Below are 144,179 nucleotides of genomic sequence, written 5' to 3' on the forward strand. Positions count from 1 at the left end.
TAGACAATAGTATTACTGATGTCCGATGTTCATTTGTTGACCCTACAATGATTGTGAAACAAGATATCAGGATGTTTACATTCACAATGAAAAACACACTACAAAAATTGTGTGCATAAATAAAGCATATTAATTAATTTACAGGATATATTTATGAAAAGGTCCTTGTGAGTTATAGATAATATTATTAACGATGTCTAATTTTAATTTGTTGCTCCTACAAAATTTGGACATTAGAAAATTAAGATTTTTACATTTACAATGAAAAACACACACTACAGAAATTATGTGCACATAAAAATGAATATAAATTAATGCAAACCATCTATTTATCAAAATGTGCTTGTTAGTGATAGACAATATAATTATTGATGCCTGATGTTTATTTGCTGACCCTACTATGATTTTGAAACAAGATATTAACAAATTTACAATCATTAAAAACACACTGCAGAAATTATGAACACAAATTTTAATATAAATTAATATACATTATATATTTATGAAAAGCTTCTTGTGAGTAATAGACAATATTACTGCTGATGTCTGATAATAGTTTGTTGATGCTACAATTATTGTGAAACAAGATATTTACATTCACACTGAAAAACACACTACAGTAAATATTCACACAAATATTAATATAATTTTTTTATGACATATATTTCTCAAAAGGTACTTGTGAGTGATAGATAATATTATTACTGATGTCTGATATTAATTTCTTTATTCTACAATGATTTCACAACAAGATATTAAGACATCTGCTTTTACTATAAAAAACATATGCTGTGGAAAATATGCTTATAATTATCAATATAAATTTATTTACAAGATATATTTATGAAAAGCTTCTTGTGAGTGATAGACAATATTACTGCTGATGTCTGATAATAGTTTGTTGATGCTACAATTATTGTGAAACAAGATATTTACATTCACACTGAAAAACACACACTACAGTAAATATTCACACAAATATTAATATCATTTTTTATGACATATATTTCTCAAAAGGTACTTGTGAGTGATAGATAATATTATTACTGATGTCTGATAGCAATTTGTTGATCCTACAATGATGGGACATTAAGAAGTTAAGTTATTTACATTCACTATGAAAATCATACACTAAAAAATATGGTCGTAAATATTCATATAAATTATTTTACACCATATATTTCTCCACGAATTTCTGTGAGTCATAGACAATATTATTACTGATGTCTGATGTTAATTTGTTAAACCTACAATGATTGTAAAACAAGATATAAGGATATTTACATTCACTGAGAAACATAAACTACTAAAATTATGATCACAAATATATATATAAATTCATTTACAACATATAAACATATATAAAAAGGTACTTGTAAGTGATAGACAATATGATAACCGATGGCTAATTTCAATTTGTTGATGCTACAATGATTGGACACTGTATGTGTTGTTCATTGTTTTAACTGTTTTGTTACATTGTAATTAAAACAATAGGTTCATATTTTGCTAATTGTAGAAACATGTACTTGTGACTGATAGACAATATTATTACTGATGGCTGATTTTAATTTGTTGATCCTACAATGATTGGACAACAAGCTATTAACATATTTAAATTCACAGTGAAAAACACACACTACAGAAATTATGTGCATAAATATTAATATTAATTAATGTAGACCATATATTTCTCAAACATTACGTGTGAGTGATAGACAATATTACTGCTGATGGCTGATTTTAATTTGTTAATCCTACAATGATTGTGGAACAAAATATTAAGATATCTGCGTTTACTATAAAAAAATATGCTGTGGAAAATATGCTTATAATTATCAATATATTTATTTACAAGATATATTTATGAAAAGCTTCTTGTGAGTGATAGACAATATTACTGCTGATGTCTGATAATAGTTTGTTAACACTACAATTATTGTGAAACAAGATATTAAGATATCAACGTTTACCATGAAAAATATGTACTGTAGAAAATATGCTTATAAATATTAATATAAATTTGTTTACAACATGTATTTGTATAAGGCTACTTGTGAGTGATAGGGGATATCATGACTGATGTTTGATGTTAATTTGTTGATGCTACAGTGATTGGGCAACAAGATATTAAGATATTTACATTCACTGTGATGAAAAACACTACAGAAATTATGCTTATAAATATGAATATAAATTCATTTACAACATATAGTTGTGAAAATGTACTTGAGAGTAATAGATAATATACTTATTGATGTCTGATTTTAATTTGTTAATCCTACAATGATTTTGAAACAAGATATTAATATATTTTACAATTAAAAAAAACACTATAGAAAATATGCTTTAAAAGTCCACCTTAATAATTGTTGTGCACATTAGTAAAATAATTGATGTGAGTACAACATAAAATGAAGACTCATGTGGGAAATAATTTTGCTTAAACTAATATATTTTAAAGTACTTTTTTACACCTGTAAATGTATAGAAGATTGATTATAGGCAAACTTAAATAATACGAGAAAAATATTGAAATAAATAAATATTATCAGTAAAACAATTGATGTCACCACAACATGAAGATTGATGTGGGAAAAATTGGTTAAATTACAATGTATAAAAAACATAATTTTATATTTTTAAATAAAAAGATTAAATACATGCAGTGGTTGTAAGCAAACTTAAAAAAATACAAAATAATATTGAAAGAGATGTTATTAGTAAAAGAAATGATGAGTACACTAGAACATGTAGACAAATGCTGGAAAAATTATGCTAATAAAAAATATTTTTATTAAGTCATTCATTCATTTTCTTTTCAGCTTAGTTTTTATTAATCCGGGGTCGCCACAGCAGAATGAACCGCCAACTTATCCAGAAAGATTTTATGCAGCGGATGCCCTTCCAGCCACAACCCATCTCTGGGAAACTATTTTATATATATTTTAAAAAAAAACACACATTAATGACTATGACTTTAGGCTAACATAAAAAGTGACAAAAATACTTATAATATTCTTAAAATAAGTTATACGAGTACAACAAAAATAAAGATTCATGCTTGAAATCAATACCACCATTACCACCAGCATTGAAATATTATTTTACTATTGTGCACAACAATTATTAAGGTGGACTTTTAAAGCATATTTTCTATAGTGTTTTTTTTAATTGTAAAATATATTAATATCTTGTTTCAAAATCATTGTAGGATTAACAAATTAAAATCAGACATCAATAAGTATATTATCTATTACTCTCAAGTACATTTTCACAACTATATGTTGTAAATGAATTTATATTCATATTTATAAGCATAATTTCTGTAGTGTTTTTCATCACAGTGAATGTAAATATCTTAATATTTTGTTGCCCAATCACTGTAGCATCAACAATTGAACATCAAACATCAGTCATGATATCCCCTATCACTCACAAGTAGCCTTATATAAATACGTGTTGCAAACAATTTATTATTAATTTTTGTAAGCATATTTTCTACAGTACATATTTTTCATGGTAAACGTTGATATCTTAATATCTTGTTTCACAATAATTGTAGTGTTAACAAACTATTATAAGACATCAGCAGTAATATTGTCTATCACTCACAAGAAGCTTTTCATAAATATATCTTGTAAATAAATTTATATTGATAATTATAAGCATATTTTCCACAGCATATGTTTTTTATAGTAAAAGCAGATGTCTTAATATGTTGTTGTGAAAACATTGTAGGATAAAGAAATAAATATCAGACATCAGTCATAATATTATCTATCACTCACAAGTACTTTTAGAGAAATATATGGTGTAAAAAAATTCATTAATATTTATGATCATAATTGCTGTAGTGTGTCTTTTTCATAAATGTAAATATCTTAATATCTTGTTTGTAGCGTCAACAAACTATTATCAGACATCAGCAGTTATATTGTCTATCACTCACAAGAAGCTTTTCATAAATATATAATGTATATTAATTTATATTAAAATTTGTGTTCATAATTTCTGCAGTGTGTTTTTAATGATTGTAAATTTGTTAATATCTTGTTTCAAAATCATAGTAGGGTCAGCAAATAAACATCAGGCATCAATAATTATATTGTCTATCACTAACAAGCACATTTTGATAAATAGATGGTTTGCATTAATTTATATTCATTTTTATGTGCACATAATTTCTGTAGTGTGTGTTTTTCATTGTAAATGTAAAAATCTTAATTTTCTAATGTCCAAATGTTGTAGGAGCAACAAATTAAAATTAGACATCGTTAATAATATTATCTATAACTCACAAGGACCTTTTCATAAATATATCCTGTAAATTAATTAATATGCTTTATTTATGCACATAATTTTTGTAGTGTGTTTTTCATTGTGAATGTAAACATCCTGATATCTTGTTTCACAATCATTGTAGGGTCAACAAATGAACATCGGACATCAGTAATACTATTGTCTATCCCTCACAAGCACCGTTTAATAAATGTATTTTAGATATGAATTGATATTAATATTTATAAGCATAATTTGTGTAGTGTTTTTTATGAATCTAAATATCTTAATATCTTGTTGTGAAATAAATGTAGGATAAAGAAATTAAAAATCTAGCCATCAGTAATAATATTATCTATGACTCACAAGTAGCTTTTCATAAATATATTTTGTAAAAAAAAAACTATATTGATAATTATAAGCATTTTTTCCTAAGTTTTTTTTCATGGTAAATGCAGATATCCTAATATCTTGCTTTACAATTATTGTAGGATCAATAAATTAATATCAGACATCAATAATTATATTATCTATCACTCACAAGTACATTTTCATAAATATATGTTGAGAAATAATTTATATTAATATGTGTTTGCATATTTTCTGTAGTGTTTTTCATTGTGGATGTAGATGTCTAAATTTCTTTAAGTCCAACCATTGTAGTGTCAACAAATTAATATTAGGCATCAGTAATAATATTGTGTATCACTCATAAGTAGCTTTTCATAAATATATCTTGTAAATAAATTTATATTGATAATTCTAATAATATTTTCTACAGTATGTTTTTCATGTTAAACACAGATATCGTAATATCTTGTTGTTCAATCATTTTAGGATTAACAAATTAATATCAGACATCAGTCATAATATCCCCTATCACTCACAAGCACTTTTTGAGAAAAATATGGTGTGAAACATTTTATTAATATTTGTGAGCATAATTTCTGTTGTGTTTTTCATGAATGTAAATATCTTAATATTTTGTTGTGAAATAATTGTAGCATCAACAAATTAATATCAGACATCTGTAATAATAATATCTATCACTCACAAGTAAGTTTGGAGAAATATATGTTCTACAATAGTTTATAGTAATATTTTAGAGCATAATTTCTGTAGTGTTTGTTTTTCATTGTGTATGTAAATGTGTAATTTTTTTGTTGTCCAATCATTGTAGGATCAACAAATTATAATGATCATAATAAATGCACACTATTTATGATATAATGATAGTTTAATGTACAACAACATGTCATAAACAGAAAAAACAGAAATGACAGTGTTACAATATTTAGTTAAGACAATGGGTAAGACAGAGGTAAGGAAAACAGCAAGGCACAGGTTGCATGCATGTTCTGCAGGGTCCACAGATGTTGATGTGCACAGGCCATGATTTCAAAACCTATTTAAACAAATCAAATGACAAGGTTACATACAAATCAGAAACATAAAAAAAATTGTGTGTGTATATATATATATATATATATATATATATATATATATATATATATATATATATATATATATATATATAATTACATGAAATATATTAATCAATAAAAACATGTCATTGTAATGCAAAATGTAAGTGATGTGTACCGTTATAGTTGTTGGCTGAATTCCTTTTGTTCGTTTTTCAACAACCTGAGAACTTGTGACACGGTCCCTTTGTTGTTTTTCACGCGATATTGAATATTCGGTCTGAAATCGCATGTAAGTAACACTTCAAACAACACTAGCATGATTTCTTTGACCATTAACGCTGTTGTAGTTTGATAATAGTTGTCTGCTAGTGTGATTTCGCTATTTGGAATTTGCAAACAATCGTTTTCTAATGTTTTATTAGGGGAGCGTAAGTGCGAATGTGCAAATATAAAACCAACTTTACTTCTATGGTGCCTCCACCATGTCGGCTGCTCGTGCCGGCATGCGGAGGCACCACAGCGTGCGTTTTAATTTCAAAACAGTTAATGGGAAGCTCCTGGAGTTGTCCAGATTGGACTTCTCCAGGAAGCTTATCCAAAAATCTTTAAATTTCAAGCCAGAAGAACTGAACTGTATTGTGACTCTGCCCCTGAACAAAGGATTTGATGTGAGTTTTAAGGCTGCTTCTCTGCTAAATGCTTTTTGGCAAAGATTTGATTCGGTTAAAGCCCAGTTTTCCATGTTTACTGTGGAAAAGCTTTCGGACAACACTCTTAAAACAGTGATTGTCCGAATGTTCAATGAAACGGTGACGGGGGAAGACATTTGTGTCTGGCTGGGCAGATTTTGCACGGTTCGTGGACAGCCAGTTAAGGTGCTTGATGAGGATGGCATTTGGAATTGCTCCTGGCGGATCCCCATTAAACAATGGGAAGATGCACTGTAAAAACTAATCTATAGAATTTACCCAATAAATCTGAGGTAACAATTTGCATCGACTTTGGCTGGGTATATTTAATGCCATATATTAAGTATAAACTATTGACTTTGGCTGGGTAGATTTAATCCCATATATTGAGTATAAACTATCGACTTTTGCTGGGTAGATTTAATCCCATATATTGAGTATAAACTATCTGAAGTAAAAAGCTATTAAATACTTACATGAATTGGGTAAAAAATACCTCACATTTATGTATATATTCAACAGCTACTTATTAGGTAAAAATTATCTCTTTAAATCAAAGTTTATTAATATCAGTTACCTAATAACAATTACTTATTCAGAGAAGGTAAAATCTACCTCTACAATAAAGACATTCAAATGGGTTATCAACTCAATGTTTTTATTCCAAAAAATCCTAAAACACACTTAAAATAAAGTGCAGCACAACAGCTTTACACAACATTTCAAGTAATGAACATGTTTTATAACTCGCTGATCTATTAAATCTTTCAATAATGTTGGATAATAAAACATTTCCCTGTTTTAGGACATCCAGATCAGAGCAGAAAAGAAGTGAGCAAAGAAAATAAAAATAAAAAGGAGAAGTGAGGAGATCAGAGCAGAGCTGGATGTCCAATCACATCAAGATTTTCTTTTATCTAAACTCTTAGACTAAACTCTTTGTGTCTTTTCAGATTTACACAACAGTAACTGACCAGTGGTCTGTTATCCAGATACATTCATAAAACAAAATAACTTAACAGTCTTGCTTATATGCAGCACTGATGCACCAAATTATCAAAACACACAGAATAAAGTGCTAAATAAGGTACAACAGCTTCACACAACAATGAACAAATAAACCTGTGTTATAACTCAAGACAACAGTTTCAAATGTTGTTTCAATAATGTTGGATAATAAAACACATCCAGATCAGAGAGGAAAAGAAAAGTGAGGAGAGAAGGGAGCAAAAAAAAGGAAAATAAAAGAGAAGTGAGGAAATCAGAGCAGTGCTGAATGTTCAATCACATCAAGATTTTCTTGTATCTAAACACATAATAAAGTGCTAAATAAAGTGCAACAGCTTCACACAATAATGAACAAATAAACCTGTTTTATAACTCACTAAGATAATTTTCAAATGTTGTTTCTGAATAATTGGCTACTTGCATACAACTCTTTCAGAGGCCACTTATTATATTTTAAAAGCCAAAAGCACACACACAAACTCGTGGTTGTTTCTGTGCATGTACAGTATTAAATATTCAGATAAAAGTAAAACAAAATACCATCATTCTTTTTTTTTGTCCTTACTCTCACTCTCGCAGATAGGATCAGAATGAAATAAGCAAACAAATGGGGAAGAGGGTAGGTGAGATCAAAATTGTTCAGGCCACTATCTATTAGTATTCCTTTTCTGTCAATATGGGGGAAAACACAGAGCAATGGAGAGGGCTGTGTCTGTATGTAGAGCAAATGAGGGAAAAGAAGAAAAATATAAAACAGTCCATTGCAACTCCATCAAGGTATGTTCAAACAAAGGATCCCCTTTAAACAAGAAGAGAAATGTCTACTGCATGAGCTTATTTTTGAGGCTGTGGACTTTCTTTAGAAGTTTTGCCCCATCAATTTCCAAAAAAAGTTTTTGAAAAGCTTCAAATGTGTTCTTCAGCTCCTTTGGATATTCAATGTTGATTGCATATATGAGTCCCATCAGCAGTATGCATGCCTTTGTTCGGCTTCCACATCCTTCCATCACTTGGTTTCCCTCGATCACAATAGACAAATCGTCCTCCTCAGCCATGACATTGTGCTTCACAATCACCTTCATTGTTTTGTCTGTGTACTCCTCACATTCCTAAGTGTTAAAAAGAAACAAACATAAAGCACACACAATTTTATTTCAAGATGCTGTTTCAATATATTTCAGTTTATCTAAAGGAGAGCAGAAGGGAGTAGAAGACAAAAGGAAAAGGGGGATATGAGAGGAGGATCCCTTAAGTTAATCAAGAATCTGTTATCAATATGACATACCTGCCATTCATGGAAAAGATCTTCTTGCCTTTCACCGAGGTAGTTAATGAGGCAGCAGACAACAGCATCTCTTTTTTCCTCAATGTTCTGTGTCTGTAGGGAGATACAATTTAGCAGAGTGGGGGGTTATTTGCATGTACTAAGACTGAATTCCGGCCCTGCAATAGACTGGCGACCTGTCCAGGGAGAACCCTGCCCCTTCGCCTGATAAATGCTGGGTTAGCTTAAGCTTCTCTTGACCCGAATGGATAAAGCAGCAAAGAAAATAGATGGATAAGACTGAATTCACACACTGATGTTAAAAGTTAGTTTAAGTTGGTAAGGAGCTCAACTTAACACAACAAAGCAATTGTTTACAAATAATTTCACTTTTAATTCCCTCATATCAATAATTATAAATCTGTGAAAAAATAAAATAACATACATTTAAACTGTCCAGCAGAGGACGCATCTTGCAACCAGCTGCTCCTCCTTTGGCACGCATTAGCCGCAAAAGACCAGGTGTGTACTCATCAAGCTTCCGCAGGAATGTCTCCTCCAAGGAAACCGTTGTGATGCGTCTGAACTCCTCCTTGATCTAGGAAGTGAAAAGAACAAAAATTATATGTTAAATGACAGACCAGATCTCATAGTAATCACATGAAAGTATCTTAGTGGGGGAACAAAAGGAACATTCTTACCTGAGCCTCAGTGAATAATGCTGGCCACCTTTCTTTAAACACATCAACAGAGGGGCTGAGGCTGACCACTTCAATTCTTCGGCTAGAGAAGGTTTTATTCATTTTATCTGCAATTATCTTTGCATTGTTTTTCTTTGTAATTTCACAAATTAATTCAAGTCTCTCTTTCTCCAGTGTCTCTTGGCTTTCACCAGTAGGGTGTGGAGGGAGGTAATTAACCTCTGCTTTTTTGGGCTTTTTTATATTTTTCAAAGGCCCTACATCAGCGGGATGCTTCCTTTTTAAGGTGTTGATTTCAATTTCGGGGTAAGAATATTTTCGAGATCTTAGCTTGGCACGGTAATTGTGCATCTTGTTTTTTATGCGCTGCTGCCAACCATATAATCCCGCAAATGATCCTGGCTCCCTAAGACACGGAAACTTAGAAACCAAGGCTTCAGCTACTGAGAGGATCTGCTCATTGGTAGGGTAAGCGGTGTATGAAAAAATTACTTTTGCAAGCTCTTGCATTATTGCTGATTTAATACTGGCATCCATGAAGTGTCTTCCAGTGGCATGATAGGAGTTGTTTGCCTCTGCAAGGATTAGTTCTATGTCTCTGGAAAACTCTGGTACTTGGAATGGCACTGGCCATGCAGCAGAGCGACATGAATCAGGAAGAATAATGGTATCACTGGAACTTGAAGATGCGCAGTTTGACACCTCTGAGGATGCATCATGATCTGCAGGGCAGATGTCCGTTTCAGCAGTACTAGCAGAATGGGTGCTCACTGTACTCAATGTAGATGATTCAAATACTGGGTGTAGGTCAAGGGTGATTGTCGGCTCTTTTAGGATCACTTTAACAGTGGCTTTGTCATGCAAGTCAGCAGTTGAGGTGACACTAAAAAACTGATTGTCAAAGTTACTGTCTTGGTATAGTAGTCCAATTTCCCCATGCAATTGGAAAGTTGCAGTAATTATGGAAACAAGATCTTCCAATGTATTTGGAATTCCTATTGGAAGTGTCAGTTTTTGAATGTTGTGTTCTTCTAAAATTACTCTTAACTGGACCGCCATTGTTGATTGTAGTGTGTTTCTTTAGCTGTAGAGACAGAAAGAAAAGAAATTGAGACAGGTTATTAATAGTTGATGAGCTTACTTGCATATGTTTGCTTCAATATTGTTCTGCCAAAGCAATAAACGGAAATTTTGTGAAGTGAATAAGATAGGATTCCTGGTTGTACAGCTGTTAAATAATTATTTCAATAACTATTTGAAACGTGCATACATATTGAATATGACATCATTTATAATCAACCCATTACACTTACTCTGATGTGCAAATGAAATGTTTAAGGGTCACTATACGGCCTTCTGCTGTATTGTATGCAGCCAGGGGGTATGTTTCTTTACATTCAGAATGTTTAAGGATTTCTGTCTCTCCTGTGGGTTCTACTTTGAAACTCCTCAGGTGTTCACAATACCAACCACTGAGCAATTTTAGAACAAAGACAGGAGTTTCGTGCACAATGATTATTTGCTGGATTTCTCCAAAGTCAGGTAGGCCTCCTGTTGAACCAAATGGCAGCATCATGCCAGTATTGTAGTCTGTGCCTAAAATGTTTGCTTTATTTGTCATGTTCACAAACACTTCCCCGGGGAACTTCCTTGCAAAGGATTCCTTAATGCCATCTTTAAGAACATCAACTGCCACCAGAGTCCTCTGGGACACTGACAGTGCTGGCCCTTGGTTGTTGCAATTGTTGGTATGATATGCAATCATCGATTGGTGCTTTCTTGCCATAGTCATGAGTATGTTTCTAAAACACCCAGTCTGTCTCACAATCCTTTTAAAGAATCGATGTTTGGCTTCAAACCGCATAGTCCAGAAATGTACAAGTGGCCCGTAAACAGTTGTAAGCCATGGGTAATGCTCGAGAAAGTGGTGTTTTGGTCGAACTTTCTCTTCTGGGAACACTTCAAAGTATCTGTAACGGTGTTCTGAGATCTTACTTTGCATGTACCCTATTGTCTCATCTGTGTGGTGAGGAGCCATGACAAGCTCCACTACATCCTTTAAGGTCATCAAAACCTCCCAAGCAGGCTCATCTTCTGGGACTTTGTCGCCAATCATGAGTGGCATCATTCTTAACAAACACCAGTTTTCATGTGCGTTTCCCCCTATGGTTTTTCGTAGGTGGAAATTTGGGGCGATGGGTTGTGGACAGTTTGTTTTGTCACTCCATTTGTAAGGAAAGCAACGTATGGAATTGTTGAGCTCCTGAAGAGAGAAGTATTTCTTTTTGATTAACACATCAAGACACAGTGATATTTCCAGAGGTACAATCCCTTCGAGCAAATCATGCAAAGCATCAGGGGGATAGCCTGATATAGCATGAAAGTTACTAAGTCTGTCTGAGATGGGACACTGTCTTTTAACTCCGCAGTGGTGACCTTGTGCTGGATCAGACAGTGCTGCTTTGACATGCATGGCATAGTTGGACTTAGTCCGTAGAGGAAACAGTCCTTCTCCTACTTCATGCTCCTGGATCTGTGACCATTCTCCAATGCAAAAGCGACAGAAATGTGAAGCTGAAAAGCTTTCAACAAAGCCACCTATTGAATGAGCACCAAGATTGTCAGCGACAACAGCAAGTACAGTGCCCTTGACCACTTTGCCCAGACTTGAAACAAAAATACCATCATCTTCGAAGGACTTCAAATCTCTGAGCATTGGGTCCAAAACTTTTGCATAGCCATACAGGCTGACATCATTTGCCTTGCACAAAGTGGCTAAGTAAATGGACGTCAGTGTAGATCTCGATGTGGCATGTATGTTTGCAAACACCCAGTACACTGCTGTGACTTTATGCTTCTTGCGGGATGTACCCAGAGGGTTGCATATCTCAAAGTCATCTATATATAATATGAGGGGGAGTTTAAGTTCATCCTCACATAAAAAGCTTTTTTCTTTTAGTAAAGATCCATCTTTAAATGATTTGTATCCAGAAGAGGCATCAGATGGAATTTTGTTTTGTAATATTGTGTTTTGAATGTGTCTGTTGTTCACAAGTTGAGTTAATAATGGGAGGATTGGTATATACTGAAATGACTTTTTCTCTGTACTATCAATTATGTACTCAACTGGTTCAATCAATAAGAAATGCTCCTTACTAAATTGCTCTCTCCTGAACTTACTGCTGAAAGGCCCATCCACTCGTAAAGCAGCACAGACGGGGCTTAGCTGGCAAAGGTCTTTGACCAGTTCTGATATCACTAAGTCTTGGAATGTACAGCCATGTTTTCTCAAAGTACTCAAAATGATCTCTTTAATGGCTGGGCCAGATGCAGACGCTGTAAGAAAATGAAATTCCTCTACTAGTTCATCCATGCATGAATTGGAGACATTAAAAATGTTCTCCATTTTCAGGAGGAGCAACCCCACTCTTTTAGTAATAATTTTGTTGAAGTCCTCATCCTCCTCAAGGACTGAGCCACAGTCGTTTTCATCCTCAACAAAATCACTTTTTTCGTCCAGGTTGTTTTGGTGATGATAAAGAACATTGGTCTTGAAATCTACCAGTGAATGTGGGTTGTGTTTTCTACACTTGTGGCTGTGGAATGTTGTATATTTGTTGGTCTTATAATCACAACCATCAAAAACACATGGCACAGTCTCAAACTTTTTTAGATGGCCACCAAGATGTTCAAAAAAATGCCTCTCATTGTCAAAAGAGCATGAATTACAGACAATGCATGTGAATGACAGGATGTTTCCTGGCTGAGTTGACTGAGAATGATGCCTTGACAAATGTGTCCTTAATGCACCCCATGTCTTGACGGTGCAAGGACAATCTGCATAGAGGCAGGGTATGGAGTGGACTCGACCTAAATGCTCATGTTTTAGCCTGCTGTGTTTCAACAGGTCCAATCTTTTTGATGTTGTGAATTTGCACAACTTGCATTTCCAGTTCATTTTTCCATAACTGAGCACTTTGGTTAAGGTAACTACACCTTTAAGGACAATGCGATTTATTTTATTTGGAAAACTTGCATACCTGTAAAGGATACACTTGCGGTGTGGTCGTGTTTGGATGTGTCAGGCCTAGAATGGGTAACAGTGGTCTATCAGTGAGTCTCTGCTTGTGGAGGACAGACAAGAGAAACTGAAGAAGGGGTCAAATAGTGAGTGTCCACATACACAGACTCTGCCTGCAACAGAAATAAAATCAGAAATTACACAAAAGAAATTATCAGACATGTACCTGGGTTAGATTTTGTACAGTTAATTTTGTGTTTATCACAATATAATGTAAATAATCACCTCTGGTGGTTATTCAGGTGTTTGTTTAATATGCAAAATGGATTATAACCCCAGGCATTAAAAAAACTAATTGCAGAATGGTGATCAAGTGGGGAAATAGTTTATCTGTGCTCCTCTGATCAAGGCAGTCTGTCTGACAAGGGTCAGTTATGCAGAAATGATGTGTTATGTGTACTTAACTCACTAAAATAAAGACATTGCAATTACATATATTAATATCTATGCTTAATTTATTTAGCTTCATAGATGTAATATGCCTCATATACCAAATTACAAGATTATAAAAACATTTATTTAACACTGAGGTTTCAAAAAATACCAAAAATAATATAAAATATAATATATATTTTATTCTAAAATGTTTTAAGTGATCCCACAATTCATAAAAAAAACTTAGGTGCAGCAACAGTGGGTGTTTTTACACATACTCGTGGGATACAGTGGTACTATGTTTTTATGTTTTAAACAAGACAAAAGGGAAGTAACGTTAGTGCAAAGCAGTAGCGCTCTCTTGTTCTCCCTCTCCCTCTCTCTCTCTCTCTCTCTCACACACACACACACACACACACACACACGTAAACACGCACAGCAAGGCGCTCTTTCTCTCTCTCTCTGTCTCATACACACACACACACACACACACACACACACACACACACACACACACACACAAAGCACGGCGGATGCGATGTCTTTCTTTCTCTCTCTCTCTCCCACACACACACACACACACACACTCAGCACGGTGGATGCGCTCTCTTTCTCGCTCTCTCTCATTCAAATGGAATCTCTCTCTCTCTCTCTCTCTCTCTCTCTCACACACACACACACACACACACACACACACACACACACACACACACAGCACGGCGAATGCGCTCTCTTTCTCTCTCTCTCTCTCTCTCTCTCTCTCCCTCAGGAGCGCTATATAGTCAGGCCACCCGCTCCGGTTAAAATTACACCAGAGTTACCGACCGCTAACGCGTTTTATCTGGACATTTATTCCCGTGCTCAAGGTCGGGTCCCGCGGAACAGCCGCGGAAATGCAGACCTCTAGCCTGGGGTCAGTTTGTGTATTTGAACACATCAAACCGACGCGTGAAACACAACATACCAAGTTGCCTGACCGACTGGCAGACGTTGCTCAACGGCCGGCTGTCGGCTTGGTGTGTGCCGGGCCACGGTGACGCCAGCGACAGTTTCAAACTTTAATTTCAAGTAATGACATTTTAAACAAATGAACGCCGAATAAAAATGATGTGTAATATCTCATAATTTCAAAAATGACCTTAAATTGAGCTTACCTTAACTTCTGCTGTTCGATGGCAGCCGTTGAGAGGATCCAGCGTCGCTCACTCACTCAAAAACGCGGGCTGACGCATGCGCAATTTCAAGCAAAAAAACTCACGATTTGGGGGTATACTTTACTGCCTTTATCAATGTTATGATTGTTACTGTTAACGAATGGGTAGCATATGTAGAATTTACCTATTACTTCTGAATTCCTTGGCTGGCTGCAATAATCAAGTAAATTTTATATGGTTTCCACAGATTATATTTACCGCTCTCAAAAATCACTTTTTTCAGTGTGCCGGGGGCTTCCAAGGCCTGAGACATCTGCCCTCTATGATTGTGCTGGGTGAGAACAGGGGCTACATTCACTACCAGGGCATGCCCAAACTCTGCAGAAAGTGCAACAAGTTTGGGCATTTAGCTGAAGCATGCCAAGAAATGATTTGTGGGAAGTGCAAAGAAATTGGGCACAGCTTTGAGCAGTGTACCAATGGCAGGCGGTGCAATCTCTGCGGAGACAATAATCATCTTTTTAGAGATTGTCCCAAAAGTTTTGCCAACAGACTGAAAGGTAACAAAATGGCCGCCCCGCAAAACGTGGTGGCCGACAAACAAAGGGAGGAGGCGGTCCCTGAAGTTTTGGCGGGAAACGAGAGTTTCCAGCCAGCTTCAGGGCCCGGCCAAGAAGGAGGAGGCGGGGCGGCCAAGGGGGCGGAGTCACAATCGGTTGAGGTGAGGAGAGGGGAAGCTGTCGAATCAGAAGTGAGTGTAGAGAGGAAAGAGGAGGAAGACACAGCTTCCTCTCTCCTCACCGTCTCAGAGATAGTGGAGGCTTCAGATGGGAGTGAAATTAATGTTTCACTCCCTAGTGCTCAGGTGCAAAAGAGAACTGCGGGATCTCCTCTGTTTGATACAGAGAAGAAATTGAGAGTCTCACACGATTCGGATAGTTTACCCGTAACTATTTCGAGTCGTGTGTGGCCTCTCGTGTCCCCAAATGAGGTGTCCTTTTTGCACGTTAAGCTAATATCATCATCGCCAAAAGAGACACAAGAGAATATCTCTGGATTTGGAGGCGATAGACACACACCCTAACAATCCAGGGATAATTCCTGGAAAGGAGGGGAGTGTGCCACAAAAAAAGACATGATTTTAATGTCGGTTTTAAGACTTTTCTGTAGGTTTTAAAATTGTCTTTTAAGAAGCTCATGTCTTTAAAATATAGTGCTCATGGATATCACCTTCTCCACTATAAATGTGAGAAGTGTGAAGTCCCTAGTAAGAGCACAGAGCATATTTTCCCTTTTAAAAACTTTTAAAACAGATGTCTTTTTATTACAAGAATGTGCGTTACCCTTTTTTAAAAATTATAAAAAGTGGGAGGATTTATGGACCCCCGGACCCTCCATATGGAGTGGCTCAAATTTTAATAAAAATGACGGGGTGGCCATTTTAATCAATAATCCAAACATCTTGGTGAAGGGAAGCACGGTGGTGTTGGACTTCAAAGGGTCCAGTGCATGTTCAAAAATGGGTTCGGAGTCAATCTGTCAAAAATTATAAGTTTTATTTGCTCAAGCAGGAAAGAAACCAAAAGCAATACACTGCGCAGGAGAGGTTCAACTCTGAACTGTCCTTCAGAGACACATCCTTTTATACCACAGTTGTCTTCCGTGCATCTTCTCTTAAGAGTTAACCTTTTAAGGCAAATGTCTCCTCTTAACACACACATGGCTCATACATCCTGTCATTCTTAGAACTCGCACCTATATTTAATAACAGGATGTGCTTGTCTCAGCAGTCTGCAACACTGGTCTATACCGTGCTCACAATATGGCTGTTAACCCTTCAGACGATTTCATAGTAACCAACACCCTATGGGTCAATCATTAAATACTTCTTATGCATGGAAAACATGTCAAAGTTTTATTTAAACTGAAAAATACCACAAATCCCTCTCTTGGCATCTGAAAGAGGCCACACTTTATTATAACCAATAAATCTTCAAACTACTATAACTAAATCTACTTGTTAAAATAAAAATAAAGGGAAAAAAAAATCTTTTCAGCCCAATATGTCCAGATGAACCTTAGTCGACGTATGGGCAGCCACCACGTTCATCTTAGGCATCATATCAGACTGCTATTGTAGATCAACATTTCACCCTAGTCTACATTGTACACTCATAAAATTCAGAAATAAAAATCCCTATAAATGCCTTTTAAACCAGTGCGCTCAGACAGGACTGGGCCGAAAACCCCTGTGGGGAAAGACACCCAGTCGGTCCCCTAATTGACATGTGGGCGACCACAACAAGTCAGCTGAGTCAATCACACAAAACAAAAAACAAAACAAAACAACAAAAAATATATCTAAGCTAAACTTTTCGATAGATTCCTTTTAGACTCAAAATATCTACTTAACATTTCTTATAACACAAAATATATGATGAATCAGCATCTGCAGAAACAGCACAGTTAGTAGAGAGACATTTACACACGGCTTTCCTCCTCTTCCTCCTCCTCAGCAGATATTAATAATGGCATTGTGTAAGGGGGTGGTAGCCCATCTTTCTTTTCAATTGCTGTTACTATCACCCTGTTACACAATGACCTGATGCATGGGACACAACAACATCCACATGTCACCATTATAGCTACAAAGGTAGCAATTGAGATCAAAACTGAAGTTATCATAGTTTTATATTTTCCAAACACACGGGTCATCCATTCATCAAAGAGGTTATCTATACCAAAGTGTTCTGCCATCGTCTTTAAGAGTATTTTCAATTCCTCTAGGGCCCTGGTTATAGACCAGTCATTATTTTATTTTTTCTCAATTTTCTTCAATCTAATTTGTCTAATTCATTTATTCATTTTCTTTAAGGCTTAGTCCCTTTATTAATCTGGGGTCGCCCCAGTGGAACTTATCCAGCATATTTTTACACAGCGGATGCCCTTCCAGCTGCAACCTATCACTGGGAAACATCCATACACACTCAATCACACACATACACTACGCCCAATTTAGCATATCAAATTTACCTATACCACATGTTTTTGGACTTGTGGGGGAAACAGGAGTGTCTGGAGGAACTCTGTCCAATTTATTGACACCCTGTCCAATTCATATCCCTTTTTTCTCATTCTTTCTTTACAATTTTTGGCATCAAGATGCTTTTGATGTTATTTTCCTTACAATTGTCACTCACACACTTTCTGTCAGATTGTCATGTGTTAGTAAGTCAGTCTTTTTTTTTTTTTTTTTTTCTATTTTAAAATTTAACATAGTATTTGTTTCCCCTTTTTGTGTTGGCCTGTATCTAATATACAGTTGGCCTCATGCATTGGTGTTGCAGCATGTTCATCTCCTACACCAATACATGCTTACACACCAATTGGACCAATTAGTCCAATTAGTCATCTGTTAATTAATCTCCCCCTTTCGGCCTGGACCTAGTTCCAGGCCGCTTTTACACCCCTGTGTTGACTGTCAAGTTAGTCCCGACAGCCTTACACCTTCAGCAACCTGTTTAAAAAAAATTGTGAATAAAGTTGTTAATCTGTCATAATATAATCTCTACATAAATGATTTAGTGCACATCAAAGCTGCACCAGGTACCCGAAACTGCAGTCCTTTAAACAATTTAAAAGTCATTAATTCCATTTTTTTTTTCCATAATTAACTAAAATCCCTTAATATGATTTTTATTTCATTTCCTTTTGGTCTGTGCACAGATTTTTTGCCAGTTTTGTTTTCAAATTTCTGTTAATTCTCTTGACATTTCCCTGTAATTATTATTTTTTACACCATTTCTAAAATCATGTTTCAGGCCCAGTGCCCACTCCACTGATTTAAAATATTTGTTATTCCAGTGTTTATCATTATCTAATCTAATTTTCCCACAACATTTATTTGTTTCTAGATTGTTATTCATTAAACACTTAATCACTCCACCTATCCCAGACACCACTCGTCCCAATATTGTGGCGTGTCATCTACTCAACTATAATTTTAATTTACTTTCTTTAAATCTGGTTCCCTATAAGTGTCATAACACCTGCTTACTTCCAATCAATCAGGTGTCCACTATTTTTCAGCTAGTAAAATATCACCATCATATATAGTGACACCCCCTCTGTCAAGTGGCAATCACTCAGCGGGCCTCGAAGGCGTAATTTAACAACCCTGCAGACAATATTAATTCTTGTGGTACTCTGGTGTACCTATATTGCTGCCCCCTAAAGGTAAATGAAAACACATCCTTCAAATTTGGTGCCAGTGTTAAATAGAAAAATTCATTGGCTAAGTCTAGACATTAAAATCACTTATTCTCTTGGTGTAAAGCTGGTAATGCAGTATATTAATTTGGAACTGGCATTGTGGCGGTTTTCACTACCGCATTAACTTAAATCATGAGCCTTTCTGTATTTTCCTGTATTTTGTTTTTCTACAGGTAAAATTGGAGTGTTTAGGTGTCAGGTCGATGGCTCTAACACAACTATAGTCAACAATTCTTTAATTGTATCTGCAATACCTGCTTCAGCTTGTGGTTTGTGAGGATACTGTGGCTGCCAAATCGGCCTTTCATTATTTAACTTCATTATTAAACTTTAATTTATGTCTGAGAGTGAGGAGCAAAAACCCACATCTGCTGGTCCTGTAGACCATAATTGGCTTGGTAAACTGTATAGCATTGGTGCCGTCACCTCATTATCCGTTCTTTCTCTTCCATGCCACCTTTGACCCATATATGTTTAGTTAATCTGCCAACCACACCCTTCTAATTATAATTTTTTTTCTTTCTTTCAGTTTAGTTTTGGTCACAGAATAAAGTCATGTGAGGTGGGTTGGTGGGAGGCATGTATGGTGCAATAAGAGTTACCCAAGGTCTCCATTGAGCATAAAGTGAGAGAAGGCCGTCTCCCGGCATGGTTTCTGGCTACAGTTTGCCCCAGTAAATGTCAGCTCCTACAGACTTTCGCATCGATGACAGCAACCATTGTCCTCGCAGGTGAGGTGTACCCAGTGAACAGTTCTTAGTCGTCCCTGTAGGAAATCTCACCATAACACCATCAGCATACCATAGAATGATTCATCAAGCTTTATCAGCAAGTCTCTGCCCCATAAGTTCGTGTGGGCTCTGTCTGACAACAGAAAGTGATGTTTCAGTTGTTGTCCATCAACAGACACTGGTATTAGCTCAGTTAAAGACAGTCTTTCACATTCCTCAGTGAAACCCATTACTTCCACAGTTTTTTTTTTTTTTTTTTTTTTGTGAAATCAAGTCCTGAAGACATACAGCCCCACATGCTAGGTAGGGTGCCCTTCATTTTAGCAGGTGATTTTAACTGTGTTTTAACTCAAAAAGACAGAAGAAGGGCAGATGATTTTAAAGTAGATAAGACATCGGTTTTATTGCAGGGTTTAGTTAGAGATTTTAAATTAGTGGACTGTTTTAAAGCTATGCATCAGAGAGAGGAGGGCTTCACCTGGTTCAGTGGTGATGGTACCAGAGCCTCTCGAATCGATTACATGTTCACACGTGACTACCCGCCAACCGATGCGAAATTAACCCCCCTCTTTTTTTCCGATCACTTAATGCTGTCTTGCACGCTTTCACTGCCCCTGGGTGTGACGGTAGGTGGAGGGCTGTGGAAGCTGAACTGCTCTCTGTTAAAAGATGAGAAAGTGGTGAGGGAATACAGAGAGCAGTTCAGCCAATGGCAGACCCTCCAAGACTTTTATGATACACAAGCACAGTGGTGGGAAATGGTAAAAGGACGCACAAAACGTTTTTTTAAAAGGATAGGTAGGGAAAAAAAGAATAGGGAAAAGAGACGCATGATGGGGCTGCAAAAACGCCTACAGAGATATTTTAACCTTTTAAACATGGGCTTTGATTTTAACAACGAAATTAAAGAAGTTAAAAAAGAGATGTTGGTTTTAGCAGAGGAAAATAGCAGGGGAGTGATTTTAAGAGCAAAAGAGAAAAAAATTGAAGAAAATGAAAAGTGTACAAGATATTTTTTTAAAAAAATAATCACAAAGGGAGGGGGGATATCAAAGATTAAAAATGATGAGGGGACTATTTTAAATACCACAGAGGGGGTTTTAAAAGAAGTCGAAAAGTTTTACGAAAATTTATATGGAAAAAAAATAGTACACGAGGACGCTTTAAACGAGGTTTTAAATTTTTTAGACAAAAAAGTACAAAAAGAAAAACATTCAGTTTTAACCCAAGATTTTAAGAAAGAAGATTTAGATAAAGCTCTTAAAAGTTTTAAAAAGGGGAAGTCTCCAGGAATGGACGGTCTTCCCCTGGGGTTTTATCAATGTTTCTGGGACATTTTAGCTGGGGTTTTACTGACTGTTTTTAATGAATTCGAAAACTTTAACAAACTACCTGCGGATTTTAGATTAGGAATAGTTTCTCTGCTTTTTAAAAAAGATGACAAGACAATTTTAAAAAATTGGCGACCAATTACTCTTTTAAACACAGATTATAAATTTTTTACAAAGATTTTAGCGACACGGATGTCGACAGTTTTAGAGGATGTAATCCACCCGGATCAAGCCTGTGCTGTGCCCGGGAGGAAGATCACGGACAGCCTATTGCTGATCCGAGATGCCATCTGTTACGCGAGAGATAGAAACATTCGTCTAGCCGTGGTAAATTTAGATTTTGAAAAAGCATTTGACAGAGTCTCGCACCAGTACTTGTTACAAGTACTGGAAAAAATGGGGTTCCCGGGAAGATTTTTAGCATGGGTGGGACTGCTGTACAACGACCTTGTCAGCAAAATCATTGTAAATGGGCATTTAACAAAAGCAGTAAATATCTGCAGTGGCGTCCGTCAAGGGTGTCCGTTATCCCCACTCCTGTATGTGGTTTGTATTGAACCACTGGCACAGCTCTTGAGAAGGGATAAATGGATTACAGGTTTTAAAATTCCGGGGGGTTTAACAGCATCTTGTGTTTTATATATGGACGACGTTACCCTTTTAACGACAGACCTCACCTCGGCCCGAAGAGCTATGGATTTGACCGATTTCTACGGTCGGGCCTCGGGAGTCAGATTAAACCGAAAAAAGTCCGAGGCCCAGCTCTTCGGGCCGTGGGGTAACGTCGTCACAGAGGGACTAGAGCTGACTTTTAAGGAAAATGATTTTAAAATCTTAGGGGTAAAATTTGACAAAGAGGGTGGGGGAGGGCAAAATTGGAACGACATTTTAACAAAGGTAAACCAAAAGTTGGGATTCTGGGGGTTACGAAAATTAACAATGGAGGGTAAAATTTTGATTTTTAAATCCGTAATTTTACCACTCATTTTACTTGTTTCTTCTGTTTTTAGTCCACCAAGACGTTTTATCAGGAAGTTGGAAAGGGCGGTGTTTTATTTCCTGTGGGGATCCAAGTGGGAGCGCCTAAGAAGAACAGAGTTAAAGAAAAAGCCCGAACATGGTGGAAAAGGCCTCCCGGATCCCCACCTGTTTTTAGGCAGCCGCTTCACCGCCCTGCATTTTAGTTACGCGTTGACCCCATCCAGAGAAAACAAGACGGCTGCCATGACTCGCTTCTGGATGGGGTCCTACCTGAGAACCCTGAAAGTTTTAGCAGTGGACCTTAAGTACCCAGTGTCTTTTAATTTACCTAGGGAGTATGATTTTATAAAGAAATTTTTAAAGAAGTATGTTTTAGAGACTAACGATGTCACCATTTTAACTAACCACAAGGCTCTAATTTCTCTTGTGCAGGATCGAGAGACGGTGAGTCGGGTCCCGGGCCTCACATTATGTGAGGCCCAACAAGTGTGGAGGAACGCGGCCCACCCAGCTCTCCAGAACGGACACAAGGACCTGTTGTGGATGGTGGCACATGAGATCCTCCGGTCAGGGCGGTTATGCACTCCTGAGGCATGGCCAGAAACCCCGTCTGCCCACGGCCTGGGTGTGGATGCCCAGAGACCGTGCGGCACCTGCTCTGGGAGTGCGTCGCTGCGCGGGACCTGTGGGCCAGGACCGGCCCCCTGTATCATCAGTACCTGCCGGCGGGGAGGACCCAGATGGACTACCACCTTGTCATCCATGGGGTGGGCCAGGGCGTGAAAGACATGACAAAACAGGACTTTACATCGCTCTGGCTCACCCTGACCGCCATTAAGGATGCCATCTGGGTCACAAGAAACCTGCTGGTGGGGAAGCAGGTCACGGTACCCCTGCAAGGGACAAAGGGACTGATAACAACCACGCTACAGGGGTACCGGACCTTGACAAGAGGCCAAGGGGGCCGGGGTCGCACGGAGGAGGTCCCGGCCGCCACCGTACCTGGCCGCCCGTAGATGCACCCTCACCACTCTGGCTACGGGAACAGCGGGCCAGCAGGCCAGAGGAGGGGGATCTCCGCTATGCCCTTGAAACACAGGGGCTGTGACCGTCCTGGAGAGTTGGTGTGAATGGACTTTTTTTTAGTATGACTCACCCTCGATCCTGGACAAAGAAATGATTTTATCTTCTTATTGTTACTATCGCTTTTCATGCATTTTTTATCGGACTGGTTTTTATCACTTTTTTTATCAACATCTACGCCGAGGACTTTTTTTTTTTACATAACACACGCACACACAAAAGACTTTCGCACAACATACACTTTTATTTCCTCCACAAACCCTGATTTTAAAGTGTTTTTGTTAAGTGCCATATGTCTTTTAATGTGTATTGAAATGTTTTTAATGTGTGTTTTATGTTTCAATTCATTTTTACTAAGTCCTGCGTTGTTAAAATGGTGACTAGACCGTGATTCTTTTTTAGACCCGTTTTAAGTTTTATTGAACAGCTTGTTTTTTAGTCTTTCATTTGTTTGCCTTCTTTTAAAAAAAACATGTCCTCTATACAAAAACACTTGACATTTTATGTTCATTTAAAGTACTTTTGCATGTATTTATTTATTTATTTATTTATTTATTTATGTATATATTTATTCATTTTTTATTTATTTACTGTTAAGTACTCAAATGAAACTAAGTGAAGAGATATGTTTTTAAATATTATTGTGATGTAAGAAACAAATGGGAAACGCTGTCAATAAATTTTTTTCGAAAGAAAAAAAATCTGTTCTTATCAGTATTATATTTGATCTGGTCACGCGGCTGGGACTGCGATCGCCTCTTAGAGGTTCACCCTGGTGCCTGCTTTTGTAGCGGCCACCACAACCTTTGGGAGGTACACCGGCTGAGCGTTTTCGTGAAGTCTTTTAAGGTAAGGTTTTAAGTATTTATTGATTTGGCTGTTTTTATTGGTGTGGGTTTATAGAGAGCTGTTGGTGCCTCCACCATGTTGGCTGCTCGTGCCGGCATGCGGAGGCACCACAGCGTGCGTTTTAATTTTAAAACTGTTAATGGAAAGCTCCTGGAGTTGTCCCGCTTGGACTTCTCCAGGAAGCTAATCCAAAAAGCCTTAAATTTTAAACCCGACGAACTGAACTGTATAGTGACTCTGCCCATTAACAAGGGATTTGATGTTAGCTTTAAAGCTGCCTCCCACTTAAACGTTTTTTGGCAAAGATTTGACTCTGTAAAAGACCAGTTCTCCATGTTTACTGTGGAAAAACTTTCAGACAACACACTTAAAACTGTGATTGTCAGAATGTTTAATGAAACAGTGACTGGTGAAGACATTTGTGTATGGCTGGGAAGATTTTGCACTGTTCGTGGACAGCCAGTTAAGGTGCTAGATGAGGATGGCATCTGGAATTGCTCCTGGCGGATTCCCATCAAACAATGGGAGGATGCCGGGGGATTCCAGGGCCTGAGACATCTGCCCTCCATGATTGTGCTGGGAGAGAACAGAGGCTACATTCATTACCAAGGCATGCCCAAACTTTGTAGAAAGTGCAACAAGTTTGGGCATTTAGCAGAAGCGTGCCAAGAAACAGTATGCGGGAAGTGTAAAGAAATTGGACATAGTTTTGAACAATGTACCAATGGCAGGCGGTGCAATCTCTGTGGTGATTCAAACCATCTCTATAGAGATTGCCCAAAAAGCTTTGCAAACAAACTGAAAAGTAAAAAAATGGCCGCCCCACCGACCACGCTGGTTTTAGAACAAAGAGAAAGGGGCGTGGCCTGAGGTTTTGGCGGGAGCCGACATCTCCCAGCCAGCCTCAGAGCCCAACCAATGCCGAGAAGGTGGGGCGGCCCCGGGGGCGGAGTCACAGTCGGTAGAGGTGGGGAGAGAGGAGGTAAACGAACCAATAGGAATGGAAAAGGGAGAGGAAACGACCTCCTCTCTCCTCACCATCTCTGAGGTGAGTGTTGCATCAAGTGATGCCTCACTCCCAAATGCTCAGGTGCAGAAAAGACCTGCAGACTCTCCTCTGTGTGATGCAGAGAAAAAACAAAGAGTGGTCGGTGGCTCAGATGGTTCAGAAATGGACAGTCTGAGCCACGAATGGCCACTCAATTCTCCAAATGAGGTCTCCTTTTTGCACATAAAGCTAACAACATCGTTGCCTAAAGATCCACAAGAGCTTGTCTCTGTGGGCTCTGAGGCGATAGGCACTTCCTCTAATTCCTCACCTGATTACCATGGGGGAAAAGACGAGTGATTGCTACAGGACCACACGTGAGTTTTAAAAGATTTTATTGTCTTTTAATCTGCGTGATTGGTGAGTTTTACCTCTTTTTATTGTCGTCTTTATAACGGTTCATGTCTTTTATCCATATACTGCTTATGGCCCTCACAATCTCAACCATAAATGTTAGAAGTGTGAGGTCCAACACAAGAGCACAGAGTATCCTATCCTTTTTAAAAACTTTTAAGTCAGACATGTTTTTATTGCAAGAGTGTTCTCTGCCCTTTTTAAAAAAACTATAGAAGATGGGAAGAACTTTGGACCCCTGGACCCTCCATTTGGAGTGGATCCAATTTTAATAAAAATGATGGGGTCGCTATTTTAATTAATAACCCCAATATCTTGGTGGAGGGCAGCACGGTTTTAAGAGACGGACGGGCACTTTTAGCTAATCTGACTTTTTTAGATAAGGGTTTTAAGGTTATTAACGTATATGGTTTTAATGATAAAAATGAAAGACATGAGCTTTTAGTGGACTTGCAACCCCACATATTAGGTAGGGCACCCCTTATTTTAGCAGGAGATTTTAATTGTATTTTAACAAATAAGGACAGAAGAAAAACAGAGGGTTTTAAATTGGATAAAACATCCTTTTTATTGCAGGGTATGGTTAGGGATTTTAAATTAGTCGACTGTTTTAAAACAATGCATCAAAGAGAGGAGGGCTTCACCTGGTTCAGTGGTGATGGTACCAGAGCCTCTCGAATCGACTATATTTTTACACGAGACTGCCCGCCAACTGATGCTAAACTAACCCCCCTCTTTTTTACTGACCACACAATGCTATCTTGCACTCTTTCACTCCCCACAGGTGTGACGGTAGGGGGAGGGCTGTGGAAGCTGAACTGCTCTCTGCTAAAAGACGAGGAGGTAGTTAGAGATTACAGAGAGCAGTTCAGCCAATGGCAGACCCTCCAGGACTTTTACGATTCACGAGCACAATGGTGGGAAAAGGTGAAAGACTGGACGAGAGGTTTTTTTAGACATATAGGGAAGAAAAATAAAAATAAAGAAAAAAGACATATGATGGGGTTGCAAAAAAGATAACAACGCTATTTTAATCTTTTAAACGAAGGTCTTGATTTTAATGATGAAATAAAAGAGGTAAAAAATGAAATGTCAGTTTTAAGTGAAATTCAAAGTAAAGGTTTTATCTTAAGAAGTAAAGAAAAACATATTGAGGAAGGGGAAAAGTGCACAAGATATTTTTAAAAAAAAAAAATCACTAGGGGACAAACAATAAACAGTTTAAAATTAAATGGGAGGGAAGTGCACACAACTAAAGAAATTTTAAATGGCGTCGAAAACTTTTATGACGAATTGTATAAAGAAAAACAAACAGATGAATATATTCAATTAGAAGTCTTAAATTTTTTTGAAAAAAAAGTAAGTAGGGAAAACAGTTTTTTAGCTCAAGATTTTACAATTCTAGAAGTTTTTAAAGCTCTTAAAAGTTTTAAAAATGGGAAGTCCCCAGGAATGGATGGACTTCCCCTAGAATTTTATGTCACCTTTTAGGACATTTTAGGACAAGAGCTTTTAACTGTTTTTAAAGAATTTGAGACTTCTAACCGACTGCCAGATAGTTTTAGAACAGGGATAGTTTCACTTTTACATAAAAAAGATGACAAGACTGACTTAAAAAATTGGAGACCAATCACGCTTTTAAATTTTGACTGCAAGCTTTTTACAAAAATTTTAGCGACGCGCATGTCAATGGTTTTAGAAGACGTAATCCACCCGGATCAAGTTGTGCTGTGCCCGGGAGAAAGATCACGGACAGCCTGGTATTAATTAGAGATGCCATCTGTTACGCGAGAGACAGAGATAATCGGCTAATAGTCCTAAATTTAGATTTTGAAAAAGCATTCGACCGAATCTCGCACCAGTTCCTTTTTAAGGTCCTGGAGAAAATAGGCTTTCCAGGGAGGTTCATAGAGTGGGTGGGACTGCTATATAAAAGATCTGATTAGCAAAATTATGGTTAATGGGCATCTAACCAAAGCTGTCAACATTCACAGCGGCGTCCGTCAAGGGTGTCCTTTATCCCCGCTCTTGTATGTGGCTTGCATTGAGCCACTGGCACAGATCTTGAGAAGGGACAAATGGATTAATGGTTTTAACGTGCCTGGCACAGGGGGGTTGACGGCCACCTGTGTCCTATACATGGACGATATCACACTTTTAATGACCAACCTCCCATCGGCCCGAAGAGCTATGGACTTGACAGAATGGTATGGTCGGGCCTCGGGCGCCAGACTAAATCGAAATAAGTCCGAGGCCCAGCTCTTCGGGCCGTGGGGGAAGGTGGACACAGGTGGTCTAGACTTGGTTTTTAAAAAGAGTGATCTTAAAATTTTAGGGATTAAATTTGACGAAGAGGGTGGAGGAGGGGGGGAACTGGACTGACTTGTTAGGGAAAGCTAAGAGTAGACTAGGTTTTTGGGGGTTAAGACAACTGACTTTAGAGGGAAAAGTTTTAATTTTTAAAGCTGTTGTTTTACCCTTGCTTTTACTGACATGTTCTGTTTTTAGTCCTCCTAGATTCTTCCTTTTAAATCTGGAGAGGGCGGTCTTTTACTTTCTGTGGGGGTCCAAATGGGACAGAGTGAAGAGGGAGGTCTTTAAGAAAAGGAAGGAAAATGGTGGAAAAGGCCTCCCTGACCTCCACCTGTTTTTAGCAAGTCGTTTGACCGCCCTGCACTTCAGATATGCGGTGACCCCATCCAGAGAAAACAAGACGGCAGCAATGGTGCGATTCTGGATGGGGTCTTACCTCCACCATTTAAAAATCATACCCGCAGATCTGAAGTGCCCAGTGGCTTTTAACCTGCCAAAAGAATATGGTTTTATCAAGAAATTTTTAAAGAAACATTTTTTGGAGCAGGAAGATGCCACTGTTTTAACTAATCATAAATCTTTGATCTCTCTTGTGCAGGATCGAGAGCAAGTGAGTCGGGTTCCGGGCCTCACACTCGGTGAGGCCCAACAGGCCTGGAAGAACGCGGCCCACCCAGCTCTCCAGAACAGACATAAGGACCTAGCGTGGATGGTGGCACACGAGATCCTCCCGGTCAGTGCGGTAATGCACTCCAGAGGCATGGCCAAGACCTCCATCTGCCCACGGCCCGGATGCTCAAGCCCGGAGACCGTGCGGCACCTGCTCTGGGAGTGCGGCGTTCGCGGGACCTGTGGGCAGCAACCGGCCCCCTATACCAATGGAATCTGCCAGCGGGAGGGGCCCAGATGAGTTACCACCTAGCCATCCATGGGGTGGGCCGGGGTGCGACGGACATGGAGAAAGAGGACTTTACCGCACTCTGGCTCACCCTAAACGCCATCAAGGATGCCATCTGGGTCACCAGGAACCTGCTGGTAGCAAAGGGCGTCACGGTGCCCCTCCACAGGGCAAAGCACATCGTATCATCTACGCTAGAGGGGTACCGGGCGCCAACTTTAGGACGAGGGGGCCGGGGTCACACGAGGAGGGTCCCGGCCGCCACTGTACCTGGCCGCCCATAGATGCACCCTCACCAATCTGGCTACGGGAACAGCGGGCCGGAGGAGGAGGATCTCCGCTATGCCCCTGAAACATAGAGACTGTGGTTGTTTTGGAGAGCTGGAGTGAATGGACTTTCTTGTTAAGACTCACTCTCGATCCTGCACAAGAGCGAGTTTTTAGTTTCTGAACTGGCTTTTATTGGTTTACTTTTATTTCTTTTAGCTTTGGCCTTTTAGTGCTTTTAGTGGACATTTTATTTCATCATTCGCTCTCGTTTTAACAAGGAATTTTCACCACAAACATACATGGACTTTTAACACAAACACTGACTCCTAAACCTACACTCACGAACTTTTACACAAACATGGACTTTGAAACAGAAATCACAAAACAAAAAAACATAACACAAAGACAGCAACAACAACCGAATTTCACTCTGCTTTTATGTATATATTTAGGTACACATGAACTGATTTTATTTCTCTTAATTTGTAAATTCATTCATTTTATTTTATTTTATTTATTAATGCATCAATATATACATGTTTTTGTTGGTTTTTAAGAGTGAAATTGTAGTCCTTTAGTATTATGCTGTTTTATTTTGACTTTTAAGAAGTGCATTGTGATTTATTGTGTGGTTTTATGATTGTTTTAGTGAGAAGTGAAAAGTGTTAACTAATGTAAAGAAAGTTCTTAAAATATGTGTGATTTTTATAAACAATGAAATTGTGTCAATAAATTTTTTTCGAAAGAAAAAAAAAATCTGTTCTTATCAGTTTAATATCTGATACGTGCCCTACCCGGGCACTATAGATTGAACTGGATAAATGGATCCTGCGAGAGAAGAGACGCAATGGCCGACCATGCTGGTGCGGCTGAAAAATACTGTTCGTATTCTGGTGGAAAAGGAGACTTCAGCGGAGATTAAGAAGAAGTTTGGAAGAGATTTCTTGGTGACGGAGGTGCTAAGAGGAGTTTTTGGTATGTCTGCCTCACTGATTTTTTGCTTGCAAGATTTTGCCTCGGCTGGTTTTATGGATCTGACGTTCTTCCAACTGAGTGACTGTGTGGCTTTCAATGAAGCATGGGGAAGGAAAAGTGGCCATCCAAAGCTGGCAGGTTTGAAGCTCATTCCGGCATTCGCTCTAGATTTCTTGGCGCTCACAGTCCACATGTACAATCCTTTTGTGGAAGATGGCGATGTTTTAACCTTTTTGGCCAGGTACTGTGATTCTGTGAAGGGAGGAGAGCGATTGAAGGATCGGTTTGGCATTTGGAATGGGAAAAGGCGATACCTCGTAAAGTTGAGAGCGGATGCAGGATCGCCAGGAGGGATTGTGCACCCACCTGGATCCTTTTTTATTGGGTCCAATAGAGGCTACTTGCATTACCCAGGCCAGCCAGTGTACTGCAGGAAGTGTGGCGCTCAGGGCCACGTAAAGGCGGACTGTGTGGGCCAGTGGTGCAGTCATTGTGGATCGGCTGAGCATGAGGCCTCTGGCTGTCCAGAACCAAAGACCTGTAGCCTGTGTGGGAAAAAGGATCATTTGTTTCGAGCATGCCCAAGAAGACAGAAATCCTACGCCAGTTTATTCAAAGAAAGACATGACCTTCAGGCAGACTTTGATCATTTGCTGGAGTCCCAGGAGGCAGGCCCTTCAGGTGAAAAGCCAGTAAGAGCAGAAAAGGATCAGACTGGAGGCAAGCGTGATGGTGGTGGTGAAGAGCAAGGAAAGGACCTGGGAGAATCATCGCTGGTGGCACCATCGCAGGAGTGGTCAGAGTTTGATGTGACCGAAGCCCTTCGTGGGATGTTGGAGGAGACAGAGGAGGCGAAGCTATCCAGCGACTCAGCCCAGCAGCAGGAAGTTGTGGCGGGAGATGCAGGGCTGGGAATGAGGAGGCGAAGGCCTAACGAAAAAGAGCCTGAGGAACGTGAACGAAAGTGTACCAAACTCCAGCCTCAGGAGGGTGAGATTGAAGAGGGCTGGGAGGGGAATTTGAGTCAACTTGACATGGACTTGGACCTTTCAGGAGGGGAAGCGACAATGGAGACTGAAGAAAGCTTGGGTAAGGGGGTGGGCTCAAATAGACAAGAGGAGGGCAGGGGGGAAAGGGGGAATGGAGGAAATATGGAATATTCTTTGGGGAGGGGTGGGAGAAGGAAAAGTGTGAGAAAGAAAAGTGGGCAAACTGAATAAGGGTTTTTATATCTTTATTTGGGGAACATTATGGCATGCCTAAGAATGGCTACTTTGAATGCAAGGGGGTTAAGGGGATTACAGAGGAGGACTTCAGTTTTTCTTTCACTGAAAATATCTAATTTTGATGTTTGTTTTCTGCAAGAATGTCACTTACAGGGAAAAGAGGACTGCGATCATTTCTCAGCTAGTTGGGAGGTTGGGCCTTCCTGCTGGAGTGCGGGGAATGTTAAAGCAGATGGAGTGGGAATTTTGTTTTATTCGTGGGACTTCCAATTGGAAATAATAAGTGTATTAATCCCTGGAAGAATCTTGGTAGTGGATGCTAGGTGGAGGGGAGTGGCTTTCCGTTTTGTTAATGTTTATGTACCGAGTAAGATCGGGGATAGGAAAGGGTTTCTAAATGTTTTGAAGCCATGTTTATTTACTAACAGATTTTTAGTTTTGGGGGGAGACTTCAATATGTCCTTAGACAATGACTCAGGTAAAGAGTTAGCCTTTTTGATGGCTGAATTTATTTAAAAGACTCCTTTCGGGAAGCAGGTGGCCATAAGCCAGGGAATACTTGGCAAAATAGTAGACAAATGGGGTCTAGGCTGGACTATTTAATTTTTCAAGCTGGCGTGAAAGTAGGCCAATATACTCAGCAGCCAATGTGGTGTTCAGATCATATTTTAGTTGGAGTCCGAGTGGAGGTTGGAGGAATGGAGAGAGGGAGAGGCATGTGGCGATTTAACACTTCTTTTCTAGAAGATAGGACTTTTTGTGTTGCTCTTTATAATCTAGTGGCTGGGTGGAAGAATCTTCGTGGTTTCTATAAAAACCATGGGGATTGGTGGGAGGGGTTTAAGGAGAGAGTGGCCTTTTTTTGTCATAGCTGGGGTAGGGAAAAGGCTAAAAACAAGCAGGCCGAGGGAAGACGGTGGTCCGAAGAACTGCAATTACTATGGGGTAATGGGGCACTGGGGACGGCTCAGGGGTGGGCAAGGGCAAGATACCTTCAAGGTGTCATAAAGGATCAGTATTGGAGTAGGGCCAAGTCCTTCCTTTTGTGGTCGGGCACGCAGAAGCGTCTCTTTGATGAGAGGCCTACAAAATACTTCTTTACATCCGTACAGAGTAAACAACATCGCAGCCTAATAGAGGGGTTGAAGAGTGATGGTGGAGAAGAAATTACAATACAAGGAATGTTGGGCGTTGCAGAAGGCTTTTATAGAGAATTGTTTGGAAAAAAAGGAGGAATGGAAGACTCCTTTGGTAGATACTTGGATAAGCTGGAGGGTGTGTTGAAGGAGGAGGACAGAGAGACACTGGAAAGTCCTTTGACCTTTCAGGAGGTGAGCTCTGCGATAGCAACGCTAAAAAAGGGGACAGCTCCAGGGTGTGATGGTCTCCCAGAAGAATTTTATAAGTTAGCTCTGCCGTGGATAGGCATAGATCTAGTAAATGTCTATGAAGAGAGTTTGGGAAGGAATGAGTTGCCAGTAACAATGAGGACAGGTTTGGTGACACTGGTGCACAAAAAGGGTGTAAGAAGGATCTAGCCAATTGGAGACCAATAACCTTGTTAACTACAGATTACAAGGTGCTGGCCAAGGTACTTACGGAAAGGCTTAAGAAGGTAATTGGAGTTGTGGTGCAGCCTGACCAGACATGCGGGGTGCCAGGAAGGTCAGGTGGTCTGAATCTGGCTTTAGTCAGAGATGTGCTAAGCTGGGTGGAGCAGCGTCAGTTGCCTCTGGCAATCCTGAGTCTGGACCAGGAGAAGGCTTTTGACAGGGTGAGTCACGCTTTTTTAATGGCCACCCTGGCTCAAGCAGGGTTCGGTCCTGTGTTCAGGTCATGGGTAAAGCTACTGTATACAAGGGTGTTTAGTAGAATAAAAATAAATGGGCAGTATTCAGGAAGGGTAGAACAATTGGGGGGAATGCGGCAGGGGTGTCCCTTGTCCCCCTTACTCTATGTCCTGTCCTTGGAGCCCTTTCTGGCAGCTCTGAGAAAGGCAGTTTTACTGAATGACATACATCTGCCAGGGGGTAAAGGGGTGTGTGCCAAGGTGGCAGCGTACGCAGACGACATGACACTGTTCCTGACTTCCGACCGGGATTTCGATGTGGCAGGCAGGATCCTCGACGGGTTTTGTGAAGTTTCAGGGGCACGTGTCAATGTGGATAAATCCTCGATAATGTTTGCAGGTCGGTGGGCTGCAAGGGAAGATGTGCCGGGTGGTTACAATCTTTGTGCAGATGGTTTAAAGATCTTAGGAGTCAGGTTTTACAGAAGGAATAGTGACCGGGAAAACTGGGAAGCCAGATTAAAAGCAGTCAAAGCCAAAATAGCCAGGTGGGGGTCGAGGAGGCTTTGTGGGGAAGGTTGGAAGTGGTAAAAGCAGACCTCCTTCCGAATCTAAATTATTTAGCTTATGTTTTCCCTGTCCCACATTTGTGTGGGAGAAGATTAGAGAGAGAAGTGTTCTCGTTTCTTTGGATGGGGGGCACGGAATTGGTGGCAAGGGCGCAAATGTTTAACAGCATAGGGGAGGGAGGCAGGGGAGTCCCTTGTATCCCCCTCAAGATAGAAGCACTGTTTTTTTCAACTGCGGCCAGATTGGCTACACAGGAGGTAGAGCATAAAGCTAGGTTCTTGGCCCGCTTTTGGTTAGCCTACACATTTAGATCAATCAGTCCTTGGAGAGGAACAGTGCCATGGTCGACCTACAGACCAGCGTATTATCAACGGTTGGTAGATTTTGTGGTAGGAAAACAGTGGTGTTTAGATCAGTCCCTGATTCTGCAACACAAACAGCTGTATAATAGAATGCGTGATGGAATGACGCAGGGCTCAGCGACAAGTGTGGGCACACGGAAACTAAATTGGACAATGTTGCAGTCAGGGTACCTGACCGGGACCTGCAAGGATGTAAATTGGTTGGCGGCTTTGGGCCGGCTACCAGTGCGAGAACGGCTATATAGACATGGCTCTGGAAAGTCGCCAAAATGCCCAGTAGGCTGTGGTGGGGAGGAAACGGTGGAGCATGCCTTTTGGGGATGCCCAGGGGCAACTAAGCTATGGAGATTGGTGATGACTTGGTGGGAGGAATGGAAGGGGCCAATACTAACAAGAGATCTGGTTATATATGGGGAAGGATTATTAGGTGTAAAGAAAAAAAGAGCAAGAGTAGTCTGGGAGGTAATCTCAGAAGGAAAATGTGTACTGTGGGAGTGGAGAACAGAATGTTTAAGGAAGAAAATACACCATTTGTCACCAGAGACCTTGTGGTTAAAATTACTGAGTAGAATAGGCACAATAGTAAAAGGGCATAAGGTCTTGTTTGGGGAGGAGGAAACTAAGAAAACATGGGAAGGTCTACCAAGAGTGGGAGTGGGATAGATGAAACAGTGTTAAAATTAGGTTTTCTTGCTGGGATATAAGGTGAATTTTGGTGTATGAGTAATGTACATGTAATGTCTGTAATGTGAATTTTGATAATAAAAAAAAAAAAAAAAAAATCTGTTCTTATCAGTTTAATATCTGCTTTGTGCTCTCCAAGCACAATCATTGAGGGCAGGTGTCTCAGGCCCTGGTAGCCCCCGGCATCTTCCCATTGTTTAATGGGAATTCGCCAGGAGCAATTCCAGATGCCATCCTCATCTAGCACCTTGACTGGCTGGCCTCGAAAAGTGCAATATCTGCCCAGCCACACACAAATGTCATCTCCAGTAACTGTTTCATTAAACAATCTGACAATCACAGTTTTAAGTGTGTTGTCAGAAAGTTTTTCCACAGTAAACATGGAAAACTGGATCTTAACCGCATCAAACCTTTGCCAGAAGTCATTTAATAGGGAAGCAGCTCTAAAACTAACATCAAATCCTTTTCCTAGAGGCAGAGTCACTATACAATTCAAATCTTCAGGTCTAAAATTTAAAGTTTTTTGTATCAGCTTCCTGGAGAAGTCCAGTCTGGACATCTCCAGGAGCTTACCTTTTTTTTCTTTTAATAAAAAGCGTACGCTGTGGTGCCTCCCCACGCCGGCACGAGCAGCCGACATGGTGGAGGCACCAACAGCTTAAAACACACTAAAACACTAAAAACCACAATAAATAGCCAATAAATACTTAAAACGTCTTACCTTAAAAAGTGCAATTCCTTTACCTCTCAAGGGTTGGAAGCCCACAACACAGGAGTAATTGTGAGCCAGGAAACCTCCAAGAGGCGATCGCTGTCACTGCCCGCGTGGCAAGCCCAAGTATAATACTGATAAGAACAGATTTTTTTCTTTCGAAAAAAAAATTATTGACAGCGTTTTTCATAAAATTTCCATCTCAAAAACATATCTTTATCTTTTTTTGTTCACATATTTCCCTTAAAATCTTACAGAGTAAATGAATAGGAGTAAAATAGAGGATAAATTAAAAGGGTAGGTGTTTTGTGCGAACTTAAAATACAATAATGTTTGTAGAAAAGACATGTTTAAAACAAAAACATACAATGGGGTAAAAACAAGGCTGTTCAATAAAACTAAAGGATAAAAAAATAAAACCATAAACAATAAAACAATAAGACTGGTCTAAAACTTGTTGGCTAGTCACCATTTTAACTAAGCACTAGACTTAATAAGAACTAAAGCAAACAAAACACACGATAAAACATTTTGGCACACTTTAAAAGACAATAAAACACAGACAATAAACATTAATTTTTCCTTAAAGCTCTTGATTTTTGGAAGAAATAAAAGTGTATGTTGTGCAAAAAGTCTTTTGTGTGTGCGTGTGTTATGTCAAAAGCGAGAGAGTCCAGGCGCAACGTTGATAAAAGCGAATAAAACCGGTCCAGTTAAAACGATGTAAAAGCGTAGACGCAATACAAAGAAATAAAATCATTTCTTTGTCCCAGATCGAGGGTGAGTCCTAACAATAAAATCCATTCACACCAACTCTCCAGGCCGGTCACAGTCCCTGTGTTTCAGGGGCATAGCGGAGATCCCCCTCCTCTGGCCTGCTGGCCCGCTGTTCCCGTAGCCAGAGTGGTGAGGGTGCATCTACGGGCGGCCAGGTATGGTGGCGGCCGGGACCTCCTCCGTTTGACCCCGGCCCCCTTGGCCTCTTGTTAAGGTACGGTACCCCTGTAGCGTGGTTGCTATCATTCTCTTTGTCCCTTGAAGGGGTACCGTGACCTGCTTCCCCACCAGCAGGTTTCTTGTGACCCAGATGGCATCCTTAATGGCGGTCAGGGTGAGCCAGAGCGCTGTAAAATCCTGTTTTGTCATGTCTTTCACGCCCTGGCCCACCCCATGGATGACAAGGTGGTAGTCCATCTGGGCCCCCCCCCCACCGGCAGGTACTGATGATACTCGGGGCCGGTCCTGGCCCACAGGTCCCGCGCAGCGCCGCACTCCCAGAGCAGGTGCCGCACGGTCTCTGGGCATCCACACCCAGGCCGTGGGCAGGTGGGGTTCTTGGCTATGCCTCTGGAGTGCATAACCGCCCTGACCGGGAGGATCTCATGTGCCACCATCCACAACAGGTCCTTGTGTCCGTTCTGGAGAGCTGGGTGGGCCACGTTTCTCCACACTTGTTGGGCCTCACATAATGTGAGGCCCGGCACCCGACTCACAGTCTCTCGATCCTGAACAAGAGAAATGAGAGCCTTGTGGTTAGTCAAAATGGTGACATCGTTGGTCTCTAAAACATGCTTCTTTAAAAATTTCTTTATAAAATCATATTCTGTGGGGAGGTTAAAAGAAACTGGAGTTGTCAAGTCAGGGGTTAAAACTTTTAACGTGCGTAGATACGACCCCATCCAGAACCTTGCCATGGCTGCAGTTTTGTTCTCTCTGGATGGGGTCGTAGCATATTTAAAATGGAGGGCGGTGAAACGGCTCGCTAAGAACAGGTGGGGGTCCGGGAGGCCTTTTCCACCGTTTTCCGGTCTTTTCTTTACAACTTCTCTCTTGATGCGTTCCCATTTGGACCCCCACAGGAAGTAAAAGACCGCCCTCTCCAACTCCAGTATGAAACGTCTCGGTGGGCTAAAAACAGAACAAACAAGTGACATTAAGGGTAAAATCACAGCTTTAAAAATTAAGATTTTGCCCTCAAGTGTCAACCCTCTCAAGCCCCAAAAAAATATCTCTTTCCAATTTCCCCGACCTCCACCCTCTCTGTCAAAATTTACTCCTAAAATTTTAAAATGATCGTCGCGTTTAAAAGCTATATCCAGTTCCCCTGTATTAATGTCGCCCCACGGCCCGAAGAGCTGGGCTTCAGACTTGTTCCTATTTAGTTTTGCCCCTGAGGCCCGACCGAACCAGTCGGTCAGGTCCATTGCTCTTCGGGCCGTTAAAAGGTCAGTCGTTAAAAGGGTGACGTCGTCCATATATAAAACACAGGTACACTGTAAAAAATTGCTGTTAAAAAACGGTCAGATTCTACGGTAAAATAATGTTTTTTTTTACTAAAACAGTAATATTCTGTTAAAAACAGTGCTTTCTGGGTAACATTTTTGTTTTCGAGAAAGTAACCAACTGCAGAAAACTGTGAGCTAACAGAGTTCAGATTCGATGTTTTGAAGTCTGTGTTTAAAATCACACTTTGTGCCCTTGTTCACTATTCCATCAACTAGTTCACCAATATAGTTCACCTGACAGAGTTAATGAACACTAATGAGTGAATTCAGACACTGATGAACACCTGCTGGTAATAATCACAATTACTGAAGGAAAGAGAAACAAGAAACACAAACAGTGACTTGAGTTACAACATAAAATAAAATAAAACAGCTTCAGTCTCAGCAGAGGATCATTAAACAACTCCACAAACAACAGCAGACACACTTATTACTGACTGATTTGACTTCCATACTATTCTCATTGAGATCCAACAGAAATTAAGGTGTTTTTTGTGTCACCGTAATAGAGTGAGGGGCTGATTTAGTTTGGCTCTTCACCCTTGAACTCATTTATTAAAACTTTCCAACTGCTGTAATACAGAGTTTACAAAATGGTTGAACTATAACAATAAAGTTGGGAAGTCAATAAATAGAGAAACCTATTTGTCTGAAATTAGTTCTGATAAATGTTTTGTTATAAATCTGGAAGAAGGGCCTCATTCAATAGATTTTATGCTTAGTTGCAGGTATTAATTTAATTGAGAAGTGGAAACAGAAAAGATACCTCCGTAATTACTTAACAGTTAAGAAATAACATACAAAAAACAGTTCAGTTATGACACATACACACTCAGACCTCATGAATCTGACCTTGTATCTCAACAATGGTAACATCTCAAATGTTTCATGCTGCAATGCATGCTGGTAGTGGCACGGTACAAATATCCCAGCATGCATTGCGGTATAAATAAATGTTGTATAATGGTCTAACAGTTTTCTTTATTTGTGTTTGATTCTGCTTTTGTTTATGTTTCGACTTTCAGTTGCCTGTTTGTGAGTTAAACTGTTAATTTTGTTAGTTGTCACCATTATTGAGGTTCATATGCTGATTATAGATGTCTCTTTGAGTGCGATTTACACCATAGAGCAGTGTTATTGTCCAAGATATTCTTAAAAACTTCCAGAAATCATTGCCATATAAAGACATATAATGTAAAACAATAGATTTAACATTGAATAGGAGCAGTAAATTTTGTTATACTAATGAGAACAGACTCTGCCATTTAATAGCAACATGAACATCACCAGATCTTATTTAGGTTTTTGGCTGGCTTGCCTCAACAAAGGAGCTTTTTAAACAAAGTTCTTAACAATTGCAGCAGCCAAGATATATAAATGTTAAAAATGACAGGGCTAAGAGCCCAACTAAAGCAAACTCTGTTCTCCATGATTGTGACGTAAAACTTTAACTTTTTCTCAAGAAGAACTTTAGTAGATGTTATACAAAAATACATGTATTAAGTAATAAGTGTAGCTGGTGATGATGTTTGTAGAGTTGTTTAATCATCCGCTGATCATTTAAATGATTTAATCATTTGTTGTTCTTCAGGTTATTTCATTATAAAGCTGTGACTAAAGTTTTGTATGTTCTGTTCTTGTTTTTTCCCTTCAGTATTTCTTCATTTGTTCATTGTTAATCCTCAATTATCATTTAATTAGTCAGTTAATTAATGAATTTACTTCAGCTTTGCTACATGTTTCTTGAACACTCAGTAGTGTGGACACTTCAATAAAAACTGAAGTATATGCTCTGGGGTTTAAAGGGTTAAAGGTGTGAGAGGTAAAAACACAGTGTAAAAATGTATTTTAACAGTAATATACTGTTAATTTACACTACGGAAATAGACTGTAAAAAAAACAGTAGATTGCTGGCAACCACAGCTGCCATTAGATTACTGTTAAATCAAGGAAAAAACAGTATTTTACTGTAAAACCTGAAGCTAATTTCTTCTGTATGTCACCGTTGTGGAGGAGAGTAGAGCCAGTGTATGAGTTAAAGATGAATAATGAACTGCTGATGTTATTCTGCATGTTTCTTTATTTAATGACAGTGGCTGTTTAGTTGCTGATGCAGTCAGAATCTCTCTGGTGATTCCAGATTTACATGTATGTGTGCTGTTGTGAAAAATAAGACATTAGAGTTAAACCAAACTTTTCTAATTAACTAAAATAAGTTATCATTATAAGTATGCTTCTAAGCATATATAGCACATTACTTCATAAACTCATTCAGCAGTTGACCAAGTTGAGGCAGTTGCTTTCAGTGAGTAAAATGAGTTCACTTGAGTATTGTGTAAATCAATGTAGTCCATGTATTTTACTGTTTTTTAACACACAATTTTTAACAGTGTAGCTGTCAGTCCCCCAGTCCCTGGTAGGTTAAAACCTTTGACCCATTTGTCCCTTCTCAAGATCTGTGCCAGTGGCTCAATACAAGCCACATACAAAAGGGGAGATAAAGGACACCCCTGACGGACCCCGCTTCTTTCGTAAGAAAAATCTGTTCTTATCAGTATTATACTTGGGCTTGCCTCGCGGGCAGTGACAGCGATCGCCTCTTGGAGGTTTCCTGGCTCACAATTACTCCTGTGTTGTGAGCTCCCAACCCTTGAGAGGTAAAGGATTTGCATTATTTAAGGTAAGGCGTTTTAATTATTTATTGGCTATTTATTGTGGTTTTAGTGTTTTAGCGTGTTTTTAAGCTGTAGGTGCCTCCACCATGTCGGCTGCTCGTGCCGGCATGCGGAGGCACCACAGCGTGCGTTTTAACTTCAAAGAGGTTGATGGTAAGCTCCTGGGGATGTCCCGCCTGGACTTCTCCAGGAAGCTGATCCAGAAAGCCTTAAATTTTAAACCATCCGATTTGAATTGCCTAATGACTCTGCCCCTGAACAAAGGGTTTGACCTGAGTTTTAGATCTGCTTCCCTGCTACAAGATTTTTGGCAGAAGTTTGAAAGTCAGAAGACCCAGTTCTCCATTTTTTCTGTGGAAAAGCTTTCTGACAATTCACTTAAAACAGTGGTTGTCAGGATGTTTAATGAAACAGTGAGTGGAGAGGATATAGCAACATGGCTGGGTAGATTTTGCACGGTTCGAAGCCAACCTGTCAAGGTGTTGGACGAGGACGGCATTTGGAATTGCGCTTGGAGAGTTCCCATTAAACAATGGGAAGATCCAAGCGGATTCCAGGGCCTTCGTCAAATACCTTCAATGATTGTGTTGGGAGAAAACCGAGGCTACATTCACTACCAGGGAATGCCAAAGCTCTGCAGGAAATGTGGCGGGATGGGGCATTTGGCTGAATCTTGCCAAGTAATTGTGTGTGGGAAGTGTAAAGCAATTGGGCACACTTTTGAGGAGTGTACCAGTGGCAGGCGGTGCAATCTCTGCGGTGAAACATCCCATCTCTACAGAGATTGCCCAAAAAGTTTTGCAAACAAGTTAAAAAGTCAGAAAATGGCCGCCCCACCAACCATGCTGCATTCAGAACAAAGAGAAGGGGCGGAGCCTGAGGTTTTGGCGGGAGCTGACATCTCCCAGCCAGCCTCGGGCTCTAAACCAATGGAAGGTGGGGCAGCAACAGGGGCAGAGTCAGTTTTATCTGTTTTACCGGTCGAACAGGAGGATAAAATCCAAAAAAATGATAACGATAATGATAAAGATAACGATAAAGATACCAAAATGGAAAGTAAAAATGGAAAGGAAAAGGAAAAGGAGGGGGAGACAGACTCTGTATCATCGATGGCTACCGTCTCCGAGGTTAGCGTCTCCCCCAGTGGGAGTGAACAAGAGTGTTCACTCCCTTGTGTTCATGTGCAGAAAAGAACTGCGAGATTTCCTCTGTTTGAAACAAAGGAGAAAAAGCTGAGGGTTGCACAGCGCACAGATAGTTCCTCAGGGGAAGATCTGGAGCATGTGTGGCCCTTAGAATCTCCTAATGAAGTTACTTTTCTACATTTTAAGCTGAGAACATCATCACCAAAAGAGCCACAAGAGGGCTCCTCTGTGGCTTCTGAGGTGGTGAGCACTTGTCACCCTGACCCCAGACTCTATGGGGATAAGGCAAAGCAAGTGCTACAAGACAAAACATAATTTTTTAATGTGCTTTTAATTGGTTTTAATGTCCTCCTTTTAAAAGCTCATGTTTAATTTTACCATACTGCTCATGGCCCTCACAATCACGACTATTAATGTGAGAAGTGTGAGGGCCATTGTACGAGCACAGAGCATTTTATCCTTTTTAAAAAGTTTTAACTCAGATGTGTTTTTATTACAGGAGTGCTCTTTGCCTTTTTTAACTAATTATAGGAAGTGGGAGGAGATTTGGACCCCAGGTTTGTCAATTTGGAGTGGGTCCAATTTTATCAAAAATGACGGTGTTGCTATTTTAATCCAAAACCCAAATATCTTGGTGAAGGGCAGCACAGTGGTGAGGGATGGGCGGGCACTTTTAGCACATTTGGCTTTTTTAAAACAGGATTTTAATGTTCTTAATATGTATGGTTTTAACAACAAACATGAACGGCATGAGCTTTTAGAGGACCTGCAGCCCCACATGCTAGGTAAGGCTCCCCTAGTGTTCGCAGGAGATTTTAACTGTGTTTTAACTAGCAAAGATCGAAAAGGAAAAACGGATGATTTTAGAGTAGACAAAACGTCGGTTTTATTACAGGGTATAGCAAAAGATTTTAAATTGGTTGATTGTTTTAAAACCCTGCATCAAAGAGAGGAGGGCTTCACTTGGTTTAGTAGTGATTGCACCAGGGCCTCTCGAATAGACTACATTTTTGCTAGAGATATCATACCATCTGATGCTAGATTAACCCCTGTTTTCTTTTTAGATCACCACATGCTTTCCTGCACCTTTTCACTCCCACCTGGTGTGTCTGTAGGTGGAGGGCTGTGGAAGCTAAACTGCTCCCTGTTTAGAGGATGAGGAGACAGTGAGCAAATACAGGGAGCAGTTTAGCCAATGGCAGACCCTCCAAGACTTTTATGATTCACGTGCACAGTGGTGGGAAATGATAAAACAACGGACAGCACATTTTTTTAAAACAGTAGGGAAACAGAAAAGTAGGAAAGAAAAGAGATGCATGATGGGGCTGCAGAAGAGACTGCAAAGATATTTTAATCTTTTAAACAGTGGTTGGGATTTTACAGAAGAAATTAAAGAAGTTAAAAAAGAAATGTCGGATTTGTCAAAAAATAAAAGTATTGGGGTGATTTTAAGAAGTAAAGAAAAATAAATAGAAGAGGGGGAAAAGTGCACAAGATATTTTTTCAAAAAAATCATAACAAAGGGAGGGTCAATAACTACTTTGAAAGATTCAGGAGGGAGGGAAATTAAAGAAACAAAAGGGATTTTAACCGAGGTCGAACAATTTTATAGTAACCTATATAGTCCAAAAGTTTTAGATGGCGACATTTTAAAGGAGGTTTTAACTTTTTTAGATAAAAAAGTTAAAACGCCCGAGGTGCTTTTATCCCAGGATTTTACACTTTTAGAACTGAACAAAGTTTTAAAAGGGTTTAAAAAGGGGAAGTCCCCCGGTATGGACGGGCTTCCCCTTGAGTTTTATATAAAGTTTTGGGATATTTTAGCACACGAATTGTTGACCGTTTTTAAAGAATTTGAAACACTGGACAAACTCCCAGAAAGCTTTAGTGTAGGGACAGTTAGTTTAATTCATAAAAAAGGGGACAAATTTGACTTAAAAAACTGGAGACCAATCACGCTTTTAAATTTCGATTGTAAACTTTTTAGTAAAATTTTAGCATCACGTATGTCGACCGTTTTAGAAGACGTGATCCACCCGGATCAAGCTTGTGCTGTGCCCGGAAGGAAGATCACGGACAGCTTGGTACTGATCAGAGACACCATCTGTTACGCGAGAGACAGAGATATTCGGCTTATAGTCCTAAATTTAGACTTTGAAAAAGCTTTTGACCGCATCTCGCACCAGTTCCTCCTAAAGGTTCTGGAAAAAATGGGGTTTCCAGGGAGGTTTATAGCCTGGGTGGGCTTATTATATGATTCATTGATCAGTAAGATCCTAGTAAATGGGCATTTATCCAAAGCTGTTAATATACTCAGCGGGGTCCGTCAGGGGTGTCCTTTATCTCCCCTTTTGTATGTGGCTTGTATTGAGCCACTGGCACAGATCTTGAGAAGGGACAAATGGGTCAAAGGTTTTAACCTACCAGGGACTGGGGGACTGACAGCTACCTGTGTTTTATATATGGACGACTGACCTTTTAACGGCCCGAAGAGCAATGGATCTGACCGACTGGTTCGGTCGGGCCTCAGGGGCAAAACTAAATAGGAACAAGTCTGAAGCCCAGCTCTTCGGGCCGTGGGGCGACATTAATACAGGGGAACTGGACATAGCTTTTAAACGCGACGATCATTTTAAAATTTTAGGAGTAAATTTTGACAGAGAGGGGGGAGGTCGGGGAAATTGGAAAGAGATATTAGGGAAAGTCAGGCAAAGACTGGGGTTTTGGGGCTTGAGAGGGTTGACACTTAGGGTAAAATCTTAATTTTTAAAGCTGTGATTTTACCCTTAATGTCACTTGTTGTTACTGGAGTTGGAGAGGGCGGTCTTTTACTTCCTGTGGGGGTCCAAATGGGAACGTATCAAGAGAGAAGTTGTAAAGAAAAGACTGGAAAACGGTGGAAAAGGCCTCCCGGACCCCCACCTGTTCTTAGCGAGCCGTTTCACCGCCCTCCATTTTAAATATGCTACGACCCCATCCAGAGAGAACAAAACTGCAGCCATGGCAAGGTTCTGGATGGGGTCGTATCTACGCACGTTAAGAGTTTTAACCCCTGACTTGACAACTCCAGTTTCTTTTAACCTCCCAAAAGAATATGATTTTATAAAGAAATTTTTAAAGAAGTATGTTTTAGAGACCAACGATGTCACCATTTTGACTAACCACAAGGCTCTCATTTCTCTTGTTCAGGATCGAGAGACGGTGAGTCGGGTGCCGGGCCTCACATTATGTGAGGCCCAACAAGTGTGGAGAAACGTGGCCCACCCAGCTCTCCAGAACGGACACAAGGACCTGTTGTGGATGGTGGCACATGAGATCCTCCCGGTCAGGGCGGTTATGCACTCCAGAGGCATGGCCAAGAACCCCACCTGCCCACGGCCTGGGTGTGGATGCCCAGAGACCGTGCGGCACCTGCTCTGGGAGTGCGGCGCTGCGCGGGACCTGTGGGCCAGGACTGGCCCCCTGTATCATCAGTACCTGCCGGCGGGGAGGGCCCAGATGGACTACCACCTTGTCATCCATGGGGTGGGCCAGGGCGTGAAAGACATGACAAAACAGGATTTTACAGCGCTCTGGCTCACCCTGACCGCCATTAAGGATGCCATCTGGGTCACAAGAAACCTGCTGGTGGGGAAGCAGGTCACGGCACCCCTTCAAGGGACAAAGAGAATGATAGCAACCACGCTACAGGGGTACCGTACCTTAACAAGAGGCAAAGGGGGCCAGGGTCAAACGGAGGAGGTCCCGGCCGCCACCGTACCTGGCCGCCCGTAGATGCACCCTCACCACTCTGGCTACGGGAACAGCGGGCCAGCAGGCCAGAGGAGGGGGATCTCCGCTATGCCCCTGAAACACTTGGACTGTGACCGGCCTGGAGAGTTGGTGTGAATGGATTTTATTGTTAGGACTCACCCTCGATCCTGGACAAAGAAATGATTTTATTTCTTTGGATTGCGTCTACTCTTTTACATCGTTTTTACTGGACCGGTTTTATCGCTTTTATCAACGCTGCGCCTGGACTCTCTTTTGACATAACACACGCACACACAAAGACTTTTTGCACAACATACACTTTTATTTCTTACAAAAAACAAGTTTTAAAAAGGAAAAGTTTGTTCATTGCCTGTGTTTTATTGTCTTTTAAAGTGTGCCAAAATGTTTTATCGTGTGTTTTGTTTGCTTTAGTTCTATTAAGTCCAGGGCTTAGTTAAAATGGTGACTAGCCAGCAAGTTTTTAGGCCAGTTTTATTGTCTTATTGTTTATGGTTTTATTTTTTATCCTTTATTTTTATTGAACAGCCTTGTTTTTACCCCATTGTATGTTTTTGTTTTAAAAACATGTCTTTTTTACAAACATTATTGTATTTTAAGTTCGCACAAAACACCTACCCTTTTAATTTATCCTCTATTTTATTCTTATTCATTTATTCTGTAAGATTTTAAGGGAAATATGTGAACTAAAAAAGATAAAGATATGTTTTTGAGATGGAAATTTTATGAAAAACGCTGTCAATAAATTTTTTTTCGAAAGAAAAAAATCTGTTCTTATCAGTATTATATTTGATCTGGTCACGCGGCTGGGACTGCGATCGCCTCTTGGAGGTTCACCCTGGTGCCTGCTTTTGTAGCGGCCACCACAACCTTTGGGAGGTACACCGGCTGAGCGTTTTCGTGAAGTCTTTTAAGGTAAGGTTTTAAGTATTTATTGATTTGGCTGTTTTATTGGTGTGGTTTTTATAGAGAGCTGTTGGTGCCTCCACCATGTCGGCTGCTCGTGCCGGCATGCGGAGGCACCACAGCGTGCATTTTAATTTTAAAACTGTTAATGGAAAGCTCCTGGAGTTGTCCCGCTTGGACTTCTCCAGGAAGCTAATCCAAAAAGCCTTAAATTTTAAACCCGACGAACTGAACTGTATAGTGACTCTGCCCCTTAACAAGGGATTTGATGTTAGCTTTAAAGCTGCCTCCCACTTAAACGTTTTTTGGCAAAGATTGGACTCTGTAAAAGACCAGTTCTCCATGTTTACTGTAGAAAAACTTTCAGACAACACACTTAAAACTGTGATTGTCAGAATGTTTAATGAAACAGTGACTGGTGAAGACATTTGTGTATGGCTGGGAAGATTTTGCACTGTTCGTGGACAGCCAGTTAAGGTGCTAGATGAGGATGGCATCTGGAATTGCTCCTGGCGGATTCCCATCAAACAATGGGAGGATGCCGGGGGATTCCAGGGCCTGAGACATCTGCCCTCCATGATTGTGCTGGGAGAGAACAGAGGCTACATTCATTACCAAGGCATGCCCAAACTTTGTAGAAAGTGCAACAAGTTTGGGCATTTAGCAGAAGCGTGCCAAGAAACAGTATGCGGGAAGTGTAAAGAAATTGGACATAGTTTTGAACAATGTACCAATGGCAGGCGGTGCAATCTCTGTGGTGATTCAAACCATCTCTATAGAGATTGCCCAAAAAGCTTTGCAAACAAACTGAAAAGTCAAAAAATGGCCGCCCCACCGACCACGCTGGTTTTAGAACAAAGAGAAGGGGCGGGGCCTGAGGTTTTGGCGGGAGCCGACATCTCCCAGCCAGCCTCAGAGCCCAACCAATGCCGAGAAGGTGGGGCGGCCCCGGGGGCGGAGTCACAGTCGGTAGAGGTGGGGAGAGAGGGAGGTAAACGGACCAATAGCAATGGAAAAGGGAGAGGAAACGACTTCCTCTCTCCTCACCATCTCTGAGGTGAGTGTTGCATCAAGTGATGGCTCACTCCCAAATGCTCAGGTGCAGAAAAGACCTGCAGACTCTCCTCTGTGTGATGCAGAGAAGAAACAAAGAGTGGACGGTGGCTCAGATGGTTCAGAAATGGACAGTCTGAGCCACGATCGGCCACCTTAAGTCTCCAAATGAGGTCTCTTTTTTGCACATAAAACTAACAACATCGTCGCATAAAGATCCACAAGAGCTTGTCTCTGTGGGCTCTGAGGCGATAGGCACTTCCTCTAATTCCTCCCCTGATTGCCATGGGGGAAAAGACGAGGAAATGCTACAGGACCACACGTGAGTTTTAAAAGATTTTATTGTCTTTTAATCTGCGTGATTGGTGAGTTTTACCTCTTTTAATTGTCGTCTTTATAACGGTTCATGTCTTTTATCCATATACTGCTCATGGCCCTCACAATCTCAACCATAAATGTTAGAAGTGTGAGGTCCAACACAAGAGCACAGAGTATCCTATCTTTTTTAAAAACTTTTAAGTCAGACATGTTTTTATTGCAAGAGTGTTCTCTGCCCTTTTTAAAAAACTATAGAAGATGGGAAGAACTTTGGACCCCTGGACCCTCCATTTGGAGTGGATCCAATTTAAATAAAAATGATGGGGTCGCTATTTTAATTAATAACCCCAATATCTTGGTGGAGGGCAGCACGGTTTTAAGAGACGGATGGGCACTTTTAGCTAATCTGACTTTTTTAGATAAGGTTTTTAAGGTTATTAACGTATATGGTTTTAATGATAAAGATGAAAGACATGAGCTTTTAGTGGACTTGCAACCCCACATATTAGGTAGGGCACCCCTTATTTTAGCAGGAGATTTTAATTATATTATAACAAACAAGGACAGAAGAAAAACAGAGGGTTTTAAATTGGATAAAACATCCTTTTTATTGCAGGGTATGGTTAGGGATTTTGAATTAGTCGACTGTTTTAAAACAATGCATCAAAGAGAAGAGGGCTTCACCTGGTTCAGTGGTGATGGTACCAGAGCCTCTCGAATCGACTATATTTTTACACGAGACTGCCCGCCAACTGATGCTAAACTAACCCCCCTCTTTTTTACTGACCACACAATGCTATCTTGCATTCTTTCACTCCCCACAGGTGTGACGGTAGGGGGAGGGCTGTGGAAGCTGAACTGCTCTCTGCTAATAGACGAGGAGGTAGTTAGAGATTACAGAGAGCAGTTCAGCCAATGGCAGACCCTCCAGGACTTTTACGATTCACGAGCACAATGGTGGGAAAAGGTGAAAGACTGGACGAGAGGTTTTTTTAGACATATAGGGAAGAAAAATAAAAATAAAGAAAAAAGACATATGATGGGGTTGCAAAAAAGATTACAACGCTATTTTAATCTTTTAAACGAAGGTCTTGATTTTAATGATGAAATAAAAGAGGTAAAAAATGAAATGTCAGTTTTAAGTGAAATTCAAAGTAAAGGTTTTATTTTAAGAAGTAAAGAAAAACATATTGAGGAAGGGGAAAAGTGCACAAGATATTTTTTTTAAAAATAATCACTCGGGGACAAACAATAAACAGTTTAAAATTAAATGGGAGGGAAGTGCACACAACTAAAGAAATTTTAAATGGCGTCGAAAATTTTTATGAAGAATTGTATAAAGAAAAACAAACAGATGAAGATATTCAATTAGAAGTCTTAAATTTTTTAGAAAAAAAAGTAAGTAGGGAAAACAGTTTTTTAGCTCAAGATTTTACAGTTCTAGAAGTTTTTAAAGCTCTTAAAAGTTTTAAAAATGGGAAGTCCCCAGGAATGGATGGACTTCCCCTAGAATTTTATGTCACCTTTTGGGACATTTTAGGACAAGAGCTTTTAACTGTTTTTAAAGAATTTGAGACTTCTAACCGACTGCCAGATAGTTTTAGAACAGGGATAGTTTCACTTTTACATAAAAAAGATGACAAGACTGACTTAAAAAATTGGAGACCAATCACGCTTTTAAATTTTGACTGTAAGCTTTTTACAAAAATTTTAGCGACGCGCATGTCAATGGTTTTAGAAGACGTAATCCACCCGGATCAAGCTTGTGTTGTGCCCGGGAGAAAGATCACGGACAGCCTGGTATTGATTAGAGATGCCATCTGTTACGCGAGAGACAGAGATAATCGGCTAATAGTCCTAAATTTAGATTTTGAAAAAGCATTCGACCGAATCTCGCACCAGTTCCTTTTTAAGGTCCTGGAGAAAATGGGCTTTCCAGGGAGGTTCATAGAGTGGGTGGGACTGCTATATAAAGATCTGATTAGCAAAATTATGGTTAATGGGCATCTAACCAAAGCTGTCAATATTCACAGCGGCGTCCGTCAAGGGTGTCCTTTATCCCCGCTCTTGTATGTGGCTTGCATTGAGCCACTGGCACAGATCTTGAGAAGGGACAAATGGATTAATGGTTTTAACGTGCCTGGCACAGGGGGGTTGACGGCCACCTGTGTCCTATACATGGATGACATTACACTTTTAATGACCAACCTCGCATCGGCCCGAAGAGCTATGGACTTGACAGAATGGTATGGTCGGGCCTCGGGCGCCAGACTAAATCGAAATAAGTCCGAGGCCCAGCTCTTCGGGCCGTGGGGGAAGGTGGACACAGGTGGTCTAGACTTGGTTTTTAAAAAGGGAAAAGGGAAAAAGTTTTAATTTTTAAAGCTGTTGTTTTACCCTTGCTTTTACTGACATGTTCTGTTTTTAGTCCTCCTAGATTCTTCATTTTAAATCTGGAGAGGGCGGTCTTTTACTTTCTGTGGGGGTCCAAATGGGACAGAGTGAAGAGGGAGGTCTTTAAGAAAAGGAAGGAAAATGGTGGAAAAGGCCTCCCTGACCTCCACCTGTTTTTAGCAAGTCGTTTGACCGCCCTGCACTTCAGATATGCGGTGACCCCATCCAGAGAAAACAAGACGGTAGCAATGGTGCGATTCTGGATGGGGTCTTACCTCCGCCATTTAAAAATCATACCCGCAGATCTGAAGTGCCCAGTGGCTTTTAACCTGCCAAAAGAATATGGTTTTATCAAGAAATTTTTAAAGAAACATTTTTTAGAGCAGGAAGATGCCACTGTTTTAACTAACCATAAATCTTTGATCTCCCTTGTGCAGGATCGAGAGCAAGTGAGTCGGGTTCCGGGCCTCACACTCGGTGAGGCCCAACAGGCCTGGAAGAACGCGGCCCACCCAGCTCTCCAGAACAGACATAAGGACCTAGCGTGGATGGTGGCACACGAGATCCTCCCGGTCAGGGCGGTAATGCACTCCAGAGGCATGGCCAAGACCTCGATCTGCCCACGGCCCGGATGCTCAAGCCCGGAGACCGTGCGGCATCTGCTCTGGGAGTGCGGCGCTGCGCGGGACCTGTGGGCAGCAACCGGCCCCCTATACCAGCGGAATCTGCCAGCGGGAGGGGCCCAGATGAGTTACCATCTAGCCATCCATGGGGTGGGCCGGGGTGCGACGGACATGGAGAAAGAGGACTTTACCGCACTCTGGCTCACCCTAAACGCCATCAAGGATGCCATCTGGGTCACCAGGAACCTGCTGGTAGCAAAGGGCGTCACGGTGCCCCTCCACAGGGCAAAGCACATCGTATCATCCACGATAGAGGGGTACCAGGCGCCAACTTTAGGACGAGGGGGCCGAGGTCACACGAGGAGGGTCCCGGCCGCCACCGTACCTAGCCGCCCATAGATGCACCCTCACCAATCTGGCTACGGGAACAGCGGGCCAGCGGGCCGGAGGAGGGGGATCTCCGCTATGCCCCGGAAACAGAGACTGTGGTTGTTTTGGAGAGCTGGAGTGAATGGACTTTCTTGTTAAGACTCACTCTCGATCCTGCACAAGAGCGAGATTTTTTAGTTTCTGAACTGGATTTTATTGGTTTGCTTTTATTTCTTTTAGCTTTGGACTTTGGCCTTTTAGTGCTTTTAGTGGACATTTTATTTCATCATTCGCTCTCGTTTTAACAAGAAATTTTCACCACAAACATACATGGACTTTTAACACAAACACTGACTCCTAAACCTACACTCACGAACTTTTACACAAACATGGACTTTGAAACAGAAATCACAAAACAAAAAAACATAACACAAAGACAGCAACAACAACCGAATTTCACTCTGCTTTTATGTATATATTTAGGTACGCATGAATTGATTTTATTTCTCTTAATTTGTAAATTCATTCATTTTATTTTATTTTATTTATTAACGCATCAATACATACATGTTTTTGTTGGTTTTTAAGAGTGAAATTGCAGTCCTTTAGTATTATGCTGTTTTATTTTGACTTTTAAGAAGTGCATTGTGATTTATTGTGTGGTTTTATGATTGTTTTAGTGAGAAGTGAAAAGTGTCAAATAATGTAAAGAAAGTTCTTAAAATGTGTGATTTTTATGATGAAATTGTGTCAAATTTTTTTCGAAAGAAAAAAAAATCTGTTCTTATCAGTATTATATTTGATCTTGTCACGCGGCTGGGACTGCGATCGCCTCTTGGAGGTTCACCCTGGTGGGCACTTTTTGTAGTGCTTACCAAGACCTGCGAGAGGTACATCGGCTGCGTTTTACAAAGTCTTTTAAGGTAAGGTCTCTTTTAATATTTATTCTGCTGGTTTTAAATTTATTGGTGTTTTTTAGAGAGCTGTAGGTGCCTCCACCATGTCGGCTGCTCGTGCCGGCATGCGGAGGCACCACAGCGTGCGTTTTAATTTCAAATGTGTAAATGGAAAGCTCCTGGAGATGTCCAGATTGGACTTCTCCAGGAAGCATATCCAAAAAGCTTTAGATTTCAAGCCAGAAGAACTGAACTGTATTGTGACTCTGCCCCTGAACAAAGGATTTGACGTGAGTTTTAAGGCTGCTTCTCTGCTCAATGCTTTTTGGCAAAGATTTGAATCGGTTAAAGCCCAGTTTTCCATGTTTACTGTGGAAAAGCTTTCTGACAACACTCTTAAAACAGTGATTGTCCGAATGTTCAATGAAACAGTAACTGGTGACGATATGTGCGTGTGGCTGGGTAGATATTGCACTGTTCGTGGCCAGCCAGTCAAGGTTTTAGATGAGGACGGCATCTGGAACTGCTCTTGGCGTGTTCCCATTAAACAGTGGGAAGACGCCGAGGGCTTCCAGGGCCTGAGACATCTGCCTTCTATGATTGTGCTTGGGGAGAACAGGGGCTACATCCATTATCAGGGGATGCCCAAACTGTGCAGGAAGTGTGGGTAAAATGGGCATCTCGCTGAAGCATGCCAAGAGCTAGTTTGTGGGAAGTGTAGAGAAATTGGGCACAGCTTTGAGCAGTGTACCAATGGCAGACGGTGCAATCTGTGTGGAGACACTAACCATCTTTTCAGAGATTGTCCTAAGAGTTTTGCCAACAGAGTGAAAAGCAACAAAATGACCGCCCCGCAAAACGTGGTGGCCGAGGAACAAAGGGAGGAGGCGGTCCCTGAAGTTTTGGCGGGAAACGAAAGTTTGCCGTCGGCTTCGGGGACCGGCCAAGAAAGAGGAGGCGGGGCGGCCAAGGGGGCGGAGTCACAATCGGTTGAGGTGAGGAGAGGGGAAGCTGTCGAATCAGAAGTGAGTTTAGAGACACAGCTTCCTCTCTCCTCACCGTCTCGGAGATAGTGGAGGCTTCAGAGGGGAGTGAAATCAATGTTTCACTCCCAAGTGCTCAGGGGCAGAAAAGACCAGTGGGATCTCCTCTGTTTGATACAGAGAAGAAAGTGAGAGTATGACCCGATTCGGTTTGTTCTCTCGTAACTATTTCGAATCGTGTGTGGCCTCTCGTATCCCCAAATGAGATGTCTTTCTTGCACATAAAGCTAATATCATCATCGCCAAAAGAAACACAAGAGAATATCTCTGTGGATTTAGAGGCGATAGACACACACCCCAACAAATCAAGGATAATTCCTGGCGAGGAGGGGAGTGTGTTACAAGAAAAGACATGATTTTAGTAAGATTTTAACAGTTTTAAACTGACATCTTTGTAGTTTTAACATTGTTATTTATTTAAGCTCATGGATATCACCTTTTCAACCATTAATGTGAGAAGCGTGAAATCCATTGTAAGAGCACAGAGCATATTATCCCTTTTAAAAACTTTTAAATCCGACGTCCTTTTAATACAAGAATGTGCACTACCCTTTTTAACAAAATACACCAAATGGGAAAAACTGTGGACCCAAGGACCCTCCATATGGAGGGGCTCCAATTTTAATAAAAATGACGGGGTAGCTGTTTTAATAAACAACCCACACATCTTGGTGAAGGGGAGCACAGTGATAAGAGACGGACGGGCAATTTTAGTCAACCTGAGCTTTTTAGATAGGGATTTTAATGTTCTTAATGTGTACGGTTGTAATGATAAAATCGAGAGATATGAGCTTTTTGAAGATTTGCAGCCCCACATGCTGGGGAGGGTTCCTTTTATCTTAGCAGGGGATTTTAACTGTGTTTTAACCCATAAAGACAGGAGAAGAAGGGAGGATTTTAAATTAGATAAAACATTGGTTTTAATGCAGGCACTAGTCAGGGATTTTAAATTAGTGGACTGTTTTAGAACCACGCATCAGAGAGAGGAGGGCTTCACCTGGTTTAGTGGTGATGGTACCAGAGCCTCTCGCATTGACTATGTGTTTTCACGCAACTGCCCACCAACCGATGCAAGATTAACCCCCTTTTCTTTTCAGACCACCTCATGCTGTCGTGCACCCTTTCACTGCCCCCTGGTGTGACGGTAGGCGGAGGGCTGTGAAAGCTGAACTGCTCTCTGTTAGAAGAGAAAGAAATAGCGGGAGAATACAGAGAGCAGTTCAGCCAATGGCAGACCCTCCAGGACTTTTACGAAACATGAGCACAATGGTGGGAGATGGTTAAGACTCGGACTACACAGTTTTTTAAAAAAGTAGGGAGGGACAAAAAAAAACAAAGAAAAAAGATGCATGAAGGGGCTGCAAAAAAGACTACAAAGATATTTTAACCTTTTAAACGAGGGATTTGATTTTAACGAAGAAATTAAAGAAGTGAAAAAAGAAATGTCAATTTTAACAACAAACCAAGTTAAAGGCGCCATTTTAAGAAGTAGAGAAAAAGAAATTGAGGAAGGGGAAAAATGTACACGTTACTTTAAGAAAATAATCTCAAAAGGGGGGGCAATAACAGTTTTAAAAAAATCAAGAGAAGGAAATAAAAACCACAGAGGGTATTATAAACGAAGTAGAGTCCTTTTATTCTAACTTATACAATGAGAAAACGATTGACAATAATATTTTAATGGAAGTTTTAGAGTTTTTAGACAAAAGAGTTGATGAAAATTGCGCTATTTTATCTCAAGATTTTACTGTTTTAGAAATTTTTAAAGCTCTTAAAGATTTTAAACGAGGGAAGTCGCCTGAATCAGACGGGCTTCCCTCAGAGTTTTACACAAATTTTTGGGACATTCTAGCGCAAGATTTGTTAACTGTTTTTAACGAACTTCAAAATTTTAACAAACTTCCAGATAGTTTTAGATTAGGGACAGTTTTACTTCTTTTTAAAAAAGGTGACAGAACCGACCTCAAGAATTGGCGACCAATAACACTTTTAAACGTCGACTGTAAACTTTTTAGTAAAATTTTAGCAACACGCATGTCGATGGTTTTAGAAGACATAATCCACCCGGATCAAGCTTGCGCTGTGCCCGGGAGAAAGATCACAGACAGCCTGCTATTGATCAGAGATGCCATCTGTTACGCGAGAGACAGAAATACTCGGCTAGTAGTCCTAAATTTAGATTTTGAAAAAGCATTCTACCGAATCTCGCACCAGTTCCTCTTCAAGGTCCTGGAAAAAATGGGGTTTCCTGGGAAATTCATAGCCTGGGTGGGACTACTATACAAAGACCTGAGTAATAAAATCATCATAAATGGGTATTTATCAAAAGCTGTCAAAATCCACAGCGGCGTCCGTCAAGGGTGTCCTTTATCTCCGCTCCTGTATGTGGCTTGCATAGAGCCACTGGCACAGATCTTGAGAAGGGACAAATGGATTTCGGGTTTTAAAGTACCGGGAACGGGTGGGTTAGATGTAACATGTCTTTTATATATGGATGACGTCACACTTTTAACTTCAGACCTGTCAACGGCCCGAAGAGCCATGGATTTGACCGACTGGTTCGGTCGGGCCTCGGGCGCAAAACTGAACAGAAACAAGTCCGAGGCCCAGCTCTTCAGGCCGTGGGACAACATCCAACCAGAGGAGCTTGACATGGTTTTTAGAAGGGATGATCATTTTAAAGTTTTAGGGGTGAAATTTGATAAAGAGGGAGGAGGTCGGGAAAACTGGAATGATATTTTAGGGAAAGTTAGACAGCGTTTGGGCTTTTGGGTTTTAAGACAGTTGACCATAGAGGGTAAAATTTTAATTTATAAAGCGGTGATTTTACCCTTAATGCTTCTTGTCTGTTCTGTTTTTAGCCCACCAAGGCACTTCCTGCTGGAGTTGGAGAGGGCGGTGTTTTACTTCATATGGGGGTCCAAATGGGAAAGATTGAGAAGGGAGGTAGTAAAGAAAAAAACAGAGAATGGCGGAAAAGGCCTCCCGGACCCCTACCTGTTTTTAGCCAGCCGCTTCACCGCCTTCCATTTTAGATACGTTACGACCCCATCCAGAGAAAACAAAACAGCAGCAATGGCGAGATTCTGGATGGGGTCATACCTACGGTCTTTAAAGGTTTTAACTCCAGACTTGAAAACTCCAGTTGCTTTTAACCTCCCTAGAGAATATGATTTTATAAAGACTTTAAGGAATTATGTTTTGGAGACTAACGATGTCACCATTTTAACTAACCACAAGGCTCTCATTTCTCTTGTGCAGGATCGAGAGACGGTGAGTCGGGTCCCGGGCCTCACATTATGTGAGGCCCAACAAGTGTGGAGGAACGCGGCCCACCCAGCTCTCCAGAACGGACACAAGGACCTGTTGTGGATGGTGGCACATGAGATCCTCCCGGTCAGGGCGGTTATGCACTCCAGAGGTATGGCCAGAAACCCCGTCTGCCCACGGCCTGGGTGTGCAGGCCCAGAGACCGTGCGGCACCTGCTCTGGGAGTGCGGCGCTGCGCGGGACCTGTGGGCCAGGACCGGCCCCCTGTATCATCAGTACCTGCAGGCGGGGAGGGCCCAGATGGACTACCACCTCGCCATCCATGGGGTGGGCCAGGGCGTGAAAGACATGGCGAAACAGGATTCTATATCGCTCTGGCTCACCCTGACCGCCATTAAGGATGCCATCTGGGTCTCAAGAAACCTGCTGGTGGGGAAGCAGGTCACGGTACCCCTTCAAGGGACAAAGAGAATGATAACAACCACGCTACAGGGGTACCGGACCTCGACAAGAGGCCAAGGGGGCCGGGGTCACACGGAGGAGGTCCTGGCCGCCACCGTACCTGGCCGCCCGTAGATGCACCCTCACCACTCTGGCTACGGGAACAGCGGGCCAGCAGGCCAGAGGAGGGGGATCTCCGCTATGCCCCTAAAACACAGGAGCTGTGACCGTCCTGGAGAGTTGGTGTGAATGGACTTTTTTGGTATGACTCACCCTCGATCCTGGACAAAGAAATGATTTTATTTCTTTCGATTTGCGTCTACTCTTTTACATTGTTTTTACTGGACCGGTTTTATCGCTTTTATCAACGCTGCGCCTTGACTGTCTCGCTTTTGACATAACTAACGCACACACAAAAGACTTTTTGCACAACATACACTTTTATTTCTTCCAAAAAACAAGTTTTAAAAGGAAAAGTTTATGTTCATTGTCTGTGTTTTATTGTCTTTTAAAGTGTACTAAAATGTTTTAACGTGTGTTTTCTGTCTTAGCTCCATTAAGTCCAGTGCTTAGTTAAAATGGTGACTAGCCAACAAGTTTTAGGCCAGTTTTATTGCGTATGTTTTATCTTTTTAGCGTTTATGTTTATTTTTATTGAACAGCCTGGATTTTACCCTATTGTATGTTTTTGATTTAAAAAAAAAAACATGTCTTTTATAAAAACACTTGAATTTTAAGTTCACCCTTTTAATTTATCCTGTATTTTATTTCATTTTTTTACTTACTCTGTAAGTTTTATTTTTTAAGGGAAATATGTGAAGTACAACAGATGAAGATGTGTTTTTTTTTTTTTTTTTGGGATGGAAATTTTACGTGAAAATGTTAAACGCTGTCAATAAAATTTTTTTCGAAAAAAAAAATCTGTTCTTATCAGTTATCATTTAGTTAAAGATTTTAAATTAGTTGACTGTTTTAGACAAGTGCATCCAAGAGAGGAAGGCTTCACTTGGTTCAGTAGTGACAGCACCAGTGCCTCTCGAATAGACTACATTTTTACAAGAGATTTCCCGCCCGTGGATGCTACATTGACCCCCACCTTTTTTTCTGATCACACAATACTATCCTGCACTCTTTCACTTCCCCCTGGTGTGACGATAGGCGGAGGGCTGTGGAAGCTGAACTGCTCCCTTTTGGAAGAGGAGGAAGTGGTTAAAGGATATAGGGAGCAGTTCAGCCAATGGCAGACCCTCCAGGACTTTTATGATACACGAGCACAGTGGTAGGAAATGGTTAAAGGGAGGACAAGAACATATTTTTAAAAAATAGGAAAACTGAAAAAAAACAAAAGGAAAAAACGCATGTTGGGGCTGCAAAAACGTTTACAAAGATATTTTAACCTTTTAAACAATGGATTTGATTTTAAACAAGAAGTAAATGAAGTTAAAAAAGAAATGCTAGAATTGTCAAAAATACAAAGTAAAGGTGTAATAGTAAGAAGCAAAGAAAAAGAAATTGAAGAAGGGGAAAATGCACAAGGTACTTCAAGAAAATCATGACAAGTGGGAGGGCAATAAACACTCTAAAAACAGAAGGGAGTGAGGCAAGTACCACACAAGACATTTTAGAAACAATAGAACTTTTTTATACACAACTTTTTAACGAAAAGAAGTAAATCAGGAAGTCCAAAAAGAAGTTTTATCCTTTTTAGACAACAAAGTTAAAAACAGCAACCATGCACTTTTAACTCAATTTTAGCATTTTTGATGTTCAAAAAGCCCTCAAAGGTTTTAAACGAGGTAAATGCCCCCGGCTTTGACGGGCTCCCATTCGAATTTTATTTAACCTTTGGGGACATTTTAATGCAAGATTTAATGACTGTTTTTAATGAATTTGAGAACACAAATAGACTTCCTGATAGTTTTAAAATGGGGATTGTAACACTTTTGTATAAAAAAGGAGATAGACATAAATAGCAGAACTGGAGACCTATTACACTTTTAAATTTTGACTATAAGATTTTTAGCAAGATTTTAGCTTCACAAATGACCACAGTTTTAGAGGACGTGATCCACCTGGATCAAGCCTGTGCTGTACCTGGAAGGAAGATCACGGGCAGCCTCATACTGATCAGAGATGCCATCTATTATGCGAGAGACAGAAACATTCGGTTAGCAGTCCTAAATTTAGATTTTGAAAAAGCCTTTGATCGAGTCTCGCACCAGTACCTCCTAGAGGTACTGAAAAATATGGGTTTCCCGGGGAAATTCATAGCCTGGGTGGGATTGCTATACAATGGGTTGACAAGCAAAATCCTAGTAAATGGGCATCTATCAAAGGAAGTTAAAATTTTCAGCGGCGTCCGTCAGGGGTGTCCGTTATCCCCCCTCCTGTACGTGGCTTTAGCACAGATCCTTTAGCACAGATCTTGAGAAGGGACAAATGGGTCAATGGTTTTAAGGTACCGGGGACAGGGGGACTGATCGCTAAGTGCGTCTTATACATGGACGATATAACAATTTTAGCCACTGACTTAATCCTACAAAGAGTTTTAGATTTAACAGACTGGTATGGTATGGTATGGCCCAACTCTTTGGGCCATGGGTGGACGTACAGACGATGGGACTGGACCTTATTTTTAATGACAACTTTTTAAAGATTTTAGGGGTGAAGTTCGATAAAGAGGGTGGAGGAGGTCATAATTGGGATGACATTTTAAATGAAGTAAATAAAAAGTTGGGATACTGGGGTTTGAGAAAGCTGACCATGGAGGGCAAAATTTTGATTTTTAAATCTGTGGTTTTACCCCTCATTTTATTTGTTTCTTCTGTTTTTATTCCACCGAGAAGTTTTATCACGAAGCTGGAAAGGGCGGTGTTTTATTTCCTGTGGGGATCCAAGTGGGAGCGCCTAAAAAGGACTGAACTGAAGAAAAAGCCAGAACATGGTGGAAAAGGCCTCCCAGATCCCCACCTGTTTTTAGGCAGCCGCTTCACCGCCCTGCATTTTAGCTATGCATTGACCCCATCCAGGGAAAACAAGACGGCAGCCATGACTCGATTCTGGATGGGGTCCTATTTGAGAAGCCTGAAAGTTTTAACGGTATCTTTTAATTTACCAAAAGAATATGATTTTATAAAGAAATTTTTAAAGAAGTATGTTTTAGAGACAAACGATGTCACCATTTTAACTAACCACAAGGCTCTCATTTCTCTTGTGTAGGATCGAGAGACGGTGAGTCGAGTCCCGGGCCTCACATTATGTAAGGCCCAACAAGTTTGGAGAAACGTGGCCCACCCAGCTCTCCAGAACGGACACAAGGACATGTTGTGGATGGTGGCACATGAGATCCTCCCGGTCAGGGGGGTTATGCACTCTAGAGGCATGGCCAGGAACCCCATCTACCCACGGCCTGGGTGTGCATGCCCAGAGACCGTGCGGCACCTGCTCTGGGAGTGCTGCGCTGCGCGGGACCTGTGGGCCAGGACCGGTCCCCTGTATCATCAGTACCTGCCGGCCGGGAGGGCCCAGATGGACTACCACCTTGCCATCCATGGGGTGGTCCAGGGCGTGAAAGACATGACGAAACAGGATTTTACATCGCTCTGGCTCACCCTGACCGCCATTAAGGATGCCATCTGGGTCACAAGAAACCTGCTGGTGGGGAAGCAGGTCACGGTACACCTCCAAGGGACAAAAACAATGGTAACCACCACGCTACAGGGGTACAGGACCTTGACAAGAGGAAAAGGGGGCCGGGGTCACACGGAGGACGTCCCGGCCGCCACCGTACCTGGTCGCCCGTAGATGCACCCTCACCACTCTGGCTACGGGAACAGCGGGCCAGCAGGCCAGAGGAGGGGGATCTCCGCTATGCCCCTGAAACACAGGGGCTGTGACCGTCCTGGAGAGTTGGTGTGAATGGACTTTTTTGGTATGACTCACCCTCGATCATGGACAAAGAAATTATTTTATTTTCTAATCGTTTTTTATCGATTTTCATGCAGTTTTTAATCGGACTGGTTTTTATCTTTTTTTTAATCAACATCTACGCCGGGGACACACAAAAGACTTTTGCACAACATACACTTTTATTTCCTCAACAAACCCTGTTTTTAAAGTGTGTTTTTGTTAAGTGCCAAATGTCTTTTAATGTGTATTGAAATGTTTTTTATTGTGTGTTTTATGTTCCAATTTATTTTATTAAGTCCAGTGCGTTGTTAAAATGGTGACTAGACTATGATTCTTTTTAGACCCGTATAAGTTTTATTTAACAGCTGTGTTTTTTTTTTGTCTTTCATTTGTTTGCCGTTTTTAAAACATGTCCTTTATACAAAAAACACTTGAAATTTTTTGTTCATTTAAAAGTACTTTTGCATGTATTTATTTATTTATTTATATATATTCATTTTTTAAGTACTGAACTGAATCCAAGTAAAAGAGATATATTTTAAATATTATTGTGATGTAGAAAAGAAAAATGTAAAACGCTGTCAATAAAATTTTTTTCAAAAGGAAAAATCTGTTCTTATCAGTATTATATTTGATCTTGTCACGCGGCTGGGACTGCGATCGCCTCTTGGAGGTTCATCCTGGTGCCTGCTTTTGTAGCGGTCACCACAACCTTTGGTAGGTACATCGGCTGAGCAGTTTCGTGAGGTCTTTTAAATAAGGTAATATATAATATAAGGTTTTAAGATAAGGTTTTAAGTATTTATTGATTTGACTGTTTTTATTGTTGTCGTTTTTTAGAGAGCTGCTCGTGCCGGCATGCGGAGGCACCACAGCGTGCGTTTTAATTTTAAAACAGTAAATGGAAAGCTCCTGGAGTTGTCCCGCTTGGTTGACACTTGAGGGCAAAATCTTAATTTTTAAAGCTGTGATTTTACCCTTAATGTCACTTGTTTGTTCTGTTTTTAGCCCACCGAGACGTTTCTTACTGGAGTTGGGCTTCCTGTGAAGTCGTAAAAAAAAGACAGGAAAACGGCGGGAAAGGCCTCCCGGACCCCTACCTGTTCTTAGCGAGCCGATTCACCGCCCTCCATTTTAAATATGCTACGACCCCATCCAGAGAGAACAAAACTGCAGCCATGGCAAGGTTCTGGATGGGGTCGTATCTACGCACGTTAAAAGTTTTAACCCCTGATTTGACAACTCCAGTTTCTTTTAACCTCCCCAAAGAATATGATATTATAAAGAAATTTTTAAAGAAGTATGTTTTAGAGACTAACGATGTCACCATTTTGACTAACCACCAGGCTCTCATTTCTCTTGTGCAGGATCGAGAGACGGTGAGTCGGGTCCCGGGCCTCATTATTATTCAAGTTTGGAGAAACGTGGCCCACCCAGCTCTCCAGAACCGACACAAGGACCTGTTGTGGATGGTGGCACATGAGATCCTCCCGGTCAGGGCGGTTATGCACTCCAGAGGCATGGCCAGGAACCTCATCTGCCCACGGCCTGGGTGTGCATGCCCAGAGACCGTGCAGCACCTGCTCTGGGAGTGCGGCGCTGCGCGTTACCTGTGGGCCAGGACCGGTCCTGTGTATCATCAGTACCTGCCGGCGGGGAGGGCCCAGATGGACTACCACCTTGCCATCCATGGGGTGGGCCAGGGCGTGAAAGACATGACGAAACAGGATTTTACATCGCTCTGGCTCACCCTGACCGCCATTAAGGATGCCATCTGGGTCGATCCTGAACAAAGAAATTATTTTATTTCTTTTGATTTGCGTCTACTCGTATACATCGTTTTTACTGGAACTGTTTTAATGCTTTATCAACACTACTTCTGGACTTTTTTGACATAACACACGCACACACAAAAGACTTTTTGCAAAACATACACTTATTTCTTCCAAAAAACCAAGTTTTTAAAGGAAAATTTTATGTTTATTGTCTGTGTTTTATTGTCTTTTAAAGTATGCTAAAATGTTTTAACGTGTGTTTTCTGTTTTAGCTCCATTAAGTTCGGTGTTTAGTTAAAATGTTGACTAGCCAACAAGTTTTAGGCCAGTTTTATTGTTTATGTTTTTATTTTTTAGCCTTTATTTTTATTGAACAGCCTTGATTTTACTCCATTGTATGTTTTGGATTTTAAAAACATGTCTTTTATACAAACACTGATGTATTTTAAGTTCACACAAAGCACTTACCCTTTTAATTTATTCTGTATTTTACTTCATTTATTTATTTACTCCGTAAGTTTTATATTTAAGGGAAAATGTGTACAAAAAAAAAAAAAAAATCTGTTCTTATCCGTGTTATATTTGATCTTGTCACACGGCCGGACGGCGATCGCCTCCTGGAGGTTATCTTTGGATAGCACTTTTGTAGTGCTGGCCACAACCCCGAGGAGGTACATCGACGGCACTCTCTTGTGAAGTTTTTTTTAAGGTAAGGTTTTTATTACTAATTTATTCTGCTGGTTTTAATTGTATAGTCTGTTTTAGCGGGCTGTTGGTGCCTCTATCATGTCGGCTGCTCGTGCTGGCATGAGGAGGCACCACAGCGTGCGTTTTAATTTTAAAACACAGGAAGATGGGAATCTAATGAAAATGTCCCGTTTGGACTTTAAGGAAACTCATCCAACAGGCTCTGGGCTTTACGGTAAATGACATTAACTGCTTGCTGACTTTGCCCCAAAACCGTGGTTTTGATGTTTCAAAACAGCTTTCCTGTTAAGTACTTTCTGGAATCGGTATGAACAAGTTAAAGCCAATTTCTCGCTCTTTGTGGAAAAACTGACTGATAATTCACTCAAAGTAGTGATTGTCCGGATGTTCAATAAAACAGTGAGTGGAGAGGATATATCTATTTGGTTGGCTAGATATTGCTCTGTGAGGGGACAGCCGGTCAAGGTTGTAGATGAAGATGGCATTTGGAACTGCACTTGGAGAGTGCCCATTCAACAATGGGCAGATCCAAGTGGTTTCCGAGGCCTGAAACATCTGCCTACAATGATTGTGCTGGGTGAAAACAGAGGATACATACACTATCAGGGAATGCCGAAACTGTGCCGAAAATGTAACCTTTTTGAGCACTTAGCTGAAGCATGTCAGGAAGTTTTCTGTGGGAAGTGTAGAGAAATTGGGCACAGTTTTGAAGAATGCCTAAATGGCAGAAGGTGCAACCTCTGTGGAGATTCAAACCACCTCTACAGAGATTGCCCAAAGTCGTTTGCCAACAAGCTAAAGGCTAACAAAATGGCCTCAGGGTCAAAAATGGCCTCAGGGTCTGGCCAAGAGGAAGAGAGCAGGGCGTCCATAGGGGCGGAGTCAGCAGCAGTGAAGGACAAGGAAAAGGATATGAAGGCAAGGGATGAGCCACAATATGACTCCTCAACGGCCTCCTCTCTAGTCACAGTATCGGCAGCAGAGGATAGAGAGGAGGTGGAGTCAGAGGGGAGTGAAAACTCAAAGGGAAAGGAGATGCAGGTATCACCCCCTTTAGCACCAATGCCAAAAAGGCCTGCGGGATCTCCAATGTGTTTAACAGAGGAGAAAAAAAATTAGGGTATCCAACCGGCTAAATAGTTCCAATGCGGAAGATTTAGACCGAGTGTGGCCCCCAGATTCCCCAAATGAAGTGTCCTTTTTGCAAATACAGCTAAGATCATCGTCGCTGAACGAGCCACAAGAGTTAGTCTCTGTGGCAGGGGAAGCGACGGACGATTGCTCTCTCGACCTCTTTACCAAGGGGACAGGAGAAGAGCAAGCGTCACAGGGTGCTTTGTAATTTTAAAGTAGCCTTTTAAAATATATATATATATAAATATATATATATATAAAATTGGCTCATTTTAAAGTTCATACCCTCCTTTTTACAATGAGCAGGTTTTGGAAAAAATTGGGCTACCAGGGAGGTTCTTAACATGGGTGGGAATGCTGTATAAAGACATAACCAGCAAAATATTGATAAATGGGCATTTGACAAAAGCGATAAATATTCGCAGTGGCGTTCGCCAGGGTTGCCCGTTATCTCCTCTCCTGTATGTGGTTTGTATTGAACCACTGGCACAGCTCTTGAGAAGGGACAAATGGATCAATGGCCTACAATTACCAGGCACAAAGGGACTGGTTTTAAAATGCGTTTTATATATGGATGACGTGACACTTTTAATAACTGACCGACCATCAATAAAAAGAGCACTCGACTTGACTGACAAATATGGACAAGCCTCAGGAGCCCGCTTAAATAGAGACAAATCCGAAGCCCAATTGTTTGGACCGTGGGGTGATTTTAAAAAGGAGGGGGTGGAGGTGACTTTTAAACAGGAAGACATAAAAATTTTAGGGGTAAAATTTGATAAACAAGGAAGTGGAAAAATAATTGGACCGAAATAAAACAAAGTAAAGCAGAAGCTTGGCTATTGGGGACTGAGGAAGTTAACATTCGAGGGCAAAATTTTAATTTATAAAGCTGTAATTTTACCGTTGTTCATTCTTTTATCTTCTGCTTTTAGGCCACCAAAGGATTTTATTCAAGCAGTGGAAAGGGCTGTCTTTTATTTCCTCTGGGGGTCCAAGTAGGAGCGCCTAAAACGGGAGGTGGTGAAGAGAAGAAAGACGAATGGAGGGAAAGGACTCCCGGATCCCCACTTGTTTTTAACTAGTAGATTTACAGCCTTACATATGTCTTATGCAGTGAATACAGCCAAAGAAAACAAAACAGCGGCAATGGTCAGATTTTGGATGGGTTCTTACTTGAGATTTTTAAAAGAATTTACCTGTGGATCTCACATGCCCAATGTCCCCGAACAATACAGTTTTATTAAAATGTTTTTAAAGAAGTTTAAACTAGAAAAACTAGATGTCACAATTTTAACTAATCATAGGTCTATCGTCTCCTTTGTACAGGATCGGGAGCCAGTGAGCCAAATTCCTGGCCTCACCAAAGAAGAGGCCAAAGAGGTTTGGAGGAACGCAGCCCACCCAGCTCTCCAGAACAGGCATAAAGATTTGGTCTGGATGGTGGCTCATGAGATCCTCCCGGTCAGGGCGGTTATGCACTCCAGAGGCATGGCCAACAATCCAAAGTGCCCAATGCCGGGGTGTGATGCCCCGGAAACAACAAGACATCTGCTCTGGGAGTGCGGCGCTGCGCGGGACCTGTGGGCCGCGACCGGCCCCCTGACTTACCCGTGCCTGCCAGCAGGTGGGGTCCAGTTGACTTACAAGCTCGCCATCCTTGGGGTGGGCTGGAGCTCGAGGGGAGTAACGCCGAAGGATTTCACCTCGCTCTGGCCCACCCGTCAATCGGATTTGGGGGCCGGGGTCACACGTGGAAGGTCCCGGCCACCACCGTACTTGGCTGCCCGTAGATGCACCCTCACCACTCTGGCTATGGGAACAGCGGGCCGGAGGAAGGGGATCTCCGCTGAGCAAAAAAAAAAAGGAAAAAAAAAAAAAAAAAAGAAAATGGGGGGCATGTCTGTTCTGGAGAGCGGGTGGCCAGTTTGGTAAGGCTCACAGCTCCCGGAACTGGGCCAAGGAGACTTTTAATTCGATGGTGATTTTTTTATGTTCTGGTTTATGTTTTTTTATTGTTTTTATGGTTTTACTGATTCTAATGTATTGACTTTTTATTTCCTTTATCTTATGTAAAGAACACATACATACACACACACAAAGGACTCTCGCACATATACTTTCACACAAAATGGTACATTTTATTTGTTTGTACGGTCTTTTTTTAAGAACCCAAAAAGTTTTGTTGTTAAAAAAAAAAAAAAAAAAAAAAAAAGTGAAATTGTGACCTTTTGAATGTTTTTTAAAGGAAATGTATAAAGTAAACGATGTCAATAAAAATTTTTCGAAAGAAAAAAATCTGTTCTTATCAGTATTATATTTGATCTTGTCGAGCGGCTGGGACTACGATCACCTCTTGGAGGTTCACCCTGGTGGGCGCTTTTTGTAGTGCTTACTACGATCTGTGAGAGGTACATCGGCTGCGTTTATTCGAAGTCTTTTAAGGTAAGGTCTCTTTTAATATTTATTCTCCTAGTTTTAAATTTATTGGTGTTTTTAGAGAGCTGTCAGTGACTCTATGTCAGCTGCTCGTGCCGGCATGCGGAGGCACCACAGCGTGCATTTTAATTTCAAACTTGTTAATGGAAAGCTCCTGGAGTTGTCCAGATTGGACTTCTCCAGGAAGCTTATCCAAAAGACACTAAATTTTAAACCAGACGAGTTAAACTGCATTGTGACTCTGCCCCTGAACAAGGGTTTTGACGTGAGCTTTAAGTCTGCTTCTCTGCTTAATGCTTTTTGGCAAAGATTTGACTCGTTTAAAGCCCAGTTTTCCATGTTTACTGTAGAAAAGCTTTCGGACAACACTCTTAAAATAGTAATTGTCCGAATGTTCAATGAAACAGTAACTGGTGACGATATCTGCGTGTGGCTGGGTAGATATTGCACTGTTCGTGGCCAGCCAGTCAAGATTTTAGATGAGGACGGCATCTGGAACTGCTCTTGGCATGTTCCCATTAAACAGTGGGAAGACGCCGAGGGCTTCCAGGGCCTGAGACATCTGCCTTCTATGATTGTGCTTGCGGAGAACAGGGGCTACATCCATTATCAGGGGATGCCCAAACTGTGCAGGAAGTGTGGGAAAAATGGGCATCTCGCTGAAGCATGCCAAGAGCCAGTTTGTGGGAAGTGTAGAGAAATTGGGCACAGCTTTGAGCAGTGTACCAATGGCAGACGGTGCAATCTGTGTGGAGACACTAATCATCTTTTCAGAGATTGTCCTAAGAGTTTTGCCAACAGAGTGAAAAGCAACAAAATGGCCGCCCCGCAAAACGTGGTGGCCACTGAACAAAGGGAGGAGGCGGTCCCCGAAGTTTTGGCGGGAAACGAAAGTTTGCCGTCGGCTTCGGGGCCCCACCAAGAAGGAGGAGGCGTGGCGGCCAAGGGGGCGGAGTCACAATCGGTTGAGGTGAGGGGAAGCTGTCGAATCAGAAGTGAGTTTAGAGAGGAAGGAGGAGGAAGACACAGCTTCCTCTCTCCTCACCGTCTCGGAGATAGTGGAGGCTTCAGAGGGGAGTGAAATCAATGTTTCACTCCCAAGTGCTCAGGTGCAGAAGAAGACCCGCGGGATCTCCTCTGTTTGATACAGAGAAGAAAGTGAGAGTCTCACACGATTAGGATAGTGCTCCTGTAACTATTTCGAGTCGTGTGTGGCCTCTCGAATCCCCAAATGAGGTGTCTTTCCTGCACATTAAGCTAATATCATCATCGCCAAAAGAGACACAAGAGAATATCTCGTTTCAACTGGGCTAGCAGCAGGATCGAGTGCGATAGATGAATTATTCGCATTGTCTACCCTCGACTTATTTACAGCAGTCTCACCTTGTCTTGTCTCTAATTCCAACTGTTGTAGTAGAATCCTAGTATCTGCTTCAATATGAAATTTCTCTAATTGATGCTCCAACTCATCTCTCCGCGCTTGAGCTTTATCCTGAGCCTCCAGTTGTATTCGGGCTAACCGCACCTTTAAACTGGCTTCTATTTGCGCCGTCGGGGAAAAGTCACTGGACAGAGAAAAAGGTTCAAATTTTGGCATTGACTGTGATATCCTCACCTCATCCAACTTTTCAGGGGTAGCGAGACTTTCAGCTTCCACAGCAATCACTGATGATTCCACCTGCTCAGGGATTTCAACATCAGCTAAAATACCTTTCCTAACAAGACCAGCCAGCAAACTAATTGTTAAATCCTTCTTTAACCAAGTTCTAACAACGCCAATCTCATAATGCTGAGCAATAACGAATAAATCATCTTTTCAACAATTATTCAATTTCTCTGCGCTAGGTTCTCTTATAAATTTGTTTAAATCAAACATTGCCATATTTGATATCAAAATTAAGAGAAATGAAACAAGCACGCTCCGGCCCTAACTTCCTATCCACAACACTAACTACAACCTTTCTAATCTTCAGAGGGTTACCAGTTAAGAGATATAAATCTCCTCCCCGGAGTGCCTCCAAAAATAACAAACTAAAACAATAAACAAAAAACAACAAACAGTAACCCGTTGGAAAAACCGGCGCTAAGCACGGCCAGCTGGGTTACTCTAACTATCCGGAGCATTTTTGTTTCATCCCCCAAATACAATTATCGGGACGAGCCCCCACTTTGTTACAACCTCTCTCAAAAATAATAGCTCGTTTTAAACAGAGAGAAAGCAACATAAAAAGAGAAACGTAAACATAATAATCGTTTTGAAATAAATTTATTTTACCAGAAAACCCAATAATAACGATAACAAATGCTTACCCCACAACAAATGAATGAAATAATAAATCCCCAGAAAGAAACAAAAAAAGAAAGACAAGAAAACAAATCACAAAATCAAATGCTGGCTGGTCCACTAAAGCTGTGTCTCCCTTTCGCCTCCTTGTTGGCATCTTTATCCCCTCTCCAATTAATCCCGACATGGGAAACAGGTGCGTCCACCAACGGAGAGCTGGAACGAGTGCGCATGCACACTCATATCAAAAACCAAGAAAAACAAAGGAGGGTTAATAAAAAAAAAAAAAAAAAGAAGAACACAAAGAAAAGACACAGACCGTAACAGTAATATCATCGTCGCCAAAAGAAACACAAGAGAATATCTCTGTGGATTTAGAGGCGATAGAAACACGCCCCAACAAATCAGGTATAATTCCTGGCAAGGAGGGGAGTGTGTTACAAGAAAAGACATGATTTTAGTAAAATTAACAGTTTTAAACTGACGTCTTTGTAGTTTTAACGTTGTTATTTAATAAGCTCATGTTCTTTTAAACCATGTGCTCATGGATATCACCTTTTCAACCATTAATGTGAGAAGCGTGGAATCCATTGTAAGAGCACAGAGCATATTATCCCTTTTAAAAACTTTTAAATCCGACGTCTTTTTACTCCAAGAATGTGCATTACCCTTTTTAAAAAAAAATACACCAAATGGGAAAAACTGTGGACCCAAGGACCCTCCATATGGAGTGGCTCCAATTTTAATAAAAACGACGGGGTAGCTGTTATAATAAACAACCCACACATCTTGGTGAAGGGGAGCACAGTGATAAGAGACGGACGGGCAATTTTAGTCAACCTGAGCTTTTTAGACAGGGATATCAATGTTCTTAATGTGTACGGTTTTAATGATAAAAACGAGAGATATGAGCTTTTTGAAGATTTGCAGCCCCACATGCTGGGGAGGGTTCCTTTTATCTTAGCAGGGGATTTTAACTGTGTTTTAACCCATAAAGACAGGAGAAGAAGGGAGGATTTTAAATTAGATAAAATATCGGTTTTAATGCAGGCACTAGTCAGGGATTTTAAATTAGTGGACTGTTTTAGAACCACGCATCAGAGAGAGAAGGGCTTCACCTGGTTTAGTGGTGATGGTACCAGAGCCTCTCGCATTGACTATGTGTTTTCATGCAACTGCCCACCAACCGATGCAAGATTAACCCCCCTTTTCTTTTCAGACCACCTTATGCTGTCGTGCACCCTTTCACTGCCCCCTGGTGTGACGGTAGGCAGAGGGCTGTGGAAGCTGAACTGCTCTCTGTTAGAAGAGAAAGAAATAGCGAGAGAGTACAGAGAGCAGTTCAGCCAATGGCAGACCCTCCAGGACTTTTACGAAACACGAGCACAATGGTGGGAGATGGTTAAGACACGGACTACACAGTTTTTTAAAAAAGTAGGGAAGGACAAAAAAAACAAAGAAAAAAGATGCATGAAGGGGCTGCAAAAAAGACTACAAAGATATTTTAACCTTTTAAACGAGAGATTTGATTTTAACGAGGAAATCAAAAAAGTAAAAAAAGAAATTTTAATTTTAACAACAAAACAAGCTAAAGGCAACATTTTAAGAAATAAAGAAAAAGAAAGAGGAAGGGGGAAAATGTACACGCAACTTTAAGAAAATAATTTCAAAAGGGGGGGCAATAACAATTTTTAAAAAAATCAAGGGGAAGAAATAAAAACCACAGAGGGTATCATAAAAGAAGTAGAGTCCTCTTATTCAAAGTTATACAACGAGAAAACAATTGACAATGAGATTTTAATGGAAGTTTTAGAATTTTTAGAAGAAAGAGTTGATAAGAATTGTGCTGTTTTATCTTACGATTTTACGGTTTTAGAAATTTTTAAAGCTCTTAAAGATTTTAAACGTGGGAAGTCCCCTGGATCAGACGGGCTTCCCTCTGATTTTACACCACATTGTGGGATATTTTAGCACAAGATTTATTAACTGTTTTTAACGAACTTCAAAATTAACAAACTTCCAGATAGTTTTAGAATAGGGACAGTTTTACTTTTTAAAAAAGGTGACAGAACCGACCTTAGGAATTGGCGTCCGATTACACTTTTAAACTGTGATTGTAAACTTTTTAGTAAAATTTTAGCAACGCGTATGTCGATGGTTTTAGAAGACGTAATCCACCCGGATCAAGCTTGCGCTGTGCCCGGGAGAAAGATCACAGACAGCCTGCTATTGATCAGAGATGCCATCTGTTATGCGAGAGACAGAAATATTCGACTAGTAGTCCTAAATCTAGATTTTGAAAAAGCATTTGACCGAATCTCACACCAGTTCCTTTTTAAGGTTCTGGAAAAAATGGGTTTTCCAGGGAAATTTATAGCCTGGGTGGGACTACTATACAAGGACTTAAATAGTAAAATTATCGTTAATGGGCATTTATCAAAAGCTGTCAATATCCACAGCGGCGTCCGTCAAGGGTGTCCTTTATCTCCGCTCCTGTATGTGGCTTGCATAGAGCCACTGGCACAGATCTTGAGAAGGGACAAATGGATTTCGGGTTTTAAAGTACCGGGAACGGGTGGGTTAGATGTAACATGTCTTTTATATATGGATGATGTCACACTTTTAACTTCAGACCTGTCAATGGCCCGAAGAACCATGGATTTGACCGACTGGGTCGGTCGGGCCTCTGGCGCAAATTTAAACAGAAATAAGTCTGAGGCCCAGCTCTTGGGGCCGTGGGACAACATCCAAACAGAGGGGCTTGACATGGTTTTTAGAAGGGATGATCATTTTAAAGTTTTAGGTGTGAAATTTGATAAAGAGGGAGGAGGTCGGGAAAACTGTAATGATATTTTAGGGAAAGTTAGACAGCATTTGGACTTTTGGGTTTTAAGACAGTTGACCATAGAGGGTAAAATTTTAATTTATAAAGCAGTGATTTTACCCTTAAAGAGCCCATATTATACATGAAATAGGGTCATATCTTGGTTGTAAGAGTCTCCAACAACAGTCTAATATGCATGCAAGGTCAAAAAACACTTTCATGGTCTTATAATCTGCATTTATTTTTACCTAATTATCCCAGCGACTCCTGTATGAATCGTCCAGTGATTCATTTGTTCCCAAACCCCTCCTTAGCGCGGAGCTAATCTGCGCTGATTGGACCGATGACAGTCTGTCGCGATTGGTCGACTGCCTTCAGTCAGAGAGGGAAATGGCCAATAGCTAATCAGCAATTTAAAAAGTAATCACAGTTCATACACGCTCGATAGTGTATGCGTGGATTTTAGCTGCCACACTATGGCGAGTGGATAGTGCTACGGATAACCGAACGAAGGAGACAGTCGTGTACTCGCCATACCACACACACACAAAAACACACACACACCTCCGGATGACAACGCTCCCGCTTCCGCCCGCACCCGCCAGGTTTTAGCCTGAGAACCCGCTCCGTTTTCTGCCCGCCGCGCCCGGTCCCGCTAGAGCGGAGAACACAACCAAAAATCACCCAGTATACACTCTAGACAGCCAAGCTGTCTGTATAAACACATACACACAGCACAAAGCTCGTTCGTTCGTTCGTTCGCTCTCTCTCTCTCTCTCTCTCTCTCTCTCATACGCTCTCTCATACCAAGCAGACTCTCTCTTTCTAATTCACATAGCAATATCCGTGATATTGCTAGACAGCCCGCTCCCGTCCCAAATTAAACCCGTTACCGACCGCTCCCACGATTTATTCGGAAATTTATTCCCGCGGCTGTCCCCGCGCCAGATTTCTGCGGCGCGGGAATAAATTTCCGAATAAATCGCGGGAGCAGAACTCTAGCACGGAGCTCCATAAACAAACAGCACGCGTCGCGTTTTTAACGTGACTTTGCACGCGATAAGATAATATATCCAGTTAACCTGATACAGTACACGCGGTTACAAGTAACAAATCACAACTAAATACATTTGCAAGCTAGAGTCAACGAGGCAACAACTTTAACCGCACGTACTTACACTTGAGAAATGGAAGAAACCCATCCTGACGTCCATCAGTTACTCTTTACTGATCCTTCCTTTAACAAACTCAGATGAAGTATTCTTTGTAGCATGTAGCTTCCAGAAGTTTCCAACTGCTTGGTTATAATGCTGAGGTTTCATCTTTGGGTAGAGACTCAATATATCCATCTGCAGTGTGACTTCAATCAACCGGCATGTTTGTGTGTGTGTGTGTTTGTGGGTGTGTGTATGTGTGTGTCTGGGTTTCTGCGTCACAGGGCGGGGCCTCAGGTTTGAAATCTCCCGGGTTTGCGCGTGCACGTAAATAACTTGGTTTCGTTCGTACGTCATGGCGAAACACCTAATGAATCGTGATCAAGGCGACTCGTTTGAAGCACTATGAGTCGACTCTTTTATAGATGAATCAACAGTTTTAAACACTGTATTCTTACAGATTTAAGCCTTAGCTGGATACTTCACTTCACTTAGAGCTGTGTTACACACTACATGGAGGGGAATTTTCAAAAACCCATAATATGGGCTCTTTAATAATTCTTGTTTGTTCTGTTTTCAGCCAACCAAGGCACTTCCTGCTGGAGTTGGAGAGGGCGGTGTTTTACTTCATATGGGGGTCCAAATGGGAAAGATTGAGAAGGGAGGTCGTAAAGAAAAAAACAGAATGGCGGAAAAGGCCTCCCGGACCCCTACCTGTTTTTAGCCAGCCGCTTCACCACCCTCCATTTTAGATACACTACGACCCCATCCAGAGAAAACAAAACAGCAGCAATGGCAAGATTCTGGATGGGGTCATACCTACGGTTTTTAAAGGTTTTAACTTCAGATTTGAAAACTCCAGTTGCTTTTAACCTCCCCAAAGAATATGATTTTGTAAAGAAATTTTTAAAGAAGTATGTTTTAGAGACTAGCGATGTCACCATTTTAACTAACCACAAGGCTCTCATTTCTCTTGTGCAGGATCAGAGACGGTGAGTCGGGTCCCGGGCCTCACATTATGCGAGGCCCAACAAGTTTGGAGAAACGTGGCCCACCCAGCTCTCCAGAACGGACACAAGGACCTGTTGTGGATGGTGGCACATGAGATCCTCCCGGTCAGGGCGGTTATGCACTCCAGAGGCATGGCCAGGAACCCCATCTGCCCACGGCCTGGGTGTGCATGCCCAGAGACTGTGCGGCACCTGATCTGGGAGTGCGGCGCTGCGCGGGACCTGTGGGCCAGGACCGGTCCCCTGTATCATCAGTACCTGCCGGCGGGGAGGGCCCAGATGGACTACCACTTTGCCATCCATGGGGTGGGCCAGGGCGTAAAAGACATGATGAAACAGGATTTTACATCGCTCTGGCTCACCCTGACCGCCATTAAGGATGCCATCTGGGTCACAAGAAACCTGCTGGTGGGGAAGCAGGTCACGGTACACCTCCAAGGGACAAAAACAATGGTAACAACCACGCTACAGGGGTACCGGACCTTGACAAGAGGAAAAGGGAGCCGGGGTCACACGGAGGACGTCCCGGCCGCCACCGTACCTGGTCGCCCGTAGATGCACCCTCACCACTCTGGCTACGAGAACAGCGGGCCAGCAGGCCAGAGGAGGGGGATCTCAGCTATGCCCCTGAAACACAGGGGCTGTGACCGTCCTGGAGAGTTGGTGTGAATGGACTTTTTTGGTATGACTCACCCTCGATCCTGGACAAAGAAACAATTTTATTTCTTTTGATTTGCGTCTACTTGTTTACATCGTTTTTACTGGAACTGTTTTAATGCTTTATCAACGCTACTTCTGGACTTTGTTGACATAACACACGCACACACAAAAGACTTTTTGCACAACATACACTTTTATTTCTTCCAAAAAAACAAGTTTTTAAAGGAAAAATTTATGTTTATTGTCTGTGTTTTATTGTCTTTTAAAAGTGTGCTAAAATGTTTTAACGTGTGTTTTCTGTTCTAGCTCTTTTAAGTCCGGTGTTTAGTTAAAATGGTGACTAGCCAACAAGTTTTAGGCCAGTTTTATTGTTTATGTTTTTATTTTTTAGCCTTTTATTGAACAGCCTTGATTTTACTCCATTGTATGTTTTTGATTTTAAAAACATGTCTTTTTTACAAACACTATTGAATTTTAAGTTCACACAAAGCACTTGCCCTTTAATTTATTCTGTCTTTATTCTGTTTTACTTAATTTATTATTTACTCTAAGTTTTATATTTAAGGGAAAATATGTGAACTACAAAAGATTAAGATGTGTTTTTGGGATGGAAATTCTACGTGAAAGCTGTCCATAAAATTTTTTCTAAAGAAAAAAAACCCTGTTCTTATCAGTTTCTCGGCCTCGGCTGAGACTTGGAGAAAGAGAAGGCAATGGATACCTCCAGCGAGGACAAACGCTTGCCGACCATGTTGGTGCGGCTTCGGAATTCTGTTAGACTTCAAGTTAAAGAAGATGCCGATATGAAGTTGAAGAGATGGTTCGGGAGAGATTTCGTAGTCTCTGAGGTGCTGAGAGGAATTTTTGGTTTGTCTCCATCTCTGATTTTTTGTTAGCAAGATTTTTCAACGACTGGTTTCATGGATTTGACCTTTTTTCAATTAGGGGACTGTGTAAAATTCCACGAAATGTGGGAAAAGAAGAAACAGCACCCAATTTTAGTTGGATTACATTTGCATACTGCTTTTGTTCAGGATTTTTTGCCACTTACAATTCATTTGTACAACCCATTTGTGGAGGATGGCGATGTACTCACGTTCCTGGCAAGGTATTGTGAGACAGTTAGAGGTGGAGAGCGTTTAAAAGACCGCTTCGGCATATGGACCGGGAAGCAAAGATTTTTGGTAAAGCTAAAAGCGGATCCTGAAACACCAGGAAACGTAATTCACCCACCTGGCTCCTTCTACATTGGCTCTAACAGAGGGTTTTTGCACTATCCCGGGCAACCCATCTACTGTAGGCGGTGTGGAGGCCAAGGCCATGTAAAGGCGGATCGACTATATTTTTACACGAGACTGCCCGCCAACCGATGCTAGACTAACCCCCCTCTTTTTTTACTGACCACACAATGCTGTCTTGCACCCTTTCACTCCCCACAGGTGTGACGGTAGGGGGAGGGCTGTGGAAGCTGAACTGCTCTCTGTTAAAATACGAGGAGGTAGTTAGAGACTACAGAGAGCAGTTCAACCAATGGCAGACCCTCCAGGACTTTTACGATTCACGAGCACAATGGTGGGAAAAGATGAAAGACTGGATGAGACAGTTTTTTAGACTTATAGGGAAGGAAAAGAAAAAAAAAGACATGATGGGGTTGCAAAAAAGATTACAACGTTATTTTAATCTTTTAAACGAAGGTCTTGATTTTCATGATGAAATAAGAGGTAAAAAATGAAATGTCAGTTTTAAGTGAAATTCAAAGTAAAGGTTTTATTTTAAGATCTAAAGAAAAAAATATTGAGGAAGGGGAAAAGTGCACAAGATATTTAAAAAAAAAAATAAAAATAAAAAATAAATAAAATTAAAAAAAAAAAAAAAAAATCACACGGGGACAAACAATAAACAGTTTAAAATTAAATGGGAGGGAAGTGCACACAACTAAAGAAATTTTAAATGGCGTCGAAAATTTTTATGAAGATTTGTATAAAGAAAAACAAACAGATGAAGATATTCAATTAGAAGTTTTAAATTTTTTAGAAAAAAAAAGTAGTGAAAACATTTTTTTTAGCTCAAGATTTTACAATTCTAGAAGTTTTTAAAGCTCTTAAAAGTTAAAATGGGAAGTCCCCAGGAATGGATGGACTTGCCCTAGAATTTTGTGTCACCTTTTGGGACATTTTAGGACAAGAGCTTTTAACTGTTTTTAAAGAATTTGAGACTTCTAACCGACTGCCAGATAGTTTTAGAACAGGGATAGTTTCACTTTTACATAAAAAAGATGACAAGACTGACTTAAAAAATTGGAGACCAATCACGCTTTTAAATTTTGACTAAGCTTTTTACGAAAATTTTAGCAACTCGCATGTCAATGGTTTTAGAGGACGTAATCCACCCGGATCAAGCTTGTGCTGTGCCCGGGAGAAAGATCACGGACAGCCTGGTATTGATTAGAGATGCCATCTGTTATGCGAGAGACAGAGATAATCGGCTAATAGTCCTATATTTAGATTTTAAAAAAGCATTCGACCGAATCTCGCACCAGTTCCTTTTTAAGGTTCTGGAGAAAATGGGCTTTCCAGGGAGGTTCATAGAGTGGGTGAGACTGCTATATAAAAGGCCTGATTAGCAAAATTATGGTTAATGGGCATCTAACCAAAGCTGTCAATATTCACAGCGGCGTCCGTCAAGGGTGTCCTTTATCCCCGCTCTTGTATGTGGCTTGCATTGAGCCACTGGCACAGATCTTGAGAAGGGACAAATGGATCAATGGTTTTAACGTGCCTGGCACAGGGGGGTTGACGGCCACCTGTGTCCTATACATGGATGACATCACACTTTTAATAAGCAACCTCTCATCGGCCCGAAGAGCTATGGACTTGACAGAATAGGAAGGTCGATTGTAATGGTATGGTAAAATTTTAAGATCACTCTTTTTAAAAACCAAGTCTAGACCACCTGTGGCCACCTTCCCCCACGGCCCGAAGAGCTGGGCCTCGGACTTATTTCGATTTAGTCTGGTGCCCGAGGCCCAGCTCTTCGGGCCGTGGGGGAAGGTGGACACAGGCGGTCTAGACTTGGTTTTTAAAAAGAGTGATCTTAAAATTTTAGGGATTAAATTTGATGAAGAGGGTGGAGGAGGGGGGAACTGGACTGACTTGTTAGGGAAAGCTAAGAGTAGACTAGGTTTTTGGGGGTTAAGACAACAGACTTTAGAGGGAAAAGTTTTAATTTTTAAAGCTGTTGTTTTACCCTTGCTTTTACTGACATGTTCTGTTTTTAGTCTTCCTAGATTCTTCCTTTTAAATCTGGAGAGGGCGGTCTTTTACTTTCTGTGGGGGTCCAAATGGGACAGAGTGAAGAGGGAGGTCTTTAAGAAAAGGAAGGAAAATGGTGGAAAAGGCCTCCCCGACCTCCACCTGTTTTTAGCAAGTCGTTTGACCACCCTGCACTTCAGATATGCGGTGACCCCATGGGGTCTTACCTCCGCCATTTAAAGATCATACCCGCAGATCTGAAGTGCCAAGTAGCTTTTAACCTGCCAAAAGAATATGCTTTTATCAAGAAATTTTTAAAGAAACATTTTTTAGAGCAGGAAGATGCCACTGTTTTAACTAATCACAAATCTTTGGTCTCTCTTGTGCATGATCGAGAGCAAGTGAGTCGGGTTCCGGGCCTCACACTCGGTGAGGCCCAACAGGCTTGGAGGAATGCGGCCCACCCAGCTCTCCAGAACAGACATAAGGACCTAGCGTGGATGGTGGCACACGAGATCCTCCCGGTCAGGGCGGTAATGCACTCCAGAGGCATGGCCAAGACCTCCATCTGCCCACGGCCCGGATGCTCAAGCCCGGAGACCATGCGGCATCTGCTCTGGGAGTGCGGCGCTGCGCGGGACCTGTGGGCAGCAACCAGCCCCCTATACCAGCGGAATCTGCCAGCGGGAGGGGCCCAGATGAGTTACCACCTAGCCATCCATGGGGTGGGCCGGGGTGCGACGGACATGGAGAAAGAGGATTTTACCGCACTCTGGCTCACCCTAAACGCCATCAAGGATGCCATCTGGGTCACCAGGAACCTGCTAGTAGCAAAGGGCGTCACGGTGCCCCTCCACAGGGCAAAGCACATTGTATCATCCACGCTAGAGGGGTACCGGGCGCCAACTTTAGGACGAGGTGGCCGGGGTCATACAAGGAGGGTCCCGGCCGCCACCGTACCTGGCCGCCCGCAGATGCACCCTCACCAATCTGGCTACGGGAACAGCGGGCCAGCAGACCAGAGGCGGGGGAGCTTTGCTATGCCCCTAAAACGCGGGGACTGTGACCGTCCTGGAGAGCTGGTGTGAATGGACATTATTGCTATGACTCACCCTCGATCCTGGACAAAGAAATGATTTTATTTTTTCTCCGCTTTGCTCCGGAAACATAGAGACTGAGGCTGTTTTGGAGAGCTGGAGTGAATGGACACTCTTGCTAAGACTCACTCTCGATCCTGAACAAGAGATGGTATCTCTTTGCTCGGGGGATTTTATTTTCGTCTTATTCTCTTTGTTTTTTACCCCTTATAAACTATGGATTGAACTTTTAATACCCTTTAAGGACATATTGATTTCATTTCAGCATGCGCTATTGGTTTTGCAAAATGGACTTTTTATATCAATACACACATGGACCTTGAAACAACACAAACACACGGACTCTAAACACAAATACAAGCATGCAAACAACCCTTCAAAAAGAAAATCAAGCTTATTAAAGAACATTTATTTAATTGTGGTTTAAATCAGAATGAAGTGATGCAGCTGAGTATTTTTTATTTTATTTATCTATCTATTTGTGTATTTATTTTAAGGCCTCATGTATTGTATTGTGCTGTGCTGTAAAAATTATAATCCCTGATTTGCTTTTTATCGTTGACTGTACATCACTGATTTTATTTCTTCATTTACTCTGTTTTATCACACGCAATGTAATTTATTGATTTATTTATTTATTTATGTTGTTTTTACAGACAACTTATGGGAAAACAAAACAAAAAAACAAACAAAAATGTATACTTGTTACATATATTTCATATGTTCGATTAGCTTTTTGGTTTTAAGTTGTTTTGTAATGTAAAACAGACAGTGATGTGAAAACGATGTCAATAAAAAATTTTTCCGAAAGAAAAAAAATCTGTTCTTATCAGTGTTATACTCGGGCTTGCCACGCGGCTGAGACTGCGATCGCCTCTTGGAGGTTCACCCTGGTGGGCGCTTTCTGTAGTGCTCACCACGACCAGTGAGAGGTACAACGGCTTTGTTCATTCAAAGTCTTTTAAGGTAAGGTCTCTTAATATTTATTCTGCTGATTTTAAATTTATTGGTGTTTTTAGAGAGCTGTCAGTGCCTCCACCATGTCGGCTGCTCGTGCCGGCATGCGGAGGCACCACAGCGTGCGTTTTAATTTCAAACATGTCACTGGAAAGCTTCTGGAGATGTCCAGATTGGACTTCTCCAGGAAGCTTATCCAAAAAGCTCTAAATTTTAAACCAGAAGACCTGAACTGCATTGTGACTCTGCCCCTGAATAAGGGATTTGATGCGAGTTTTAAGGCTGCTTCCCTGTTAACTGTTTTTTGGCAAAATTTGGAGTCGGTTGAAGACCAGTTCTCCATGTTCACCGTGGAAAAACCTTCGGACAATACACTTAAAACTGTGATTGTCCGAATGTTCAATGAAACGGAGACAGGGCAAGACATTTGTGTCTGGCTGGGCAGATTTTGCACTGTTCGTGGACAGCCAGTTAAGGTGCTTGATGAGGATGGCATTTGGAATTGGCGGATCCCCATCAAACAATGGGAAGCAAAACATGGTGGCCGACGAACAAAGGGAGGAGGCGGTCCCTGAAGTTTTGGCGGGAAACGAAAGTTTTCCGTCTGCTTCGGGGCCCGACCAAGAAGGAGGATGCGGGGCGGCCAAGGGGGCGGAGTCACAATCGGTTGAGGTGAGGAGAGGGGAAGCTGTCGAATCAGAAGCGAGTTTAGAGAGGAAAGAGGAGGAAGACACAGTTTCCTTTCTCCTCACCATCTCGGAGATAGTGGAGGCTTCAGAGGGGAGTGAAATCAATGTTTCACTCCCAAGTGCTCAGGTGCAGAAAAGACCCGCGGGATCTCCTCTGTTTGATACAGAGAAGAAAGTGAGAGTATCACGATTCGTATAGTTTTTCCTGTAACTATTTCAAGTCGTGTGTGGCCTCTCGAATCCCCAAATGAGTTGTCTTTCTTGCACGTAAAGGTAATTGTTACAACCTCTCTCAAAAATAATAGCTCGTTTTAAACAGAGAAAGCAACATAAAAAGAGAAACTTAGTAAACATAATAATAATAATTTTTAAATAAATTTATTTTACCAGAAATCCCAATAATAACGATAACAAATGCTTACCCCACAACAAATGAATGAAATAATAAATCCTCAGAAAGAAACAAAAAAAGAAAGACAAGAAAAATCACAAAATCAAATGCTGGCTGGTCCACTAAAGCATTGTCTCCCTTTCGCCTCCTCGTTGGCATCTTTATCCCCTCTCTAATTAATCCCGACATGGGAAACAGGTGCGTCCACCAACGGAGAGCTGGAACGCATGCGCACTCGTATCAAAAACCAAGAAAAACAAAGGAGGGTTAATAAAAAAAAGAACACAAAGAAAAGACACAGACCGTAAAACTTCCCTACCAAAAAGAAAAATAAACAATTATAATAATAATAGAATTATATCAAATACATTTAAAAAAAATCATTAAACAAGCAACCTTTACCAATATCCCTTTTTTTTTTATTGAGACAAAGGATACCAAAAAGAACCCCCCCCCCCCCCCAGATTGTATTTCTGAACCATCAGTGCCCATCGCTTTAACCGTTGGTTGTGGTTATACATCCGCAATAAAAACGACAGGTGTAGACGCAGACGCCACATACACATCAAAATGTTGTAAAGCCAACAACATTGCAAGCGTTTCTTTTTCTGTAGTAGAATAATTCAATTGATGGTGATTGAACTTAGTGGAGAAATAGGATACTGAATGTAGAAGTTTGTCAGCACCACGCTGCAAAAGGACAGCTCCTGCACCTGTCGCGCTCGCATCCACTTCAAGTGCAAACGGCTTCGTAAGATCTGGTGTCGACAGTACTGGAGCACTGCAAAGAATAGACTTAGCACAAAGAAAGGCATGTTGACATTCCTCAGTCCACTTAAAAGGAACTTCGGACTACATAAAGCAGTCAAGGGTGATACAATCGACGAAAAATTCCTACAAAAGCACCGATAATATCCAGTCATGCCCAAAAATCGCCAAAGCTCCCTCCGCGTTGTGCGAACTGGATATTCAAGTATAGCGGACACTTTTGCATCTACAGGCCGAACTTCTCCCTGACCAACCCGCTTACCTAGGTAAGTGACTGTAGCTTTTGCAAATTCACATTTCTTAAGATTAAGCGTGAGAGAAGCTAAACGAAAACGACTAAAAACAGTGTTCAATGTCGCCATATGCTCAATCCAAGTGGAGGACTAAATCACAACATCATCCAAATACACATTACAGCATTCAACATCCTTCAGGACCTGCATCATTAATCGCTGAAACGTCGCCGGCGCGTTTCGCAGGCCGAAAGCCATACGTGCGTATTGGGCAAAATGATCTGGTGTAACAAAAGCAGCAATATCAGACGCACAAGGACTTAATGAAATTTGCCAATAACCCTTCAAAAGATCTAACTTGGTAATGAACTTGGCGGATCCAAGATTGTCAATACAATCCTCGACGTGCGGCAAAAGAAAAGAATCAAGCACAGTAACCGCATTCACCCTCCGAAAATCTGTACAAAATCTTACCGAGCCGTCAGGCTTCGGAACAACGATAAGAGTGTTGCTTGATGGGAACCGCAGAGCCCACGTCTATATCGTGATGGAGAGATATCATTAAATAGAATCGAATAATTATTAATTAATTCGATACCATTTTTTTTTTGTTTAGCGTCAAGATAAGACAACTGCTCCTGCAAAGAACGGAGACATTCTGAGTTTCTCAAACACCTTCCATTAAATCAGCTCGCTACAAACCTCCAACCCATCATCATTTTCCTGCAGGTTAGACGCACACAAAACAGGAATCGGCTTTTCCTTCTCAGAAACCTTTTCTACAGGTATATCAGATCTCTTAGAATAGGTTTTTAGCATATTCACATGACAAAGTCGTGTTTTCCTCCGACGCTCTGGCGTGTAAATAATGTAGTTAGTTTCGCTTAGCTTACTTTTCACTACATAGAACCCCAAAAAACGCGCTGCTAAGGAGGAACCTGGTACAGGCAATAATGCCAAAACCTTTTCACCCAGCCTAAGTCCGCTGCACTGTCCTCTTATCATACTGCCGCTTCATTTTCTCTTGTGAGCGACTAAGTGCCTCTTTGGCCGTAGCGCAAGCTTCAAGAAACCGCTGACGACACTTCATGACAAAGTCAAGCACGTTGGTTTTTTGTGCGCAATCTTCTACAAGAAACTGATCTTTTAAAACCTTCAAAGGGCCCCGTACACTATGGCAATAGACCAGATCTACGGGTCTAAACCCCAAAGATTCCTGTTTCGCATCACGAAGTGCAAAGAGCACAAATGGAACACCATCATCCCAATCATTCTCGGTTTCAAGGCAATATTTTCGTAACATGGATTTCAGCGTTTGATGCTAACCTTCAAGTGCCCCCTGAGACTCTGGGTGATACGCACTAGATGTGACATGCGAAATACCCTAGGCTTGTAAGGTTTTTCGGAAAACCTTAGAAAGAAAATTAGAACCCTGGTCAGTCTGAATTATTTTCGGAAGTCCAAATGTAGTAAAGAATTTTAACAATGCTTTCGTAACTGTATTCGCTGTGATTTTACGCAACGGGATTGCCTCCGGGAAACGTGTGGCTGAACACATTAAAGTCAAAAGATACTGATTCCCCGTTTTTGTACGCGGAAGTGGTCCAACACAGTCTACGATAACCCTTTCGAACGGTTCACCTATCGCTGGAATAGGATAAAGAGGAGCTGGAGACACGACTTGATTAGGCTTACCGGCTACCTGACAAGTATGACAAGTTTTGCAATATTTGGAAACGGCAGTTTTTAAACCGGGCCAGAAAAAATGTTGAAGAATACGGTCATACGTTTTAGTTACACCAAGATGCCCCGACTAAAGATGATCGTGTGCCACAGTCAGAACATGCGGACGGAATTTAGAAGGAACAACAATTTAATTCACCGTGCCCCAATTGGCATCTGCCATAGTTAACGAGCGTGCATTCCACTTACGCATTAAAACGCCATTCTCTAGATAATGTTGATGCTTACCTGAAACAGGCATAGAACTTCTTGCACCAACTCGACACTTTTCAAGTGTACTATCGGTGCTCAATAAGTGCCTCGTGCGTCACTGGTAAAAACACTGCAATCTCAGGGGCTACAACGGACTCGAGGGCAAATTTGGTATTTTCTGCATTAATTTTTTCACTAGGAAACTCCCCCATTTTAAGGGTTTCACTTAACACAGTATCATTCAGCTCAATCTCATCCTGCTGACCCGCAGCTTTTACCTGCGCTCAGCTGGTCACTGCACTAACTGCAAATACATCATGATATTTCTGTGCAAGCGAATCAGGATACATTACCTGTGGTGACTGAACAACATGCGGTACTGGCATAACAGTACAACCGGCAATGTCATTTCCCATAATAAACTTAACGCCCTTAATAGGAAACGAAGAACGGACTGCAACATCAAAACATCCTGATGTTAAATCAGAATTTAACCAAACTCTTTGAAGAGAAACGGGTACAAAACCCATCTCAATACCCTGAACAACAGCACTTGTTTCACAAGCCAACACAGAGCAGAAAGGTAATGCGTCTGCTAGAATAAAAGACTGCGATCCCCCTGTATCTCGCAAAATTTTCACTAAACGCTGATCCTCAGCCTTACCAGTCAATGACACCATCCCATCAAATACGAAAGGTTTAAAACATTCATCAGCATCATTGTCCGACTCACGTGACACTGGAGAGGAAACGTTTTTTAACAGCACCACTCCCCGAGACGGACCCACCGTATTATGTCGTTTTTGTTTTCTTTGTAGAGTATAACACTCAGAAAGAAAATGCCCAACTTTATGGCAATAACTACAGGTTTTTCTAGTATTTATCCCCGAGGACTTTTCTTTAAAATCAGACTGACCGTGTTCTTCACTTTCTTTCAAAAGACCGGAGACGGGTAACGGAGGTTTTTACAAAACTTGTTTTATGCATCAACACGTACTCATCTGCCAAAGTGGCCGCTTGTTGTACAGTAGACACTTTTTGTTCGTATAGATAAGCAGCAGTACGTTCTGAAACACAATTTTTGAACTCCTCAACTAGCATTAACTCATGCAAGGAATTATAATCAGTAACTTTACCTGCCTTAACCCATCTATCAAACAAAACGCCATTCTCTCGAGCGAATTCAACATAGGTTTGAGAAGCAGATTTTTTTACTTACCCTAAAACGTTGTCTGTAATGCTCGTGCACAAACTCGTACGCACGGAGAATAGCTTTTTTAACAGCTTCATACTGAACGCTCTCATCTAATGACAGCGAAGCGCACACCTCCTGCGCCTTACCCGTCAGTTTACACTGTAGCATCAAAGACCAGGCATCAACTGGCCATTTTAAAGCCATCGCTATGCGCTCAAAAGCCTGAAAATATGCTTCAACCTCCTTCTCTCTGAAAGGTGGTACTAACGCAATATTTTTAGCTACATTAAACAAAATTGCCGACGAAGAGCCAGTCACTACAGACGTTTCAACTGGGCTAGCAGCAGGATCGGGTGCGATAGATTAATTATTCGCATTGTCTACCCTCGACTTATTTACAGCAGTCTCATCTTGTCTTGTCTCTAATTCCAACTGTTGTAGTCGAATCCTAGTATCTGCTTCAATACGAAATTTCTCTAATTGATGCTCCAACTCATCTCTCCGCGCTTGAGCTTTATCCTGAGCCTCCAGTTGTATTCGGGTTAACCGCACCTTTAAACTGGCTTCTATTTGCACCGTCGGGGAAAAGCCACTGGACAGAGAAAAAGGTTCAAATTTTGGCATTGACTGTGATATCCTCACCTCATCCAACTTTTCAGGGGTAGCGAGACTTTCAGCTTCCACAGCAATCACTGATGATTCCACCTGCTCAGGGATTTCAACATCAGCTAAAATACCTTTCCTAACAAGACCAGCCAGCAAACTAATTGTTAAATCCTTCTTTAACCAAGTTCTAACAACGCCAATCTCATAATGCTGAGCAATAACGAATAAATCATCTTTTCAACAATTATTCAATTTCTCTGCGCTAGGTTCTCTTATAAATTTGTTTAAATCAAACATTGCCATATTTGATATCAAAATTAAGAGAAATGAAACAAGCATGCTCCGGCCCTAACTTCCTATCCACAACACTAACTACAACCTTTCTAATCTTCAGAGGGTTACCAGTTAAGAGATATAAATCTCCTCCCCGGAGTGCCTCCAAAAATAACAAACTAAAACAATAAACAAAAAACAACAAACAGTAACCCGTTGGAAAAACCGGCGCTAAGCACGGCCAGCTGGGTTACTCTAACTATCCGGAGCATTTTTGTTTCATCCCCCAAATACAATTATCGGGACGAGCCCCCACTTTGTTACAACCTCTCTCAAAAATAATAGCTCGTTTTAAACAGAGAGAAAGCAACATAAAAAGAGAAACTTAAACATAATAATCGTTTTGAAATAAATTTATTTTACCAGAAAACCCAATAATAACGATAACAAATGCTTACCCCACAACAAATGAATGAAATAATAAATCCCCAGAAAGAAACAAAAAAAGAAAGACAAGAAAACAAATCACAAAATCAAATGCTGGCTGGTCCACTAAAGCTGTGTCTCCCTTTCGCCTCCTTGTTGGCATCTTTATCCCCTCTCCAATTAATCCCGACATGGGAAACAGGTGCGTCCACCAACGGAGAGCTGGAACGAGTGCGCATGCACACTCATATCAAAAACCAAGAAAAACAAAGGAGGGTTAATAAAAATAAAAAAAAGAAGAACACAAAGAAAAGACACAGACCGTAACAGTAATATCATCGTCGCCAAAAGAAACACAAGAGAATATCTCTGTGGATTTAGAGGCGATAGAAACACGCCCCAACAAATCAGGGATAATTCCTGGCAAGGAGGGGAGTGTGTTACAAGAAAAGACATGAGTTTAGTAAAATTAACAGTTTTAAACTGACGTCTTTGTAGTTTTAACGTTGTTATTTAATAAGCTCATGTTCTTTTAAACCATGTGCTCATGGATATCACCTTTTCAACCATTAATGTGAGAAGCGTGGAATCCATTGTAAGAGCACAGAGCATATTATCCCTTTTAAAAACTTTTAAATCCGACGTCTTTTTACTCCAAGAATGTGCATTACCCTTTTTTAAAAAAAAAATACACCAAATGGGAAAAACTGTGGACCCAAGGACCCTCCATATGGAGTGGCTCCAATTTTAATAAAAACGACGGGGTAGCTGTTATAATAAACAACCCACACATCTTGGTGAAGGGGAGCACAGTGATAAGAGACGGACAGGCAATTTTAGTCAACCTGAGCTTTTTAGATAGGGATAATAATGTTCTTAATGTGTACGGTTTTAATGATAAAAACGAGAGATATGAGCTTTTTGAAGATTTGCAGCCCCACATGCTGGGGAGGGTTCCTTTTATCTTAGCAGGGGATTTTAACTGTGTTTTAACCCATAAAGACAGGAGAAGAAGGGAGGATTTTAAATTACATAAAATATTGGTTTTAATGCAGGCACTAGTCAGGGATTTTAAATTAGTGGACTGTTTTAGAACCACGCATCAGAGAGAGAAGGGCTTCACCTGGTTTAGTGGTGATGGTACCAGAGCCTCTCGCATTGACTGTTTACACGCAACTGCCCACCAACCGATGCAAGATTAACCCCCCTTTTCTTTTCAGACCACCTTATGCTGTCGTGCACCCTTTCACTGCCTCCTAGTGTGACGGTAGGCGGAGGGCTGTGGAAGCTGAACTGCTCTCTGTTAGAAGATAAAGAAATAGCAGAAGAATACAGGGAGCAGTTCAGCCAATGGCAGACCCTCCAGGACTTCTACGAAACACGAGCACGATGGTGGGAGATGGTTAAGATACGGACTACACAGTTTAAAAAAAGCAGGGAGGGACAAGAAAAACTAAGAAAAAAGATGCATGAAGGGGCTGCAAAAAAAGACTACAAAGATATTTAACCTTTTAAACGAGGGGTTTGATTTTAACGAGGAAATTAAAGAAGTGAAAAAAGATATGTTAATTTTAACAACAAACCAAGCTAAAGGCGCCATTTTAAGAAGCAGAGAAAAAGAAATTGAGGAAGGGGAAAAATGTACACGCTACTTTAAGAAAATAATCTCTAAAGGGGGGGGGGGGTTGGGCAATGACAGTTTTAAAAAAAATCAAGAGGAAGAAATAAAAACCACAGAGGGTATTTTTATTTCAGGAGGGAGTCCTTTTATTCTAACTTATAAAATGAGAAAACAATTGACAACGATATTTTAATGTAAGTTTGAGTTTTTAGACAAAAGAGTTGATGAAAATTGTGCTGTTTTATCTCAAGATTTTAATGTTTTAGAAATTTTTTAAAGCTCTTAAAGATTTTAAACGAGAGAAGTCGCCTGGATCAGACGGGCTTCCCTCAGAGTTTTACACAAATTTTTGGCATATTCTAGCGCAAGATTTGTTTACTGTTTTTAATTAACTCAAAAATTGTAACAAACTTCCAGATAGTTTTAGATTAGGGACAGTTTTACTTTTTAAAAAAGGTGACAGAACCGACCTCAAGAATTGGCGACCAATAACACTTTTAAACGTTGACTGTAAACTTTAGTAAAATTTTAGCAACACGCATGTTGATGGTTTTAGAAGACATAATCCACACGGATCAAGCTTGCGCTGTGCCCGGGAGAAAGATCACAGACAGTCTGATACTGATCAGAGAGGCCATCTGTTACGCGAGAGACAGAAATACTCGGCTAGTAGTCCTAAATTTAGATTTTGAAAAAGCATTCGACCGAATCTCGCACCAATTCCTCTTCAAGGTCCTGGAAAAAATGGGGTTTCCTAGGAAATTTATAGCCTGGGTGGGACTACTATACAAAGACCTGAGTAGTAAAATCATCATGAATGGGTATTTATCAAAAGCAGTCAAAATCCACAGCGGCGTCAGTCAAGTGTGTCCCTTTTCTCCGCTCCTGTATGTGGCTTGCATAGAGCCACCGGCACAATTATTGAGAAGGGACGAATGGATTGCGGGTTTTAAAGTACGGGGGACGGGTGGGTTAGAGGCAAGATGTCTTTTATATATGGATGATGTAACATTGTTAACTACAGACTTGTCAACAGAAACAAGTCCAAGGCCCAGCTCTTCGGGCCGTGGGACAACATCCAAACAGAGGGGTTTGACATGGTTTTTAGAGGGGACAATCATTTTAAAGTTTTAGGTGTCAAATTTGATAAAGAGGGAGGAGGTCGGGAAAATTTTAAAGATATAATAGGGAAAGTCAGGCAGAGGTTGGGTTTTTGGGGGCTACGACAATTGACACTAGAGGGGAAAATTTTAATTTTTAAAGCTGTGATCTTACCTCTAATGTTACTTGTGTGTTCTGTTTTTAGCCCACCAAGGGGATTTTTACTGGAGTTGGAGAGGGCGGTCTTTTGCTTCCTGTGGGGGTCCAAATGGGAACGAATCAGGAGGGAGGTAGTCAAAAAAAGACCGGAAAATGGCGGAAAAGGCCTTCCAGACCCCCACCTGTTTTTAGCCAGCTGCTTCACCACCCTCCATTTTAGATACGCTACGACCCCATCCAGAGAAAACAAAACAGCAGCAATGGCGAGATTCTGGATGGGGTCATACCTACGTTTTTTAAAGGTTTTAACTCCAGATTTGAAAACTCCAGTTGCTTTTAACCTCCCTAAAGAATATGATTTTATAAAGAAATTTTTAAAGAAGTATGTTTTAGAGACTAACGATGTCACCATTTTAACTAACCACATGGCTCTCATTTCTCTTGTGCAGGATCGAGAGACGGTGAGTCGGGTCCCGGGCCTCACATCATGTGAGGTCAGACAAGTTTGGAGGAACGTGACCCACCCGGCTCTCCGGAACGGACACAAGGATCTGTCGTGGATGGTGGCACATGAGATCCTCCCGGTCATGGCGGTTATGCACTCCAGAGGCATGGCCAAAAACTCCGTCTGCCCATGGCCTGGGTGCTTATGCCCCGAGACCATGCGACATCTGCTTTGGGAGTGCGGCGCTGCACGGGACCTGTGGGCCACGACCGGCCCCCTGTACAACCAGTACCTGTCGGCGGGGGGGCCCAGATGGACTACCACCTTGTCATCCATGGGGTGGGCCAGGGCATGAAAGACATGACAAAACAGGATTTTACGTCGCTCTGGCTCACCCTGACCGCCATTAAGGATGCCATCTGGGTCACAAGAAACCTGCTGGTGGGGAAGCAGGTCACGGTACCCCTCCACCGGATGAAGGAAATGGTGATAAATACACTTCAGGGGTACCGGACCTAGACAAGAGGACTGAGGGGCCGGGGTCACACGGGGGAGGTCCCGGCCGCCACCGTACCTGGCCGCCCGTAGATGCACCCTCACCACTCTGGCTACGGGAACAGCAGGCCAGAGGTGGGGGAGCTCCGCTATGCCCCTAAAACGCGGGGACTGTGACCGTCCTGGAGAGCTGGTGTGAATGGACTTTATTGCTATGACTCACCCTCGATCCTGGACAAAGAAATGATTTTATTTTTTGAAGCTTTTATCGGACTGGTTTTAATCGCTGTTATCAACATCCGGAGACAATAATCTGCGGAGACAATAATCATCTTTTCAGAGATTGTCCTAAAAGTTTTGGAAACAGACTGAAAGGTAACAAAATGGCCGCCCAACAAAACGTGGTGGCCGACAAACAAAGGGAGGAGGCGGTCCCTGAAGTTTTGGTGGGAAACGAAAGTTTCCAGCCAGCTTCAGGGCCCGGCCAAGGGCCGACAGCTTCCCCTCCCCTCACCTCATGTCTTTAAAATATAGTGCTCATGGATATCACCTTCTCCACTATAAATGTGAGAAGTGTGAAGTCCCTAGTAAGAGCACAGAGCATATTTTCCCTTTTAAAAACGTTTAAAACAGACATATTTTTATTACAAAAATGAGCTTTACCCTTTTTAAAAAACTATAAAAAGTGGGAGGATTTATGGACCCCCAGACCCTCCATATGGAGTGGCTCATTTTATTAAAAATGACGGGGTTGCCATTTTAATCAATAATCCAAACATCTTGGTGAAGGGGAGCACGGTGGTGAGAGATGGGCGGGCTATTTTAGCTAATTTGACTGTTTTAGATAGGGATTTTAATGTGCTAAATTATGGTTTTACAGACAAAAACAAAAGATTTGAGCTTTTAGAAGACATACAGCCCCACATGCTAGGTAGGGTGCCCTTCATTTTAGCAGGTGATTTTAACTGTTTTAACACAAAAAGACAGAAGAAGGGCAGATGATTTTAAAGTAGACAAGACATCGGTTTTATTGCAGGGTTTAGTTAGAGATTTTAAATTAGTGGACCGTTTTAAAGCTATGCATCAGAGAGAGGAGGGCTTCACCTGGTTCAGTGGTGATGGTACCAGAGCCTCTCGAATCGATTACATGTTCACACGTGACTACCCGCCAGCCGATGCAAAATTAACCCCCCTCTTTTTTTCCGATCACTTAATGCTGTCTTGCACGCTTTCACTGCCCCTGGGTGTGACGGTAGGTGGAGGGCTGTGGAAGCTGAACTGCTCTCTGTAAAAGATGAGAAAGTGGTGAGGGAATACAGAGAGCAGTTCAGCCAATGGCAGACCCTCCAAGACTTTTATGATACACAAGCTCAGTGGTGGGAAATGGTGAAAGGACGCACAAAACGTTTTATTAAAAGGATAGGTAGGGGAAAAAAAAGAATAGGGAAAAGAGACGCATGATGGGGCGGCAAAAACGCCTACAGAGATATTTTAATCTTTTAAACATGGGCTTTGATTTTAACAACGAAATTAAAGAAGTTAAAAAAAGAGATGTTGGTTTTAGCAGAAGACAATAGCAGGGGAGTGATTTTAAGAGCAAAAGAGCAAAAAATTGAAGATGATAAGTGTACGAGATATTTTAAGAAAATAAATCACAAAGGGAGGGGGGATATCAAAGATTAAAAACGATGAGGGGACTATTTTAAATTCCACAGAGGGGGTTTTAAAAGAAGTCGAAAAGTTTTACAGGAATTTATTCGAACAAAAAAAAAAAAAATAGTACACGAGGACGCTCTAAATGAGGTTTTACTTAAAAAAAATACAAAAAGGAAAAACATACAGTTTTAACCCAAGATTTAAAAAAAAAAAAAAAAAACAAGATTTAGATAAAGCTCTTAAAAGTTTTAAGAAGGGGAAGTCTCCTGGAATGGACGGTCTTTCCCTGGAGTTTTATCAATGTTTCTGGGACATTTTAGCTGGGGTTTTACTGACTTTTTTTAATGAATTCGAAAATTAACAAACTACCTGCGGATTTTAGATTGGGAATAGTTTCTCTGCTTTTTTAAAAAAGATAAGACAAATTTTAAAAATTGGCGACCAATTACTCTTTTAAACACAGATTATAAATTTTTTACAAAGATTTTAGCGACACGGATGTCGACCGTTTTAGAAGATGTAATCCACCCGGATCAAGGCTGTGCTGTGCCCGGGAGGAAGATCACGGACAGCCTATTGCTGATCCGAGACGCCATCTGTTACGTGAGAGACAAACATTCGTCTAGCCGTGGTAAATTTAGATTTTGAAAAAGCATTTGACAGTCTCGCACCAGTACTTGTTACAAGTACTGAAAAAAATGGGGTTCCCGGGAAGATTTTTAGCATGGGTGGGACTGCTGTACAATGACCTTGTCAGCAAAATTATTGTAAATGGGCATTTAACAAAAGCAGTAAATATCTGCAGTGGCGTCCGACAAGGGTGTCCGTTATCTCCACTCCTGTATGTGGTCTGTATTGAACCAATGGCACAGCTCTCGAGAAGGGATAAATGGATTACAGGTTAAGATTCCGAGGGGGTTTAACAGCGTCTTTTGTTTTATATATGGACGACGTTACCCTTTTAACGACAGACCTCACCCCGAAGAGCTATGAATTTGACCGATTTTTACGGTCGGGCCTCGGGCGCTAGATTAAACTGAAAAGTCCGAGGCCCAGCTCTTCGGGCCGCGGGGTAACGTCGTCACCGAGGGACTAGAGCTGACTTTTAAGGAAAATGATTTTAAAATGTTAGGGGTAAAATTTGACAGAGGGTGGGGGAGGGCAAAATTGGAATGACATTAACTAAGGTAAACCAAAAGTTGGGATTCTGGGATTTGCGGAAATTAACAATGGAGGGTAAAATTTAAGCTGCGTCCCAAATGGCACACTATACACTATGCACTCATGCACTATGTACTTATGCACTTACACACTCAACAGGATAGTACATGTAGTGTTGTCCCAAATGGCACACTAATGTTTTTTTTACTAAACGGAAATTCAAACCGTTTCCCTGATGACGTTTGACAGTTGCCAAATTAGTGAAATAAACGACCGAATTATCAAATAATACCTATCGTGAGTATTGCCGCATTCACCATCGGGAGGCGATATAATCACTCTCGTAGGAGAATTTTGCTTTCTCCATCCAAAATAAATAAAGTTATCCAACATGTGCGTCCGATAGCTCCGCCCCTTCCGCTACGTAAGCAAACCTGCGGTCGTTTAGTACGTGAAGTGTCCATCAATACACACATCATTTTAGCGGCTGAATGAGTGCATCATCCGGGTAATTAAAGTGCACTTATTATTTTAAGAGTTTTCAGTGTGAACACACTACTTACAATATTTATACTACAAAACAGCGTAGCATAGTCCATAAGTATGCGATTTGGGACGCAGCTTTAGATTTTTAAATCCGCAATTTTACCACTCATTTTACTTGTTTCTTCTGTTTTTAGTCCACCAAGACGTTTTATCAGGAAGTTGGAAAGGGCGGTGTTTTATTTCCTGTGGGGATCCAAGTGGGAGCGCCTAAGAACAGAGTTAAAGAAAAAGCCCGAACATGGTGGAAAAGGCCTCCCGGATCCCCACCTGTTTTTAGGCAGCCGCTTCACCGCCCTGCATTTTAGTTACGCGTTGACCCCATCCAGAGAAAACAAGACGGCTGCCATGACTCGCTTCTGGATGGGGTCCTATTTGAGAACCCTGAATGTTTTACCAGTGGACCTTAAGAACCCAGTGTCTTTTGATTTACCTAGAGAGTATGATTTTATAAAGAAATTTTTAAAGAAGCATGTTTTGGAGACTAACGATGTCACCATTTTAACTAACCACAAGGCTCTCACTTCTCTTGTGCAGGATCGAGAGACGGTGGGTCGGGTCCCGGGCCTCACATTATGCGAGGCCCAACAAGTTTGGAGGAACGTGGCCCACCCAGCTCTCCAGAACGGACACAAGGACCTGTTGTGGATGGTGGCACATGAGATCCTCCCGGTCAGGGCGATTATGCACTCCAGAGGCATGGCCAAGAACCTCATCTACCCATGGCCTGGGTGCGCATGCCCAAAGACCGTGCGGCATCTGCTCTGGGAGTGCGGCGCTGCGCGGGACGTATGGGCCAGGACCGGCCCCCTGTATCATCAGTACCTGCCGGCGGGGAGCTGGTGTAAATGGACTTTATTGTTATGACTTACCCTCGATCCTGGACAAAAAAATGATTTTATTGTTTTGGATTTTTTTTTATAGTTTATCCCTTTTTAACGCAGCTTTTATTGGACTGGTTTTATCATTTTTATCAACATCTACGCCGGGACTTTTTTTACATAACACACGCACACATAAAAGACTTTCGCACAACATAGTCTTATTTCCTCCACAAAGCCTGTTTTTAAAATGTGTTTGTTATGTGCTTAATGTCTTTTAAAGTGTATTAAATTGTTTTTTAATGCGTGTATGTTTCAGGTTATTTTAAGTCCAGTGTGTAGTTAAAATGGTGACTAGACTGATTCCTTTTAGACCCGTTTAAGTTTTATTGAACAACTGTGATTTTATTCTATCATCTGTTTGCCTTTTTAAAACATGTCTTTTATACAAAGGAAAAGAAAAACACTTGAAATTTTATGTTCACCCAAAGTACTTTTCTATGTATCTATTTATTTATGTATTTATTCTTTTTTTATTCCTTCTTAAGCACTGAACTGAATCCAAGTGAACTCGGAAAAAAATCAAGATATGTTTTATATTATTGTGATGTGGAAAAAGGATGTAAAACGTTGTCAAACTTTAGAAAGAGTCTGTTCTTATCAGTTTTATACTTGATCGTGCCACGCGGGCAGTGACAGCGATCGCCTCATGGGGGTTTACTGGCTCACAATCGACTTTGTATTGTGGGCTACCGAACCTTGAGAGGTACACGACTTGCACATTTTAAGGTAAGGCTTTTAGTATTTATTGGCTATTTACTGTTGTTTTAGTGTGTTTTAAGCTGTAGGTGCCTCCACCATGTCGGCTGCTCATGTCGGCGTGCGGAGGCACCACAGCGTGCGTTTTAATTTCAAAGAGGTGGATGGTAAGCTCCTGGGGATGTCCTGTCTGGACTTCTCCAGGAAGCTGATCCAGAAAACCCTAAATTTTAAGCCAACCGACCTGAACTGTTTAATGACTCTACCCCTGAACAAACGGTTTGATCTTAGTTTTTGATCTGCTTCCCTGCTCCAAGATTTTTGGCAAAAGTTTGAAAGTCATAAGACCCAGTTCTCTATTTTTTCTGTGGAAAAACTTTGACAACTCACTTAAAACAGTGGTGGTCAGGATGTTTAATGAAACATTGAGTGAAGATATAGCAACATGGCTGAGTAGATTTTGCACGGTTCGAAGCCAACTGGTCAAGGTGTTGGACAAAGATGGCATTTGGAATTGCGCTTTGATCATCCCATTGTTTGATGGGAACTCTCCAAGCAGATTCCAGGGCCTTCGTCAGATACCCTCAATGATTGTGTTGGGAGAAAACCGAGGCTACATTCACTACCAGGGTATGACAAAGCTCTTTAGAAAGTGTGGAGGAATGGGGTATTTAGCTGAATCTTGCCAAGTAATTGTGTGTGGGAAGTGTAAAGCAATTGGGCACACTTTTGACGAGTGTACCAGTGGGAGGCGGTGCAACCTCTGCGGTGAAACAACCCATCTCTACGGATTGCCAAAAAAAGATTTGCTAACAAGTTAAAAAGTCAGAAAATGGCCGCCCCACCATCCATGCTGCATTCAGAGCAAAGAGAAGGGACGGAGCCTAAGGTTTTGGCGCGAGCTGACATCTCCCAGCCAGCCTCGGGCTCTAAACCAACCAGGTGGGGCAGCAACAGGGGCATAGTCAGTTTTACCTGTTGAACAGGAGGATAAAATTACAAAAGATAATGGTAATGGTAAGGACACTGAAATGGAAAGTGAAAATGGAAAGGATAAGGAAAAGGAGGGGGAGACAGACTCTGTATCATCGATGGCTACCGTCTCCGAGGTTAGTGTCTCCCCCAGTAGGAGTGAAAACGAGTGTTCACTTCCTTGTGCTCAAGTGCATAAAAGAACTGCGAGATCTCCTCTGTTTGAAACAGAGGAGAAAAAAACTGAGGGTTGCACAGATAGTTCCTCAGGGGAAGATCTGGAGTGTGTGCGGCACTTAGAATCTCCCAATGAAGTCTCTTTTCTACATTTCAAGCTGAGATCATCATCACCAAAAGAGCCACAAGAGTCTGCCTCTGTGGCTCCGGAGGTGTTCAGCACTTAACACCCTGACCCCAGTCTCCATGGGGATAAGGTAAAGCGAGTGCTACAAGAGAAAACCTTACAATGGGTGGTTTTAATTGATTTGAATCCTTTTGAAGAATTTGCTTTTAAATGCTCATGTATCTTTTAATTACACTGCTTATGGCCCTTACAATCTTGTCCCTCAATGTGAGAAGTGTGAGGTCCCATTTAGAGCACACTATTTTATCCTATCTAAAAACTGCTAAATCCGATATCTTTTTACAGGAATGCGGCTTGCCCTTTTAAAACAATTGAAAAATGAAAAATGAAAAAAATTGTGGACCCCGGAGCACTCATTTTGGAGTGGGTCAAATCAAAATAAAAATGATGTGGTGGCCATTTTAGTAACAACAATAACATCACGGTGAAGGACAGCAGGGTGATAAGGGATGGACGTGCATTTTTAATAAAATTGACGTTTTTAGACAAAGATTTTATTGTTTTAATTGTGTATGGTTTAACAGAAAAAAATGACAGACATGAGCTTTTAGAAGAATTACAGCCCCACCTGCTAGGCACAGACCCACTCATTTTAGCATGGTATGGTTTTACAGAAAAAAAAAAATGACAGACATGAGCTTTTAGAAGAATTACAGCCCCACCTGCTAGGCACAAACCCACTCATTTTAGCAGGGGATTTTAATTGCGTTTTAACCTCAAATGACAGAAAAGGGACTGGTGATGATTTTAGAGTGGACAAAACGTCAGTTTTATTGAAAAATGTAATTAATGATTTTAAATTGACTGTTTTAAACGGTAGCATCCGACTGAGGCAGGCTACACCTGGGTAAGTGGTGATGGCACCAAAGCCTCTCATATAGATTTTATGTTCCCACGGGACTGTCCAACGACGGATGCTACATTAACACCTCTACACTTCATAGACCACGTCATGCTCACTTGCACTTTTGCACCGAACACCAACGTGACAATGGGGAGGGGAATTTGGAAACTGAACTGCTCTCTGCTACAAGACGAAAATATAGTGAAGGAGTACAGAGAGCAGTTCAGTCAATGGCAAACTCTAAAAGTTTGTTTTAATTCACAAGCACTTTGGTGGGAAATGGTTAAGGGTAGAACTAGAAGTTATTTTAAACAAAAAGGTAAACAAAATATACAACAATAAACAATTTTAGCGACTCGCATGTCAATGGTTTTAGAAGACGTAATCCACCCGGATCAAGCTTGTGCTGTGCCCGAGAGAAAGATCACGAACAGCCTGGTATTGATTAGAGATGCCATCTGTTATGCGAGAGACAGAAATATTCGGCTATTAGTCCTAAATTTAGATTTTGAAAAAGCATTTAACCTTATCTCGCACCAGTTCCTTTTTAAGGTTCTGGAGAAAATGGGGTTTCCTGGGAAATTTATAGCCTGGGTGGGACTACTATACAAAGACACGAGTAGTAAAAATCATAAATGGGTATTTATCAAAAGCTGTCAAAATCCACAGCATTATCAGTCAAGGGTGTCCTTTATCTCCGCTCCTGTACGTGGCTTGCATAGAGCCACTTGCACAGATCTTGAGAAGGGACAAATGGATTTCGGGTTTTAAAGTGCCGGGGACGGGTGTGTTAGAGGTAAGATGTCTTTTATATATGGATGAAGCAACACTGTTAACGACAGACTTGTCAATGGCCCGAAGAGCCATGGATTTGACCGACTGGTTCGGTCGGGCCTCAGGCGCAAAGCTAAACAGAAACAAGTCCGAGGCCCAGCTCTTCGGGCATTGGGACACCATCCAAACTGAGGGGTTTGACATGGTTTTTAGAGGGGACGACCATTTTAAAGTTTTAGGAGTCAAATTTGAAAAAGAGGGAGGAGATTGGGAAAATTTTAAAGGGCCATGAAACCCCCTCGTTTCAGCAGGGTGTTTTCACACCTCTGCTTTGGAAAAAGTCAGAAAAGTGGGCGTGTCCAGCTCTGTTTAGGGGGGAGTGTCGGAGGAACTAAAGTGGGATGGTGTGGGAGTGTCTATTTGGGCACGCGCGAGTTTCAGAGTCAAAATACACAGACAGGAGAAAGTGATGGTGTTTAACTTACATGGAAATCTGTAGTCGAATTATTTGCCAAATTATTAAATGTTGGACTTTAACTGCAGTTTGGCTCTTTCATTCAGGGAATTCATTCATGCCCCTCGCGACAAACGAGATATTTGATTCGAGGAACTGCTGTAAGCGTGTATTTTTCATGCAATGTTTGATACCGCATGGCGAATGAGAGAAAAAAAACCTCCGCATTTCCCGGAAACTTAGATGCACACAGCAGGTAGCGTCAGAAAGCTGCGTGTGTTATTCCAGTCACTAAATGCGGTAAAAACCGTACACGAGGTTAAAATTTGGTTGTGATGCTAACGTGTTTACACTCGGTGACTCTGTGCAATAGTTAACTTAGTTCGATACGAGCAAACTGAATAAACAGAGTACTGGTCGCTAACTTACCAAATCTGTAGAGACAGGACAATCACCAGTAACTAGAGCCGCGTCTTTATGAAGAATAGACTACAATCGAATCCAGATCTCAGCGTTTGGAGATGAGAACAGTTCTCAGGTAAACAATAATCCTCCTTAGACACATAAATTATTGTTGTCGAGCGTCGCGTACACTGTTAATCCACACGTGACGCCAGCTGCGCTCTCACAGAGAGAAAATGAAAACAAAACTTAACTGCAGCAAACTATAAAAGCAACACTTCACGCTTGTTTTTCCAACACAACGTGGCGTCTCTGTCATGAAAACACTGTGACACTAATGAATATTAATGAAGTTGCATAATAGAGCGTTGATTGGTTTGAACCAAGCCTTACTTTTGCATTAATGCATCACACTGTAAGACGTAATAAGACTCGCTCTGGCACAGACGTCCAGTCTGCACGCTGGAATACAACGCTATTATGACTGTGACGCAGCTTCAAAAATTCGTTTCAAACCGGAAGTACGAATTTGCTTGTAATAACGCAAAAACAACCAATTTACACTTTTTAGTGAAATACAGGTGTCCTAATGGTGTTTTTAGCAGTGTAGGACACATATACGACTGTCAACAGCTCAAAAAATGTGTTTTGGTGTTTCGTGACCCTTTAAAGACATAATAGGGAAAGTTAGGCAGAGGTTGGGTTTTTGGGGGCTAAGACAATTGACACTAGAGGGGAAAATTTTTAAAGCTGTGATTTTACCTCTAATGTTACTTGTGTGTTCTATTTTTAGCCCACCAAGGGGATTTTTAATGGAGTTGGAGAGGGTGGTCTTTTACTTCCTGTGGGGGTCCAAATGAGAATGAATCAGGAGGGACGTCGTCAAAAAAAAAAAAAAGACCAGAAAATGGCAGAAAAGGCCTCCCAGACCCCCACCTGTCTTAAGCAAGTTGTTTCACCGCCCGTCATTTTAAATACCATACCTGGCCGCCCATAGATGCACCCTCACCACTCTGGGTACGGGAACAGCGGGCCAGCAGGCCAAGGGGGGGTTCTCCGCTATGCCCCTAAAACACAGGGACTGTGACTGTCCTGGAGAGCCAGTGTGAATGGACTTTATTATTATGACTCACCCTCGATCCTGGACAAAGTAAAGATTTTATTTTTCAATCGTTTTTTATCCCTTTTTTCCACACATCTTTTATTGCACTGATTTTATCGCTTTTACCAACATATACGGCGGGACTTTAACAACACATGCACACACAAAAGACTTTTGCACCACATACACTTATTCCTCAACAGACCCTGATTTTAAAGGAGAGAGAAGGTGTTTTTGCTATGTATTTTGTCTTTTAAAATGTGGTGAAATGTTTTAATGCATGTTTTATATTTCATTTTATTATTTTAAGTCCAGTGCTTTTTTTATTGATTTTATTTCATCATCTGTATGCAATTTTAAAACATGTCTTTTATACAATCAAATGAAAAGAAAAAAACATGAAATTTTATGTTCACACGAAGTACACGTCTATCTTTTTATTTATTTATTTTTTTATGTACTGAACTGAATTTAAGTGAACTCATTGAGATGTTTTAAATTATTGTGATGTTGAAAAAAGGATGTTAAACGCTGTCAATAAATTTTTTCGAAAGAAAAAAAAAAAAATCTATTCTTATCAGTGTTACAATTGCTCTTGTCACGCGGCTGAGACAGTGATCATCTCTTGGTGGTTTTTTTGGTGGTTGCTTTTGTAGCCGTCACCACACAAACTTTAGGAGGTACATCGGCTGAGCAGTTTCGTAAGGTCTTTAAAGGTACGGTTTTAAATATTTATTGATTTGGCTGTTTTTATTGTGTTTTTTAAAGAGCTGTCGGTGCTTACACCATGTCGGCTGCTCGTGCCGGCATGCGGAGGCATGACAGCGTGCGTTTTACCTTTAAAACTGTGAATAGAAAGGTCCTGGAGTTGTCCCGCTTGGACTTCTCCAGGAAGCTAATCCAAAAAACTCTAAATTTTAGACCAGATGAATTGAATTGTATAGTGACTCTGCCCCTTAACAAGGGTTTTGATGTTAGCTTTAAAGCTGCCTCCCTCTTGAGTGTTTTTTGGCAAAGGTTAGATTCTGTGAAAGACCAGTTCTCCATGTTTACTGTGGAAAAAAACTTTCTGATAACACACTTAAAACTGTGATTGACAGAATGTTTAATGAAACCGTGACTGGGGAAGACATTTGTGTATGGCTGGGAAGATTTTGCACTGTTCGTGGACAGCCAGTTAAGGTGCTAGATGAGGATGGCTTCTGGGATTGCTTTACAATCCTCCAAATGTAGGAAATACCATTTTAATAGGCAGAATACACCCACAAGCTAAATTTGAAAGAGCAGGTTGACTAATGGACTCACTAGAGTCTACATAAGAAGATGTATTTGAACATACCCGAGAACCAGAAACAGGAACCTTCTCATCTACTTTGGTGTCAAGTGAGATCCTCTGCTGCATAAAAGAGTCAAGCGAAGTTTGCATGGCAAGTAGTTCCTTCTTCAAGCTGCATACTTCTTCCTGTAATGTCTTTTCTCCAACCCTAGATTCTTCCAAAGCTCTCTTAAAAGAAGAAAACATTCAAAAGTTAGCCTCATCAAACATTGCCTTAAATTCATTGCGTGTCTGTTGCGAGTTTCACTGTATAGCTTCAATTGTATGTTTAGTAAACTCTTTTATACGGTCAGAAAGAATGTCTAAAAATTCAGAATGTGCCTTTTCAACCACAGTTAATGTTTTCTTAGGAAACTCATGAATACAAAGTTCAGTACTGTCCTGGAGTGATTTTTTCTGCCAGTCTACTGTATCTACAAATACACTTTTAAGAGAATCAATTGCCTTGGAAAAAACTGCTAAATCATCTGTCCGACTTTCAGAAGAGAGGATCTGAGCCCCAATAGAGGACTGTTTCATCCCAGTATCCTCATCTAATAATAATCAGTCATTCTGTGGAGTAATAGGACTGTTATGAGATGGGCCCTCACAACTACCTTCTACTGCATCAGGAAAATTAATTAGAATATTGTCAGCTTCCATTATTAAGCAAAGATTACAAAAACCACTAAATATTTAGCATATCTCAGGGCCCCACGTTGGGTGTCATAACTGTAGCGTTATTTGGCTAATAAAGTGGGTTGGGTGCCAGGGGTTGAAAAAAAACCCACTACTGTTTCTTAAATAATTCAATTAAATGAAAAAAATAAGCTTCAAAAGATGCATGGTTTAATAACGTAAACCAAATCAAATATTCAATCAACAAATCAATATATTAATAAATTAGAACACAAAAAGAACAAAGCTTTAACTTCAACACATTAAGTAAATCCATAAACCAAACAAACTTAAATTTCCAGGCCCAGGCACAATGCTTATTAATTACCTCTTTATTATTTATTTGATTATTTTCAAATTTCAAACTTTCAAATGGTTACTCTACCATCTCAATTAATCTTTTGGACATACACTTACATTCACAAATTAGCAAAACAATATAATCAAACATAGAAAACATTTGCTTACCCGATCATCCGTTGATGCTACCGGGCCCAGAAAACTGCAACAAACAAATCCCGATCACAGCAGTGATCAAACATTCAAACAAACAGGAAAAAAACCCAAAACAAATAGGCAACTTGAGCGCCAAAATAAAAATAAACACGTGCCTCAATCTACAAACAAACCCGAACGCATGATACGTTCACCCATGCATCATAAACAAAACCTCCGCCAAAATAAACTCTTTCATTCATAAATATTGCCGCTTCAACATCCGCATCAAAACATACTTGCACTTTCGATACCGCGCCTAACTTCAAGGAACGCTGCCACTCTCTCAGAGTAAGACCAAACAGCATGGAAACACATATTGAGTAACAGAAAAAAACTGACTCGAAGCAGACAAGTACGCAGCGCGCTCTCTACAAACACAGTCAGCATGACCCCTCCATGACTAGGAATCACCTGCATGCTGACTGCGTGACAAGGAATGAATGAGAGAGCGAGAAACCCATCCGAGGCGCTCTTAATAACATTGCATCAGCTGACGGCAGTAACCCAATCAGACGTCACGCATATAATAATAAAGAAAATTCTAATGACGACCTTCACAGGTGAGTTTTACCTCTTTTAATTGTCTCTTTTAATAACAGCTCATGTCTTTTACCCATATACTGCTCTTGGCCCTCACAATCTCAACCATAATGTTAGAAGTGTGAGGTCCAACACAAGAGCACAGAGCATCCTATCCTTTTTAAAAACTTTTAAGTCAGACATGTTTTTATTGCAAGAGTGTTCTCTGCCCTTTTTTAAAAAAAACTATAGGAGATGGGAAGAGCTTTGGACCCTCCATTTAGAGTGGATCCAATTTTAATAAAAATGATGGGGTCGCTATTTTAATCAATAACCCCAACATCTTGGTGGAGGGCAACACGGTTTTAAGAGACAGACGGGCACTTTTAGCTAATCTGACTTTTTTAGATAAGGTTTTTAAGGTTATTAACGTATATGGTTTTAATAATAAGAATGAAAGACAAGCTTTTAGTTGACTTGCAACCCCACATATTAGGTAGGACACCCCTGATTTTAACAGGAGATTTTATTTGTATTTTAACAAACAAAGATAGAAGAAGAAAGGAGAGTTTTAAATTGGATGAAACATCCTTTTTATTGCAGGGTATGATTAGAGATTTTAAATTAGACGACTGTTTTAAAACAATGCATCAAAGAGAGGAGGGCTTCACTTGGTTCTGTGGTGATGGTACCGGAGCCTCTCGAATCGACTATATTAATACACGAGACTGCCCGCCAATCGATGCTAGACTAAGGGCCTACTCACACTATGCCATCCGTACCGTGCCCAGGCCCGTTTCCCGGATCGTTTGAGGCCGTACTCACACTAGGTACAGTTGCCTCGAACCAGGCCAGAGCACGCTTGTCCCCCCTCCCGTCACCCCCGACGGCCCGCGCTCACACCATATCGGGCCTCGGCACGCTTACGTCATCGCTGCTACTCTGTTCAGTGAGAAGCGCTCTCTATGGCAAGCCTTTTTAGCATTTAAATATTTGTTCTGACTCCATAAATATATTTAGAGATATCTCTAATTATATTTTGACTAGTCATAATTATAGTTCCACTACTCAGAATGACAATTAGAGATATCTGCAATTACAATTGTACTAGTACGAAATCAGACTGGAGATATCTGCAAATATATTATGACTAGTCATATTCCTCCATTGAAAAATATTTGCAGATATCTCTAATTGAGTTTTGATTAGTCACAATTGTAATTAGAGATATCTCCAAATGAATTTTGACTAGTAACAACTGTAATTAGAGATATCTCTAACTGAGTTTTGACTAGTCATAATACATTTGGAGATGTCTTTAGTTCGTCATATTTAGAGATATTTACTAATTTATTTGAAGATATCTCTAATTAATTTACTAATAGTCAAATTACAGTTGTAGATATCTTGAATTGGATTTTTGACAAGTCAAAATTCATTTGGAGATATCTCTAATTACAATTGTGACTAGTCAAAACTTATTTAGAGATATCTGCAAATATTTTTCAATGGAAGTCAATGGAGGAATATGACTAGTCAGTCATAATATATTTGCAGATACCTCCAATCTGACTAGTCGAATTATAATTATGACAAGTCAAAATATGATTAGAGATATCTCTAAATATATTTATGGATAGTCAGTGAAACATGGTTTAAATGCTAAAACGGCTTGCCATACGCTCTCACCCAGCAGCACAGTGGAGATTTCTCTAGTTATATCCTTTCAACCGTTTGTTATGCATTGACATGCAGTCAAATATTTCGCCAAACAGTCCTCAGGGATGCGGTGACACGCAGCCAGATATTTTACCTGACAGATCCGCCACTTTTGGCGCTCATAAACAATCAAAGCTCTCGTGCTGCAGGAATGAGGAGGTCTGCTGAAGGCGCGCAGCTGACGTGCAGTGAGGAGTTTGCGTCTTTAATAAACGACGGCAGTTTGCGTTCACTGAACAGTAAGAATGATTAATAAATCCAAATAAAACAGCCCCTTAAAAGTCACGTATCACTTTCAGTTTCGGGCTTTGGCGCGTTTTGCCCAAGTGATCCGCGCTCAGGCACACCTCTTCCAACCGGGCCAGGGCCGGCCAAGTGAACCGTGCTTGAGCCCGATTCAGCGCACTCACACTTCTCAAACGATCCGGGAAACGGGCCTGGGCACGGTACAGTTGGCATAGTGTGAGTAAGCCCTTAAACTGTTTATTGTTTGTCCCCGTGTGATTTTTTTTTTTTTTTTTTTTAATATCTTGTGCACTTTTCCCCTTCCTCAATATTTTTTTCTTTACTTCTTAAAATAAAACCTTTACTTTGAATTTTTACTTAAAACTGACATTTCATTTTTTACCTCTTTTATTTCATCATTAAAATCAAGACCTTTGTTTAAAAGATTAAAATAACGTTGTAATCTTTTTTGCAACCCCATCATATGTCTTTTTTCCTTATTTTTCTTTTTCTTCCCTATATGTCTAAAAAAACCGTCTCGTCCAGTCTTTTACCTTTTTCCACCATTGTGCTTGTGAATTGTAAAAGTCCTGGAGGGTCTGCCATTGGCTGAACTGCTCTCTGTAATCTCTAACTACCTCCTCGTCTTTTAGCAGAGAGCAGTTCAGCTTCCACAGCCCTCCCCCTACCGTCACACATGTGGGGAGTGAAAGGGTGCCAAGACAGCATTGTGTGGTCAGTAAAAAAGAGAGGGGTTAAAATTAAAAGGGAGGGAAGTGCACATAACTAAAGAAATTTTAAATTTCTACTGGAACAGCGGGCCGGAGGAGGGGGATCTACGCTATGCCCCAGAAACATAAAGACTGTGGCTGTTTTGGAGAGCTGGATTGAATGGACTATCTTGTTATGACTCACTCTCGATCCTGCACAAGAGCCAGTTTTTAGTTTCAGAACTGGTTTTTATTGGTTTGCTTCTATTTCTTTTAGCCTTGGACTTTGGCCTTTTAGTGCTTTTAGTGGACATTTTATTTCATCATTTGCTCTCGTTTTAATAAGGAATTTTCATCACAAACACACATGGACTTTTAACACAAACACTGACCCATAAACCTACTCTAATGAACTTTTACACAAACATGGACTTTGCAACAGAAATCACAAAACAAAACATAACACAAAGACAGCAACAACAACCAAATTTTACTCTGCATTTATGTATATATTTACGCACGCATGTACTAATTTTATTTTTCTTAATTTTTAAATTAATTTATTATTTATTTATTCATGCATCAATATATACATGTTTTGTTGTTTTTACGAGTGAAATTGCGGTTCTTTAGTATCATGCTGTTTTATTTTGGCTTTTAAGAAATGTATTGTGATTATTGTGTGGTTTTATAATTGTTTCAGTAAGAAGTGAAAAGTGTTAAATAATGTAAAGAAGTTCTTAAAATATGTGTGATGTTTATAAATGATGGAATCGTTGTCAATAAATTTTTTCGAAAGAAAAAATCTGATCTTATCAGTTTGCTTCGCGTGACGTGTCATTGCTGCTGGACCCTATGGTTGCAAGTTGGCTGTGATGGAGGGACAGCGATCTTCGTTGCCGGCCACTTTGGTGCGGTTAAGGAATTCTGTGAGAGTTCAACTGAAAGCGGATGCCAGTCAAGCAGTAAAAGGAAACTTTCGACGGGAGTTTGTGGTCATGGACTTGCTGAAAGGTCTCTTTAAGATATCAACAGAAAAGGTATTTTGCCTGCAAGATTTCACAGCGGTTGGTTTTATGGACTTGTCCTTTTTTAACTTAACCGAATGTGCTGCATTTTTGATGCATGGGAGAAATGTGACCACATACTCTTGCAAGGCCTGCAGCTACAGCCTTTGTTTGCTCAGGAATATATACCACTGACAGTGCACATGTACAACCCTTTTGTGGAGGATGGGGATATTGTTATGTTTTGAACAGCCTTGATTTTACTTCATTGTATGTTTTTTGGTTTTAAAAACATGCCTTTTATACAAACACTATGACAAAAGAAGAAGCATTGTATTTTAAGCTCACACAAAGCACTTACCCTTTTAATTCATCCTCTATTTTCCTTATTTATTTATTTACTCCTTAAGTTTCATATTTAGGGAAAAATATGTGAACTGTAAAAGTTTAAGATGTGTTTTTTTTATGATGAAAATTTAACGAAAAAAAGCTGTAAATAAAATTTTTTTTCGAAAGAAAAAAAAATCTATTCTTATCAGTTTTACACTTGGGCTTGCCACGCGGCTGAGACTGCGATCGCCTCTTGAAGGTTTTTTTGGTGGTTCCTTTTGTAGCGGTCATCAAACAACCTTTGGGAGGTACATCGGCTGAGCGGTTTCATGAGGTCTTTTAAGGTAAGGTTTTAAAAATTTATTGATTTGGCTATGATGACATATGATGGGGTTGCAAAAAAGATTACAACGTTATTTTAATTTTTTTAACAAAGGTCTTGATTTTAACGACAAAATAAAAGAAAAAATGAAATTCAAAGTAAAGGTTTTATTTTAAGAAGTAAAGAAAAAAATGTTGAGGAAGGGGAAAAGTGCACAAAATATATATATATATTTATTTATTTATTTTTTATTTTATTTTATTTTTTTAAATAGATTACACGGGGACGAACAATAAACAGTTTAAAAATAAACGGTAGGGAAGTGCACACAACTAAAGAAATTGTAAAATGGCATCGAAAATGTTTATGAATAATTGTACAAAGAAAAACAGATGACCATATTTAATTAGAAGTTTTACATTTTTTAGAAAAAAAAAGTTAACAGTAAAAACTTTTTTTTAGCCCAAGATTTTACAATTCTAGACATTTTTAAAGCTCTTAAAAGTTTTAAAAATGGGAAGTCCCCAGTAATGGATGGACTTCCCCTAGAATTTTGTCACCTTTTGGGACATTTTAGGACATGAGCTTTTAACTGTTTTTAAAGAATTGGAAACTTCTAATAGACTGTCAGATAGTTTTAGAACAGGGATAGTTTCACTTTTACATAAAAACAACAAGACTGACCTAAAAAATTGCAGACCAATCACATCTTTTTAAAATTTTTGACTAAGTTTTAAATTTTGACAAAGTTTTTTACAAAAATTTTTGCGACATGCATGTCAATGGTTTTAGAGGTCGTACTTCACCCGGATCAAGCTTGCGCTGTGCCCGGGAGAAAGATCACGGACAGCCTGGTATTGTGTAGAGATGCCATCTGTTATGCAAGAGTTTTGATGGTGAGACTCAGGAGTGTTATAGGTAAGGTTGTCCAGCCTGATCAAACCTGCGGTATCCCAGGCAAAGCAGTGGTAATGAATTTAGCACTGGTGAGGGATGCTATCATTCGGGCAGAACAGAAAAACCTCCTTTTGGCCATCCTGAGCCTGGACCAGGAAAAGGCATTCGATAGAGTCAGTCACACCTTCTTACAGGCAGTGATGAGACGCATGGGTTTTGGGCCCCAATGTTCAGGGAATGGGTGAGTCTGCTTTATTGGAGGATGTATAGCAGGATAGGGGTAAATGGCCATTTATCCCAGAAAATGAAGCAGAGAGGTGTTCTGCAGGGGTGCCTGCTGTCACCACTTCTTTATGTGTTGTCTTTGAAACCCCTGCTATGCATGTTGAGAGGGAACCCCTTACTTGGTGGCATTCATTTGCCAGGAGGTGTGCAAAAGTTACCAGGAATATATGCTAAAGTTGTGCCTAAAGTTGCAGCTTACACGCATGACACAACAGTGTTTTTATCTTCGGAGCACGACTTTAAGGCAGTGGGGGAATCCGGTGCTCGAGTTAACGTTTTTAGTAAAATGCTAAAGGTTTTTTTAGTGTAAATTGTGCAAAAGAGAACTGGGAGGCTAGGCTGAAGAGGGAAGATTGCTAGATGGAGTTCTAGGGGGCTGTCCCTGTGGGGAAATATGTGGTAGTGAAGGTGTATCTTCTTCCCAGCTTGAACTACCTGGCTTGTATTTCCAATCCCTTTTTAAACAGGCAGGAGGTTAATCTTCTCCTTTCTATGGAGCAAGGGCACTGAGATGGTAGCCAGGACTTCAATTTACAAGCCATTGAAGGATGGTGGGAGAGGTGTACTTTGTATGTCACTGAAAAATGGAGGCTATTTTTTTATTCTTGGCAAGCACAGTTGGCGACACGGGTGGGAAAAAAAACACAAAGTTCTGATTTGCACAATTCTGGTTAGCTTTTCCCTTGAGGGTTATACGTGATTGGAGAGGTACATGGCCATGGTCTACAGACAGGCCAGAACACTACCGCAGAGCTGCTGCTTTTGTCATCAGGAAGCCTCAGGGGTTTAGGAGAATGCTTTAATTTTAGACCATAAGGGAGAGTATCGTAGACTTAGGGAAGAGATGGAACTTCCCTGGGTACAGGGGATTTATTTTCTCGGGTATTAGGACAAGTGTCCTTGGAAGTGAGGGCATGTTAACCGAATACGGGGGTGAGGTAACTGTAAAAGCTGAGGTAACTGTAAAAGCTGAACTGCTCTCTGTTAGAGGATAAAGAAATAACAGGAGAATACAGAAAGCAGTTCAGCCAATGGCAGTAAAAACCACAAAGGGTATAATGAGAGAAGTAGGGACCTTTTATTCAAACCTATATGAAGAAAAAATAATTGACAATGATATTTTAAGGGAAGTTTTAGAATTTTTAGACAAGAGTTGATAAGAATTGTGCTGTTTTATCTCAAGATTTTACCGTTTTAGAAATTAAGGCTCTTTAAGATTTTAAACGAGGGATATCCCCTGGATCAAAGGGGCTTTCCTCAGAGTTTTACATTTTGGGATATTTTAGCACAAGAATTATTAACTGTTTTTTTAATGGACTTCAAAATTTTATTAAACTTTCAGAAAGTCTTAGAGTAGGGACAGTTTTACTTTTTAAAAATGGCGACAAAACAGACCTCAATAATTGCCGTCTAATAATACTTTTAAACTGTGACTGTAAACTTTTTAGTAAAAATTTAGCAAAACGGATGTCAATGGTTTAGAAGACGTAATCCACCCAGATCAAGCTTGCGCTGTGGCCAGGAGAAAGATCACAGACAGCCCGATACTGATGAGAGACGCCATCTGTTATGCAAGAAACAGAAATACTTGGCTAGTAGTCTAAAATGTACATTTTGAAAAAGCATTCGACTGAATCTCGCACTAGTTTCTTTTCTAGGTTCTGAAAAAAGAGGGTTTTCCAGGGAAATTTATAGTCTTGGTGGGACTACTAGACACAAAGATCTGAGTAGTTAAATCATTGTAAATAGGTATTTATCAAAAGCTGTCAATATCCACAGCGTCGTCCGTTAAGGGTGTCCTTTATCTCCGCTCCTGTATGTGGTTTGCATAGAGCCACTGGCACAGATCTTGAGAAGGGAAAATAAGAAGGGACTTCAGGTTTTAAAGTGCTGCGGACAGGAGGAAAAAGCAACATGTCTTTTTTATACATGGATGACATTACATGTTTAACTACAGACTTGTCAATGGCCCAAAGAGCCATGGATTTGACCAACTGGTTCAGTCGGTCAGTCAAATCAAAAACAGTCACTACAGCAGAAAGGTCCATCACTTGTGCTGAAAACTGAGCAGATTCTGTCAAAACAGAAGTACCTCCAAAATAAAGGTGCAGGCCATTAATTAAATCCATTCCAAGAAGAGCAGTGCCAAATTTAACTATAAAAATTGATGTTTTGCAGTTAACATCAATCTTGGGGACAGTAACAGGTAAACAACCAAGCACTGGTATTAGATAACGGGAATACGTCACCAATTTAACAGAGGGAGGCAGCAAAGAGTCTTTTAAAATGTGTCTCATACACAGACTTTGGCAGGATGGAAACAGCAGACCCAGAATCCACTATTAACTCCACAGGCACTGAAGCATAAGTCGTAACTGTAGCATTAATCCTTTTTTTATCAGTTAGCACATTTTTGCATGTACAAAATCTAAACTTCAAACTCAAATTCATGAACAGAACGTGTTTGTTGAGAGCAGTACACTCTTGAAAAATGTCCCATGTTTTGACAACTATGGGACTTTTTTGCAATAGCTGGGCATCTAGGATAACTTGCAAGATGTTTTGTGAATCCACAGCGATACATGCATGGACTGATGAAGACATCTTAGCAGTTTTAGAAGTTGTAGATGGTTTTTAAGACCTAAAAGGGAGGGAGGCAGAGAATTTAGTTTTATACTAAGCAACAGCTATAGACTTCCCTTGAACTGGCACTAAACTTTAGTCTGAAACGGTTTTAACTTGTTCACCAGCCTCTTCAATTTGAGTAGCAATTGTGATGGCTTTACTGAGTCATTTCAGTCTCCATCAATAGTTTCTCTCTAATTTGATTGCTGGCCACATTTTCCACTAATTGATCACGTAGAATTTCATCAAGATTGGATCCAAACTCACATGTAGTTGCTGAATCTCGGAGCAAAGTTACATACTGTAAAACTGTTTCACCAGATTTTTGAGTTTGTTTTCGAAAAGCATGCTATTCTGCAATTACATTTTAACTTCTACAGCCTCAATAGCTGTAAAATAAAATCTGACCTTCTGTCCCCAGATAGTGCAGGAATAAAGCTCCCTCCTTTCAGCAGGCCATCCGCTTGTTAAGTGGTGACGTGTTTGTGACGCATGTAATACTGTTTCCAGGTCCAAGCCACCACTCATTTGAGTGGAGAAATCGTTCGTTTATGATCACATGATTTTTTTCCTATCACACATTAAAGTTAATTTTATATAGAATCATAGTGTACACAACAATCTCTGGGCTTGCTGCATAAAAAAAAATACCAAAAATATAACAATATATAAAATATATAAAATAATCCCTTTTTAGCCAATGGATATTAGGCATGGACATATATTGTGATCATAATTTTCGAAAGCCTTTAGTTGTTTGAAAACGTATATTATTACCATTTCATGAGTCTCCCCATTGAGTTGAATAGAGCGCTTGGACCCGGAAGCTGCTTCGCGTGACATCACATTTAACAAGCAGATTCATCTCCAGATGCATTCACAACCAGTAAGTAATTCTTGAACATCTTCAGCCAAACATCAAAAGGCATTGAAGGCACACCAGGACATGACAGGAACGGTGTAAAAAATGAAGCAACTGCAACAGATGTAGCATCCTTGTTGCCAATTTTGTAATGTTTGCTTAAGCATGAGGAGTCAAGAAGATTTAGAGATCAAGAATATTTATTAGCTTCCTCCTCCTTTGAGAATTGAGATGCTGCGTTCTTCCTGATGGTCACATGACGGTCACGTGTTTTAAATAGTAAATTATTTAAACATTACAACATTCATACAATGATTTACTGTTTTTCCCCTTTTCAAAATATATACTTTGCATAAAAACATTATAAATATATGTTGCACAATATCAATAAAACCGATTTTTAATACGAATTTCAGCAAACAAACCCCCTTAATGTGTTTATTCCTTTATTGAGATGTCCATGGTAATGTTTACTTCCACCGTTTCATTTAGGGAAACTCCTGAGGTAAATAATTCATATCTATGAACTTTAATAATAAATCTATATAAAATGCAGCGCTTCCCAACTTTAGTAGCAATGACTTCTGGGACTTCCAGAGCAAGTTCGGTGCTCAAGTCTGCATCGGTGCGTCCTCGATATCAAGAACACATCCGGGAAGTTTCACGCGTCCTCCGTACTTGCGGTCTTGAGTATTGGAACTGAACTTAGGCAGCTGATGATAACGTTTCACGAGAACACGAGGACGCAAGACCGCTGAAGAACGCATATTGAGAAACAGCCATGGTTCTCCCTACACAATCTTCTTCTACCCTTTTATAGTACCCAAAGTATCTACTAGCGCCCCCATGTTATTCAATGACTCAATACAACACAACAAACTGTAAGGAACAAGTGTGGCTCTCAGAATCTCCAAATAAAAGTATCTTTTCTGAAGTTCAAGCTAAGATCCTCAGCACCAAAAGAACCACAAGAGGGCTTTTCTCTTTCACATATGAGGTGTTGAGCACTTGCCACCCTAACCCCAGTTCACATGGGGATAAGATTAAGCAAGTGCTGAAAGATAAAATGTGATTTTAATGTGTTTTTAGTGTCCTCTTTTAAAAAGCTCATGTTATATTTTATCCTTTTAACAAAAACTCAGATGTGTTTTTTTATTACAAGAGTGCTCTTTGCATTTTTTAACCAGTTATAGGAAATGGGAGAAGATTTGGACACCAGGGGCCTCATGTACGAAGACTTGCGTGGAAATCTTACTAAAACATTGAAAACATAGAAAAAAATTTCAGATGTATGAAACACTGCGTACGCCGAATCTCACGCATATTCTTTTGTACATCCGAATGAACGTGAAACTGAGCGCAACATGCACGAGCACAAAACCCCTCCCTGCCTCCTCCCCCGTATGAATATGCTAATGACTATGCTAATGGCAAAACCCAACGAAAAAGCAAAGGCAAAAAGCAAGCAAAAAGAGAAACTTTGAACAGAACGTGAATTGGAGGTGCTGCTTTCGGAGGTAGATTAGAGGAAAACTGTGTTATTTGCAAGTTTGTTCTCCGGAATTAACAACAAAAGAAAAAAATAGAGTGGGAGAGTTTAGCTGATGCGGTTAACACAGTTGGTCTGAACATTGCACTGAGTGCATTAAAAAAAAGAAATAGTGTGGTTTATATCTATAAAATGTTGCAATACCCTTTACAGTCTCAGTGGCGCGGCTCGTAAGACGCATGTGATCATGTTTTGACACGTTCGAGCATGAACTCGACTCTAATCCAGCGTCTGATGAACTCTTTCTTCTTTTTTCCCCCGCTACATATCAGATTTTGCCTACTATTTATCACGAGAAAGACAAGTAGGAATCATCAATAAGTTTGTGCATGATATTTTATTTGCACATTTATTGAATGGAAATGTTTCTGATTCACGCATGAAAATTCATCTTCAGAAAGTGTCTTTATAGCAATGTGCGTGCAGTAGATCAATCAGATTACATTGGGAAAACAGGCGACCGCTGCAAATTGTGCTTTAATGTTTAGCTGGTCAACTGTATGGTATGGAAACCTTATATACCTGCTAGATGAACCCGTCTCATACAGCTGCCATTGCTAGGCTCAGACACTTTGTAGAGAGGAATTTAACACAACTGCCTCTAGGAGTCGCCAATGGAAATAAAACAGACACGCACAAAAAATGTTTGTACGCCAGAAAGCTGCCGTGAAGCTGCGCACATTCCCACATTCAGTTCATTGTTAGTAAATCCAAACGTGAGCGATTCTGAGCGTGAAACCTGGCGTACGTGTAGTACTTCTGAAATGAAGTTATAAAGAATAAAGAAATAAAACACTGAACACAAGCGCTCTCGTGATGTCTTCATTTACTGTTCACTCAGCATGTATATATCAGTGATTACTCAATACAAAATACATTACATCATGAATAACCTAATGGTTTCCTATAGTAAATGTAATGAAACACACAATTATTATTATTAACCAGAAAACTACAACTTGACCCTTTTGATCACTGAAATATGATCACACTAATCACTCAGTGAATCACTTATTTAACATTCTCACTTTGAACTACACACACTTGGCCTTAACACTATATCTGTAAAGTTTAGTAGTATAATACTTAAACATATTCACACTATTAATAAAACACATTTATATTAACACATACTCCTGTGCACTCTTCCTAAACACATTACTCAGGTGAAAATAAACATATGAATTAAAGATGCGACAAAGAATACTAAATAACACATTAATATATATATATATATATATATATATATATATATATATATATATATACTACTTATAACATTGCATTTAATATGCTCCACATTACATTAAATGAATATAAACCAAGTGCATCACTTGCAGTCCACATTACTAGCAAAGAGGGAAAATCTATACAGATAAATGTACATGTACTTTAATAATCACTAAGTATTTTAAATAATACACTCAATTAACATTGGTATTTGGCGATCTATTATCTGATAGCGGGCTAACGCGCTAACCACAAGGCTATATGCTAAACATGTGCTCTAACATGCAAATTGATAGCATACATTCATTAATTAACTACTTAACATAACTTTTTATCATTTTAAACGGTTTATTTTCTCAACGAAAGTGTTCTTTGTGCATTTGTATGTGTGCAAGTACCTGAAATGAAGTTATAAAGAATAAAGAAATAAAACACTGAACACAAGCGCTCTCGTGATGTCTTCATTTACTGTTCACTCAGCATGTATGAAGAGCATCACGGGCGCGCCTGCCACTGGAGCGCGCAGCGACGTCATGACGCAGGTGCGGTGACAAAAAATAACTTTTTAGAAAAACGCATATAACACTTATTTCTCCTCATTTAAATTGCTCATAAACAAATAGAAATTTTAACAATATTGTAAAAATAACAATAAACGTTTTATGAAAATCTGAATAAATGTAATATAGCTTGCATAATATAAATGTATACAATCAGGTTATCACATACGCAAAGTTTTTGTGCGTACGCAGCGTTGATACATGAGGCCCCAGGTCTGTCCATTTGGAGTCGGTCCGATTTTAAAAAATATGATGGTGTTGTTATTTTAATAAAAAAATCCAAATATCTTGGTGAAGGGCAGCACAGTTGTGAGGGACAGGCGGGCACTTTTAGCACATTTGTCTTTTTTAGAACAGAATTTTAATGTTCTTGATGTGTGTGGTTTTAACAATAAACATGAACGACATGAGTTTTAAAGAACCTGCACAAAAAAAAGATACACAAAAAAGGTGACAAATCTGATTTAAAAAACTGGAGACCCATCAAACTTTTACATTTTGATTGTAAACTTTAGTAAAATTTTAGTATCACGTATGTCAACTGTTTTAAAAGACGTAATGCACCCGAATCAAGCATGTGGTGTGCCCTGCATTAGAGATCTGTGCGGGACTAAATTTTGAATCCCGCTCCCGCCCGCACCCGCCAGGTTTTAGCCCGAACCCAACCGCTCCCACTTATATTAAGCACTTGATGTCCTGCTGCCCGACCCGCCCCGTTTTCTATCCGCCGCGCCCGATCCCGCTAAAGAGCGGGGGAGAACAAAACTGAAAATCACCCAGTTATACAGACCAGACAGCCTATAACAAGCTGTCTGTATAAACACACACACGCACAGCACCAAGCACACACACACAGACAAAGCTTTCTCTCTTTCATTTGTGCGCGCGCCCTCTAACACACACTCATAAGCACCAAGCACAAACACAGGCAAAGCTCTCTCTCTCTCATTCGTGCGCGCACAAACACACATCTCTCATTCGCGCGTGCGCATACATGCATACATACATACATACATACATACATACATACATACATACATACATACATACATACACACACACACACACACACACACACACACACACACACACACACACACACACACACACACACACACACACACTGCAACAAACAAGCTAAACACAGCATCGCACTATTTCATTTACACACATACATACGCGTGCTCACTCGGGAGTCCGGAGCGATATTGCTAGACAGCCCGCTCCCGTCCCAAATTAAACCCGTTACCGACCGCTCCCGTGATTTATTCAGAAATTTATACCCGCGCCGTAGAAATCTGGTCGGGTCCCGCGGTGCCCGCGGGACAGCCGCAGGAATGCAGACCTCTACCCTGCATGGACAGCTTGGTGCTGATCGGAGACACCATCTGTTATGTGAGAGATTTTTGGCTCATAGTCCTAAATTTAGACTCTGAAAAAGCATTTGACGGCTTGTTATCTGATTCATTGATCAGTAAGTCCTTAGTAAATGGGCAATTTTCCAAAGCTGAAAATATACTCAGCGGTGTCCGTCAGGGATGTCCTTTATCTCCCCTTTTGTATGTGGCTTGTATCTAACCACTGGCACTGATCTTGAGAAGGGATAAATGGATTAAAGGTTTTAACATTCCTGGGAAAGGGGGATAGACAGCAACATGTATTTTATACATGGACGATGTCACTCATTTATCAGCTAATCTTTAAACAGCCCGAAGAGCAATGGATTTGACCGACTGGTACGGTCGGGCCTCAGGCCATAAACTAAAAAGAGGCCATGGGGTGACATTGACAGAGGGAGACAAGACTTGGTTTTTTAGACGAGATGATAATTTTAAAATTTAAGGCGTTAAATTCGACAGAGAGGATGGAGATCAGGGAAATTAGAAGGATATGATAGGGAAAATAGGCAAAGGTTGAGGTTTTGGGGTCTGAGACTACTAACATTAGATAGTAAACTATAGTCAACAACGAAAATGTAAGTAAAAACAGAAATAAAAACATAAATGAAATGTCTAAATGTCTTTTCTTAGTCCTATCAAAATAGCAAACACTGAACATCTCTCTATATTTAGGTTAAAAGACTGCTTTATTTATTTATTTATTTAAGACTACTTATTTATACTGAATGTTTATGCTTTCATTTTAGTTGCAAAAAGATCAGAAATTGATCGCGCACGCGCAGGGAAAAAAGGCAATTATGCGACACATGACTTGCATCGCTCTCATGCCAAGTTTTGAGGGTAAATTCGCATTTAGGTGCTGCTTGAAATAAAATAAAACTATCAAAAAGCACATTAAAGACTTTAATCAAAAATTAAAACATTCATAAAGGAGTATCTTATGGAAAAACACCAATTGACGGGCTCTGCTTTTGGTTTTAAAAGAATCAAGCAGCTTTAAAGATTATATAATTTGCTGAAGAGAAATGACACGAAAAAAAAAAAGATTAAACATATCGGCACTGTTAAAAGAAAATTCCTCTTTGATATATTCTTTCGACTCCGATACATCAGCTATTATGAATGACGGAGTGTCTCTCCTGCTTCAGCAACGTGTCCCACTGGTTATAAATGATGAGGCGGAGAGAATGCGCTGCTTTGTGAACCTAACGCGCCATTATTTTAATTCTATATTCATGAAGAATGAGCCAACCGCATATGCTTAGTCCTGTTGGTCGGGACACTCTGCTTTATAACTTAGTTTATTACAATAATCACACTTAGCTTTGCCATCGTTCTTCACATGTTGCCACTCGGCATATCTTGCGCTCCATCCTTAAACAAATGTTTACATTATTGAGGTGCTCTCCGGTGGCGAAGTTTCTGGCAGAGTAGCGAGTGAAAAAAATGTGCTTGCAGAAATTGGAATCAAAATTTAAATTATATAACAAGCATCGTATTCTTTCTAATCCTCGCCCAGTTTTAATAAAAGTTGTGTTTTTTATATTTGTGGCTGTGAAGTTTATTAAGAATATATATATATATATATATATATATATATATATATATATATATATATATATATATATATATATACACACACTCACATTATTTTTATTATACTTTAAGTGATCTGCTTGAGGTTTATCAATGGTAAGTTTTAGCCTAATTTTACATCAATAATATAATATGCATTGTCCTTTACCTTACAAAAAAAAAGAAAAAAAAACATTATTATACACCATAGTAGCCTGTAGCCTATAAAAAGGCCGCAAAAATTTTTAAATCCATTAAAAGACAAGCGCATATCTTAGCCTTGAGTTTGTTCACACTCTGCCTGTATTAACATAAATGCTGTATTTTAATATAGCTTATTTTAATATAGCTTATTTTGATGAATTAGCTCTAACCTTTGACAGCTTTTTCTTCTTTTTCCCCGGTTATGCGGCATTATATTTCACACACAAATGCAAGGTGACTGAATATGAAGTTAAAATACAAAACATACTGAGCCATTAAGTAAAAAAAAACAAAACAAAACAACAGTTATAGCTACTTTAAAGGAGAACATTGACGTTTTGAAAAAAAAACAAAAAAAACTGAACTGAACTGAAACTAAATTATTAAAAATAAACCTGCGAGACTTAATTTATGTCCTGCGGCAAAAATATTTTTATTATACTTTTAGTGATCTGGTTAAGGTAGGTCAATTTATTTTTTCTTTTGATGAAGCAGCATTAAACTTAAGCTATTTAGACCATGCTGCTGACCGTTTCTCAGTGTTTCACGTACTGTACAGCAATGTCTTTAAATAAATAATTTATTTAGGCCTATTTTCATTTTTTATTTATGTTCATTATTCGTTTATTATTATGTACAATTGTTGAGACATAAATGAGATAGTAAAATATAATCAACAACGAAAATGGAAATAAAAACAGAAATAAAACATAAATGAAAATGTCTTGTCTTAGTCCTATCAAAATAGCAAACACTGAACATCTTTCTATATTTAGGCTGCTTTATTTATTTATTTATTTTGTTTATTTAAGACTACTTATTTGTACTAAATGTTTGTGCTTTCATTTTAGTTGTCTTTTACTTCTTTAATTCTATTTTCCAAAACGAATCCTCTTTGCACCTAAAAAGTTTACAATAAAGAGTGTTAACAAATTTTAAATGATTAATGAAGGAATTATAATACTTTGACATATTGTTTAATATCATTTACAAGCACAGTAGCTGCTGTATGGGCTATTTCTGTCCGTTCGCATCCCGTCCCTTTGCGCCCCCTGGCGGCTCATTCACAAACTGCGGTCATACACTAAAAACAGAGCGGCACCTATTTCAAACGGCGTTAATAGCCACTTTGAACTCTCACCTACTGTACAATCCTTTCGTGGAAGATGGCGATGTTTTAACCTTTCTGGCCAGGTACTGTGATTCTGTGAAGGGAGGAGAGCGATTGAAAGATCGGTATGGCATTTGGAATGGGAAAAGGCGATACCTCGTAAAGATGAGAGCGGATGCAGCATCGCCAGGAGGGATTGTACACCCACCCGGATCCTTTTTTATTGGGTCCAATAGGGGCTATTTCCATTACCCAGGCCAGCCAGTGTACTGCAGGAAGTGCGGCGCTCAAGGTCACGTGAAGGCGGACTGTGTGGGGCAGTGGGGCCGCCATTGTGGATCGGCTGAGCATGATGCCTCTGGCTGTCCAGAACCAAAGACCTGTAGCCTGTGTGGGAAAAAGGATCACTTGTTTCGATCATGCCCAAGAAGACAAAAATCCTATGCCAGTCTATTCAAAGAAAGACATGATTTGCAGGCGGACTTTGATCATTTGCTAGAGTCCCAGGAGGCAGGCCCTTCAGGTGAAAAGCCAGGAAGAGCAGAGAAGGACCAGACTGGGGCCATGCGTGATGGTGTTGATGAAGAGCAGGTAAAGGACCAGGGAGAATCATCGCTGGTGGCACCATCGCAGGAGTGGTCAGAGTTTAATGTGACCGAAGCCCTTCGAGGGATGTTTGAGGAGACAGAGGAGGCGAAGCTATCCAGCTACTCAGCCCAGCAGCAGGAAGGTGCGGCGGGAGAGGCAGGGCTGGAAATGAGGAGGCGGAGGCCTAACGAAAAGAGCCTAAAGCCTGGTTTATACTTCTGGGTCAAGTGACCGGAGTAACCCACGGCGCATGCAACGCGCATGGCTGTGCATTTATACCTCTGCGCGCTGTCTCCGTTGGTCTGCATTAACACTTCCGAAACCCTAGTTGGCAGTGAGGTGTAAATGTTCCTCTGTGTCGATTTTCTTCGCTGCTTTTTTGCTTTTCCTGAACACTTCCGGGATGTACAAGTGGCACAAACTTGCTCATTTTAAGGCAGGAACTGGCGGACGTGCGACAACTTTAACTATGAGGTAAACACAAAACAAAACTTTCCATCCGGAGCTCCTTCACGGGACTCCACACTTGTAAACAATCGCTCTCGCCATTCGCGTGGCTCTCGGTCCCGCCCAGACTTGTCAGCGCTACCAAGCCAACCAATCACAGAGCTTGCGCTACGCGTTGTTGTGACGTGTAGTTACATTTTTTGAGAGGTGCACGTCAGTGACGCCGATGGCCACGGCGAAGGTCTATGCGTCAGCGCCGTAGCAGGCGTTTGATGCAGAAGTATAAATCAGCCTAAAGGAACGTGAACGAAAGTGTACCAAACTCCAGCCTCAGGAGGGTGAGATTGAAAAGGGCTGGGAGGGGAAGTTGAGTCTACTTGACATGGACTTGGACCTTTCAGGAGGGGGAGCAACAATGGATACTGAAGAAAGCTTGGGTAAGGGGGAGGGCTCAAATAGGCAATAGGAGGGCAGGAGGGAAAGGGGGAATGGGGGAGATATGGAATATTCATTGGGGAGGGGTGGGAGAAGGAAAAGTTTGAGAAAGAATAGTGGGCAAACTGAATAAGATTTTTTTTTTTTTTTTTTTTTTGGGAAACATTATGACATGCCAAAGAATGGCTAAGTTGAATGCAAGGGGGTTAAGGGGATTACAGAGGAGGACTTCAGTTTTTCTTTCACTGAAAATGTCTAATTTCGATGTTTGTTTTCTGCAAGAATGCCACTTACAGGGAAAAGAAGACTGCAATAATTTCCTGCTAGGGTGCGGGGAATGTTAGCAGATGGAGTGGGAATTTAGTTTTATTCGTGGGACCTCCAATTGGAGGTAATAAGTGTATTAATCCCTGGGAGAATCTTGTTAGTGGATGCTAGGTGGAGGGGAGTGGCTTTCCGTTTTATTAATGTTTACATGCCGAGTAAGATGGGGGAGAGGAAAGGGTTTCTAAATGTTTTGAAGCCATGTTTATTTACTAACAGATTTTTAGTTTTGGGGGGAGACTTCAATATGTCCCTAGACAATGACTCAGGTAAAGAGTTGGCCCTTTTGATGGCTAAATTTAATTTGAAAGACTCCAAATATGGCAGGAGGCCATAAGCCGAGGCATACTTGGCAAAATAGTAGACAAATGGGCTCTAGGCTAGACTATTTAATTTTTCAAGCTGGCGTAAAAGTAGGCCAATATACTCAGCAGCCAATGTGTTCAGACCATGTTTTAGTTGGAGTACAAGTGGAGGTTGGAGGAATGGAGAGAGGGAGAGGCATGTGGCGATTTAACACTTCATTCTTAGAAGATAGGACTTTTTGCGTTGCTCTTTATAATTTAGTGGCCGGGTGGAAAAATCTTCAGGGTTTCTATAAAAACCAATGGGATTGGTGGGAGGGGTTTAAGGAGAGAGTGGCCTTTTTTTGTCATAGCTGTGGCAAAAAAATAAGCAGGCCAAGGGTAGACAGTGGTCCGAAGAACTGCAATCACTATGGGGTAATGGGGCACTGGGGACGGCTCAGAGGTGGGCAAGGGCAAGATACCTTCAAGGTGTCATAAAGGATCTGTATTGGAGTAGGGCCAAGTTCTTCCTTTTGTGGTCAGGCACGCAGAAGCGTCTCTTTGATGAGAGGCCTACAAAGTACTTCTTTACATCTGTACGGAGTAGACAACATCACAGCCTACTAGAGGGGTTGAAGAGTGATGGTGGAGAAGAAACTACAATACAAGGAATGTTGGGCATTGCAGAAGTCTTTTATAGAGAATTGTTTGGGAAAAAAGGGAAGGCGGAAGACTCCTTTAGTACATACTTGGATAAGCTAGAGGGTGTGTTGAAGGAGGAGGACAGAGAGACACTGGAAAGTCCTTTGACACTTCAGGAGGTGAGCTCTGCGATAGCAACACTAAAAAAGGGAACAGCTCCAGGGTGTGATGGTCTCCCGGGAGAATTTTTAAGTTAGCTCTGCCGTGGATAGGCATAGATTTAGTAAATGTGTATGAAGAGAGTTTGGGAAGAAACGAGTTGCCAGTAACAATGAGGACAGGTTTGGTGAAACTGGTGCACAAAAAAGGGTGTAAGAAAGATCTAGCAAATTGGAGGCCAATAACATTGTTAACAACAGATTACAAGGTGCTGGCCAAAGTACTTACAGAAAGGCTTAAGAAGGTGATTGGAGTTGTGGTGCAGCCTGACCAGACATGCAGGGTGCCAGGAAGGTCAGGTGATTTGAATCTGGCTTTAGTCAGACACGTGCTAAGCTGGGTGGAGCAGCGCCAGTTGCTCCTGGCAATTCTGAGTCTGGACCAGGAGAAGGCGTTTGACAGGGTGAGTCATGCATTTTTAATGGCCACCCTGGCTCAAACAGGGTTTGGTCCTGTGTTCAAGTCATGGGTAAAACTACTGTATACAAAGATTTTTAGCAGAATAAAAATAAATGGGCAGTATTCAGGAAGGGTAGAAAAATTGGGGGGAGTGTGGAAGTGGTGTCCCTTGTCCCCCTTACTTTATGACCTGTCCTTGGAGCCCTTTTTGGCAGCTCTGAGGAAGGCAGTTTTACTGAATGCCATACATCTGCCTGGGGGTAAGGGGGTGTGTGCCAAGGTAGTAGCGTATGCAGATGACATGACACTGTTCCTGACTTCCGACCGGGATTTTGATGTGGCAGGCAAAATCCTGGATGGGTTTTGTGAGGTTTCAGGGGCACGTGTCAATGTGGCAAATCATCTACAATGTTTGCAGGTCGGTGGGCTGCAAGGGAAGATGTGCCGGGTGGTTACAATCTTTGTGCGGATGGTTTAAAGATCTTAAGAGTCTGGTTTTATAGAAAGAATAGTGACCGGGAAAACTGGTAAGCCAGATTAAAATCAGTCAAAGCCAAAATAGCCAGGTGGGGGTTGAGGAGGCTGTCTTTGTGGGGAAGGTTGGAAGTGGTTAAAGCAGACCTCCTTCCAAATCTAAACAATTTGGCTTATGTTTTCCCTGTCCCACATTTGTGTGGGAGAAGATTAGAGAGAGAAGTGTTTTCCTTTCTTTGGATGGGGGGCACGGAAGTGGTGGCAAGGATGCAAATGTTCAACAGTATAGGTGAGGGTGGCAGGGGAGTCCTATGTATCCCCCTCAAGATGGAAGCACTATTTTTTTTTCAATTGCGGCCAGTTTGGCTACACAGGAGGTAGAGTATAAAGCTAGGTTCTTGGCCCGTTTTTGGTTAGCCTACACATTTAGATCAGTCAGTCCTAGGAGAGGAACAGTGCCATGGTCGACCTACAGACCAGCGTATTATCAATGGTTGGTAGATTTTGTGGTAGGAAAGCAGTGGTGTTTAGATCAGTCCTTGATTCTGCAGCATAAACAGCTGTATAATAGAATGTGTGATGAAATGATGCAGGGCTCAGCGACAAATGTGGGCACACGTAAATTAAATTGGGCAATGTTGCAGTCAGGGTACCTGACCGGGGCCTGCAAGGATGTAAATAGACTAATTACCAACCTACGTCACACATGACGTCACACTGGTCCCCGGTTGCAGAAAACAGACAGGCTACAATGGGAAAGATGTCGTGTTTTGCGGTAGGATGCCAAATTTGAGTCCAAAAATAGAAAACTTAACTTTTACCATACACCACACATTGCTTTAATACCGACTGCAGACGTCTTTGGCTAAATGGGAGCTGAATAAAGTGAGGAGCTAATTAGAAATGCTGGACTCTGCAGTTCTCATGTCATATCAGGTCAGTTCACGCTATGCTGAATCATACACATCACTCGTTTTTGATTGAAGAAATGATTTCAGCAAAAACAGTTACATATGGTTAATTAAACTGCTGAAACTGAATGCTAAGAATGAAACGTGAAAGTTTATTAAGGTAAACTTAGTTTTATATTATTCACACATTCATTCAGTAACAACTTGTGACAAACTCCCTATATTGTTTATCACGGCACTTTGAATATTCGGTCTGAAATAACCTGCAAGTGTGACTTGAAAACAACATTAACACTGTTTATTTGACTGTGAACAATGTTATACTTTGATAGTCATTGGCTGTTGCTAATATGATTTCGCTATTTAGAGTTTGCAAATAATATTTTTATGAAATTATATTATTAAGGAGAAAGTCTGAATGTGTGAATATAAAACCAACTTTACCTTTATGTGTAATTTCACACACCCTGCCGTACAGGTGAAGTTCACTGTCAGAATGCAGTCGTTTTTGCGTGTTGGTGATTAATTACCCAGGGCTTGTATATAGTTAGCTCCGTCTTGTTTCCTTGTGTTTGGCTAGGCGGAATCTCTTTGTTCAGCTCTTGAATCTGGTCATCATTGAGCAATATTTATTGCACATGACCTCAAAGAACAACATTGTTGGCATCAAAAGACTTGTAAACCTTTAACTTCTCTCTTGTAAAATCACTCGAAGCTTCATTGAGATTGTATATTTCGGGCTGGATGCTTGGTCATTTCGTCTAATCAAATATTCATTGGGAGGGAGCTATCGCAAATGGAGCTGTCAGATCAACGCCGCTCACTTTAACATTAATTTTGCTGAATCACTGTGCTTGTCACTGGGTGACGAGCTGTTATAATATGCTGTAAGCATTATGTAAATAATATATATAATATGTAAGTAATATATCTTATTTCTAAGACAAAACAAACTCTGCACCGCATCTGGGGGGTATTCCAGAAAGCTGGGTTAACTTACCATCTGCTAAAACCTAAACTCTCGGTTGATTTACCCAAAACCTGCTTACCGCGAGTATGTTGGTTCCAAAACAGGTGACAAGAGTTAGTTAAATCAACCTCCTGAAGATAACCGCGGGTTAATGCGCGTGCACGGCACACACCTGAAGGCATTTTCAGTAGATCGCCGAATTCACGAGTCACCATAGAAAGTCACGGTGAGAAAAAAAGGGCAACACACTTTACAGAGGCGAAGCTGGAGGTTTTAAACACAGAGATTACACATCTGCTTCAACGAAGGAAAGAAATATAGAATAAGAAATAGATAAGAAAATAAAAAATAAATAATAAGAAAATTTATTAGTTCATTAAATTACACATGCCACCCTCCATTTTATTGTAATGATAAATTAAACTACTCTTTAACATCCTTTTTGAGTATGTTGTGTAACCATTCATGCATTTATTTTTCTTGCCATTAATTTCTTAAGGCCACAATATGTGTGTTGACTTATAAGGCTTATAGAAATTGTAATCTTTCTGGAGCTAGAACTCTGTCCAAAGTCATTAAACACAGAAACATTATCATAAAAGGTAATATTTAATTACTGGAGCTCTTTATTTAACACTCTAGAATATTCTTTCTGACATGCAGCTAATAGAAAGAGTCCTGTCTAACTGCTGTGTCCTATAATAAAGGCTTTTCAGTGGTTGAGTTTTTGACTTAAACCACACACTCTGTCACTGTTGTAAGTGATTGTTGTCAGATAGCTTTAGGTTCTTTTTATTTTGCATGCAGACGAAGTTCCTTCTGCCTCAACTAACAAGCAGTGTAAGAATTTTCTGCACTTTTCCATATTTAAATATTACTCTTGGATCACAAAATCTTTTATCTGCATATTTAAATTCTAAAGTAGCTGTATAAGGTCCATCTTCAAAGATAAAGATGAGAAATGTATATGAAAAATATGTTACACGTTGAAAGGTGTGTGTATAAAGCAGTGTACAAAATCATTCATTTTATTTCAGGAAATTAAGAAATCAACAGATCAAACTATTTGATTAAACATAGTTTTTTGACTAATTATATATTTTTAGCACTCTTCCATCTGTTTTGTCTGCTTGGGTCACTGAGATTTCCTCTGGGTCAGGCTGCAGGTACGTGTCATCGTATAAGGCAGAAAATATTTTGTCCTCCAGCAAGTAACAATGTAGTGCCCAGTAATGATTCTATTTTATAATACAAATATAATAAAAATAAACATTGTGTTAAGCAACATTTGCTTTATAGTTTTTTTTTTACTATATTTGTATTATACACTCGAATCATTACTTCCTGAAAATCAACCATTTAGCCTGAACATAGTGATGAGGTGGAGTGTGTGATGAGCTGGTAAGTGGAAGCAGTAATGAGTTTAATAGTTAAAACACCAAAAGATTAAGGATAGAAAATTAAGTTGTACCTGCACACTTATACTTTGGACAAATTTTATATTATCAGTGTCCTTTAGTGACTGATGGAGCTTTAAAATCGGCTGCAATTAATGCACACAATAGCATTTAGAAACCCTGAAAAAAATATTATATTAAAAAATGTAGGTGTGTGTGCGTGAATGTATATAAAAGAACGACATCCTACATCTTAAATTAAAGATATATTTTCCTACAAAAGACAAAGCTGCCACTTATAATAGTATACAGAAAAATGTGAGGGTTCAGAAGGAGAGAAAAAACACAAGATCTGTAAGTAAGATTCGAACTCGCTCCGTTGTGCGCTCCGTTGTGCGCTCCGTTGTTCTTTATCGACGCATTGTCCAGTACGCTATTCCCGTGCTTTGAATCATCTGTGTAATGATACGGAGTAATGTATGACCAAGGAACTGTACAAAAGTGTAAAAAACAGTTCAGTGCCAGGCATACTGTACAGGTGGTCATACTGCCACATTGTACAGTTGCCTAAAATGCCCTGACGCGAATACAAAGAGCTGCACTGAATGTTTTTTATGGTAAGCGCAGACCCGCGGTTTGTCACATTTGATTTCAAAAAGGTTTGTTAAATACATTAACATTATGAATTTGGTTATGAAAAAAACTATGCACTTATAACCCTCTCACAACGAAAAAACTTGTATCTGTGTGTCCACATCCATCAATATTTTCATCAAAAGAGCACGCAGTGCTCAGTAAACTCTCTGAAACAGACAAACTCTGAAACATAGCAACTTACTCTCTGAACATAACCTGCTCCGGAGCAGGTTATCTTCAGAGAGTAAGTTGCTATGGCTACTTAACATACCCAGAAGTTACTTCCGATTTTGGAACCAAAGTTGAGGTTATCCACCTACTTACTCTCAAACTTACCCGGGTATGTCACATAACCTGCTTTCTGGAACAGCCCCCAGATGTCATCCCCTCGCTGTAAATGCTAGGGCTCCCAGTTGCTTTCTGCCACCTCCCTGCGCGCGCATCCTGAATGTTTACAAACATGGTAATTGGTCTATTGGTTGGCGGCTTTGGGCCAGCTACCAGTGCGAGAACGGCTATATAGACATGGCTCTAGGAAGTCACCAAAATGCCCAGTAGGCTGTGAGGGGGAGGAAACAGTTGAGCATGCCTTTTAGGGGTGCCCAGGGGCAACTAAGCTATGGAGGTTGGTGATGGCTTGGTGGGAGGAACGGAAGGGGCCAATACTAACGAGGGATCTGGTTATATATAGGAAAGGATTAGAAGGTGTAAAGAAAAAAAGAGCAAGAGTAGTCTGGGAGGTAATCTCAGAAGGAAAGTGTGTACTGTGGGAGTGGAGAACAGAATGTTAAAGGAAGAAAATACACCATTTGGCACCAGAGATCTTGTGGTTAAAGTTACTGAGTAAAATAGCGACAATAGTAAAAGGCCATAAGGTCTTGTTTTGTGGAGGAGGAAACTAGGAAAATATGGGAAGGTCTACCAAGAGTGGGAGTGGGATAGATGAAACAGTGTTAACATTAAGTTTTATTTGCTGGGATATAAGGTGAAGTTTGGGGTATGAGTAATGTATATGGAATGTCTGTAATGTGAATTTTGATAATAAAAAAAAAAAAACTGTTCTTATCAGTGGGGGTTATCAAAGATTAAAAACGATGAGGGGATTATTTTAAATACCACAGAGGGGGTTTTAAAAGAAGTTGAAAAGTTTTACGGAAATTTATATAAACAAAAAATAGTACACAAAGATGCTCTAAATGAGGTTTTAAATTTTTTAGACAAAAAAGTACAAAAGGAAAAACATTCAGTTTTAACCCATGATTTTAAAAAACAAGATTTAGATAAAGCTCTTAAAAGTTTTAAGAAGGTGAAGTCTCCAGGAATGGACGGTCTTCCCCTGGAGTTTTATCAATGTTTCTGGGACATTTTAGCTGGGGTTTTACTGACTGTTTTTAATGAATTCGAAAATTTTAACAAATTACCTGCAGATTTTAGATTAGAAATAGTTTCTCTGCTTTTTAAAAAAGATGATAAGACTAATTTGAAAAATTGGCGACCAATTACTCTTTTATTGATTTTAGCGACACGGATATTGACAGTTTTAGAGGATGTAATCCACCCGGATCAAGCCTGTGCTGTGCCCGGGAGGATAATCACGGACAGCCTATTGCTAATCCGAGACGCCATCTGTTACGCGAGAGACAGAAACATTCGTCTAGCTGTGGTAAATTTAGATTTTGAAAAAGCATTTGACAGAGTCTCGGGGTTCCCGGGAAGATTTTTAGCATGGGTGGGACTGCTGTACAATGACCTTGTCAGCAAAATTATTGTAAATGGGTATTTAACAATAGCAGTAAATATCTGCAGTGGCGTCCGTCAAGGGTGTCCGTTATCTCCACTCCTGTATGTGGTTTGTATAGAACCAATGGCTCAGCTCTTGAGAAGGGATAAATTGATTACAGGTTTTAAAATTCCGGGGGGTTTAACAGCATCTTGGGTTTTATATATGAACGACGTTACCCTTTTAACGACAGACCTCACCTTGGCCTGAAGAGCCATGGATTTGACCGATTTCTACAGTCGGGCCTCTGGCGCTAAATTAAACCCAAAAAAGTCTGAGGCCCAGCTCTTCAGGCCGTGGGGTAACGTCGTCACAGAAGGACTAGAGCTGACTTTTAAGGATAATGATTTAAAAAATTTAGGGGTGAAATTTGACAAAGAGGGTGGTGGAGGGCAAAATTGGAAGTGTACATCCATATGATATAAGGTAAATCAAAAGTTAGGATTCTGGGGGTTACGTAAGTTTACAATAGAGGGTAAAATATTGATTTTTAAATCTGTAATTTTACCACTCATTTTACTTGTTTCTTTTGTTTTTAGTCCACCAACACGTTTTATCAGGAAGTTGGAACGGGCGATGTTTTATTTCCTGTGGGGATCCAAGTGGGAGCGCCTGAGAAGAGCAGAATTAAAGAAAAAAACAGAACATGGTGGAAAAGGCCTTCCGGATCCCCACCTGTTTTTAGGCAGCCGCTTCACCGTCCTGCATTTTAGCTACACGATGACCCCACGTTGATCCAGAGAAAACAAAACGGCCGCCATGACACGCTTCTGGATGGGGTCCTATCTGAGAACCCTGAAAGTTTTACCGGTTGACCTTAAAAACCCAGTGTCTTTTAATTTACTTAGGGAATATGATTTTATAAAGAAATTTTTAAAGAAGTATGTTTTAGAGACCAACGATGTCACCATTTTAACTAACCACAAGGCTCTCATTTCTCTTGTACAGGATCGAGAGACGGTGAGTCGGGTCCCGGGTCTCACATTATGTGAGGCCCAACAAGTTTGGAGGAACGCGGCCCACCCAGCTCTCCAGAACGAACACAAGGACCTGTCGTGGATGGTGGCACATGAGATCCTCCCGGTCAGGGTGGTTATGCACTCCAGAGGCATGGCCAAGAACCCCATCTCGACCGGCCCCCCTGTATCATCAGGCCCATATGGACTACCAACTTGCCTTCCACTGGGTGGGCCAGGGCGTGAAGGACATGACCAAAAGGATTTCACATCGCTCTGGCTCACCCTGAGTGCCATTAAGGATGCCATCTGGCTCACAAGAAACCTGCTGGTGGGGAAGCAGGTCACGGTACCCCTCCAAGGGATAAAGAAAATGGCAACAACCACACTATGGGGGTACCGGAACTCGACAAGAGAACGAGGGGGCCGGGGTCACACGGAGGAGGTCCCGGCCGCCACCGTACCTGGCTGCCCATAGATGCACCCTCACCACTCTGGCTACAGGAACAGCGGGCCTGCGGGCAGGAGGAGGGGGACCTCCGCTATGCCCCTGAAACACAGGGACTGTGACCGTCCTGGAGAGCTGGTGTGAATGGACTTTATTGTTATGACTCACCCTCGCTCCTGCACAAAGAAATTATTTTATTTCTTTTGATTGCGTCAACCCGTCTACATCGGACGGTATGACGTCATTTTACTGGACCGTTTTTAGCACTTTTATCAATGCTACGTCTGGACTCTTTTGACATAACACACACACACACATAAAAGACTTTTGCACAACATACACTTTTATTTCTTCCAAAAATCGAGATTTTAAAGGAAAAAATTACTGTTTATTGTCTGTGTTTTATTGTCTTTTAAAGTGTGCTAAAATGTTTTAAAGTGTGTTTTCTGTCTCCTTTAAGTCCAGTGTTTAGTTAAAATAGTGACTAGCCAACAAGTTTTAGGCTATTTTTATTGTTTATGTTTTTCATTTTTTATCCTTTATTTTTATTGAACAGCCTTGATTTTACTTCATTGTATGCTTTTGATTTTAAAAACATGTCTTTTATACAAACACTATGACAAAAGAAGAAGCATTGTATTTTAAGTTCACACAAAGCACTTAACCTTTTAATTTATCCTCCATTTTATTTATGTATTTATTTACTCTTTAAGCTTTATATTTAGGGGAAAAATATGTAAAAGATCAAAATGTGTTTTTATGATGAAAATTGTATGTAAAAAGCTGTCAATAAAAATTTTTTTGAAAGAAAAATCTGTTCTTATCAGTTTAATATTTGATACATGCCCTACCCGGGCTCTATATATTAAATTGGATAAATGGATCCTGCTAAAGAAGAGACACAATGGCCGACCATGCTGGTGCGGTTAAAAAAAACAGTTAGTATCTTGGTGGAAAAGGAGACTTCAGCTGACTTCAAGAAGTTTGGAAGAGATTTTGTGGTGATGGAGGTGCTAAGAGGAGTTTTTGGTGTGTCTGCTTCATTGATTTTCTGCCTGCAAGATTTTGCTTTGGCTGGTTTTATGGATCTGATGTTCTTCCAACTGAGTGACTGTGTGGCTTTCAATGAAGCATGGGGAAGAAAAAGTGGTCATCCAAAGCTGGCAGATTTGAAGCTCATCCCGGCTTTCGCTCAAGACTTCTTGCCGCTCACAGTTCACATGTACAATCCTTTCGTAGAAGATGGCGATGTTTTAACCTTTCTGGCCAGGTATGTTTTAAAGACCAACAATGTCACCATTTTAACTAACCACAAGGCTCTCATTTCTCTTGTACAGGATCGAGAGATGGTGAGTCGGGTCCCGGGCCTCACATTATGTGAGGCCCAACAAGAGGGCCCAGATGGACTACCATCTTGCCATCCACGAGGTGGGCCAGGGCGTAAAGGACTGTTGGGGATTTCATTGTTACTTGATGAATTTCTGATTAATGTATTACTCTCATTTATATGCTTATTTGAGTGATTTCAGTATTATTATCTATTTTAGTATTACCCTTTCCTGTGGCATTATTATCAGGTATGTGTGCTTTGGTAAATAAAAAAGTCATTTTGTGTAAATGCAGTCAGAGATGAGAAGATAAATTAGAAGAGCAGCATTAATGTCACAATGAGGGCTGATTTATGGAAGCAAGGCTTACCTGCGTTCTGTTCTGTAACTCATGAAGGAGTCGGAGTTCTACCTTCCAATCCATCAACATTTATTCAGCGTTTATTCTTTTTATTAAATATCATGTTTCTCATCTCTTTGAATATATATTTAATTGATTATCTGAATGAGTATTTAACTTGAATTGATTTGACTAATGAATAAGTTAAAACTGCTTACTGCAAGAATGTTCTGTGTCCTTGTTTCTCTTTTTTGCCTGTCTATTTTAACTTTGTTTTCAGGAGACACACAAACCAGGTCATAGGTCATGGAGACCTCTCTCTCTCTCTCTCTTTCTATCTGTTCCTATGACTGGAGGTCCAATACAGACGAGAAGAAGACACCTGTTTCATTGTCCTGATACATTGCCTATAATTTTTTAGCTGTTTGATTGATCTGTTTTTGTGTATAATTAATAGTAATGTAATTCCTTTTTGTGTGGAGACAGACTGTGTGTAGCCAAGATATTGTTGCAGACTGTTGATGGAAACAGTCTTGAACCAGCCTGATAACACAGCTGAACGTACAAGAAACATCCTTGAGTCTTTAGCACAGATGGTCTTTTGTGTCTATTGTTTTCCTGGTTTAGCTTTTTACAGGTCGGAGATTAGCTCGTAATAACTTAGGGCGACCTCACCTCTAGGCATCAGGTCGCCATCCATATCTGGAGACAAATACAAGGCTTTCTTTGACGCACACACTAAGGCCATCCATATCTGGAAGTAGATACTATGTTTCTTTGACGCATGTATTTAGAATTGTCTATTTCTGTTGGAACCAATGAGAACTGTTTACCTGGATCCCACCTTTTCTGGACTTGTGTAAAGAGTATAATTGTTCGATTGTTGTGACTGTAAGTCAGATCGGCCTGCGAGCTCATCCGAGTGTGAAGCCCTTCTGCCATAGAACTGCAAACTATCTTCAGTAAATTTTTCATTTTTAATTGCATCTTGGACTCTGAGTCTTCTCTTCATCTGACACACCAGACTTTTATTTAAACTGTTTATTCAAATCTCCCAACACTCATGATAAAGCACACCTGCACGTGTGCCCACACACTTGTACTGACATCTAAAAAATTATGAGCACTTATGAACTTCAGCTGAACTTGCAGTTGACAGTTCAGTGGACAGTGAACAAGATATATTTTTGAGCATTGTTTTTTGGCTGAGTCATCACTTTTAAAACAGGAAGGAAAGACCTTAACTGGACATGGGTAAGACCCCTGAAAGACCCTGAGATCCTATTGGTGGCGGGCACCTGAGAGATTGAGGATCCCATTAGCGGAGAAGCTGATGGAGGTGTGTAATGTGTAAATTTGGGTGGAGTATTAAGACACAGAAATGTATTTAAACTGTGCAAGCCTATGTTCAGCAGACACTCGAACGACCTGTCTCTGTTGTTACTGATGCTGTAACAATAAACTGGTTCGTCTAAAGACTTCGGAGATCTCAGACTTTGTCATTTAAGTTTGACTTAGAGACTTAGAATATTTTTGCAGACCAGAATCTTTTTTCTACAACATATTTGGCGCTTAATCAACGTGGGGGTGGATCGAGGACATCGAAAGTGGTGCCGGTAGCCTTTGGCAGCGGTTCACTCAGAGACCAAAAAGGGCCCTTCTAAATAAGGGAAGCATATTTGCTTTAATATTTTTGGTCTCTGTGAGAATGGACGCTGAGGGTGGACCGAGTACCTGAATTCGTTATTTATATGTACCTCACCAGTAAAAAGAACTCAAAAAACTAAGTAAAAGAAATTGGAAATTTGATTAATAAACAAAATTGTACTAAATGATAAGAAATTAAAGTTTAATGTTTTAAGAGAAAAAGAAGAAATCTCCCAGGTCTTTAGAAAATTTGCATGCACTAAATATAGATGTGTGAATGCATGCATGGCTGTAAATAATGCGTAAAGGAATGCCACGCGATGAGGCGTGATGCCACGCAAGGGAACGTGAGGGATGCCCGCGAGGCGACACGGGGTAGAAACGCTTTTTGGACAGTGCTTTAAGGGGGCAGTGGAAGAGCTGTGCGTCATGCTTAACTTAGATCTAGCAACTGATTCTCGCAGAAGAGCTCTGTGTGAGGCTCAGCCGAGATCTGAAAATAATAGATTCTTGCAGAGTTGTAGACTAGAAAAGTGACCGCTGACCAAACCCCTTGATTACTGAGAAAAAAAGGGCAGGATCACCATGAGTCGGCCTGTTTTTGATTTGTGTTGACTTATTATCTCTGTGAGATTTTAGATGGTGCAACAGATACAGATTTATGTGTGATGTGTGAAGGCCCGGGCCAGGGGTTATGGGGAAATGAAATAAAATAAATGGAAGGAATTAGAATCAAACCAAAGCGAGTCCCTAGAACTAAAAATCCACCAAAATATTGGGTGTGTAAATTTTTAGGCCATTTTGAGTATTGTGTAATTTGTGACAGAAGTAAAGAAACAAAACCGTTAATACCTAAAAACGAAGAGATGACCATTGAGTGATATATATTTCGCGATAAAATACTTATTTTTTCTATCTCGTCCTCTCTTTAAAATTTTCTTTATTCTCTTTTATCTTTCTTATTCTCCCATTTTCTTTTTCTCTCTCTTATTTTTCCTAAGTTAAAAATTATTTTAAAATAAATAAATAAAAATTATTTTAAGAAATGGATTTTGATCAGCAAATTTTTGGAATGCAATTTTCTTCTACAGAAACTAGAAGAAATAGGGTTAAGACCTTGATTGAAACTGGGGGTTCTGAAACATACTTTTGGAGAGAATCTCACTATATAGATATATTAGGAAAGAAATATAAATTGTGAATGTGAAATGTGAACAGAAAAACACAAAAATAAATTCCTAAAGAACCTGGCAGTTGAGTGGAATTTGGCTGAAGTAGAAAGAAAGTGGATGACGGTTGCCTGGAGAAAGACCATTGACGAACATATTAACGTTAATACAGTAAGGAGTTTCATTGAAGAAAGATGCAGAATTGAAGGTGGAGAAAGGCAAGCACGTGGGAATATGCTGCTTGAATATGCTCCCAACAGCAGCATTTATGCTTAAAGGATTTAAGCCGCATTGCATACTGTCTCAGTATTGATATCACACTATGATGCATTGCAGAAAGTAATTTATAATAAATAATAAATTATTTGGAAATTATAAGCCCTTTGATGTGCATAATTACGTGAACATTTCAAGGCTGTGATGATATAAGAATGTGAACCACTAATAAACTTCGGTATTGATTAAAGATATTGATTAAATTGATTGGGCTGGGTTTGGATGAGCAAGTTAGGTTAAACATTACTAAATTTGATTTGTTTGATAAATTCAACTGATGTAGGTTTTTTGTAAACATTTTGCAGAAATATATTTTTTTTCTTCTTCAGTGTGTTTTGTTTCCTACATAGCGGAAGGGTAATGGATTGAAGACAGAAATTATTGAAAAATATACAGAATTTAAAACGGGAAAATATATTTCATCATCAAAATTTTTTCTTTTGATATATAAATGGATAGAATGGGATAGAAACTAAGAAATAAGACATGAAATACCTCAAAGAACTGGTTATGCAGACTGTTGAAATATTCTCCAAACTGCCACATTTGTGACCCAGACAGAGAATCCCATCATTGTTTTATTATTATTTATTAGATACTTTTAACCTATTATGGGAGACTGAATGAGAAGTTAATAAATGGATTCTAGATTTTTGATTTTGTATCATGCTAGCTATAGATAACTCCTGTGCAATGTGTTGGATGTTAACAAAAAGTGGCTGTTCAAATTTAACAATAATGATATTTGCCCAATAAAATAATAACTTTATATGAATTATATTTAAATATAAAAATAGCAATGAATAAATAAATACTGTGACAGATCTAAAACAATGTTATGTTTGCGCAGCGCATAACATGGGAAGAAAAGGCCACTATCTTTTTAACATTTTAGCATGCTGTGAGGATTTCATCAAAGTGGCTCTGTCTAATGTCAAAAGGGAACTAAAACTGTAAAACTGTCAGTTTTTAATTAACATGAGGGGTTGAATATCTTCCAGGTAAATGCTTTAAGAGTACATTAAAACAAGTTCATTATAATACATAAAAGGTGGATTCAAATGAGATATATTTTTAAATTGATAAAGACCACATTGCATATATTAGAAATTTAAATAATTTCAAAAATTCTTTACAATTATAAGTAATATAAACATGAAAGCCAAAAATCTTCATTTTAATTATTAAATCTTCATTTAGGCTGAAGGCCAGATGAACAGATGAGTTATGAGCAGTTCCAGTGTTGTAATTGTAACATTGGATTGTGGATCCATGGAAGAAGTGTATGTTGGCCTTGTGTTGAAGCATTTGTTTGCGTTTTCTGGGGCAGTTGGCCGCAGAGTTGTGGGATCAGAGAGGTATCAATCTGCGGGCATTTTTGTGTTTTGAATAAGGAAGGTGGATGTGTTTTGTGGAGGTTCTGTGAACTGTAGGTTTGGGAGGTTATGTGTAGCATGTTTTGGGGAGGTTCTGTGAATTGACATACACAATGTGGAGGAAATAGTGCTTATCGGCGGGATGGAGGTTGGCTCTTTGTGAAACAAAAATTATTGATTTTATTTTTGTAACAACAAATGGGTTATTTTTTTTGTTTTTCTCCTTTTGTGCTCAACGAACAACCAAATGAACAAAGAAGGGTCTCCGGACCTTAAGGTTAACCTTCTCCAAATTTCAGGAGGTAGAATATTGACTCTAGATAATCATGCTGACGCTACAAACCTCAAATTTGTGCTTTGCAATCAGAAATAATGTGCACCTGGCTGAGAGAGAGGGTGGGCCTGATCAACCCACACTTCTCTCTTACCTAATAGGCCAACCTTTGGCCAGCACCCAAATTTTGACTATAAAGGTGAGGGTTTCTTGCTGAAACATTGGAAGCTCAGCCGTGGGATAAGTGCACATCGGCCGGCATTCTCGGACACACGTGTTGGTTTTCCAATGTGACTGCAACAGGCTCCCCAGTCTTTGAAGAGTAAAATGATGGCACGTCTTGTATATACTTGTATCAAATTGATTGAGGTTTTCATTATCTGTCTTTTATACATGTAATCTCATCTTTATTTTGCATTATTAGCCTTTTATGCAGTTTTGTTGTATTTCGATTATTGATGTTGACGAGTATGATTCATGATTATTAAATATAATTGTGATAATTAATATTAGCTGTGTGTACCAGCAATGAACAGTTGTATTGCTTGATTAGTATGGTGTATAGACCATTATTGGTGCCTTCGCTTGTCGATTAGCACTACACTTGTCTCACTTGAGTAAAAATTTAAACCATACTAAAATAATTTTGCTATGCTGAAACATTTTACATACTAAAATTTGGGAAATACTAAAACAATTTTATTTAACATTTTTGCATTTATGATGTTAAAAAAGTGTCATTAAGTGATGGATGTGAAATTGGAACTTGTGTGGCTTTGGTAGATCAAGTGTGGTTGTTTGAAAACATTGACAGAGACATTTTTTGAGTATTTTTACAATGCTACAAGCATTATAAGTATAAGCCTGCACAAAAAACCTAGAAAGGATTTTACATTTTTAATCTTCATTTAAAACGTCATTCTGCTACTAATGAAAAATATTTAGAATTTCCATTTACAGGTGAAGGAAACTCAATTAGTGCAAAGAAATGCAGTTGGGGATTAGGAGAAGGCTAATGACATGCTCAGCAAATGGTCAGAGGGTCAAAGCTCGTACTACACTAACCAACTACAGCCATCCTGCACAGAATGTGAGGAACTAAGAACATACTGGTTATGATCATGGCTGGCCAGCAAGAAAAGATCCTTTAGCAATGGCTTGTGGAGAAGACATCCTGGTAAGGATGAAATATCCAAAACATTAATGAGAAAAGCAACATGTTTAGAAAAAATGTGGACCAGCTGATGATTTTACATCGGTAGACAGTAAATTGGTAAGAATTTTTAATTATTTGAATAAATTTAACCATAATAGAGTGAAGTATTGAGATTGATAAAATAAAGTTAAAAATACATTAAAATAAAAATACATTGGTAATTTGTGAATGCTGTATAAGTGCTGACTAAAAATATATAACTATAAAGTAATGAATCATTCAAAGCCTGTTATTGAGGGAACTAAGCATTAATAAATACATGAAGGATGCCTAAATTAACACACATATTAAGCATGCTTAGAGATTGCAGATTGACGTAAATTTCTATGGAAAAAATGGCACTTTAATTAAAAATATATTTGTTGATCTGGAGGTATAGGTATTTAAGCAGCACACCAACAAACTAGGTATATACAGTGGTAATTTACCAACTAACACTTTTAAAATAAAATACATAAGACTATCAACATGAAACTATGAGTTAACTTATCATCAAGCCAGATACCTTAATTTTTTTTTAAGTTTAAAGTTTAATCTTGAAGTTGTTTAATGATAACTTGGATTGTGTAAAGATCATGCATTTAGTTTTTGTTTTTTACATTCAATAATAATTTTAAGCAATCAATGAACATTTGGAATGAGTTAAAAGCATTTTGCAAAGAAAATATTTTGTCATTTTTTATATAGAAGCCATTGTGAAAATAAGTGTGCCATCTACATAAAAGTGTACATTTGTACTTATGCAGATTAACCAAGATTTTACCAAGATCATTTCAGATTTTACCAAGCTTATCCATAGGATTGGATATAGGATATAGATGTTTTTACTGTTAAAAGAGCAGAGACATAATTATCTATAGAAACACATTGAGTTCTTACAGTAAATTAATTATAGAACCATTTAAAAATAATAATTGTATAATCGTTTTGACACTGTAGTTCTGAAGCTTATACATTTTAGCCTTTGCAACAAAGTAAATTGATCCACAGAATTAAATGCTTTTGATAAGTCTATAAAGAGTGCAGCAAATGATTTGTATCATCCACTGCAGTAATTATATCATTAGTAACTGTTATTGCAAAGTTATTGTGCTATGCCATTGTCTAAAGCAAAGATGCCCAAACTAGGAACCGAAGGCCAAAGTTGGCCCATGATAATCTTTAAATTGGCCCACCAACCTATCTGAGAAGAGAGGAAGAATGATGGAGAAGCTTTAGAGATTGTCATTTTAAATCTAATGTAACCTTTTATTTGTTTTATTGTTAAATGCTAACTGAAATGAAATGTTTCAATTGAATATTGCAAATTGATCAAATTAAGTTTAAATGTACATACTATCACCATATACATAGAGGACAATGCATAGATTTTGGTGAGCAAATATAGACAAAGGCAGATTCTGCTTGAATAGTGTTAAACTCCACTGTTCACTATTGTTTTTTTGCAATACGTTATCGTATTAAAAGTTATACTGCATTAGTTAATACAATTAAAAGTAATGTTTTTGATTTATTTTTGAATATTATGAAATAAAATTGGAAATTACCCATGGCAACTTTTATGTAATTTAGTTTATACATATTTACCCTTGGACCACGGTTAATAATGATATTTGGTTTTGGGCCCTTTATATGAAAATATTTGGACATCCCTGGGCTAAAACCTTAAATGTAGATCTAGGAGAATTCAGTTAAGCTAAGATAGAATGGTATTTTTATTAGATACCAATACCAGCTAAAGCAAGAAGCTCAAAGCAAAAGCTATTAAAGGATTGACTTTACTGTAAAAATGCTGGGTTGATTTGCGTTTGGACAAAATGGGGAAATTAGCTTATTGGTTTTTACAAATTTAGGTGGATTGATCATAAAAAAAATAACTTAGTAAAATAAAAGCTTAAATAACTTTGTTATTTTAATTGTATTGTTTCAAGAGTTCCCACTTAGATATGCTTGGCACTTATAGCAGGTTTGGCATGCTGTCCTGGGAGAGAACCCTGAGCTCAGAGATATTTGAGCCCAGGGCTCCCGCCCGGTCTAGAAGCATATCAGGAGAACTGAGATCAGGTAGGTCTCGATCGCTCCCCCTTTAGAAGGGGAGAAAAAAGGAGGAGATGGGGTGGAAGGGGGGATTCTTCCAAAACGAAGATAGTGCAACAAGGAGAAAGTGATCCATTTATATTAAGCTAGGATCATTCTGATTGGATTATTACTGATTACGGATGAGTGGCCAGCGGTGCACAATCATATCACGTGCTCCTCTCGAAATTAGTTTATGAAACTTCACTTCAGTTTAGTTTAAATGAGTATATTGATAAAAGAGCAAATTACATTTTTAACATTTGTAGAAACATTAAGTTTTATAATAAATCAAAACATTTAGTAAAAAGGATAAATAAATCTAAAGTACAATTGGTGCATGATTTAAGAACAAATAAAAAAAGTAATGGAAAACACCTCCAGAAATATTTAGATGAAGGAGGCTCTCTTATGATTTGTTAGGAATGCAATTATCCTGGACACATGAGAAGGTAGTCTACATGAATGACTTTATTAAGTGCAGACTGGTTTAATCCAGCCATTAAGCAAACGACTATGTATATTAATGAAGAAGCAAGCATTAATGAAAAAATTTAAGAACAATTCTTGTTTGGTCAACAGATGCATTTAATTTATTAAAAAGAAACAACAGACAGCCCCTGCTCTTGCCATGCGAGAATATGAAAAACCTTTTTATCTGTATGTTGCAGATAGAAAAGAACGCATCTGCAATTTTGATGCAAAATTCGTGTGATGGCCGGAAAAAGTAAGCGAAAACATATTACAGCACCAAGCTGGATTTGGTCGCTCAAGGCACTACACCATGTTATCAGCAGGGCCTCGCTGCTGTTTACTATGCATATGAGAAAACATCAGCTATTACAATGGACACACTGACTAATTATATATACACTTCACAAGGTAGCTGAATTGATACAGCAAGGAAGATTTGTTCTGACTCAGGCCAGAAGTATATCTGACACTACTGGTTTTTCCAGACATGACATTATAAAGGGCAATATCCTCTCGAAGGAGAAAGAACTTCACAGAATGCATGACCGAATTGTTAGCATTCAACAGATTAAGACCTAGAGCCAAACCAAATATCTAATGCAGAACTTGATTAATTTGTGAACTGTTATTGCTTCAGAGATGGTTTAAGAAAACATGTGATAGTTTAAGAAGTCATGCTGTAGTTCAAAAAGAAGGTAAAGAATTCATTCCAATTGTGGTACAGCATTGTGAGCAACCACAATTAACTGAATTTAAGGCAATAACTAAAGCCTACCTTTTAGGCAAAGGAAAATTGTAAACATCTATAATGATTCAGCATATGCACATGGTGTCTGTTACCTTTTTAATGCGATCTGGAAATTTAAGAATTTAGGAAAACTGATGACACTCCAATCCAACATTATGGCCAAATCAGTGATTTAATTTTAGCTATAATTTACCCATAAAACAGCTTGTTGTATCATAAAAGGAAATAACTCTGTAGGTTTATATGCCAAGCAAGCATCTGAATGTAAAGTAGCTATAATCAGTTTTAATTTAACCTAAACTTTAGATAGGAAATATGATTATAGTGCCACATGGCAACATAGAAGTGCTATCAAAGATATATATAAAAAAGAGAGAATATAGAGATGACATGAAGGTTTAAGGAATCATTTTGTTTTTGGTCACCTTATCTGCAAGCATCAGTATATAATTATTCATCAGAATGTGAAATTTGTGCACAGAACAATGTCAGAAAGGGCACAGCATCTCCATAAGCATTTAGTATTGAACTTTGTTGATATGATTCATTAGTAAAAAGCAAAAGCTACATGTTGTGATTATAGACAGATTTAGTAGATTGGTAGAGGCTGTGAATTTAGCAGAGCAGATTGCTGAGACTGTAATTAAAATTCCTAACAGAAGAAATTATTCCAATATTTGGAATCCCGTTTGATAAAAGTTCAGATAATGGATCAGCATTTATTCAACAGACAGTTAAAATAGTAATCCAACAAGTGCAGATAAAAAAAGAAGGGTTTAATATGTGCTTCCTACAGCCAATCTCAAGGAATACTACAGTGGATTAAGGAAACTTTAAAGGCAAAACTGAAAACTGAATACAATTTTTGTGACACTAAACAAATCGAGTGAATGTTTTGCTATGTCATCCAACCTGGAGACCAAGTGTACCTAAGACTGTTTTAAAGATGGAATGCACCAAGATGAGAAGGTGCCAATACAGTAGTGAGAGCAACACCAACTGCATTACAAGTTCAAAACAACAACACCTGATACCATTTAAACCATTGTACCAGAGTTCCGAAGTCAAGAAACAGTCAACAAAACTGTGGCGATCTAGCACAGGGAGCACATCAGCAGCATAAAACAACAAGTAATGACTCTCTTGAATTTCGTCAAGGACAACATGAACTGGTTGAAGGAGAAACAGCAAACCTGCTGGTGGATGCAAACCTGCCGGCCTATGGGGAACAACAGGAGGACACTACTCTGGAAGGAAATCATGCTACTGTCAATGATAATAGAGAATGCACATGTAAACATGAGTCAAGAAATAATCTTTCCCCAGGTGAAGAAAAACCGGACAATGGAATTGAATGAGACCTATCAACAATCGACTTCTGAGCCTTACTGGAAAAGGAAAAGCTGACCGATAAGCTGAAGGAGACTACTGCTGCATCTATATTCCCAAAAAAGTAAACTCCCACAGGTGGATCGTACTCAAGGATAAAGCTGGACGAGATAAAAACTTGTGTGATTGGTTTGCCTCCATATTTGGATCTTGGGGACAATGGTTGATAAAGATTGTCATATTCGGATGTTGCCATTATTGTTTGTTGCTTTACTTTTTTGCTGTGTTGTGTCATTCATCAGATCACTCAACAGTGACTATGACTATGAAGATATGCTTCCAAAATCCTCGGATGGGGATCCACATTATGAGAATGATTGCCCACATTGGTCCGATTATGAGAATGTTACCCCAAACTTGGTTGGATGAGTATCTTTATTGTTTAAACATTTTTTTTTATTATTTGAGAGTTAGGGTTAGGGTATATAATATGCCATATTTTTGTTTTCATGTTATTTCTGTTTTGTGGAAAGTAAGGGAGATAGCGTATAACATGTATTTTATTTTCTTTGCTTTTTAAGTTTAGACAGACTATTAGAATGCTGAATAGTGTAGGCAGGTAGTTAGAGGATGTTTTGTTCTATTATTTTGGCACTAAGACTCTCTTTTTCATAAATGCACCAAAAATTATTCATATACAATGCAAGTAATCTTATGTTGTTTTCTATTTTCTTTTCTAATTTTCTTCTCTTGTTCTTTTTTATCAGAATGACACAAATGAAAAGAGGTTTTAAACTGGTAATTATCCGTGCTACGAGAGCAAACAGAAGGACCTAAAATGAAGAATATCTACCATGTAATCTACAAAATTACCATTTGATGAATATGATATATAATATTTCTGGGTATAAAATGGACATTTATCAAAGCTGCCGGGATAACATATAATTTATTACTCACGGGGAAAGAGGACTTGAACTGAGTGCTTAATGGAAGTTGTGGAACTAACGGTCATCTCAAAGCTGGCGGATGCTGCAAAAGTAGGCTCTACTGGTGGCTTAAAAGCCTGCTGTTTGCTCCAACACCAGACAGTACTCAGTAGTACCTCTGGCAACGTGGGACCCATTACCTCAAACTTGTGTTCTTTTTAGGAGGCGCTGTGAATGTTACTTTATACTAAGGGGTTTATTTCTTTTTGCTTATATCTTCTTTTGCATTTAATCAAGTATGAAACTGTTGAAAAAAAAATGAGTGAAAAGAGAAGAGAGAACCCAGTCCAGGAGACTCGAAACAAGCAGAATTCCTTTATTGAGACGTGTTGGTTAATCTGCAGTCATACAGCGTCTTCAAGGTGACCAATGTGTCTGCAAGAGCCTACTAGAGG

The 144,179-nt window shown here is 40.2% G+C and overlaps 1 protein-coding gene, 2 long non-coding RNA genes and 1 pseudogene across 4 annotated transcripts; 2 read left to right on the forward strand and 2 right to left on the reverse strand.

Moving 5' to 3' along the window:
• Nucleotides 1-7,040: 7,040 nt before the first annotated feature.
• On the reverse strand, nt 7,041-15,062 carry si:dkey-34k9.3. Of its 2 annotated transcripts, none has more exons than XM_073924321.1 (6): nt 14,981-15,062; nt 13,411-13,564; nt 9,371-10,454; nt 9,115-9,267; nt 8,691-8,783; nt 7,041-8,514 (listed from the first exon to the last, which is right to left on the reverse strand). In XM_073924321.1, exons 3-6 carry the CDS (start codon nt 10,427-10,429, stop codon nt 8,227-8,229), a joined length of 1,593 nt encoding a protein of 530 aa, XP_073780422.1. In that variant the 5' UTR covers nt 10,430-10,454; nt 13,411-13,564; nt 14,981-15,062; the 3' UTR covers nt 7,041-8,226. The 2 variants fall into 2 exon arrangements, with proteins under 2 accessions (XP_073780422.1, XP_073780423.1); XM_073924322.1 differs by lacking the exon at nt 14,981-15,062 and adding an exon at nt 10,684-13,338 and having other exon boundaries at nt 13,424-13,831.
• Nucleotides 15,063-29,838: 14,776 nt separating this feature from the next.
• LOC137488405 (U2 spliceosomal RNA) lies at nt 29,839-29,989 on the forward strand (annotated as a pseudogene).
• Nucleotides 29,990-35,436: 5,447 nt separating this feature from the next.
• LOC137487449 (uncharacterized) lies at nt 35,437-102,937 on the reverse strand. Its single transcript, XR_011006051.2, has 3 exons — nt 102,470-102,937; nt 101,348-101,512; nt 35,437-36,933 (listed from the first exon to the last, which is right to left on the reverse strand). It is a non-coding gene; the product is annotated as an uncharacterized lncRNA (long non-coding RNA).
• A 26,037-nt stretch (nt 102,938-128,974) lies between these two features.
• On the forward strand, nt 128,975-131,345 carry LOC141378000 (uncharacterized). The gene is made up of 3 exons (XR_012391242.1): nt 128,975-129,564; nt 129,678-129,948; nt 130,087-131,345. It is a non-coding gene; the product is annotated as an uncharacterized lncRNA (long non-coding RNA).
• Nucleotides 131,346-144,179: the final 12,834 nt, after the last annotated feature.

Source organism: Danio rerio, chromosome 2, assembly GCF_049306965.1.
Source record: "Danio rerio strain Tuebingen ecotype United States chromosome 2, GRCz12tu, whole genome shotgun sequence".
Lineage (NCBI taxonomy): Eukaryota > Metazoa > Chordata > Actinopteri > Cypriniformes > Danionidae > Danio > Danio rerio.

Excerpts from the sequence above, each read along its gene's own strand:
- si:dkey-34k9.3 (XM_073924321.1), bottom strand. The coding sequence starts at position 10,429 with ATGGCGGTCCAGTTAAGAGTAATTTTAGAAGAACACAACATTCAAAAA. Across the intron at positions 9,268-9,370 it reads CATTATTCACTGAGGCTCAG|ATCAAGGAGGAGTTCAGACG; the intron begins GTAAGAATGTTC and ends TTCACTTCCTAG. Across the intron at positions 8,515-8,690 it reads ATCTTTTCCATGAATGGCAG|GAATGTGAGGAGTACACAGA; the intron begins GTATGTCATATT and ends TTTAACACTTAG.